The sequence below is a fragment of the Lissotriton helveticus genome, chromosome 6 (genome assembly GCF_964261635.1).
Source record: "Lissotriton helveticus chromosome 6, aLisHel1.1, whole genome shotgun sequence".
NCBI classification, from domain to species: Eukaryota; Metazoa; Chordata; class Amphibia; order Caudata; family Salamandridae; genus Lissotriton; species Lissotriton helveticus.
In genome coordinates this window covers 1,986,391,300-1,986,535,478 of record NC_136067.1, presented here as the reverse complement: position 1 = coordinate 1,986,535,478, position 144,179 = coordinate 1,986,391,300, and positions in this window count along the sequence as shown.

Here is a 144,179-nt window from a genome sequence, read left to right as displayed (position 1 = left end):
TGAAAGAGTGCAAAACATGGACTACACTGATTTCATGGCCTCTATTAGTGTATCATTGCGCAGTTACCAGAGCAGTTTCAAAACTACAACAATAGAGCGAAATCCCAAATATTCGTCGACATCTCTTTGCAAAACTAAAAATATCCTGGAGGATCATGGGTAATGTGGTTTTCCATATCTTTTACCTTTGTTCTGTGAAATGGTTTGTTTATGCAGACTACATCCAGACAAAGCGCCTTTATCTGTGAATCAAATCAGATTGTTAGAACCATAATTGTTCGAATATCTGACTCGCACTAGATCTTGTTTGCTGTAACGAAGGAAAAAGAGTGGCTCAGAGGGCAGAAGGGCACAAAAAACGAGTGGAACAGAAGGCAAAAGAGGCACAAAAACGGGGGAGAAATGAGTGGCACAGAGGGCAGAAGGGCACAAAAAATTAGTGGAACAGAAGGCAAAAGAGGCACAAAAAAGAGGGGAAAATGAGTGGAACAGAGGGCAGAGGAGCACAAAAACGAGTGGAAAAGAAGGCAAAAGAGGCATAAAAAAGAGGGAAAAACGAGTGGCACAGAAGGCAGACGGGCACAAAAATGAGTGGAACAGAAGGCAAAAGGGGCACAAAAATTAGGGAAAAACGAGTGGCAAAGAAGGCAAAAAGGGCACAGAAATATCGGAAAAAAGAGTGGCAAAGAGGCAAAATACAGTGTACAGAAATACAGGGGCAGCTAAGAAGAGAAGGCAGAACGGGCAGAGAAGCACGGGGGCAGCGAGGGGAACAGAAGAGAAACTAGGCAGGGACACGGGGCAGCGAGGGGTACAGAAGGAAATGACGGGCAGAGAGAGTAAGGAGACAGCAAGGGGAACAGAGGGAAGAAAAAGGGGCATGGACCATGCACAGGCTGTGGGGGAAGACGGATAACAGCAGTCACAGACACAACAATGAAAATACAGGCAATACAATAAAAGCAATAAAGAGGAGGATGAACAAACCTACCTATGGCCTACCACTGGCCACCAGGGATGAGGTACAGGTGGTAGCCTGTGGGTGGTGGAGGGCCTCGAACATCCTCAGCAGCTGCAGCAGCAGCTGGGGCAGGAAGACACAGGCGGTGTTGTGCGGAGGGAGAGCAACCTACCTGTGCAGTCACTGTTTTGCACTATTTCAGAAAGGGAAAACTACATTTTCTTTTTAAATTTTTTTTTTTTATTGACATCACATTAGAGTAATATACAGTAGTTCATAGCACAAATTCAACTATATACCTAAAAGCAACAATTAAAGCAGGGTTAATTTTACAATATCCCCAAAAAAAGAAAAAAAGGGTCTAGTCATAGTACTTAAATAATTAACCTGATCTGGGACATTCAATTCTTACATCATAGTTCCCTCATTAATAGTCAGTAATACTTTATACCGAAAGATCCAAAGAGCCCCAAATTTTCCCATTTTTGACTATAGAGGCTGTGCCCCTAGCTTTAGCCAATGCAAATTCCATACCATAAGTCACTTTAATAATAGACCACCAATCATAAATTGTTGGTGGTAGCGGAGAGAGCCACATCCAAGCGATTTCGAGTCTTGCTGCTACCATCATAATGGAGGATAACCATGTTAGAGCAGGCGTATCTGCTTTATACCCCAACATAATTTCTAGAGTAGTGAATGTAGGTCCTATTTCGAGTTTGCTATAAAACATTAATCTTATCTACTGCCAGTACGATTGTAATTTCGGACAGTCTATACACATGTGTATCAAGTTTGCAGCTTGGATCCCACATTTAGGACATTATGGGCCAGATGTAGGTAATTCCGATTTACCGACTCTTAAATACCGACTCATACCGAATCGGTATTTAAGAGTCGGTAAATTGGAAGGAAGCAGATGTAGGTAAAAAATTAACGAATCTGTAAGAGTCGGTATTTACCGATTCTGTAAATACCGATTCTGTATTTCCCATTGATTCCTATGGGCCTTGAAGCCCATAGGAATCAATGGGAAATACAGAATCGGTATTTACAGAATCGGTAAATACCGAATCCTGCAAGGGTACAGGGGGTGTCACTTTGACACCCTCTAGCACCCCAAGTACGGGCTAGTGTGACATGTGGCACACATATATGCACACCTGAATTCTGTATTTTACCACCCAATAGGATTGGGTGGTAAAATACCGACTCTTAAGGGCCTGTGGCACTCTTAGGAGTGTCACCTACATATGGATTTACAGAATCAGTATGTTTACCGATTCGGTAAAATACCGAAGTGGTCAATTTACCGAATCGGTAAATATATCGATTCTGTAAATAACTACCCACCTACATCTCAAAAGCATAAATACCGGTCGGTAACGGACGAATTCGGCCGTTACCAACCGGTATTTGGCTACCTACATCTGGCCCTTAGTCTTTTCTCCTACATTATCACCTCCTGCCCATCTACTAATTCTTTCGGGTGTATAATACAACATACCGATTGTACGAAATGTTGGTAGTTGCAAACTCACAGAATGGACTGAATCACCAATACTTGCCAAAGCCTCTGTGATCATTTCAGTTGTTATAGCCAAGTTTAATGTTTGACTCCATTGTAGAGCTAACTTTTCACACACATCAGCTTTAAAGCTAGTTACCTGCTTATATATAGTGCCTATAAGAGATTTAGTTTTTTCCTCATACAAAAGATCCCATACCGAAGATGTTATAATAAAATTAGGGACATTTTTCTGAAGATAATCCCTTATCTGTACGTATTTAAATAAAAAGTTAGTAGGCAGCTTATATCGAAGTTGTAAAGCTTCAAATGATTTGAGTCCTCCAACATCATACATACCCCATAGATGTAGGATCCCATACTTAGACCATGATCTACCTTTAAAATCCTGAAACATTTCTGGTAGCATTGGGTTCCCCCACAATGGAAGTTTAATGTGAAGTATTGAGAAAGTACTTTTGGTGGCCATAGCCCGCCATATAAAAACACAGTCTCTAATGATCTTAAATTTGACGATTTGAAAATAATTTGGATCATTAATACGGTTAAAAAAAACTGTAATCACCCAAGATCAGTCGATATAAAGAGTCCCTCTGATCAATCCCTAACAAAATACGGAAACGCCCTGCAAATAATGACCAAAAGTAATATCTAAAGTCTGATTGTCCGAGACCCCCTTGCTTATAAGGTAATTTAAGTAAGTCAAAAACCCGATGAGCCTTCTTAAAGCCCCAAATAAAACTACTTAAAATTCCATCCAATTTGTTAAAGAAAATGTTGCAAAGTCATAAAGGAATGGATATAAATAAACATACAAATTTGGGGAGTATTTTCATCTTTATTAAATTAGATCTCCCCATTAGCTCTATAGGAAGCTTATGCCATTTTTTTAGAATTTTGGCAGTTTTGGTTAGTAGAGGAGTGTAATTTAAAGATTATATTTGAACTTTTTTAGCAGAAATTTTGATCCCAAAATAAGTAACAGAAGTACGGCTCCCGAAAATTGTCGGATAAGATTCCAAATTGAGGAGCACCTGCATCTTATTTATGTTCAATTTATATCCAGATACTAATCCAAATTTATCTGCTGCCCTCTCAATAGATAAAACGGCTTTTACAGGTTTGGTAGAAAAAATTACCAGATCGTCCGCATATGCGGTTATTTTTAGACTAAAAAAAGTGGTTTTTAATTGCTTAATATTTTTATCAGCTTGCAGAGCACTTATAAACGGCTCTATGTAGAGGGCAAATAACAACAATGAGAGAGGACAGCCCTGCCTTGTGCCGCATAAAATTTCAAATGACTTGGAGTATGTCCCAGAATATGAAAGTTTGGATCTAGGGTTGCAATATAAAGCATGGACCGATTCTCTGAACTGTCTTCCAAGGCTGATTGCAGCCAGGGTAGCCCATAGAAATATCTATTCGACTTTGTTAAAGGCCATTTCGTCATCTAAAAGGATCATACTGAGACCCACCCTCTCTTTTTCCGCATAATCAAAAGCTCCAATCGCCATATTAACAGGAGATGTGGTTTCTCTGCCTGGTATAAAACCATGTTGAATATGGGATACCAGACTAGCCATCATTGGAGCAAGACGATTAGCAAGACTCTTTGAAAAACTCTTAGCATCTGTATTAATGAGGGAGATGGGTCGGTATGATTCATAGTCAGTAGAAGTTTTCCCTGCCAGCGTCTATCCATTGTAATTTTACAAAGATCGGACCTAGCAAACAATGTTACAGATTCCACAGTAAATGGTGTGTTAGGTCTTCCTTTGAGATAGACAGCCTGTTGCATTAAAAAAATCCCAAAAAACACTATAAATGGACGGGAGTAATTATTTTCCTGACTACGTTTAGCAATGGGCAGTCTATATACTCTTTACAGTTGAGAGTCCCAATCCCTGTCAGACAAGTCTGGAAATGCACTCCTGAATATCTGTACCAAGTAAGCGCGAGGGTCCGCCCCTTCCACTCCTTCGGGGATGCCAAATATGGGTAGATTCTGACCCCGCTGGCGGTTTTCCAAATCCTCCAACTTTAGTTGAAGAGTTAAAATCTGAGTTGTCTGCATCTGTACAGTAATGTCTATGAGGCTTATAGTATGCTCTCCTCTCCCACTTTGTGCTGCAAGTCTAGTACATTGTTAGCAAGGCCACCAACTTTTGCTGTAACCTCCTAGAGTAATAGGGATTATTTTATCTGTATCTGATTTCCCTTGTGCAAAATGACCTTGAGTTTCTGCTCGTTGGTCTCTCAAGAACTGCATTATCGAGGCAAGCGTCGGGTCAGAGTCTTTCATAGAGGCCGAATGCTGAGTTGTATCCGATGAAAGGGAAGCAGCAGTAATAGATGTTTGTTGAGCGTCTGCCTCTCTTTGGCCTCTAGTGGGGGAGTTTACCTTCTCCACTGATTTTATCGCAGGATTATTAGTCGGCATTCTGCCAGTTACAATATCCTTGTTAGGGCTGTTGCCAGTTATCCGGGAAACCATGCTTTTCATTCCACCCTTTGCTTGGACCCACGTTCTCAAAGAATTGTTCTCTGAGCTACCTTTTCCATACTTATTATTTTGATTTTGATTTTGCTGAGAGTTATCCAATCTCTGAGGGGTATTCTTATTCTTATCTTTAATCTTAGTTTTCTTCACCAAAAGGGTCTTAATGACAGCTTCTTCATTGCAAAGGAGCAGCAGTTGCCGCCACCTCATCGCTGTGGGATGCCAGCTCTTCCCACTCCCCCTCCTTGTTGCTGCTATTAGTGGCTTCTCCGGTTGCCTCTTCAAAATCTTTACTAGCAGAATTACCACCTCTTAGCTCTATTAAAGACTGACTCATCCCATCCCCTATATCCGATTAGTTCATTATTATAGGGGTGTCCTGACAGCCTTCTGTAGATAAATCAGTCTCTACTACAATATGTGACCCAACATCAATTTCTACAATGTAATGATACAATTCCATTAGTCACTCTAGTCATCATTCGATTAAATCCACTGTGGTAAGTATACAATAGAACATGACAGATATAGTAGCCCAAGATATCAATTGGTACAGGAAAAAATACACATAAAATCAAGCAATTATGTCTCACCAAAGTCAGAGAGACCTACTCATTTAATATAATTTTTTTTAAGAGAATCACAAATATAAAATATAAAATACAAATAATTACAAATGGGGTTCATTGTCAATTAGTGTGCACAGAAAAGAGTGAGAGTAGGTGCTCGTGAAGGTGACCAAGATGGACAGTGAAGAAAATAAGAATTACTTGAAAAATGAACCACAACAAGTGAGCCTGCCCTAAATTGATAGCTCGCAAAAAATGTATTTCTTTCTCGCTAGCAAGCAGTTGGATAATCCTCTGTATTCCTTGTTTGGCACAGGAGACAACGGGAAAAAGGGAGGGGGGAGAGGAAAATGTAGGTGCAGGCTCCAAAGAGAGGGAATTGTCGACGTTTCGACCCAAAACAGAAAACTGGGTGACTGGATTCCTCAGGGGCGGGTCTTCATCAGGACGGGGGGTTGGGATGGGGTTTTTTCAATGTGCACGAAGATATAGTAACCCCAATATCAATGGGCACCTGTAACAACAAATGGATAAGCGGGCTAACTATCTCCAAGTCATGTCAAGTATGTAATAAAATAGTCAAAGAAAACAGCGGGGAAGGGCACTTACCCTTCACTGGTGTGCCACTTGTGCGATGTTAGTCTGCACCCAACTGAAATTTCACGGTGCTGAAGTTAGCACTAAAGAAAGAAATAGAGTAGCTGTTAGTGCTACTAATTGTCACATACATCAATTATGTAACACCTACTTAATTTAAACACGCCCGACGCGCATTTATCAAAGAAACAAACAGGAATATATTACCATATAGATGTAAGTTATTAACCCCTTCCATGCTCATGACAAGGTCAGCTCGTCATGCACTGCAGTCAAGCGCTGACCATGTAATTTCAATGGAAATTAGAGTAACAGCGGTAATTGCCTTAGCACCAAAGGGGTTAAATAAGCTAAGGGCAATTACGTAAAAGAAGACTAAACACACACTCCCAGTCTTGTTCATTATTATTAACTGAAAATTCGTTATCATTATACCACGGGCCACAGTCACTCATATACATTGTTTTAGACCAACGAGCGATGGTTCTCTACAAATATGGTCTATGGTAGACACAGAGTGCCGTAGTACGTAAAAACGCGAGTCACACTCACCCGCAAGACGTCCCTTAATACAATCCTCGGTCGTCAATACAGGTTGATACTATAAAAGAAACAAGACGTCTCTATTAAAGACAACCCGCCCAAAGACGAGGAAAAAGATTTGACTAGAAAAGTAAGTCAGGACCCGAAGTTCTCTTCCTCATACCTCAATTTGTAGCCTCAAAACGCGACACAGTCAGTTCGCCTCCTGTTTGTACGTAGTAACGGTTCCGAATTGCCTCAGTGGAGAGTGGAAACCACGTACGCTAGGGTTCTACTCAAGTAACCTAGCAACTGATACGTACCGCGTCATAATTCCAAGGAAAACCCTGAACGTCAAAGCGTCAACGTGGTTGCCCGGCAACCGGCAAGGCATCTGTACTATAAACGCCGAGATATTCAGTTAATGGACCCGCGCAGCCCGCTCCAAATACCACGCGTCTCATGAAAGTCACGACAGACATCCCACGCCATCCCCGAAAAGACGCATGGCCCGTCAGTCAACAAACACGAGCAGCCTGCTCTAACGTGGATAAACACCACGTATCTCATGACCATCACCACGGACACTCCACATTGTCCCCGAGATGGAATGCCTAATTCAATTGAGGTATTAAAAAGTAAAAATAAATATAAACTCACGGGGACTCAGTCTCATATAAGTTGGTGACATGAGAAAAGAAAGGAAAAGAAAAACGTGACATGGCACAATTATAAAACATTGGTGCATCCTCATTCCCACAACGAAGATCACATTGGTGCATCACTTGATATTAGTACCAACAGTTGTATACACATACATAGCCAATTGTGTGTACATCCAAAGATATTATTGTTCGCTTGACCATACATTATGCAGCTAATACACGTTGCATATATAAGAGGTGGAATCTCATAAAATATCGCAATCGTTACTTAGCCAGATGACAACAGCTTAACACTGAAATGTGAGTGCAAATGAAGATAGAGATTTATCCAGATCAACCATTATACAATGTCGCCATTTGTCTTGTTGTCTCTTCATATTCATTAAGCCCCCTATTGACAGTATCAAAAGTGTGCATCCATTTGCACTCCCGCACATTTAAGGTGTTAGAAAAATTGCCCCCCCTGGCATTCAGAGTGACCTTCTCCAAGACCCACCATTGCAAACTCTCAAGTAAGTGAGCACATTTCACAAAATGTTCAACTAACTGGGCTCCCTGCACTCTGCAGCGAATTCTGCTACAATGCTGCAGGATCCTCGTTTTTACCTTTTGTACAGTTTGTCCTATGTACCAAAAAACCGCATGGGCAACTGATTACATATATCACACCAACCGAATTACAGTTGGTATGATGCCTCATGGTGTGCGTATAGTTGTTGTATGTACATTGTTTCAGCTCTTCTGTTAGCGGGCACGCTTTACACGTACCACATTTGTGATGGCCCAGTACCGGTGGGATATTCCAAAGGGTGGTCTGGGCATCCATGATTTTACTTGGTAATAAAGATTGAACCACATAGTCCCTAATGCTTCTTCCCTTTTTGAATGCGTGCACGGGTGGGTTAGGGATTCCTATCTCATCGGCCACTAGGTGCCAATGGCTGTTAATAACTTTCTTAATGTCACTACTCCTGGTGTTAAACATAGTTACACACGTCATTCTTTCATTAACCTCAGTGTTTTTTACCCTGGGTTCTAGCAGATATTCCCTATGGCAGAACCAGGCCTTTTTTCGTGCTGTCTTAAGAAGCCGCCGTGGATAGCCCCTAGCAATCAACCGTTCCATGAGTAGCGTAGATTCATTAAAGAAATCCTCCTTCCGTGTACAATTCCGACGCAACCTCAGGAACTGACCAAAAGGTAAACTGTCCCTGAGGTTGCAGGGATGATGACTTGTGTACCGGAGCAAGGTGTTCCTTTCACTCGGTTTTCTATATAAAGTAGTGTGCAACAAACCTTGATTCTCCACTATACTTATGTCAAGGAAGTTGATTTTGTTGCTACTATACTCCAAAGAAAACTGTATGTCACTAGATCTTTTGTTGAGCCACTCATGGAACTCGGTCAACTGGTTTTCACTCCCTTCCCAAACAAGCAGGACATCATCGATATATCGACGCCATGTCCTGATGTTCTCATAGTACGGGTTTGTCCCATTATATATGAATTGTTGTTCATAAGCATTCATGTAAAGTATAGCCAAGTCCGGGGCAAAACTTGCCCCCATAGCTACTCCCCTTGTTTGTACAAAATACTCTCCTTCAAAGAAGAAAAAAATCCTTCTCATAGCAATTTCCAATAAATCCAAAATAAAAGATGTTGGTACCTGACATGGTTTAGGGCGTTCTTCTAAAACACTCCCACTTCAGCTGTATAATGTATGGTCAAGCAAACAATAATATCTTTGGATGTACACTCAATTGGCTATGTATGTGTATACAACTGTTGGTACTAATATCAAGTGATGCACCAATGTGATCTTCGTTGTGGGAATGAGGATGCACCAATGTTTTATAATTGTGCCATGTCACGTTTTTCTTTTCCTTTCTTTTCTCATGTCACCAACTTATATGAGACTGAGTCCCCATGAGTTTATATTTATTTTTACTTTTTAATACCTCAATTAAATTAGGCATTCCATCTCGGGGACAGCGTGGAGTGTCCGTGATGATGGTCATGAGATGCGTGGTGTTTATCAACGTTAGAGCAGGCTGCTCGTGTTTGTTGACTGACGGGCCATGTGTCTTTTCGGGGATGGCGTGGGATGTCCGTCGTGACTTTCATGAGACGCGTGGTATTTGGAGTGGGCTGCACGGGTCCATTAACTGAATATCTAGGCGTTTATAGTACAGATGCCTTGCCGGTTGCCGGGCAACCACGTTGACCCTTTGACGTTCAGGGTTGTCCTTGGAATTATGACACGGTACGTTTCAGTTGTTAGGTTATGTGAGAAGTTGGCCTGGTATATGATGCTCACTAGTTCTAGTGATCACCTCGTACCATGCCAAGCAACCCTTATGATGATTGGTTGTAAGTCAACCTTGTAGACCAGCTATCCTAGTAGCGTGGACAAAGCAGTCTCAGGCTAAACTCTGTAAAGGCATGTGAAGCAAGCTGTTTTATCAAACACAATCCCCTTGAATACCAAATGAAAGGACACCACACAGATATATATTGAAAATATTACCTACTGGCGGTCGCCAGTAGGTATATATAGTTAGGATTTTTCCTCTATGGGATTTTTGAAAATTCTATGTCTAATAACTTTGGCGTTTGTGGACGGAATTGGCTGAAATTTTCAGGAAAATGGAACATTTTGTTTCTGAGCAGCCCCTGAAAATTTGGGGGGGTTTCGTCAAGGGGGGCCGAGAAAAAAGGGGGGTCCCAAAACGTGTTTTTAACATTGAGTTTTCCATAGGGCGGTTGGCCTCACTTTTAGCGGAACGGCTGAATGGATTTGCACGAAACTTGGCAAAATTGTAGGGACTGGTAGCCCGATGTGCCTTTGCTAGGTCTCAATATATGTGCTCCAGTGGATTTTGAGAAATTAACGTTCAAAAAAAGATATATATCTGTAACAGCGGACCGGGCAGCGCTCCAGTTCGCGTACTTTTCACGTTACGGAGCTTTGTGAAGCGAAGCTGATTGGTTCTCCGGCGTCTGTAAACATTCCAAACAGTCCGTAGCGGCCGCCATCTTGTCTCTCGGTAGGATTGAGAGACAAGAGGAGGCCAAAGCGAAGGGGCAAATGACCATAAGGGGGCATAGTAGATCCTCCCTGACCCCCTAGGTTTGATGTGGAGGTTTTAAAAGGGCCCCGCGGGGCAAAAATAAATAAATAATGATAATCGAACGGCTGAATGGATTTGCATGAAACTTGGCAAAATTGTAGGGACTGGTAGCCCGATGTGCCTTTGCTAGGTCTCAATATATGTGCTCCAGTGGATTTTGATAAATTAACGTTCAAAAAAAGATATATATCTGTAACAGCGCTCCTCTTCGCGTACTTTTCGCGTTACGGAGCTTTGCGAAGCTGATTGGTTCTCCGGCGTCTGTAAACATTCCAAACCGTCCGTAGCGGCCGCCATCTTGTCTCTCGGTAGGATCGAGAGACAAGAGGAGGCGAAAGCGAAGGGGCAAATGACCATAAGGGAGCATAGTAGATCCTCCCTGACCCCCTAGGTTTGATGTGGAGGCTTTAAAAGGGCCCCGCAGGGCACAAAAAAAAAAAATGTGTTTTTTTGCGTGGGGAGCGTCCGGTTCGCGAACCGGGAAACGTTCTGGGGAGCGTACTTTGTTGAAAATTAGTGAAAAAAGTTAGAGTAAAATAATAATTGTGAGTGATCAGATGTAGGGTAGCTCTGAGAAGAGCTTTTGGGTTTATGGTACATTTAGGTACTTATTAGTAGGTACCAATGCACAGTCTTAAATTCAGAATGAAAATTCTGTTGCCCTCATCTGAGAAGTGAACTCCATCTCCTCTGTAGATATCTTGCATGTAGTAACGCAAGTTATTGTTGTACAAGGAGCCCATTCCATGGTCTCTCATGTAAGCTGAAACAGATTTGTTTACATGCTTCCTCGACTTCTCAATTTGTGGACAAAATTGGTTCGACCACCTCCATTTCTGTCTTTGGCATATATTTGAATATACCAAGGCAGTCTGAGGAAAAAGTGCCATCAATTGCTCAAAGGTGTCCTTTAAAAGCATTTCCAGACCTACCCCAGTCAAAGTGCCCAAATCATTACCTCCACAGTGCATAATTAACAGGTCAGGTTTTGGCAAATGCATAAAGGTTTTCACCAATGGTATCAATTGGTGACATTTTAATCCTCTGTGGCCAAACCACTTAATTTCCACATCTTGTAAATTGAGGTTAGGTAAATTCCTGTTCTCAGCGTACCTCTGAGCCCAATAGATGTAACTATGTCCAACAATCCAGACAGAAAACATGGTGAGAGAAGGTTCTCCTGCAGTCAGATGAAGTGTGGCAATGAAATGGCAGTTAAATAAGAGTGTAAAATGAAAAAAACGGTGGAGTTTCTGTGTTAATGAAGCAGTAAGAGTGATTGGTGGATTTTGATTACTGAAAACAGAAAGTTAGGGTGCATGGATGAGTTCTTTGAAAGATGTATTTTGAGTGGTGAAGAAAAAATCATTAAATGAAAGAATGCACTGGATATGCAGGTGCACTGAGAGTTCAGAGTTCAATTGCAACATTGTTGTGTGAACTTGCAAACACCAGAGGTCTTCCAAGAGGTGGTTGCTATGCAAAAAAAGCAGAGAGGGCAGAGGGGGGAAGGGTTTTGATTTGAAAAAAAGTGAGGGAAGAGTTTTGATTGGGTGACATGAGAGATATGTGTGAAGAATTACAGCATTTCTGTGCTTTTGATAGCTGCAGACTCTGGAGTGCATACCTTTTGCTCTGCTGAAGACAAATTGGTGTGTTTCTGAGACTGTTTTGAAACTCAAAGTATTTGCTTAGGTGAGAAAAGATGTCTTTAATTTAGATAGAGAATAGTGTGCTTTAAGGAGAAAATTATGAAGAAAGTTGTGTTTTTCAAATGTTGCTTTGTGTAAAGTGTTTTACAAATAGATTTTGTTTCTTTGAGAAATTGTAATTGGAGAAAATGTGAAGTATTAGTACTGACAGGGTTTTTATGTGCATAGGAGCTGTGGAGTGTTTTCAAATTATGACTTGTAAATCGTTTTTGAGGAAAAGGAATGGTTTTAATATTTATGACAAGGACATAATGGTGTATGCTTCTTTATAAGGCAATTGAGTGTCTCTGATGTTATTTTTTCCATTTTAATGTAAGACCTTTCCCTGTGGAGCAAATTGCTTGTAAATATGGTCCCACCTGTGCATGGCAAATTTAGATTTTGAATGTTTGCGTTACATAGCCATGTTAAAAGTGACCCAAGCATGCTGCAAAGGCAATCAAAAAACGCTTTCATGTGTCTTAAGGACATTTTAAGTCATTTCCCCATGTGGAGTGTTTTTAAATTATGATTTGAAAATCGTTTTTGGGGAAAAGGAATGCTTTTAAAATTTATGAAAAGGACATAATGGTGTATGCTTCTTTATAAGGCATTTCAGTGTCTCTGATGTTATTTTTCCAATATTAAATTAAAAGACCTTTCCCCGTGGAGCAAATTCCTTGTAAATATGCTCCCACCTGTGCATGGTAAATTTAAATTTTGACTGTTTGAGTTACATAGCCATGTTAAAAGTGACCCAAAAAAGTTGCAAAGGCTTTAAAAAAACACTTTCATGTGTCTTGAGGACATTTTAAGTCATTTCCCCGTGGGCAGTGTTTTCAAATTATGAGTTGAAAATCGTTTTTGAGGTAAAGGAATGTTTTTAAAATTTATGTGCGCCATATGCCTCCAAATTTCTTTTTCAGGGGTGCAGCAGGGTGTTCTTGAGACACCCCTGCACCCTCGAAAAAATTCCAAATTTGCGATGAGCTAATTGCTAATCGCAAATTGCACCTTCATTCCTATGGGTCTCCTGCTCCATGGAAATGAATGGGTAATTTGCAATTAGCAATTTGCTCATCGCAAATTAGGAATGGTAAAGAATCGCTATTTATTCCTTAAAGTTCGCTATTTAGGAAATGCAAAAAACTTTGATGATACATATGGCGGTTCATCTCTAACAAGATAAGAAGCTTAGGGATAGATTTATGATGACTGGCGCATCACCAGGGATGTGCCAGTTATCCTGCGCCGCTGTTCCGCCACCCATGGTGTGCTGCATTTACAATGCGGCGCACCATGGGGCAAAAACAGCACAGATGCGTGACGCATCTGTGCCGTAAAGGTGGCGCATTACTGGAGTTGTATCGCAAGTGTGATGAAGCTCCAGCAAGGCTCAGGGGTGCCCCTGTCGTAGGGTTTCTGTTCTCACACAGAACTAAGCACAGAGGATTGGAACCTCGGCGAATTAGGGTGCCCCAAAACTCACCTTAGTACCCAAAAACCCCTTAACAAGCTAGCTACAGTGTCACATTGGATATAACAAACTCCCAATCTTTAGACAATCCAGAACATGAACTTACAGTACCTCAGGATACGTGGAACTCATGATCACTCGGTCGTTATATATTCATTACAAACGAGAACATGGAGTTAAGAAGAACACATGTGCATTTGAAATGTTTATTTACTAATGCCGTCTTCTCAGGCGTAGTATCTTAGATAATACAAGTACACATATTATCAGTAGCAAAATTACCAGCATTGTTACTAGTACATAAAAAGCGAATGGTGACAGTATGTTAACATGCTGTAAATGAATAAGAGTTAGCAACACTTATATTTCACCCTCCCTAATACACATATTATATTATTTGCTAAGAAGGTCTCTTTGGGTTGGTTTAGGGCGGGCCCATACCTTAGTGTCCTAGATTTGAAGGAATCACATCAGCATACACCAGCTCTCTCTTCATGTGAACCGCATCAAGTGTTGTGTATGTGTGTTCGGCAAAGCAATATAAAACCCGCCTCATGCCCAGAATTGGCAGAAGCTGCACTTAAGTTATGACAATGAAGTCGTGGAGATCAGACCTCATAACAATTCTGTATCGTGTTGTTCTTGAAACTTCAGCACTCGCTGTACAGATATAGTTTAACAAGCAAAGCAGATAGTAGAGCAATAACATATTATTCTCATGTAAACCACGATGAACTACTAAGTTGAAAGCTAAAGCAACAACTAAGTGTCGTGTGCAGAAGTTGCAAAAAAGGAAAAATGGCGTTTAAACCGGTAATGAGCCCATGCTAACTTAACACGGTGTAAAGATATCCAGGATCTACATGATACCCCCCCATGATCCGGAAACGAACTGAATAAGATAATAGAAGTGCCATCTCATGAGAGCAGATTGCAACTTTATATGTGCACGGTCCGCAAGGTAAAACATTAAAAACTAGCAAAATGTAATGCTAAAAAAAATAAAACAGCCAACTACTTTATCGAGGCTTAAGCCAATAGGCAAGCTAAATAATAAAAACTTGACAAATAAGTCCATGAATTGTCAATGAAATGCTAGTACTCAGCATATCAAACATGAAAAAGGTCTATGACATAACTGTGTATGCAAAATAAGCTGCAACAGCCTCCAATAGGAAGTCACCGTCTTCATCCGAAAAGAGTTCAGCCATCCAACTTAAAAGCGGAAAAGAACATAAGTGCTCTCCCAGCACCGGATCCTCTATCACAATCAGAGGACAGCTCGGTGGGTTTTCAAGAAAGCTCTGTTCCAAGAAAGACTGTGTTGCCGCCAGTAAATTCCAGGGACCAATTAGTCCATGCATCAATGCCACAGCCATAATCCTTTCGCCAGGACAAACCAACTCGTGAGTAATGATAGGACTCATCAGCTGATTAAAGTCGACGTCAGGAGAAACCGGTCCGCAGAGACACAAATCAATGGCCCAATCGAAATCACAGGTCAGGCAGTGAAATACAGGCTGGACACAGGTGAAGTAGGAGAATCGAAAAGATAATCCATATGCTGTGCTTAATATCGCCAACGGCATTGTGCCATAATATTCAAGCATGCGATTGCGGATCAGCGTCAGCAGCTGCAGGGCGGGACCTTGCACAGGAAGGACATCCATATTTAAAAATGTAAAAAAGCACAAGAGCGTCCGCTGCTAATGCAAGTAAAAGTGGGAATCCACCAAACAAAGTGGAAACAATAGAATGAAAGAAAGCAGGGATGACTCCAAAGATTTTCTCAAATGAAGTCACGAGACCACTGCTAACAACTTTAAAAAAATGCGCCAGGCGCTTTGTGGAGGACGCGTTAAAGATAGTCCGAACCATCTCGCTGAAATGCAAAGGCGAATTTAAAAGGGCCTGCACCTCTGTACGGGTGTTCGCTATGTGAAGCACGAAAGTTTCACGGGCCGAACTCAAGGCCACCTCTCTCTGAGACAAAAGAGCCCTTATTCTTGCCATGCCGTTGAAATCTGCACCCAAGGTTGGTATTTGTGGCCAGATTGAAAACTCCCTATGTTCATGTGTGGGAGGAAATAGAACATTTCTGCAGCAAATAACCCGTTCACTTACTGTTACGATAAAAGGAATACTTTTAATTAACCCACAACAATCTTCATTATTGAGCATCAAATAACTACCATTTTCCAACAACTTGAACGTGGGGATGATAGCAGGAAGTGGCGTGCCTTGCAACACGCAAGCCATATTTGGTCGGTCTTTGTTGCATGAACCGTGTAACTGTATGTGCCTACACATTAGTGAATGATCTGGCGTCTCAGTGCATTCCTCTCCATTCAGATAAACTTCTTGGTCATCTTTGAAACATCTGTATGTGTATGGAAGTGACCAGACCTCATGAAGAAAACCACTACCTAAAGGTTCATAACGACCTATTGGTACATATTTCATACAATTTGAAAACTTATATAAAGCAAAAGGCAGCGTTATTAAACCGTGGATAAGGCACGTTGCAGCATTGGCCTATGCCACTGAAAAAGGCAAAGATTCTAACCTTTCAATATGTAACATAGAAAAGGAAGCATCACGCATTGACAGCAAGCGTTGTTTGTTAGTCAAATTGAATGGGGCAAATAAAGAAGAAACGTTCATGTATCCCCAGGGAACTTTACCATTTTTCAGAGTTTGAAGGGTCCAAGCAAATTGCATGATTGATTTTAATTGATTCTGACCATGGTATAACACTAACACTTCATCATGCACAATATCGACAACTGACGACACAATGTCATCTAGTGTGTAAATTCTAGATGAAAGAACGCTAATACTATTGTCAACAACTGCAAGCACTTTTTCAAGATTCGCTTGATCAATAGCCCTAAGGCGTGTAGCAGCCTCAATCTGAGTCAGTTTCCAAATTTCATTGTAAGCTGCATATATCCACCTTTTCGACCTGCCACTAGCCGGGCCTTTAATGAAATCATTCAAATCCACGTCTGCATTCAGTTTAGAAAGGTGACTTTTAACTGCAAGTAAAGTTGAATGCTTCAGCCAATTCTGACACAATTTTCCTACAGAGTAAGTCGTGACAGTGTGGACCAAGTCAAACCGGGGATCAGATCTAACATTTTTAAAACCTTCTGTTAAACCCAAAAATCGATTCTGGCAAGATTCTGAACTACGTTGCCAAAGCAGCCAACCTTTTGGATTTATACTGGAAATGTTAAAGGAAGAATTACGGAGTAGGGCCTGTAAATCACTAATGGACAACCGAGTAAAATTACTCCAACCATCATATTCCTCTAACTCCGGGATAGTAGGGGTGTTTAATTTTTTAGAAGTAGCCAATCCAAAGCATGTGGTCTGGGAAATTGTTTCATTCAGAAACAACATATGATTCGGGATGAGACATGCACGGTGCAAAGCCTCAGTGCCTTGTACCTGCCAGGTTTGTGAACCCCAAACTGATGTAGATCCGGGATATCTTTACACCGTGTTAAGTTAGCATGGGCTCATTACCGGTTTAAACGCCATTTTTCCTGTTTTGCAACTTCTGCACACGACACTTAGTTGTTGCTTTAGCTTTCAGCCTACGTGCGTCAAGACCTATGCCTGCTTCAAGCAGGCGCAGGGTTTTGACGCAGCTTTGTCCTATCTGATTGTAAATGCGGCACACCATGGGTGGCAGAGCAGCGGTGCACGTTAACTGGTGCATCCCTGGGGATGTGCTAGTTAACATCAATCTGCCCCTTTACATTTAAGTATGTGCAGGGGACACAGAGTCGGTGAGGCTTATCCAAGGTTAAGAAGAGATGAGTCCTGTTCACTGAAAAATTGGACATAGGCTTCACCTCCTCAGCATCGCTGGACATGGCTAAATAATAGCTGCAAAATGTTACTCTTGTTAAGCAATTTTACTATTATAATCTCTGAGATTTGTCTCTTACTCTGCAACATCTCATTGTTGTTATCTTTCTTTAAAGATAAAGACAACATCAACATGAGCGACAATCAGCAATCAGTTGATTTCGACCTCATCATTGAACTCGTAATTGAAACATCAGTGGATGTTGATCCCTTGGATGATTTAAATCCTGAGGATGAAGAAGAACGTGATGAGGATGCAGATTTGTCAGAATTGTATGACATAGGATGGGAAGCTGACGTGCTTGAGCCTATGGAACTATAAACATTTATTTAAAACATGTATAACAAATAAAAAGTAAAAATGTAAACCGTTTAATTTAAAAATAAAGACACCTTCAAAAACAGGTTATGTGTAGTGTCTTCAATAAAATATTAAAATATGCTCATAAAATTAGATCAGATTCACATATAAAACAGCACAGGTAAAATGAATATAAATTCCATTTCTTTTCAGCTATTTCTGTATTCTAAATTTGCCAAGCACTAAAAAATCTTCTATGTAAACATGTTAAGTAGTGTGTTAAGTTTTTGATGACTGTTATTGATTTACTGTTGGGTAATAGTGGTTAATACATTTTTTTATTATATTTTACCACAGATTCAACTGCAGATCATTTGAAGATTTCAGCATGCCAACCAAAGAAAGACTGAGAAAGGCTGCAAAACGTCAAAGACAGCAGGTCAATGAAAAAAAGCAGCAGTCCTCTGACAAAAATATTTGTCAAGTCACCAAGAAAGCACCGGGTAAGAGTACAAAAACATTCATAAGAAATATCTGTAGTAAAAAAATATTACTACAGAAAATGTTTCAGTCCAGAAAAGGAGAAGCAATTCAAACGGAAAGGAAAGGCAATGAAAAATGTTACTGCTAGAGCAAGAGATAACTCTGTGCATGATAGTAGAAGGAAACAACAGTTTAGGGACATTCGTAAACGAATGTTCCGCAACAGGATAATTGGGAATTTGTTAAAAAATATTAAGAAAGGTGAACAGAAAGTGGTTTTTTATAAGAGAAAAAAAATAGTTGAGAAAGTCATTGATCAGGCATTTGAAATTAAACGTAAGTTATTTATTTTGATAATCAATAGAATTAGGAAGCTAAACAAGGCAATTTATGATTTCAAAAGAAATAGTAGATGGAAGAGAATAGTTAATCGTAGTAATTTTTGTGAAGTTTTTTCTGGAGAATGGTTGCATAGTTCAAGCTCTGAGGCATTTTTTAATGAGGAGAGTTATTTCCAGGATAATGATTTGGTGCATGCAGTTGACACCAGTGGTCGAGCTTATGAAGTGAAAGATGGTTGTCCAGTTGAAAAAGAAAAACTTGTGACAACAGAGATAGAAGAGGTGTTAGGTAATGAGGTTTTAGGAAGACGTCCTAAGGGTCCTGTGTACACCTGGAAGTGTAGTAGTATTTGCAGTGTACGACAGGATTCCATCAATTTGCTTTGTGATTTTATACGGTCATTTAATAAGAAAAGTTTGAAGCAGAAAATGAAGTTGTTGCAAGAATTCGATCCTTGCAGAGTGAGAGAAGTGACAGGTTTGCATGGGCATTCACTGGCTTGTCTTTCCAGGAGAGTATGCCAGAGTGTTTTTCATCATTTCAGGATGCTAGCAGTGCATCATAATAAAGTGAGGAAATTACTTAGAATGTTGTATTATGCTAAGAGTCCAGCAATTATGCTTAAACAATTATGCGCTGCTCTTTTGCATGGTTCTGAAATAGATGTGAAGAATATATGTGAAGAAATTGAGTTTTGTTACTTTGGAAATAAAGAGGAGAATGTTGAAATTGACCAAGAAGAAGAGAGTAATGTGGAAGATAGTGTACAGGTTTCCAGTACAGATAATTTCCAGAGGGAAATTGTAACGTTTGAGGTGAAATCAAGTGAGAGGCCAAATTTCACTTGTGTGTGTTGTCGACGCACTTATTATAAGAATCAGACTAAGTTAGTGGATTTATATGCAAAAAGTGAAAGGGAAAATAATAGTGAATGGAAGGATTTTACAACATACTTGATGGTAGAAAATTGTTTTGATTTGGGATTGGATCAACGCGTGTGTACTTATTGTTGTAACAAATTAAATCAAAACCAGATGCCTGCTAGAGCAGTTCATAATAATCTGGAATTGGTTGAGATTCCTTCTGAATTGAAGAATTTAAATACTTATGAATCTATTTTGATTCAAAGTATCCATCCCTTTCAGGCTATTGTAAGAATGGAGCCAAAGACAGGGAAATTGCCTCCATCAGATTTACAGAGAGGATTAAAGGGAAGAGTTGTTTATTTGCCTCTAGATTTGAAGAAAAACATTAACACAATTGGAGTAGAAAAAGTGGAAGAGGAACCTCTGGTTATCTTAGTTAATGGGGTTCTGACAAAGAATAAGAAAATATGGCAAGATTTAGTGGATGTTAGGAAAGTCAAAAAGGCAACATTGTATTTGAAAAAAAATAATAAATACTATAAAAATGTATATGTTGCAGAAGAGGAAGTAAGTGAGGAAGAGGATAGCGATTTGTGTGCTGGTCAAATTGAGAAAGTAGAACCCTGTACTAGTGAAGAAATATATGAACATTATAGTGTTCATCCTTTGCATTCCAAGGAAGTCATGGGGAATGCTATTGAGTTGTTTCAAATGAAACAAGCCAAAGGGAGTCCCATTAGTGTTTGGGAGGAAAGTTTGGAAGCTCGGTGTTTCCCACAGCTTTTTCCAACAGGTCAGGGAGGAAGATATGATGAGCGACCTCATCAAATTCCTGCTTCTGAATACCGGACTTTGCGATTGTATGCAGGAGATGCTAGGTTTCGACAATGCATTCCCTATTTGTTTCATCTCCTGTTTGAAAGCGATCTGTCTGGACTGTCATATGCAGTGAACCACATCTTGAAAAGTGGTATACACATGCAAAACATCTCGGCAAGTGACTTTATGGATAAAGTCAATGTCCAAGATAGTATTTTGGATTCTCACCTGATTAATCTCATGGCGTGTCAGCGTGGTACTAATGAGTACTGGTACCGTCGTCATGGTGATTTAAAATGTATGCTGAGGAACTTAGGAACTCCCACATGGTTCCTCACTCTGAGCTGTGCCGAGTATGGCTGGGAAGACTTACTTGAATTTCTACGAGAGGCAAATGCAAACATCGAAAACATCGAATTCAAGACACCCGGAGAACTGTGCTCTTTGGATCCAGTCAATGTATGTAGGTACTTCAATCATAGATTTGAAGCTATGATGTCTTTCATCATGAATAAGAAGAATCCACCTCTTGGAGAGGTGTTGGATTTCTTCTGGAGAAAGGAGTACCAAGCAAGAGGTGCTCCTCATATACATATGCTGCTGTGGATCAAGGATGCACCTAAATTTGGAACGGATCCAGAAGACTCAGTGATGAGTTTCATACAACAGTATTCTACGTGTGCTGTTCCAAACGCAAAGGAGCAGAAAAGCCTAAGAGAAAAAGTTCTACGTTTCCAAAGCCATCGATGTGGAAAGTACTGTCGTCGTAAATTCCGAAACAAGGACAAGTTCTACACCAAATGTCGTTTCGGCTTTCCACGACCGGTGATTTCTAAAGGAAGAGTAAACAGTTTGATGTCTTCGCTGCGACATAATGTGATGAAGAAATCACCTAAAAACACATACAATTTGAAGAGGAACGAAGAGTCCAAGTACATCAACGACTACAACCCGGTGATTTTGTCCATGTGGAATGCTAAAATGGATATACAGTTTGTGGCTGATAACTGTATGGCTGTGGCTCGGTATGTGACATCTTACATCACCAAAAAAGAGAAGACAGAATTGAAGGATATGTGGGAGGACATTTCACATGAAAAGATCCTCAGCAAGAAGCTGTACAGTTTCAGTCTGAAGATGTTGTCGGATCGAGAAATCGGAGCTTACGAATGCTCTGACCAGTTGTCTTTAGCAAGTCTCTATGCCAAGTCCAGGAGTATCGTTTGGGCGAGTCTTGGTCTTGCTGCAACGCGTAATCGAGTTCTGAAACCTGTGCGGGAAATTGAGTATTTGGCGGAAAAGGAGCCAAACAGTACCGACATTTTGAAGACCAACATGTTGGATACATATTATCCAAATCGAAGCAAACACCTCGACAATGTTTGTCTGTATGAGGTTCTTCAAAATTACATATTCAAGAGGAACATCAAAGAAGATACTGAGAAAGGAGTGTATGCTGTAATAGGAAGTGAGGGATGTCTGGTCAAGCAAAGAAAATGCCAATTGGTAAACCATCGAAAATTGAGTGGCGAATCTTCTGAAAAAAAGGAGTTTTTCTATTTAGCACTTTTGCAACTTTTCAAGCCTTGGCGTGCAGAAGAGGAACTGCTTGGAGATTTCCTCTGTTACGAAGACTCTTTCAATGCTGCCAAGGAGACCATAGAATGTCCTGCTTTTCCCAAATATGTAGAAATGTTGAATGCGGAAATTGAGCAGGAAGCAACGATTGCAGCCGAGATTGCCAGAGACAGTTCTCAGGACAGTCAGAGTTCTGCTTCATTGAGTCCGGATCCACTAGGAGGACCTGTTATCGAAAATGAAGCTGCAACTGCTATGAATGAAGTGGAAAGAGCCATGGCACATGCTCAGGAGGATGCGGTTAACTTAGAAGAGTTGGAAAGACAACTCAACGTTGAGCAGAGGAAAATATATGACGAAGTTACCATGCAAATTGATCATGGATTAAGTCATGACAAGAAAGAGTGTTCATGTACGTCGTTGAAGCCTGTCCGACTGTACGTGAGTGGAGAAGCGGGAACTGGAAAAAGTTTCCTTATTAAAGCAATTTCATGCTATTTGCAGGAAAGGACAGAGTCATCGCTGTCTTGTGTTGTCACCGCTCCAACTGGACTGGCAGCACATAACATTAAAGGGATTACTTTACATCGTTTACTGATGCTGCCAGTGGAGCATGACAACAAATTACAATATCACAAGCTATCTGGAGATGCTTGTTTTGAAGTTTCAAGAATCTTGAGGAAAATGAAACTTCTTATCATTGACGAAGTAAGCATGGTTTCCAATGTCATGCTTGCGTTTGTGCATTTGAGAATGCAAGAAGTTCTCAAAACAGAGTATGATGTGTTATTTGGTGGCAAACACATCATTGTTTTCGGAGATCTTCTGCAGCTAACACCAGTGAAAGGGCAACCTGTGTTCAAAATGCTCACGCATGAAGATACCAGGAAGTGCTTAGGGAGCATTGGCAACGTCAATATATGGTTAAACTTCAATTATGCTGAACTGCATGAAAATATGCGTCAGGCGAAGGATGAAGTTTACAAGAGTATTCTACAAGATGTTAGAATTGGAAAAGTGACCGAGCATGGGAAAGAAGCTTTACATGCACGATTACTGTCAAATTTATATCCAGAACAAGATGTTGTGCCTGAGAATATTTTTCAGAAAATTACTGAGAAGAAATCTGGAATATGTTTGATGCCAACTCTTGCAGAATGTGCCAAATTTAACAACAAAATGTTGCATTTGGAAAAGCAGGAGATTGTGAAACTAGAAGCTATTGACAGAGTAGAGCATATGGGATCAACAATTATTTTGTCTGAGAATTTGAAATCAAAATTGGATTCATTAGAGAAGACTATATCTAAAACTGCAGGTTTTGAAAAGACTCTGAATGTGTGCTTGAACTGCCGTATAATTTTAAGAAGGAATTTACATGTTGAAAGAGGTCTGGTAAATGGATCAATGGGTAATGTTGTTGATTTTGTGAAATACAGAAATAGAGATGGAATTGAATTTTTAAAAATTAAATTTGATGGCAGTGAGGAAGTACAGCTAATTGCTCGTTGCTCTGCTAGATTTTTGCTTGTAAAAGACTTATATGTTCGCCGTAAGCAGTTTCCTGTTTGCTTGGCATATGCGGTGACAATCCATAAATCGCAAGGTTTAAGTGTAGACAATGCATTGGTGAATATTGGCAGTTCTGTGTTCAAGGAGGGTATGGCATATGTGGCATTGTCACGAGTTAGAACTTTATCGGGATTGTACTTGATTGAGTGTGATGTCACAAACATTTGTGCGGATCTAGATTGTGTTAAGGAATACAATAGGTTAAGAAGAGAGTATGCACCACATTTGCCTCAATATCCTTTGTTTGAGAAACGTGTGGTAGGCCGGAAACGAAGAAATGTGACAAATACTAGGGAGGTTGCAGCAAAAAGACGAAAAGTCGATGAACCTGAAATTATAAGCAGAAACAAAAAGGATTCTGTTGAAGATGTTGTTGGTTTTCAATTTGAAAACAGTTCTGGTGTCAACTGCTATGCTAATGTAGTGGTTAATGTTTTGTTTTCTCTAGAAAATGTAAAAGAAGAGATTGTGGTCAATTCTGATCAAAGATTTTGCAGTTTGTTAAATTCTGTGTTAGAGAAATGTAGCACAGATAGAACAAAAATAGAAAGTGTGTCTGAAATTCGAAATCTGTTAGACAGATGTTCAGGCCAAACACAATTCTCTCAAAATATTCAGCAAGATTGTCAGGAGTTTTTAATGTATATACTTGATGTATTGCATGCTGAAGGTGTAGATGTAGATCACCTGTTTGGGCTTTCTTATCAATGGCAGCATGTAACTGTAAGGTATCAAGTAGTACTAGTGTAGACTCAGAAAGATTTATATATTTAACTTTGCCAGACAGTAAATCAGTCTCTTTTAATAAACTAGTAAAAGCAGCTGATCACAACATGGAGTGTAGCCAATGTAAATCTGAAATGATGTCCACATTATTTATACGAACATATGGCCAGTATGTTATTTTAATGTTCCAACGATGTAGGCCTGATGGAACAAAATTGACAACTTTAATAAAAAATGTTGTGGCTTCACAGTTGTCAATATCAGGAAGGACTTTTGTAACTGCAGCAATTATATATCATGACGGTCCTTCAATAACATCAGGACATTACACAGCAAAAAATTGCCGTATGACCTTAAAAACTCTTACCTGGTGTTTTTAAAACCAAAATTTTAGGGGAAGAATCTCGGGATGTGCTCTGAGGAATTTCAAGAAGTTCTAATGGCTCCTACACGATTTGGCCTTGAGGATACGTGTAGTACAGAGACATAACTTCTTACCATAACACTGGACGTCATGTTGAAATAACTGCACTTTGAATGAATTCAAAAAAACGGTTTCTTTTTATAAGCAAATTCAAGCAGCCAATCAAAACATGGAGTAGAGAGAATGTAAGTCTGCAATGCTGTCTACTGTTTTATATTGCTTTGTGATTAAAAGTGATGTAGAGAATTTAATAATTGTAGTAGTCATAGAGATAGTGTAAGTCTGCTTCATAGTAAGCAGTATCAGTGTCATAGGAAATGTAGAACATGAGTGAGCAAGAAAGGTAAGATATTAGTAATCCAGGATTGTGAAAATGATCTTCAACATTTTAATTCTGAAAGTTGCGGAAATACAACATGACGGGATTGGCTTACAAGAATTCCAAGAGTTATAAGTGGCTCTGACACGATTTGGCCTTGTGGAAACGTGTGGTAGAGAGCGAGAAGTCATTTATTGTATGTAACATGTTTTTGAAAACGATGGAGGTTTTCTTTCAGAAAGTGGCGGGTTGAAAGTAATAACAGCACAACAGAGTGTAAGCTGTTCATAGGACATCCTTCGCCGTCATGGAAAGTAAGTTAACTTTAAGGAGTTCTGAATTCTGATTTGTTATGTTGTATGGGTTTTTTAAACACAATCATTTTGATTGTGTTTTTTTTCCCCGCTGTTATATGATGAATACCTTCAAGTCACTGTTTTTAGTGAAATTTGATACATTCTGAGAACAGCAAAAATAAACCATTTAACATGTATAATTAATTCTGTTCTGTTTGCATTTATGATGTACATGTAGAACTGTGTAGGAGGCATGGAGAAGGTGAGGCTTCTGTAAGTGTCAAAGTTGTTGCATACAGTGCTCATATTCTACGTAGTCTTTCATATGATAGACTACATTTCCACAATGGGATACCTAAGCAAAGGAAACACAGGTGATATGATTGTGGAATGAGGAAAAAAAATTGCACGTTTTTCAATTATATTACCTGTGTTTCTTAACATTACACATCACATTGTGTAGATGAGGTTTAGGCCTGTTCCTGGAGACAGAGGAGGTCTAACATTTGTCCAAGAGTGCAGTCGACATGACACACTTGGTTGGTAGGCCTGCACATGTATTTTCTTCTCTGTATTCTTCAACAAACCTAAATTTCATCTGCAACTCTGAGTAGGACTTACCTGAAACAAATCTGTGAATAGGTTACACCTTATCGGCATCTTGAAACAATGATTTAAAATGTTAAGCTGAGATTTATGATGACCGTGCGCCTCATTTGCTCCGCTGTGGGTCACTTTTGTGTAAAACATGCACCATGTTGCAAGATAGGTTTCAGTTCATCTCCAGCAAGATACCGTCACTTTGAAATGTATATAATTAGCACTGTGTAGGGGACATGCAGAAGCTGAAGCTTTTCTAAGTGTCAAAATTGTTGTATACACTGCTCAACTTCTGTGTACTGTTTGATATGCTAGACTCCATCTGCACTATGAGATACCTAAGCAAAGGCAACACAGGTGATGTGATTGTGAAATGAGGAAAATAAACTCCACATTTTTCAATTACATCACCTGTGTTTCCTAAGTTTACAAATGACATTGTGCAGATGAAGTTTAGGTCTGTCCACGGACACAGAAGAGGTCTAGCCTTTGTTCAAGAGTGAAGTGGACATGACTTACTTCATTAGTAGGCGTTCACATGTATTATCTCCTCTGTATTCTTCAATAAGTGTAAATTTGATCTGCAACCCTGAGTAGGCCTCACCTTAAACAAACCTCTGGATAGGCCACACCTTATTGTCATCCTGAATCAATTATTTAACATGTTAGGGACAGATTTATGATAGGTGTATGCCTCTTTTGCGCCACTGTGCATCACTTTTGTGACGCAGTTGCGGTTGAAAAGATTTGCTATGAGGCGACAAAATTATAAAATGATGAATCTAGGCAGATGTGTCATGCTGTAAAAAAACAATGCCACATGAAACCGATGCAGCAGTCATGCAAAAGATGCACAATGTTGCAAGATAGGATTCACTTCATCTGCATCAAGATACTATTAGTTTAAAATGTATATTTTTAGGACTGTGTAGGGGCATGGAGAAGCAGAGGCTTTTGTAAGTGTCAAAGTTCTTGAAAAACTATTTGTCCTTCAATCTTTTCCCTTGTTTTTTCTAATTTATTAAAAACATGTTTTAATATTTTTCAAATGTTTGTTCTCTCTTTCACAGATTTTTTAGTATAAAAAGAACAAATGACTAACTTAACGACAATTATAAGGTAAATGTTTTGTACTCTTTTTGTTATATTTCTATCACATTTAACTTCTATTAGTTCCACTGCTTCATTTCTTTAAGAATCACTTTCCTGCCTTTGCTACTTCCCTCATTCCTTTCTATATTACTTAATTACTCTACTCCTTCACTATTTTTCTTAGTCCCTCTCTTCTCATACTTCTTCACTCTTGGTCACTCACGCTGTCTCTATTACTTTCACTGTTTCTGACTGATCTAAATTTTTTTTTTTAAAAGAACAGTAAGTATAAGGGAAGGAAACAGACAGTTATGTTAAAAGAAAGACAGCTATAGGGAGTAAACTAGGGATATTGTTACCCGCAATCCTCTGCTGATGATGTCACTGACCATGTCATGAATGATGTAATATGTGACATCATCAGCAGTGGATTACGGGTAATAGTATCTCTAGTTTACTCCCCTATAGCTGTCTTTCTTTTAACATAACTGTCTGTTTCCTTCCCTTATACTTACTGTTCTTTTTCTAAAAAAAATTTTTTTGTTTCGCTCCCGGTTCGCGTACCGGCGAGCGAACTGGGAAGCGAACCAAGAGAAAAAGAGGTTGGCAGAGTTCCAAATATTCTACCAATTTTTTAATAACGGGGAGGTAGTTCTGAAAAGAACTTTTTTTATTATTGTTTTTGTTGTTTTATATTTTTTTTATTATTTTTCTGAACATTTTTTTACTTTTTTTGAATTTTTCTGAGCGGTTTTATATTTTTTTGGTTTTTTTGGGGGGGGAAACGAAAACGATTCATTGTAAAGGGCTCAACAGGAGCAACAAAAAAAAAAGAATTTATTGTTTGGGGCGTTTCGGACAAACTGGAAGATGATTGTCAATAGCTCTGTTGATCAGAGTGATGCTACTTTCTCTGTAGCAAATGAATCCATTGCAATGTACGCAGATTTGTTTTACTTCCCCAAATCTCATTTGTATATTTGGCACCATCTCCCTGCCCTCTGGTCCCGTCACTTCCGGTACAACAGATCTTCTGGCCATAATAGGGGGATTATCTAGTTCGTTACGAAACTGTGCAGCACTGTAGTTGTTAGGATGCCACCTAGTCATATGGCGATGCATTGTGTAGTTTCCGTAACTGTATTTCTTCTCGGTCCCTCTGGACAGTCTATCTTGACATATAAGGCAAGTTACGTATCTTGCATTTACTTTTTTCTGGCCTTTGGGAAATTTAAAAAATTGCCAAATGAAGTTTTCTTTCCGGTGAGACCTCCTGGGCTCCTCAGGCAAAAACTGCCTCTCTTCCTGCTCTTCCTCCTCTTCCTCTTCTTCCTCTTCTTGCTGAATTATAACTTCAGCAGGTGGTCCTCTCTTCCTTGGATGTGGTGGAGGTGGTGGGGAAGCACCAGCTGAAGCTACTAAAGAAGCCATTGCTCACTGGTAACAAAGGGTCTTTCTCTCACAAAGATGAAAGTCAGAGTGAGGAAAGAAGGAGGTGTTTTCATCATTTGGGAAAAACAATAGTTCTCAACCAATGAAAAGTGTTAATTTTAGATTACATGACCTAGTCTTACATCATTAGGAAACCAAAAGTGAAATGAACCAATGAAAAGTGTTATTACCAAGTCACATGACCTGCTGTGTTTACGTTACGCGCTTTGCGCCGCCTCCCGGTTTGCTTCCGGGAACCTGCGCTTCGCGCCTCGGTACGCGTACCAGTTCGCTTTCGGGTACGCTAAAGTAGCACGTCATATGACGTATCACGCGACAACGCGAAACGTCATGCTGACGCGAGGCGTCACGATGTTGTTTTCTAACGCGGCAGTTGCGCTCAAGGAACGTTTACCGGTTTGCGGACTATTTCGCGGCATCAAGGTCAGCTAACGGGAAGCTTCCCGATTCGCGAAGAAAAATAAATATTAAATTTTTTTTTTATTAATAAACATATAAAATATATTTTTGGATTTAAAGAAGAATACATTTTACAGCTACAGATATTAGCTTTTAAAAAAACAATGAAATTCACTGAAAAAACCATAGGTTATAGACCATATATAGTTAGGAATTAGCATTTACAAAACCTTGAAAATTCACTGAAAAAACCATAGGTTATAGACCATATATAGTTAGGAATTAGCATTTACAAAACCTTATTTTACTCACACAAAACCATTGAAATTCCATATATAGTTAGTTGCACTAACTATATATCGCGCACCCGCAATTCACTGCTGATGATGTCACATATTACATCATTCATGACATGGTCAGTGACATCACTGATGACATCACTGATGACATCTCAAATGACATCACTGATGACATCACTGATGACAACATCCAGTGACTGTATGTTTCTGTAAAGTTAAAATATGTCTTACATATTGAAGAATGAGTAGATGTATAAGTGTCTGGACAAAGGATTTAGTAGGTGCATGACTGAATGTATAAGTGAGTGATTAAATGTGTCTCACTGAGTGCATGGGTTAGTGACTAAACTGTATTAATTTGTGCATCATTATGTCTTTTGTTCTGTAAACTGCTGCATGTGTTGATCAGTAGCTATATGAGTAACTATATGGGTTATTGATTGATTGCCCAAGTATTTGTATGGGAGACTGAGTGTGTGTTTGTATGTGGCTGGCTGGGAGGTGTGTGACTCTGTGCAGATCAATGTGTACTTGTATCAATGATTGTATAAGAGAGTAAGTATGTGTTAGTATATGTTTGAAAATGTAAGGTGCTCTATGTTTAACTGTATAGATTAGAAAATGGAAGTGTGATTGATTCTTTACAGGACTGACTAGGTGTGTGAGTAACTCCATGGATGAGTGGCAGAGTGTGAGTGTCTGTATAGGTGTATGAGTGCATATGATAGTGTTGTAAAGATGAGTGATTGTATGTATGAATGATTGTATGGGTGAATGAGTGAGTGTTTGTGTAAACATAGGAATCAGTGAGTGCGTATGTAGTAACTAGTATTGGTGTGTCAATGGTTTAAAAAATTATACTCTGTATTTAACACTGGGTGTAACAAAGGTTATATGAAAGTGTGAGGAGATGCATTGTATTGTCACATGAATGATATCATCAGTGATGTGACGAATGATGTCAAATGAGATGTCATCAGTGATGTCATCAGTGATGTCATTTGAGATGTCATCAGTGATGTCATTTGAGATGTTATCAGTGATGTCATTTGAGATGTCATCAGTGATGTAATCAGTGATGTCATTTGAGATGTCATCAGTGATGTCATCAGTGATGTCACTGACCATGTCATGAATGATGTAATATGTGACATCATCAGCAGTGAATTGCGGGTGCGCGATATATAGTTAGTGCAACTAACTATATATGGAATTTCAATGGTTTTGTGTGAGTAAAATAAGGTTTTGTAAATGCTAATTCCTAACTATATATGGTCTATAACCTATGGTTTTTTCAGTGAATATATATATATATTTATTTACTACAAATATCCCCTATACTCTTTATGAGCACAAAAGCAAATGTGTTAAAACAAAACACAGTTTAAATATACAAAAGTTGCACAATATGGATGAGCCCTAGGGGCCACCTAAACCGTATACTAAAATAGTGGTATAAGAACCACCAATTGGAAAGGAAATAGGCCTAGGGCCTGGGGAATCGCTGGAGCTGTTCGGGACTAACAGTGAAGAAGTCGGGAAAGGCCCGCGGGACTCGGGTGTAGCGCTTAAAGCACACGCATGCACCAATGCAATGTCAATGGTGCGTAAAAGTTATAAAGTTACTGTTTTAGGAACCTTCCGACTGACCTAGAAGGACAAAACTTTTGATCTAGGCACTAGAGGTGTGTACCAGTGTAGGAACACTGGCGTTGCTGAGTTACCTCACCCACAGGAAGCGGGTGCACAGGTGCGAATTTGTGTCGGGTTTCGTCACGCAGGTCGATGGTGCCTGGAGATGAAGATGCTGCAGGCGGGTCGTCGAGGAGTTTTCCGGTGGATCCAAGGATGGATCTGAAGATGTGATGACCTGAAAGCAGAGGGCACAATGTTCAAAGCCACTAGCCAGTGACTACCGTGGAACCAGGATGGAACCAGGCGATGTCGGGTACAAACAGGTGAAGAGGTGTAGCTTGTCTTTGCAGCCACGTGGACACGAAGAGGTCGAGGACGTCCAGGAGTCGGTCACGAGCTGTCCCACGAAGACTCTAGCTGATGGCGGTGTCGGCAACTTGATTGGAGCAAACAGACCTTGGCTAATGCAAGCCACGCAGGAAGTGAAGAAAGCTTGTTACTCGGACCAGCAAGGTCAGAGTGGGTGCTCCTTTTCAGGAGAGCGAGGGCCAGTCTGGAGCAACCAGACCAGCAGTGTTATTTGTAGATTTCGTTGCCAAGATGGCCACCAGTCAACGGGCTAGCGACCGGGATGACGCGTTGAGTGGCAAAGTGCAAAAGGGCCCCAGTCAGATTGTGGATATGCTGGGGGGCTGATCTTCGGTGCAGATGCTGCTCGGTAGTGGGGCTTCTCAAACCCAAAGCACAGCGTCGAGGGTGCCTCGGGTGCTGCGTAGTCAGCTTCTCGGGGGTCTTTCAAGATGGCCGGTCCCACGTCTCTCGGTGCCTCCACGGGTCTCTTCTTTTCAGGGTCTGTGGATCGGTCTGTGAGATGTCTGGGAACACAGGTCTTGTTGGGCTCTGGGCTCTGGCTCCGGCGGGAGGCCGCGGCAAAGCAGAAGTCGAGTTGCTGGTTGGTGCCTGTATTCACAGGGTGGTCACTCCTTGGCCACAAGGGAGATTCTCTTCAGTCTTCTGTGCAGCAGAATGTCGAAGTCCAGTTTTCTTCTTAGTTTCAAGTCGAGTTCAGGATGATCTGAAGTCTTGGGACACAGCTCCTACTCCTATTCCAAATCTAGGGGCCGGATTACCTGCTAGGTCCCTCTTCTGGGTGGGACCAGGAAGGGGGGTAGTTACACCCTCTTTCCTTTGTCCATCTCCACGCCAGAACTGGGGCTGGGAATCCCCAGCACCGGTTTGGACTGGCTTATGCACAGGGACACCTTGTGTGCCCCAGGCATGTCTCATTTTATTCAGCCCTGTCCTACCCAATACACAAAATCCTGTCTGGGGTGGTGCTAGCACCTCTCAAGGCAGGAAACCCTTTGTCCAAGCCTCCCTCGCTGGAAGGACTCCCAGCAGCAGGAGGTCAGACTTGTGTCTGTGGTGGCAGCATCCATTTTGTGATGCTGAGGCTCATGTTTAACTTTAACCGGGGTTCAGGTTATGTACATGTCGTATCCCTCTAGAAGGGTGGAATACTACCCCCGTCACCAGAACTGGCGAGGGGGTAGTTCCCAATTCGTATGACACCTTACTCGACATGTTTTGATAAAGCCAAACCAAAGATAGCATGTAACCGCGAGGTTCATAATGCACTTAAGAGTATATGGTATGGCAGTATCATGGAACAACTAAAGGACGTGGTTCCGAAAGCTGCAGACAGGCTCAGCTCATGCTAGAGCACCATCTCACATATTTCCAAGCACTCTGCCTCCAGGATTGATGAGGCCTTCCATAGGAGTGGCTGATAGGAACATATGTGTCCATTTTAAGTTAGATATAGACATACTATACCTAAGTAAGGGGTGATTACACCGACTTACCCCAGCTGAGTAATCAGCCAGTTGTGTCAAATATGGAGGCCAGGCCAGGGGTGGCATAATACATGCTGCAGCCCCTGGTATGCCATGGAAACACCTATGCCCTGGGTGCCTGGGTACACTGTTACAGGGGCCAATAAGGTGAACCAGTTCCAATTCGTAATGTACCTGGTGTGCATTGGTATTAATTTAGAGAGAGAACAGCAGGCTGTGGGTCTGATTAGCAGGCCCACAGCCACATTAAGTCATAAACCAGTGAAGCAAAAAGCAAAAATGTGGGGTAACCATAGGATAGCAGACCCTACTCTCCTACACAACCCCCCCCCCCAAACGCAGGGACATTAGACTAACCTTGACCAGTTGTGTCTTCATGTTCTAAGTGGAAGTACCTGGAGAGACCATCTGCATTACCATGGTCAGTCCCTGGGCGGTGCTCCACTGTAAAGTCCATCCCCTGTAGGGAAATGGACCACCTGAGCAGTTTGGGGTTTTCACCCTTCATCTGATTAAGCCATAAGAGGGGCTTATGGTCGGTCTGAATCTTGAAGTGAGTGCCAAACAAGTATGATCTCAACTTCTTCAGGGCCCACACCACAGCAAAGGCCTCCCTCTCAATAGCTGACCAACGTTTCTCTCTAGGGGTCAGCCTTCTGCTAATAAAAGCAATGGGCTGGTCTTGACCATCTACATTAAGTTGTGAAAGCACAGCTCCCACTCCCAACTCAGAAGCATCTGTTTGGACAATGAACTCTCTTGAGTAGTCAGGACTCTTCAGGATAGGTGCAGAGCACATGGCCTTCTTCAGGTCATCAAATGCCTTTTGACAGTTTATTGTCCACTGAACCTTTTTGGGCATCTTCTTGGATGTCAGATCATTAAGAGGAGTCACAATTGACCCATAGTTCTTAACAAACTTCCTGTAGTACCCAGTCAGGCCCAAGAAAGCTCTGACCTGAGTCTGGGTAGTTGGAGGGGACCAGTCCTTTATGGTCTGGACCTTACTCTCCAGTGGTTGAACTTGGCCTCCACCTACAAGGTGGCCCAAGTATACAACTTTACTCTGCCCTATCTGGCATTTTGTGGCCTTGATAGTGAGGCCTGCCTTTTGCAGAGCCTCTAGCACTTCCTTCAGGTGGAACAGGTGATCCTCCCAGGCGGAGCTGAAGACAGCAATATCATCCAGATATGCTGCGCAAAAGTCATCCAACCCAGTGAGGACTTGATTCACCAACCTTTGGAAGATGGCAGGTGCATTTTTCAAACCAAAGGGCATCACCACAAATTGGTAATGACCTCCTGGGGTAGAAAATGCTGGCTTGTCTTTGGATTCCTGAGCTAACCTGATTTGCCAATAGCCAGCTGTCAGATCAAATGTGCTCAAATATTTGGCAGAAGCCAACTTGTCAATGAGCTCGTCTGCCCTTGGAATAGGGTGTGCATCTGTCCTGGTGACAGCATTGAGTCCTCTGTAATCCACACAGAACCTCATCTCTCTCTTGCCATCTTTGGTGTGAGGTTTGGGGACCAGAACCACTGGGCTAGCCCAGGGGCTCTCTGAAGGCTCTTTAACACCCAATTCCAGCATCTTTTGCACCTCAGTCTTTATACAGTCCCTGACATGGTTAGGTTGCCTGTAAATATTGTTTTTCACAGGAAGACTGTCACCAGTGTCCACCACATGGGTACACCAGTTAGTCTGACTGGGTGTCAATGAGAACATATGTCTATATGACTGCAAAACTTGTCTACAGTCATTTTTCTGATGTTCAGTGAGGCTGCCATCTAAGACCACACCATCAACTGAGCCATCTTCAGGGTTCTGAGTTAACAGGTCTGGGAGAGGGTCACTCTCTTCCTCCTGCCCCTCATCTGTAGCCATGAGCAAGCCCATGTCTGCCCTGTCAACATATGCCTTCAGTCTGTTGACATGGAGCACCCTGTGGGGGCTCCGGGGAGTTCCTAGGTCCACCAAGTAGGTAACCTCTCCCTTCTTTTCAACAATAATATGGGGTCCAGACCATTTGTCTTGGAGTGCTGCTGGGGCCACTAGCTCCAACACCCATACTTTCTGTCCAGGCTGATACTCAGTCAAGACAGCCTTTTGGTCATGCCAAGCTTTCTGTAATTCTTGGCTAGCCTCAAGGTTTTTGGATGCCTTCTCCATATACTCAGCCATCCTGGAGCGGAGACCAAGTACATAGTCCACTATGTCTTGTTTAGGCTTTTTGAGAGGTAACTCCCATCCTTCCTTCACCAGACATAGGGGTCCTCTTACAGGGTGCCCAAACAACAATTCAAAGGGGCTGAAGCCAACCCCCTTCTGTGGGACCTCTCTGTAAGCAAACAGAAGGCAGGGTAGAAGGATGTCCCATCTTCGCCTGAGCTTCTCTGGTAATCCTTTGATCATACCCTTTAGGGTCTTGTTGAACCTTTCAACAAACCCATTGCATTGTGGATGATAAGGAGTGGTGAACTTGTAGTTGACACCACATTCCTTCCACATAGCTGTTAAGTATCCTGACATGAAGTTGGCATCTCTATCAGAAACTTCCTCCTTAGGAAACCCCACTCTGGAGAAAACTCCAAGTAAGGCCCTGGCCACAACAGGAGCTGTTGTGGTCCTAAGGGGAATTGCCTCTGGGTACCTGGGGGAGTGTTCCACCACCAGTATGAATCTGTGCCCAGATGCTGTAGGGGGATCCATTGGACCTACAATATCAATCCCCACTCTTTCAAAGGGGACCCCCACCACAGGTAGTGGTATCAGGGGGGCCTTTGTGGTTCCACCTGCTTTGACACTGGCTTGGCAGGTTACACAGGAGCGGCAAAACTCCTTTGTGTCTTCAGAAATGTGAGGCCAGTGAAAGTGAGGGACAAGCCTGTCCCAAGTCTTGTTGTGGCCTAGGTGTCCTGTTAAGGGAATATCATGGGCCAAGGTTAGAAGGAAGCCCCTAAATTGCAGAGGTATAACCAACCTCCTGGTTGTACCAGGCTTGGGGTCTCTACCCTCTGAATAAAGGAGCCCATCATCCCAATATACTTTATGGGTGCCTTGAGCATTCCCAGCAGCCTCAGCAGCAGCCTGCTGTCTGAGGGTTTCAAGAGAAGGAGAGGTTAACTGAGCCTGGCCCAAGTCTGCCCTAAAAGGTCCCCCTGTCCCCAGAAACTCAACCTGATCAGGTTCAAGTTCTTCAGGGACAGTTCCTTCAGGGGTCTCAAGATCATCTTCCTGTGAAGGCTGATCCTCACTTGTAAGCAGTTGGGAAGGCACAGCCTTTACCCTCCTTTTCTTCTTCTTGGAAGGTGCTTGGTCCATTGTTCCAGGATCCAAGACCTGAGATTCAGAGAGGCACTTTTTGGCCTGTGACCTGGTCACAGCAAGGACATGTGATGATATCCCTAACATCTCTGCATGAGTCCTGTACTCAACTTCTGACCATAGAGAGCTCTCCAGGTCATTGCCCAACAAACATTCAACTGGGAGATCAGCACTAACCACAACTCTTTTTAGGCCAGTTACCCCTCCCCAGGAGAAATTAACAATTGCCACACTATGTGTAGTAGTGATATTGCTGGCATTAGTCACCAGGTAATTATGACCTGGTATGTATTGTCCAGGGTCCACAAAGTTAGGTGTCAGCATAGTGACACTGGCACATGTGTCCCTGTATACCTGAGCCACTTTTTCATTAATCAAAGGCGTCTGCCTGTACTTGCCCAGATTACTGGGGCTGACAGTAGGGGACAAATCTATTTCCCCATCACAAATCAGAACAGCCTGTGTAGGGGTTCTGAATAGGCCAGACTCTCCCTCAGTTCCCAAGGTGATACCTACTACCCCCTTAGTTTGTGGACCAACACTGCTGACTGTACTATTGGGCGCAGGTGCCTTAGGGGCTGCAGTGTTGGGGGGTCCACCCTTTGTACACTCACTGGTCCAGTGAGAGGTGTTTTTGCAAGTACTACACCAGGGTTTTCTTTGACCTTCTTTCTTCTTCTTCTTGGAAGTTTGGGACCCACCCTCAGTATTAGTTTGGGGCCCTGTTGAAGACTTCTGGTCTTTAGCTTTCTGCTCCCCACCCTTCTGGTCTGTTTTCTTTTGGTCACCACCCTGGTTCTGGTTCTTTTGCTTAACTCTGGTTTTAAACCATTTGTCTGCCCTCTTTCCCAATTCTTGGGGAGAGGTCAGATCTGAGTCAACCAAATGTTGATGCAACTGCTGGTTCTGACAATTATTTAAAATTGGTTCTCTCATAAGTAAATTGTACAATCCTTCATAGTCTGTAACCTTACTTCCCAGCAACAAGCCCTCCAGAGCCTTAGTGGCACATTCAACAAATTCAGACCAGTCCTTAGTCTGTGTCTTCTGGGTTTCTCTGAACATTAACCTGTACTGTTCAGTGGTTAAGCCTAACCCATCTATCATAGCACTCTTCAGGACCAGGTAGTTTCTAGAATCCCCATCACTAACTGTGAGGAGTCTGTCTCGGCCTCTACCTTCAAAGGAGAGCCACAAGATTGCTGCCCACTGCTCCTGAGGGATCTGCTGTACTCTGCAGGCTCTCTCAAGTGCAGTTATCCATTTGTGGATGTCATCCCCAGCTTTGTAGGGGGGCACAATCTTACTCAGGTTTCTATTGTCATAGGATCTGTCTTTATCCTTAGGGATAGTGCTGCCACCAGTGGATCCTAATCCAATCTCTCTAGGCTGTCTTGCTTTGCAAGCTTCTCTTGGATCAGGGCTACTTCCATCTCTCTCTTCTGGATCCTAAGCTCAGCCTCTCTCATGTTGGCCTCATTTTCCCTTCTCTGAGGGCTAGTCATCCCCCTTCTGGAGTGACCATGAGACCCTCTAGAAGCATGGGAAGTGTCAGATTCACCTGAGTGATTCCTTCTCCTCCTAGACTCCTGGTTAAGTCCACTTGGGGGTCTGAGTGGGTTGGACCCTGACTCAGTCCCAAATTGGCTTAAGTTAGCCTGGCTAAGTCTCCTGACTGGCACCTGACTAAGTCTCTCATCATCAGAATCACTTTCTTCTTCCTCCTCTTCATCCTCCTCGTCCTCAGGCTGAGTATCTCCAGTTTTCTGGTTTTCCTCATCTATATGGACAACAGGGAAAGGGGCATCAGTGTTATCATCTTCAGAAGGAGAGCCTCCTTCTCCAGACCCTTTGGGGTCAGGATTGGAGGTCTTTAGAGCTTCAGACTGGTCTAAAAGATCTCTGAGGTGTGCTGTGGTAGGGGTTAGACCCGTCTTGAGACCTCTTAAGGTACACAGCTGCCTAATTTCTTTAAAGTTTAACATAGCAAATTTGGATGGTGCCTTTGGAGGGTCACTCTCAACAGGGACAGGTCCAGTGGACCCCTCTGCTCCAGACATTGCTCTAGTGTGGGTGGATATGTTGCAATCTACCTACACTGGTGTTTACCTACTAAACCTATCTAGTAGTTGTAGTCAGGCTGTGCTACTCCCTATCCTCTACAACAACGAAGTTCAGTAGAACTTAAGTATACTAGTCTTGTTTTATATGTACCTAACAGGTACCTGTATGATCTTTCAATTGATACTCCCAAAGATTGTAATGGTAAAACAACAGCAAGCTCAAATCCCAACCGCTGCTCAACAATGTGAGACGTTGGCCTGGTATATGATGCTCACTAGTTCTAGTGATCACCTTGTAACTTGCCAAGCAACCCTTATGATGATTGGTTGTAAGTCAACTTTGTAGACCAGCTATCCTAGTAGCATGGACAAAGCAGTCTTAGGCTAAACTCTGTAAAGGCATGTGAAGCAAGCTGTTTTACCATACACAATCCCCTTGAATACCAAATGAAAGGACACCACACAGATATATATTGAAAATATATATATATAGTTATTTACTACAAATCTCCCCTATACTCTTTATGAGCACAGAAGCAAATGCGTTAAAACAAAACACAGTTTAAATATACAAAAGTTGCACAATATGGATGAGCCCTAGGGGCCACCTAAACCATATACTAAAATAGTCCTATAAGAACCACCAATTGGAAAGGAAATAGGCCTAGGGCCTGGGGAATCGCTGGAGCTGTTCGGGACTAACAGTGAAGAAGCCGGGAAAGGCCCGCGGGACTCGGGTGCAGCGCTTAAAGCACACGCATGCCCCAATGCAATGTCAATGGTGCGTAAAAGTTATAAAGTTACCGTTTTAGGAACCTTCCGACTGACCTAGGAGGACAAAACTTTTGATCTAGGCACTAGAGGTGTGTACCAGTGTAGGAACACCGGCGTTGCTGAGTTACCTCACCCACAGGAAGCGGGTGCACAGGTGCGAAGTTGTGTCGGGTTTCGTCACGCAGGTCGATGGTGCCTGGAGATGAAGATGCTGCAGGCGGGTCGTCGAGGAGAGTTCCGGTAGATCCAAGGATGGATCTGAAGATGTGAAGACCTGAAAGCAGAGGGGACAATTTTCAAAGCCACTAGCCAGTGACTACCGTGGAATCAGGATGAAACCAGGCGATGTCGATGCAAACAGGTGAAGAGGTGTAACTTGTCTCTGCAGCCACATGGACACGAAGAGGTCGAGGACGTCCAGGAGTCGGTCACGAGCTGTCCCACAAAAAGTCTAGCTGATGGCTGTGTTGGCAACTTGATTAGAGCAAACAAGCCTTGGCTAATGCAAGCCACGCAGGAAGAGAAGAAAGCTTGTTACTCGGACCAGCAAGGTCAGAGCGGGTGCTCCTTTTCAGGGGAGTGAGGGCCAATGTGGAGCAACCAGACCAGTGGTGTTATTTGTAGATTTTTTTGCCAAGATGGCCACCAGCCAACGGGCTAGCGACCAGGATGACACGTCGAGTGGCAAAGTGCAAAAGAGCCCCAGGCCGATTGTGGAGATGCTGGGGGGCTGATCTTCGGTGCAAATGCTGCTCTGTGGAGGGGCTTCTCAAACTTCAAAGCACAGCATCGAGGGTGCCTCGGGTGCTGCGCAGTAAGCTTCTCTGAGGCGTCTTAAGATGGCCGGTCCCACGTCTCTCAGTGCCTCCATGGGACTCTTATTTTCAGGGACTGTGGATCGGGCTGTGGGATGTCTGGGAATCTAGGTCTTGTTGGGCTCTGGTATCGGGCTCCGGCGGGAGACGGCGGCAAAGCAGATGTCGAGTTACTGGTTGGTGCCTGTATTCACGGGGTGGTCACTCCTTGGCCACAAGGGAGATTCTATTCAGTCTTCTGTGCAGCAGAATGTCGAAGTCCAGTTTTATTCTTAGTTTCAAGTCGAGTTCAGGATGATCTGAAGTCTTGGGACACAGCTCCTACTCTTATTCCAAATCTAGGGGCCGGATTACCTGCTAGGTCCCACCTCTGGGTGGGACCAGGAAGGGGGGTGGTTACACCGCCTTTCCTTTGTCCATCTCCACACCAGAACTTAGGCTGGGAAGCCCCAGCACCGGTTTGGACTGGCTTATGCACAGGGACACCTTGTGCGCCCCAGGCATGTCTCATTCTATTCAGCCCTGTCCTACCCAATACACAAAATCCTGTCTGGGGTGGTTCTAGCACCTCTCAAGGCAGGACACCCTTTGTCCAAGCCTCCCTCGCTGGAAGGACTCCCAGCAGCAGGAGGTCAGACTTGTGCCTGTGGTGGCAGCATCCATTTTGTGATGCTGAGGCTCATGTTTAACTTCTACAGGGGTTCAGGTTATGTACATGTCGTGTCCCTCTAGAAGGGTGGAATGCTACCCCCGTCACCAGAACTGGCGAGGGGGTAGTATCCCAATTCGTATGACACCTTACTCGACATGTTTTGATAAAGCCAAACCAATGATAGCATTTACCCGCGAGGTTTATAATGAACTTAAGAGTATATGGTATGGCAGTATCATGGAACAGCTAAAGGACATGGTTCCGAAAGCTGCAGACAGGCTCAGCTCATGCTAGAGCACCATCTCACATATTGCCCAGCACTCTGCCTCCAGGATTGATGAGGCCTTCCATAGGAGTGGCTGATAGGAACATATGTGTCCATTTTAAGTTAGATATAGACATACTATACCTAAGTAAGGGGTGATTACACCGACTTACACCAGCTGAGTGATCAGCCAGTTGTGTCAAATATGGAGGCTAGGCCAGGGGTGGCATAATACATGCTGCAGCCCCTGGTTGGACTTGGAAACACATATGCCCTGGGTACCTGGGTACAGTGTTACAGGGGCCAATAAGGTGAACCAGTTCCAATTCGTAATGCACCTGGTGTGCATTGGTATTAATTTAGAGAGAGAACAGCAAGCTGTGGGTCTGATTAGCAGGCCCACAGCCACATTAAGTCATTAACCAGTGAAGCAAAAAGCAAAAATTTGGGGTGACCATAGGATAGCAGACCCTACTCTCCTGCAGTTTACTTGAGTAGAACCCTAGCGTACGTGGTTTGAGCTCTCCACTGAGGCAATTCGGAACCGTTACTACGTACAAACAGGAGGCGAACTGACTGTGTCGTGTTTTGAGGCTACAAATTGAGGTATGACGAAGAGAACATCGGGTCCTGACTTACTTTTCTAGTCAAATCTTTTTCCTCGTCTTTGAGAGGGTTGTCTTTAATGGAGACGTCTTGTTTCTTTTACAGAATCAACCTGTATTGACGACCGAGGATTGTATTAAGGGACGTCTTGCGGGTGATTGTGACTCACGTTTTTACGTACTACGGCACGCTGTGTCTACCACAGACCAGATTTGTCGAGAACCATCGCTCGTTGGTCTAAAACAATGTATATGAGTGACTGTGGCCCGTGGTATAACGATAACGAATTTTCAGTTAATAATAATGAACAAGACTGGTTTTTAGTCTTCTTTTAAATAATTGCCATTAGCTTATTTAATAACTTACATCTATATGGTGATATATTCCCGTTTGTTTGTTTGATAAATGCACAACGGGCGTGTTTAAATTAAGTAGGTGTTACATAATTGATATATGTGACAATTAGTAGCACTAACAGCTACTCTATTTCTTTCTTTAGTGCTAACTTCAGCACACTGAAATTTCAGTTGGGTGCAGACTAACGTCGCACAAGTGGCACACCAGTGAAGGGTAAGTGCCCTTCCCCGCTTTTTTCTTTGACTATTTTATTACATACTTGACATGACTTGGAGATAGTTAGCCCGCATATCCATTTGTTGTTACAGGTGCCCATTGATATTGGGGTTACTATATCTTCGTGCACATTGAAAAAAAACCCGTCCCAATCCCCCCGTCCTGATGAAGACCCGCCCCTGAGGAATCCAGTCACCCAGTTTTCTGTTTTGGGTCGAAACGTCGACAATTCCCTCTCTTTGGAGCCTGCACCTACATTTTCCTGTCCCCCCCTCCCTTTTTCCCATTGTCTCCTGTGCCAAACAAGGAATACGGAGGATTATCCCACTACTTGCTAGCGAGAAAGAAATACATTTTTTGCGAGCTATCAATTTAGGGCAGGCTCATTTGTTGTGGTTCATTTTTCAAGTAATTCTTATTTTCTTCACTGACCATCTTGGTCACCTTCACGAGCACCTACTCTCACTCTTTTCTGTGCACACTAATTGACAGTGAACGCCATTTGTAAATATTTGTATTTTATATTTTATATTTGTGATTCTCAAAAAATATATATTAAATGAGTAAGTCTCTCTGACTTTGGTGAGACATAATTGCTTGATTTTATGTGTATTTTTTTACTATACCAATTGATATCTTGGAGTACTATATCTGTCATGTTCTATTGTATACTTACCACAGTGGATTTAATCGAATGATGACTAGAGTGACTAATTGAATTGGATCAATACATTGTGCATATTGAATTAATGTCTAGGACCAACTGTTGCCTATAATACCTGATACCCAGGTCCTTTGACTATAATTGGGTTACCCCTTGTTTTATAACAACAACCAACATCAATTTCAGCATTTTCAGACATGATATCAATACTTATGCTAATCCACAAGTTACTATGTATCTCTGGTTGAGGGAAATTGTCAAACATACTCTGATTCACCGGTATTGCCTCAAGTAATGTCTCTGAGAGCTTGCTGCTGCTGTCTGCATGACTAATAGAGCCAGTTGCTAAAAGAACTGAAGCTTTTCCAGACTGATATAGCCGTAATATGGGCTTACCAACAACAGAGCCCCCAGCCCTGTTCTTAGCGGCGGCAGCAACCACGGCTTCATTTCCATCACTGATCTCAGCGTTAGCAAGGACACGAGCGGCTTGAGTCCCCCGAACAGGATTCTTCAGAGGTGACATTTCTCGTTGCTGATACTGTGCTACGAGAGCCGTAGCCAAGACCAAATTAATTGTACACAAGCGATGCCCCGACAGCCAGCGCAGCAGGTGCCTGAGCGTGAACAAACCATGTCTGCCCCCAGAAATCCCGGTCACCAGCATGGATTTTACAGGGCTTGTCTTCGACTTGATCCCGGCAACAACAGAGCGCGGTATATGTAGGTAGGTAAGTCCGCCAAAGTCTGCAGCAATATGGTTGTTTGTTACAGCTCAGCAGATCGACACTTTTTGCTTTGTCTCACTCTGTCACAACGCCATATTTCCTTCGCTCCAATATCCGACAGGTATTATTATTATTATTGTTATTAAAGAATATTTATAAAGCACCTAAACTACCCAGAGGCCTCGTAGCGCTTCAGGAACCAATAACGCCACAGACAAAAGTCTCATCTGAACTACTAGTTGAGTACGTAGTCAGACTACGGATCTCTCTTAATGACTGGGGGAGTGAGTTCCATAATCTGGCCGCCGTATATGAAAAGGAACGACCTCCCCATCTTGATTTCTAAATTTTCCTTGTAGTAGCCAGAAACTGGTTACTGGAGCGGAGAGATCTTGATGGTACATAGGGCGCCAGCATAGAGTGAAGGATGGCTGGGCCAGATTCCACATAGCTTTATGGGCTATGCACATTGCCCTAAACTGTATCCTGGCGGCCATAGGTAACCAATGCAGCTGACGGAGCGCTGGTCCTGCAGATTGTCTCCTAGGAACCTGTAGAAGCAGTCTTGATGCACTATTCTGAACCACCTGTAGTTTGTTTATTGTGGTCAGTGGGGCTCCTAAGTACAGGACATTTCCGTAGTCCAGCCGAGATAATATCAGGGCCTGGACCATAATTATGCGGGCATCGAATAGAAGTAGAGGGAGGACTTTGCGTAACATCCTCAACAACCCATAGCAGGTTGATGCTAAGACCGTAGCCTGGTGACCAAAGTTAAGGGTGTCATCTAGCCACACGCCCAAACTTTTTATATGTGGCTTTGGCGGTGGCACTGGCCCTAGGCATGAGGGCCATGCGGGGATAGAAAGTGTGTGAGAAGAGTTGCCCAGTAACATGATCTTCGTCTTATCTCCATTGAGGCGGAGATAAGAGTCCTCTATCCATTTGGCCACTGCTTCAAGGCAGGGGGCCAGCATGCCAGACGATCCCTTGTCGTGGCACAGAGATACCACTAACTTGGTGTCGTCTGCGTAGCTGACGATCTTAATGCCAAATGGATGGATGACGGCTGCCAATGGCTGCATGTACACATTAAAGAGCGTCAGACTTAAGGCCGAGCCCTGTGGTACCCCGCATTCCAAGGACAGACTGGAGGAGACCACATTTCCCTCAAAGACTTGCAAGCGGCGGTTGCTGAGGAAGGAGGAGAGCCAATCCAGTGCAGCGCCCAACACCCCGCTACTCTTGAGTCGGTTGATCAAGATGGAATGGTTGACTACGTCGAACGCTGCACTAAGATCTGAAAGAATGATGGCAGCCCTTCCTCCCTCATCCACCAGCCTCCTTGCCTCTTCGGTTACCAAGAACAGCGTGGTCTCTGTTCCATAGTTTGGGCAGAAGCCAGTTTGAGTGTCGTCCAACAATTTGTTGGATTCGAGATGGTTAGCCGGAATGCTATTTACATGTTTCTCCAACAGCTTACTAAGCCATGGCAGGAGAGAAATTGAGCGGTAGTTCGAAAATGTGGATGGATCTAAGCTAGGTTTTTTTATTAATGCTTTAACCATAGCGCATTTCCACATGAGAAGGACCGTGCACGTGGAAATGGAGAGATTTAGGACCTCTATAATGGTGGACTGAACAGCCTTGATAGCTGCCCTAAGCTGTTGGGGCAGAGCCATGTCCAGCGGAGAGCCCGAGGTGACTTTGCTGACAATTTTGTCAAGCATCTCTGCATCCAGAAGATGTAGTTGATCGAGCACTGGTACATGAGCTAGATCTGTGGTAATATTGTCCACCAAGTCAACCTGCTTGGAAGGGAAAGCGGTGTAGATAGCTTGTATTTTCTCTTTAAAGTACAACGCCAATTGATTAGAGCCCCTTCCTTTGAGGAAGACGTTTGTGGAGGGATGATAAGGGACTTTGCTATTCGGAAGATCTCTTTAGGGGAATTCGCTGCAGTGCTTATTTTGGTCTCATAGAAGTTTGACTGGGTCGTTTTGATCTCGGTTTTATAGCTCCTGATCGCCTTCCTATAGGTTTATTTTGTTTCTTGCGAGGGGTCGAGTCTCCATAGCCTTTCCATCTTGCGGCAAGATTGCTTTAATAGTCTCAGTTGGGGGCTATACCACGGGGCTACATTTTTTCTATTATGTTTTTGAACGATGACCTTGGGGAGAGCCCTATCAAGAGTTTCCTGGATCCACCTATTGAATTTCGCATTTGCCTCCTCAATGTCAGTACCTAGCGATGGCTTGGCTGACTCCAAGGATGTTTTCCATTCATCCAGTGGTAAATTGCACCACTTCCGGTCCCACAGTATGTTGGATGGTTGTGCTCCCCGTGCAGCCTTTGTTACCCAAAATAGGGGAACTAGGTAGTGGTCGGACCAAGGTAGAGAAATGGGGTCCCCTGATGTAAGATTGTCTAAATTACTAAAGACCGGGTCAAGGAGATGGCCTTTTTCATGTATAGGAAGGAGGCACTTCAAGTCTAAACCCAGCGCTTGGAGGACAGATAAGAGATTATTGGTTGCAGAAAGGGTTGCATCCTCCAAGTGTATATTAAAATCTCCTAGAGTAGTAAAGCTCGCCATGGCTACCACTCGTTCGAGGCCAAATCAATAAATTTGGGAATAAATTCCTTTAGCGCCTCCGGAGGGCGATAAATAAGTACGCCTGATAGGCAGTCGGTTGGGGACCGTTCCAGTGAAAAAGTAAGATTTTCCCAGTCTGTAAATAAAGATTGTAATAATCTGCATCTGTAGATGTCTTTATAGATAATAGCCAGGCCTCCTCCTCTTCCTAAACTATGATCTATTCTGCAGATACCATATCCTATCAGAAGGGCCCGAAAAATGTCGGGTTCATTCCCTGGTTGCAACCATGTTTCGGTCAGAAATAAAGCATCAAGCTTATATTCCTCGATTAAAAGGGCTAATTCGGTGCGAGAGATCTACAGTTTAGGAGGGCTAGATTATATTGTGTGGTGGAAGTACGATAACGACATACCAACGGAGGCTTTGCAGGGTCTAGGGTATGATTAAGCATGGGCTTAAAATCCGCTCCGATCGCGAATTTTTCGGATTTTCGGCAAATTCGCAATCCGCAAACTCTCGCGAATTTGTCAAAAATCCATGAATTCGCTTGCGGCGGATTTTTTGCTTGGTGATACAATATTGCGGCACGCGGCGTGGTGCACGGCGTTCACTTTCCGTCATTCAGCATTTGCCGAGTTGTTTTCTCGATCATATTTTGCTAGTGCTGCGCCATTTTGGATCTTGCTGCGGGATCCCACGGGAGTTTGGCGCCCGCGAATACGTACTCGCGGCTTGCCACCTTGCACAGCACACCTCGCGAGAGTTCGCAATTGCGAAAACGTAGTTGCGGCGGAAAGGAACAATCTCGCACTCGCGAAATAGAGATTTTGCAATTCTGCACAATAAATCCACCAGCAAACAGGATAAACCTTCAGAAAATGATGATTTTTATCAGATTCACTCCTCAGGTTGACATTTGCATGGCCTTTTTTTTGCAAGGAGTCCATTTTTGGGGGGGGGGAAGGAAGTGCCCCACAGTCTCCAACTTCCTGTTCCTGTCCAGCAGGCTCCTCCCAGTGCTTTCTTCATGTGCTGGTCACTTTCATTTGGACCTTGACCTGGAAGGATTACTTTTTGTGGGTGCTGCTGGATATTTGGATTTTAGGCCTTTTTGACTTTCTTTGGATCACTTTTGGATTAGAAATCAACTTTCACAAGTAAGTTTGTTTGGGGCATTACAGTTGCTGCAACTACAATTTTGGAACTTTTTCAGAACATTAAATAAAATATATTGTGGGTAGCCACAGTATCCAGTAGGACCAGTGTTGGTTATGGGTGCATGATACAACTGTTTTGTTGAATTTAAACACCATTGAGGCCATGGATGGGCTGGGATTGTGCTGATTTTTGCTGTTTTTGTCGTTTTTTTGGGGCTGCTGGTGGGGCCCTTTGCCCAGGGGTGGTGAGTGTTGCATGGGCCTAGTCTTTCTGTGGGGTGTCTTCTTGAATGTAAACACCATTGAGGCCATGGATGGGCTGGGATTGTGCTGATTCTTGTGTTTTTGTCGGTTTTTTGGGGCTGCTTGTGTGGCCTTTTGCCCAGGGGTAGTGGTGCTTGAACTGAGTGTGCCTGTGGTGTGGTCTCACTCTCTTTAATGTAAACATCCTGGATGGCATTGGATTGTGGTGATTTTTGGGTGTTTTTCCTGTTTTTTTGGGGTGTACTGTTGATGTGGACTGGCCATGTGGGTGGTGGTGGTGGCCATCTTGAGTGCTGGCTGGTACAGGCAACATGTGCTTGGGGTGCAAGGGGCCATTTTGAGAGAGGCAGTGTCTGAGGCCTGCACTTATTTTGCCTACTTTTCATCCATTATCCCCAGGGGTAGTGAGTGTTGCATGGGCCTAGTCTTTCTGTGGGGTGTCTTCTTGAATTTAAACACCATTGAGGGCATGGATGGGCTAGGATTGTGCTGAATTTTGTGGTTTTTGTCGTTTTTTGGGGCTGCTGGTGGGGCCCTTTGCCCAGGGGCGGTGAGTGTTGCATGGGCCTAGTCTTTCTGTGGGGTGTCCTCTTGAATTTAAACACCATTGAGGCCATGGATGGGCTGGGATTGTGCTGTTTTTTGTGTTTTTTGTCGTTTTTTTGGGGCTGCTGGTGTGGCCTTTTGCCCAGGGGTAGTGGTGCATGGACTGAGTGTGCCTGTGGGGTCTTACTCTCTTTAAGGTAAACATCCTGGATGGCATTGGATTGTGGTGATTTGTGGGTGTTTTTCTGTTTTTTTGGGGTGTGCTGTTGATGTGGACTGGCCATGTGGGTGGTGGTGGTGGCCATCTTGAGTGCTGGCTGGTACAGGCAACATGTGCTTGGGGTGCAAGGGGCCATTTTGAAGAGAGGCAGTGTCTGAGGCCTGCACTTATTTTGCCTACTTTTCATCCATTATCCCCAGGGGTAGTGACTCCGGGTTGCATGGGCCTAGTCTTTCTGTGTGGTGTCTTGAATGTAAACATCATGGATGGCATGGGATTGTGCTTATTTTTCTGTGTTTGGGGTGTATAACTGAACTGATGTTCCTCTTTCTTCCATTGCTTTTAGGTGCACAAGACTCTAGAGAACCACCAGTGCCAGGAAGAAGTCCTGCAGCGGTGTGTGTGTGCAGCATAACGTCACGCGACGTCACGTCTGGACACAGACAACTCTGCAACTCGTGCAACTGCTGCCTGCTGTTCTGAAGAAGATGGCCCCAAAAAAAGTTACCTGTAGCTCCTCTAGCAAGAAAATTGCCAGTAAGGAGCAGAAGAAGCAAGTTACCAAGGAGACTGGTGTGCCGGCCGCCCCTTTTTTTGGGAGTAAAAACAAAAGTATGCCTGCAGCAGCAGCTGGATCTGCTGGGGATCAAGCTGGGAGCAGCACCCCCGCTCCATTGGGCTCAGTGCCACCACCACCACGCCAACTTAAGTCCAAGCCCTTCAGTGCTGCAGAGGCACTTAGTCTAGTTGTTCAATCACCATCGACCAGTGATGTTGGCTCATCGCAAGAAAGTAGCAGCAATGTCCCTCAATCAACACAGGTTGTTGTAACTCATCTGACGAGTGTTGAACAACCACAGCCGCAACAAAAACCACATGTGCAAGTACAAGCCCAAGTACATGTGGAAGGAGAGGCAGCGCAAGCAGATGCGCAAGCAGAGGTGCATGGAGGGTCACAAGTGCCCACAATAGTTGTTCCTCCCGAAGTAGGGGCACATCAGGAAATCGACAATCAAGGCGAGGTATAATTTGAGGAAGACACTCCTCCTGATGATCATTCATTGTCTTCCACACCCCTAGCAAGGAAGAAATCAAGGGTGGTGTCTACATCTTCTTCAAGCACACCTCCTTCTGATGATACGGATCAAAATTGGGAACCAGCACCACTGCCGTCTGAGAGTGAGGCACATGATCTGACAAAGGTAGTTAAGCGTAAAAGGAAGCTCGTCCAAAGTCTCAGAGTTATGGAGTGTCATGATGAGGCTCAACAAGAAGTGGCGGATACTGCTGCTGATGAAGACTCTGACAACGACGACCCAGTCATCATAAAGGTCACTGCAGCCCCAGCGGGCATGCAGCAAACAGACATTTTGACCCTAGCCCGAAAAGCTGCTGAGCATGATGATGATGATGTTGTCGACGAGGAGGCAGTGGAAACACCACAATCATTGGAGTTAAGTACACCAACTCGTACCGCTTCCACATTTCTTTCTCACAAGAAGGGACCTCCATCCACCTCGACCTTAATTAGTGGCGGTGAAAGTGCACAACGTACAAAAGTTGGGCAATCCAGATCCTCCACTTCATCTGGCATTAGCAGCATGACCACCACCACCAGTATCGCCGCCTCCTCCAGGCCCCACAGACACTTCAAGTCCCCAGTTTGGGACTTCTTTACTGTTTGCTCAAAAAGGGAAAAGTTCGCCATTTGTACCCTTTGTAAGCTTGCAGTTAGTCGTGGTAAGTCAGGTACCAACTATGGTACCGGAGGCCAGAGAGGTCATCTTGAGAGACAGCAAACTGTCCAATGGTTTGCGCACCTAGATGCGATCAAGGAAGCCTGAATTGGAAGTCAAGAAAATGTTGGTGTTGCATCTGATGATGACGAGGAGGAAGAAGACGTGTCAAACACTTCACTTACAACCAGTACCCCTGTCAGCAGCACACCCCGTGTGAGGCACACTAAGAGTGTTGGAGCGAGTGAGACACCAACGTGCAAAAGTTCACCAGCGAGCATAATTGGGTCAACGAAGTCATTATCATCCTGTAAATGCTTGGTCCAGGGCAACATTAGAACCATGTTTTCTTCAGACGCGCCATATGAACGCAACCACCCACTGACGCGTCTGTATAACACTAAGCTGGCTAAAATGCTAGCTGTGGACCTTCTCCCTTTTTCTTTTGTAGAAGCGGTAGGTTTTCTAGAATTAGTGGCAACGCTCTGCCCTAAATGGAAGGTTCCTAGCCGGTTCTATTTTGCCAGAGTTGCGGTTCCAGCACTACATGAAGATGTGCTGGAGGCGATTGGGGCAGCTTTGCAGAAGAGTGCTGTTCACACAATACATCTGACAACAGACATGTGGACCAGTGGCGCAGGCGCTGATTACATGTGCATCACTGCACACTGGGTCTCTTTTTCAGGTGTTAAAGCAAAGCTAAACGCAGGTGTTGACCCGGACCAAGTTTTTAAAGCTGCTCGGAAACATGCAACACTAGCCATGTTTGGCTTAGAGAAAAGTCACACAGCACAAAACATTTTGGACGAGTTTAACAAAAAGGTCTTTCACTGGCTGTCCCCAAAAAAACGCCAGATTGGTTATGTTTCCACGGATAATGGCGCCAATGTAGTTAAGGCCATGGCGCTGGGTGAATATTTCAGAGTGCCGTGTTTGGTGCACTGTATCAACCTGGTAGTTCAAAAATTCTTGAGTGATAAAGACAGTCAAGCGTTCGAGGTAATGGCCACCTGCCGCAACATGTGCAACCATTTCAGCCATTCTTTTAAGGCCCGGAAGCATCTGAGGAGCCTGCTACTTGAACGTCGAATGCCAGTGAAAGCACTCATCCAGGAGGTGGCAACACGTTGGAACTCAACCTTCTACATGCTTGAGCGTCTGTATGAGCAGTATATGGTACTCGATCACTATTTCTTAAAAGAGGGTACAGCTCAGAAGGACCTGCGGATGGGTGCGGCGCAATGGGACATAGTTAAAAGCCTGACAGACATGCTTCGTCCTTTTGAGTTCTTCACGCGTGCAGTCAGCCAGGAGGACTGTAATTTGGGAAAAGCTATCCCATTGTTGTGCATGCTGGAGCACCAACTGCAGGCAGTGTCTTCTGAGTTAGAAAAAGATGAAAAAAAAAAGACCCTTTTCTTTTGTCGGAGAAATTATTAGAGCGCCTACGTGGTGATGAACGTCTTAAAAAGATCAACTCAGAACAGCATTACATTTGTGCTACTATTCTGGATCCACGCTACAAAAAGGCGCTGGCAGGCCAAGCATTCTTTCCTTTTGGTGATGAAGATGTTAAAAAGTACAAACGTTGGCTAGCCTGGTCAGCCAAGAGGTTTGAAAAAGAACGGCAGGATATTGAAGGAGAAGGCAGTACATCAGCATCAGCATCAGCAGGCCATCCCCAGTCAAAAAAATCCACTTCTGCACCTGTGGGTGTGGCACAAGTGACCTCTCAGCCGTTAAAGACACCGGCAACTGGATCATCTGCACCACACACAAGAGTAACAGTGGCTGCTGAAGAGGATTGGCTAACTTTGCTTGGGTATGGTTCTCGGAAAAAGGTCACAGGCACAGCAAAAAGTAAGCAAAGTGGAGGAACCGTTGAGGACCTTGAGTCGATGGTGCAGGACTATCTGAATGACTCAACAGAGGTCTTTCTTAATGATGAGCCATTGCAGTATTGGCATGGGAAAAAACAATTGTGGCCACAGCTCTCCAACCTGGCTATAAACTATTTGTCTTGCCCTCTCGCAAGTGTGTCTTCTGAACGTGTTTTCAGTGCTGCTGGTGGCATTGTAACTCCCAAACGGAGCCGCCTCTCGCCCAAAAATGTGGAGCGGCTAACAATGATCAAGATGAATCAGCACCTCATACCACCAGATTACAAAGTACAAGAAAGCACGCCGCATGAAGACGAGGAGGACGGCAACGTAGATGAGGGGATTTGTTCTCTGTTCGGTGACACTGACCTCATCCTGCCTGAATTCGCAGAGTATGATGACGAAATCTTCTTCTTATTCCCTGACACCGAGCCCTGAAAACGAGACAATGAATCAATAACTTTCTTTTTCGTCCTTATTCACTTTTATTCCTGTGTGTCTGTCTTTCTTTATTTTGCACAGTTAATTTAATTCAAACTTTAATCACCTAATCCCAAAAACAAGCCAATCAGCAGAACTGTCTTCACTTGTTTGCTTATTGATTTGAAGGTGCCGCAGTCTACATTCCTCAGGTTCACAAGTTCAGAAGAACATGCTCCTCTATCCTCCTCCTCCAGACTCTGATTTCCCTCAAAGCAGAGGGCTGGATTACGCCCAATGAAGAAAGACTCAGCACTTGTGGGGGTGTTCTACTTCTTTGCGGGTGAGTTGACGGCTCTGGGCCCATTGCTGTGAAGCTCTAATAACGGATAAAAGTGTTTTGGACCAAATATGAGGCGGAAATTTCTTGCCGTTTTTGCTGACTTGCTTGCCTTTGAGGTGCTCTTTGGCGGGGTTACGGGTGTTTGTGGGTGAGTTTTGGGGTCTGGGAGCACTGCTGCAACAGTCTAATGTTGATTGCATTTGCTTTTCAGTAAATCCATGGTGGAAAACAGGAGTTATGATGATGACCTAGCTGCACAGCGCGTTTGGACCGAAGGCCGAGAGATATTGTAAGTATGAGATTTAGCTTTTTTGCTGTTTGGGGGTGTTGTCGCGTGCTTTTTTGCGGGTGGGTTGGCGGGTCTTGGGGCATTCCTGGGAAGGTCTAATACCGGATAGAAGTGTTTTGGACAAAATCCATAAGGAAAAGCCTTTTTTTGCTATTTCTTCTGACATCTTGCTCAATGTAGCGTTTTGGGGGGCTTCCTGGTGTTTGTGTGTGGGTTGCGGGGTCTCTGTCGAAGCACTGCTGCGACAGTCTAATCTTGATTGCATTTGCTTTTCAGGAAATCCGTGGTGGAAAACAGGAGTTATGATGATGACCTAGCTGCACAGCGCGTTTGGACCGAAGGCCGAGAGATATTGTAAGTATGGGATTTAGCTTTTTTGCTGTTTGGGGGTGTTGTCGCGTGCTTTTTTGCGGGTGGGTTGGCGGGTCTTGGGGCATTCCTGGGAAGGTCTAATACCGGATAGAAGTGTTTTGGACAAAATCCATAAGGAAAAGCCATTTTTTTGCTATTTCTTCTGACATCTTGCTCAATGTAGCGTTTTGGGGGGCTTCCTGGTGTTTGTGGGTGGGTTGCGGGGTCTCTATCGAAGCACTGCTGCGACAGTCTAATCTTGACTGCATTTGCTTTTCAGGAAATCCGTGGTGGAAAACAGGAGTTATGATGATGACCTAGCTGCACAGCGCGTTTGGACCGAAGGCCGAGAGAATGAGAGATATTGTAAGTATGAGATTTTGCTTTTTTGCTGTTTGGGGGTGTTGTCGCGTGCTTTTTTGCGGGTGGGTTGGCGGGTCTTGGGGCATTTCTGGGAAGGTCTAATACCGAATAGAAGTGTTTTGGACAAAATCCATAAGGAAAAGCCTTTTTTTTGCTATTTCTTCTGACATCTTGCTCAATGTAGCGTTTTGGGGGGCTTCCTGGTGTTTGTGGGTGGGTTGCGGGGTCTCTATCGAAGCACTGCTGCGACAGTCTAATCTTGACTGCATTTGCTTTTCAGGAAATCCGTGGTGGAAAACAGGAGTTATGATGATGACCTAGCTGCACAGCGCGTTTGGACCGAAAGCCGAGAGATATTGTAAGTATGAGATTTTGCTTTTTTGCTGTTTGGGGGTGTTGTCGCGTGCTTTTTTGCGGGTGGGTTGGCGGGTCTTGGGGCATTCCTGGGAAGGTATAATACCGGATAAAAGTGTTTTGGACAAAATCCATGAGGAAAAACCTTTTGGCACTTTTTGTAACTTAGGGTTTGTTAGGGTTAGCCCTAGCAGCAGGATTGCATGTGTTTCGGGGTGTTCTATTGCAACTCAATTCTGGGGTTTTAGAGCACTCTTGGAGCGATGCTGGCTATGGATACTTTTGCTTGCTTGCAAGTGGTTTGAATACAATCCACGGTGGGTAAGGGTGTATTTGGGCCTACTTTTACTTTCAAAGTACGTTTTGTCACCATTTTTCTGCTAGGCCTCGTTTTTTGAGATCTGATTGGGGGTCTTCTACATTTTTGCGACTGGCTTTAGTAAGGGTCTTGGTGGGAGCATTGCTGGGAAGGTCTAATTTTGTTCTAAAACACAGTTTACAGTACACCTAGCTTGAGGGAAAAAAGATCCGCTATAATATTTTGGCCATACTTATTTATCCTTAAAAAGGTGACTCAGACAGAGTACGCAATTTCAAAAGTATTGTACTGTCTATTAGGGAAATCAAAGTGTGACTTTTTGCACCACACAGCGTACATACCTTATATTTATTTATCAGTGGTATTGTAATAGCACTTCCTGTTTTCCGTTCAATAATTACAGGCCGGGTTTCAGTCAACGTCTGCCAGGCAGGCAGTGGACAGGGTGTCTTCTGTCAGTGGTCACCAACATTGATGGACGAAGCGTCAGCTGGAATGGAGGAGTGCCGCTAATAAGAGGAATTGTTTGCTGCATGCAACTTACTTACCAAAGTCAACAGGACAACTCCAACAACATACAGAATACAGATACAGTATCCATTGTTTTCTTCTATGAGTGTGACTGCATGTGGTTAGCTTTAGTTTGTACCCAAAGATTTCGTTATCTTCAATTATTGTTTGTCCATGCTGTGCTTTTTTTTTCTTCTCTCAACAAAACCTACCAAAAAAGAAACCCCCATTCCCATCCATTTTCCAAACCCTAACCCTCTTCCCCAGGCCTGTGTGGTTTTGCTTGATGTCTGACTAAATGACATCAATAATTCCACACACTTGCTGGGGAGGATAAGGTCATAGCAACAGTCTGGTGAAGGAATACGAGGATATATTCTAGACTTACTCAGCTTCAGTACTATTTCTTGTAGTAGTAGGAGCCAATGTCAAAAAAATTCAACGCAAGTACTAGTTATACTTGCAATACTTTACCATTTGTTAGGCTACATTGTGGCACTGTTCTAGTGTACTGTCACCTGCTATATTCTCGATCGTACCGTAACCGTTGTAATGCTACAGTAAGGACAAACCAGGTTTCGTTTTTTTTTTTTCGATAGGCATGCAACTGCCACTGTGTCACACCACTAGTACCACCGCAATGAGGAAATTTCATCCGCCCAGGATTGCCAACCTTAATCCCCATTTCACGTGGAGCCAGCCCTGGGCCTAGCCCTAATTTCTAACACAAATTACAGGTAAGATAAGCGTTTGGTGGGAGGTAGTATAATGGAGTATTAGGACTAGACGAGAGATTGACGGTAGTACTACTAAAGTCCTAGGACTCTTCAGGAAAACAAACTTACTGTTACACCCCCGCCCGCCAGACTGAAAAGCAGTAAAAAACAGGTATGGTCAGATAAAGTTTAAAAAAGTATATTTATGTAGCCCTAACAAAATATTCTCCCTCAAGACCCTCCCTAACCCCAACGATTGTCTTTGAAAAGTCCCAAAAAGAACCCAACTCCCAAATCCCACCCCCCAAAAGTCTCTAAAAAAAGGGCAAGGGACACTCCACTACTGGAGGGTGCTGGTGAATTTTGCAGCCAGGGCATCATACTCCTTGCGGAGGGTGGCAAGGTCGAAGCGGAGGTCCTCCACCAAGTTCTTGTACCTAAGGACCTCCTGCTCCAGGTAGGACATTCTGACTCCTAGGCGGCGCTGGCATGCCTTGCAGCTCCTGTGGGGGGCAGCTGGTCTTTTTGCTGCTTGGCACTGTTCTAGTGTACTGTCACCTGCTATATTCTTGATCGTACCGTAACCGTTGTAATGCTACAGTAAGGACAAACCAGGTTTCGTTTTCTTTTTTTCGATAGGCATGCAACTGCCACTGTGTCACACCACTAGTACCACCGCAATGAGGAAATTTCATCCGCCCAGGATTGCCAACCTTAATCCCCATTTCACGTGGAGCCAGCCCTGGGCCTAGCCCTAATTTCTAACACAAATTACAGGTAAGATAAGCGTTTGGTGGGAGGTAGTATAATGGAGTATTAGGACTAGACGAGAGATTGACGGTAGTACTACTAAAGTCCTAGGACTCTTCAGGAAAACAAACTTACTGTTACACCCCCGCCCGCCAGACTGAAAAGCAGTAAAAAACAGGTATGGTCAGATAAAGTTTAAAAAAGTATATTTATGTAGCCCTAACAAAATATTCTCCCTCAAGACCCTCCCTAACCCCAACGATTGTCTTTGAAAAGTCCCAAAAAGAACCCAACTCCCAAATCCCACCCCCCAAAAGTCTCTAAAAAAAGGGCAAGGGACACTCCACTACTGGAGGGTGCTGGTGAATTTTGCGGCCAGGGCATCATACTCCTTGCGGAGGGTGGCAAGGTCGAAGCGGAGGTCCTCCACCAAGTTCTTGTACCTAAGGACCTCCTGCTCCAGGTAGGACATTCTGACTCCTAGGCGGCGCTGGCATGCCTTGCAGCTCCTGTGGGGGGCAGCTGGTCTTTTTGCTGCTTGGCGGTGGCGGTTGGCTTTGTTAGCCCGGCTCCGTACCGCTGGAGCACTGCGCTGGCTGGCGGCCCGTGGGGTCATGGAGGAGGATGCAGCTGTCCTAGTCGAGGATGTTGTGGTTGCACCGGTCGACTGCGTGTCCTCCTCCTCCTCCAGGGCCACCAGCCGCCGATATTCGGCGACAGTGGCATCCAGCCTCCGTTGCCGGGCCATTCGAGCCTGCTCCCTCCGTGATGTCGATTTGGAAGGAGCAACTATATGAAGAAAGAAAGACATAGTCTGTAACCAATGCTCCTTAACATTAATAACACAAAGTGATTGAGCCGAAAGTTGTGTCACAGTACAATTAGCAAATTGAAAGCACAGTACATAACTATTGAGGACAGTATCTATCTAACCTCCCACTTCTGCATCCTTGCTCCAACATTAGTGGTAGTTTAATGTACAAATTCTACGACCACTTTGGACTTCCATTACAGTCGACTATGACAGTACACCAGTCTTATTCTTCTTCTTCTCTCTTGTTTAGGAAAATTGGTACGTTATCTTATGCAAGCCGGCAGAATGCCAGCGCAGTGAACTTGCACCCGAGAAAAACAGACGCACACCATGATAAGTGAGACAGACTTGCGTTACTGTACCGGTCCAGTACATGCAGGTGGTGAAGCTATTACTTTTCTATTACGGGTGGCACTGAGAATACTCTGTTACAAGGGCTACTGCTTAATTAATTTACCTTTCACCCTTCAGTGCAAAGGAGTACTAGAAATGGAAAATGAAGAAGCTAAATAATTAGATTATCTATCACTTCACATGGGATGTATTTGATGACATATGGGGTGACTTTAGGTGCTTTGCCTATTATTGAGTGAACAGTGATACACCCACACATGAATGACATACTACTACTAAACTAAAGTTAATATGAGAGGTACGGAGTGTCCACCGTAATAACCGGATATATGCTGTGCTTGCAGTTGCAATACAAACTACTGCTACTATTCATGGTAGTATTGGACAAATTTACAATTTATTTTCCTTGCCTTCCCTACACTGGAACGGACGTGCGGGTGCGGTGTTACATGCTCTTCAAGGTAACACTTAGTTCATCCAGCGACCATCTACTCTCTATAGATACACATGTGCTATCTAAGAGTCAGATAATACCATGCTCCAGGCATCCATCCATTCAAAGTATATGCACACATACAGTTTCTGTTTCACCCACCCAGGCTGTTGTCCTTCCACCCATCCTTGCTTCATCATTGACCCAGCCATGCACCATACCATATTCTTTCCTTCCCAGCCACCTCGGGGGCCAAGCAAACACATATCATTCTTCTTTGCCAGCCATCATAAAATTGCGCGTCCTTCCACACTTACTTACACCCTTCTTTCGCTTTTCGTTCATCCCATCCATCAAGTTCATCTAAGATCTTATTGGGATTCTTCTCACTAAAAACTTCACAGCTAAGTCGAAGTACATTTCGAGGAGGCTACTACCTGGTTGATTAGTAAAACACCCGTGCAGAAAGCACACTATGCAGTCTTCAATCTCAATAAGTAAGGAATATATAGCTTACCTCTTCCCGCCACCACCGTGCGAAAACTCACAGGAACGTCCGCCGTCACTTCCACCGCATCCTCCCCAGAGTCCTCGCCCAACACCACCACCTCCGCGCTGGCCCCGCCACCAGATGTTACACCTACAAAGTACATTTAAGAATGTTAGAAATACACCACTCACTACTATATAATATTTGGTCTAGGAGGAATAAAGAAATTTAAAAAAAAAGAAATACAATTTAATAATTTGTAACTGTATACTCTACAGTAAAAATGTCCCTTTTTCCAGGGAAGGCTGTTGTCTTGCTGCACTTTTTGGCACAACTGATGAATGCTTGCTTTTTATTTTTAACACACAACACTTTTTCTCCTAACAGAAGCTTGACTTCTAAGAACACGATCAGGGTCAAGCTCAAGTTTAAACCAGGTGAGAGCTCAGCTCGACCACAAGAAATGTGTCCAATTAATCGTTAGCACTAAGCACTTTTCCATTTTCAGTTAAACGTTTACTTTTATGACAAAGTTGATTTTAATAAATGTGTTTACTTTTAATAAAGCTTTTAAACTTAAATAGACTCTGTGGTTTTTGGTCCTCCAGACTGGAGTGGATGAGCTAAAGGTTTTGAAATTTTTGCAAGCATGAGTGCCTCTGACACTTCATGACTGTGACTCCGTACTCTTGTCCTGCGTAGGATAATCTAATGATCATTGGGGATCAATCATCGGTGACTTAGGGAGCTAAATGACTCTGCCACACTATCTAGTCAGTAAGGAGATTGGGGGTTCTTCAAAGTCTGATATCACTGAGGTATGTGGAAAGAAAGTCTACCTGCGCCTATTATAATTGATAAACAATGCACTATTTAGTGTTCATAGTTCGGTTTGTGCAGATTTGTCCCTGCAACAGTAGTAGAATGGATTGTCCTCCTATCCAAACCAAAAGTAAAGTAGTATCTTATTCTTTCTTGGTGGTCATTCACCTTTTTATTGTTGGCAATTGTCAAAGCATAAACATTTAGAAGACTTGAAAAGACATTATGGACAATCCCAGAGGACTGCACTCAGTGCATAGAGCTATTGCTGACTAGAATGGGAGTCCAATGGAATTGCCAAATGTGCACTCTTAGTTAGCTACACACACAGACTAATAAGAATAATCTAGTAATACCACAGGGAGTCATAGTCGAGGCAGGATAAGAATTTAGCTCCAGTCTACAAGAAGATCAAAGACGATTTAGAAAAAATCAAATGAGGAACGCTAGGAAAAAATAGGTACTCTTTATTAAAATTAAAATTTACTGGGGCCAGCAAAGGAGCCCTCGCCTGCCCGATCCTGGCCTGCATCCTCCTGAACAACACCCTCCTCCTCCTCCTCCTGTGTCCTCTTGCCCTTGGGGGGAGCTGATGTACAACATGAAAGAAAGAAAGACCAGAAAATATGGATGAGATTTGTCAACCAAATCAAACATTTCAAAAGAACAATAACAAAATATTTTGGAGAAATAGCAAATAGATAGACAACTATTCCACGGGATATATTGACCTATCTCATGTGGTATACTACGTTATTCGTATTGCCTGATTTGCGGACCGTTGACTTTCAAAGTTCCTATGTAACTCAATAAACAGACTACTAAAAAGTTTTGCCTAGGCCTGGCAGGCAGCAGTCCGCAGCACGCGAAGTGACAGACAAAGTCCATCCTGCTTGCAGATCAGTAAATACTCAAACTATCAATCCACCGACCACCACCACTATTTCTTCTTATAGCCATGTGTCTAAAGGAAGGACTGGACTTCAGTCTGTTGGGGCCGACTTTAGAAGTCCCTTGCGGCTCATTTTCCTCCATTGTTGCGTGACTTTTGTGACGCAGCGGCAGAACAAAAGAGTCGCCATGGTGCGGCATATATATTAAAAAAAAAAGCATAAGGGAGATGCATCACGTTGTAAAGCCCTGCGCCATCAGGGGGCGTTCCGGCGCAAGGGAGGGCGTCCCTGCGCAGGAACGAATCCTAAAAGTGGCTGTGGGAAATCTGCAAGATGTCAATCAGTCACTTTTAGGACAATGATGCGTGACTCAAACCCTGCGCCTGCTTGAAGCCGACGTACGGCTTGATGCAGCATTGGGGAGATAGGGCACCCTAGAGCATTGCTGGAGCTGCGCCATCGTTGGCACGCAACTCCAGCAATGCGCCGCCTTTACGGCACAGATGCGTAAGGCTTCTGTGACGTTTTGGGCCAATGGGTGGTGGTGGCATGGCGCACAATTACTGCCGCATCCCTGCTACTTTGCAGGGATGCGCCGGTAATGGAAAATATGACCCTTAGTGTCTAGCATTACGCAGTTCTTATCTTTACACTACACTCATACATAATTTCTCAGGCCAATGAAATGAACACAAAATACAAAACAAATAAGCATAGTAGCAAGCAAGGCTACTGAGAAGGAGAGCAGTGCACCTGAAATGCATAGAAGATTTTGAAATATAATTTACCTACAATGTAATCGGCAGCATTCTAGCTCTTGGTAAAGAACAAAGATTTGCAAATAACAGAGCCGGATAAGACAGAGTAGTGATGAAATAGCTAGAAATAGCTACTACTACTCACCAAGCCCGGGGACCTCTACGCCGAGCGCGTCCAGCAAGTCCCGTTCCCGGTCCATGACATCCGTCCAGCGGTGGGTGGCCTGGTTATAGGTGCGCCGGACCCCAGAGAGCTTAAACATGGCCCCGGCACACCTTCTCCCTACGCTTCCGGCGCTCCCGGATGCCATAGCCGGTTGCGATCTTGCCGCCTCCCAGGATGGTCTTGGGGAGGCGGCGCTGGACGTAGAAGATTAGTGCGCCCACCTCCTCTGCGCTAAAGATCTCCCGTGGCACCACTTGCTCCCCCCTCAAACGCCCGCACGGGAGCCGGGCACGGGTGCTTCCCGGCTCCCTTTACCATGGTCTGGGCAGAAATGAAGTTAAATGATAAAGAAGAAATAGAATAGGGAAGAAGAAAAGAAAAGAGTTTAAAAAAGTAGTTTAAAATTAACTAAAAGTAGCAGAAAACACAAAAATTATAGAGCTAGAAAAATAGAGGGATAGATAATAGGTAAAATAGATCAAATAAGCTTCAAACAAGCAAAGGATGGCAGAGATTCAGAGAGGATACAGAAAGCATGCCCAGAACCATAGCAATGAATGAGAAACAAGATGGCCGCGCCCATTCACGACCGCGTGGGTAAGTTCGCGCAAGATTTTCCTCGCGATCACGTGCGAAATTGTACTAGCGAGCAGCACACTTTGCGAGATTACACGTAGCGGCCGGAAACGGAATTACGTCACGCAAAAAAGATGGCCGCGCCCGTGTACGACCGCATGGGTAAGTTCGCAAACGTATCAGTACAAGCGTCTTGCGAACACGCAAAAAATCACGCGAACATACACGCCGCAAAAAAAAATAGTGTATTCGCACGCATTCGCGGCTTCCGAAATCGATCTCGCACGGATTCACGCCCCGCAAATTGCGCGAAATTGCAGAAAAACGATTTTTGCTAAACTGAAAGCAATCACCAGGTGCAAAAGTTCAAACTTAACATTAGTAACCATTCACTCTAGTGCTTCCTGAGGGGCCCCTCCAGAGTTCAGTTGCCTATTTGCAACTATTCTATGACCCTGCTATGACCCAAACAGCAGGCTCATAGAATAGCTACAAGTAGACCATAAAGGTCCTGGGAAAAAAATTGCACTGCAACAGAAAGCAAATTACAGATACGGAAGGAAGCAGGTGCCAGCCAGACTGGAAGTTTCAAAATTACTGACACATTAATCACCCCCAAATTAATTCATGGCAGTTGAAGAAGGGCAGGTGTGCTTGCTTTCACTGCAACAGAAAGCAAATTACAGATAAGGAAGGAAGCAGGTGCCAGCCAGACTGGAAGTTTCTAAATCACTGACACATTAATCAACCCCAAATTAATTCATGGCAGTTGAAGCAGGGCAGGTGTGCTTGCTTTTTTTCACCCCCATAATCTACAGTGATAAACAAACATAATGGGTGGCAGTGAGGATGTACCAGAGGGTGGCCTGGGTGTACCAGAGGGTGGCAGTTGTGAAACAGAGGGTGCTGTGAACCTGTGATGATAAACCAGACGTGGAAACAACATAGTCGCGGCCGTTGCGAGCCGAAAAGTAAGTTCGCAATTGCGAAATGGTCCACAAATCCTCACGAACGCTCGCCAACACAAAAAACGTAAAAATCCGCTAATGCGCGAGAGTTCGCGGATTTTGCGTATTGCGAATCCGTAAATTCTCAAATACGCGTACGCGAGATCCGCTAGATCCGCCCATGCTTAGGTATGATGGCATTCTGTCCTTTTATTAGGTCTTAGCCTGTGTAGGGCAGCACTGCTATAAATCAGGGGGATTCACCTGCAAGAACCAGGGGTTGTGGCCCCTGGTCCCGACCGGGCGCGGACGGGCGCAGACGGGCTTGCCTTTGGCGCGCCTTCAGCGCGTCCGCTGCGTGCGTCCGCTGTGCGGCCGGGAGGGTGTGCTACTCATATTCAGGCTGGGGTGGGAGTGGCCGAACCACTCGAGCGGTGATTCCGGGCTACCCCCAATATGGCGGCCAAAACTAACTCTACCCGCAACAGCACCTACTCGGCTGCACGGGATAGCGGCAGAAAATGTAAGGGCAGCGCAGTCAAATGTGCGTTCTGAGCAAGGTAAATTTGTAAAAACAACACAAGTTTTTCTAAAATACAACAAGTCTCCCGGCTGTGCCTCAGATTTTACGCACAGCAATTGGTCTGTGCGCGAGGCTAAGGGCGGGCTTTAAATACCTGGTTAGGGTGGGAGTGGTATTCATGTAGAATCGGGGTAGGTAGACATTCACTCCTGCGGCGTGCTCCGTGGCGATGTCAGCCCACCATCTTGCTCCTCCCCCACCCCGGGGTATCGGAAAACTATATTTCCTAATACATTATCTACACCATTTATTCCAACGCTACACTTCACCAAACCGGTGTAGATGCCGGATCATTGAACTACAATAAGGTGAAGACTCATAGAAAATAGGATAACTACATTTTCTATGAGTCTTCTCCTTATTGTAGTTCAATGATGTGGCATCTATACCTTTTTAGTGAAGTGTAGCTTTTCAATGACTGGTGTTGATAATGTATTAGGACACCACATTGTCGCTCTACTCTCTGCACAATGACATGCTAGAATACCACGAGTTTAGTACAGTCAAAGTGGTACTTCACCAGACTTTACTCAGTGAACACTACATCTCCCATGAGCCTTCACGATATTGTAGTCTAGTGATGCGGTGTCTATGGAGGTACGAGAGACTACATTTTCCATCATTCTTCACTGTGTGGTGACGCGCTCAAGATGCGACGAAATGAGTGAAGCCAGGTGCATCCACTTCTATTGTTAAACAGAGTTCAAATAGCGCATGCACTCTGTCGGTTACAGCTTTGGACAGTCAGAATGACGGTCCAAGGTACCGACGGAGAGGTAAGTCGGGGAAAAATCTCTAAAAAAACTCTAGAACAGTCAAGAGACCATAGTTAAGAACGAGGCCTTTTTTCCTGGGCTTGCCCCGTCCTAGACCAATATGCTGTATCCAGCGTGACGGATGGGTGGGAAGCTACCAGTATCTCATGAACTTGCTTGGTACATGTTTGTGGCAAGTTGGGTACTTCTTAAAAAGTTTTTTTAATCAGCTCTTTTGGATCACTTTATAAGTATATAACCTAAAACTCATTTCTTTAGCTAGTTTATTTTTCAAAGTCTGGACTAATGTCATCACTGTCAAACTTTTTGAAAGTTTAAGGTGGTTCTTCCTATGTTAGCTCATTTTCAAAAATAAATTGGCAACAGTGTATTAGACTTCAATTCTCTGTATCTGTCTCTTCTTCATACACATGCTAGGTACACCCATACTCTCTGAAATTTCTTCATACACATGCTAGGTACACCCATACTCTCTGAAATCTTTTCTCACTGGTCTTTTCTCAGCTCGAGACTAACTTTCATTGCTCTGAATCAGTTTTAATCACTTCAAAATCTTCTCTAATTGACTTTAGACTTTCATTCAGTCCATTTTTTCCTTTGCAGGTTTTCTTTAATGCCTTTGGTGCCTCAATGCTGTACCTTTACTTTTGACTACTGCTGAATCTTCTCAACTCACTGATGGACTTGTGATTTGATCTCAAGACTCAGATTTTGAAATGGAACAATTCACTGGTCAGATCATAGACTATTCCTTCTTTCTGCCACTCGTAACTTTGCAACAAGCTGTTCATTCTGACTTTCCATTTGAAACTGGCCTCCACTACTGTTACCATCACCAGGATCCTTACTTTCATCAGCAACAACATTTTCTTCACACCCCTCTAGATTCTCACTGTGAACTTGATCTTGACTCTGTGAATCAGTGGTTGGTGTCTCCACTTTTTGTGTGAGTGGCGTACCTCCATTGCAGGACTCCAGAATACTTCTCAACAATGTCAATCACAAATATGACTTGAAATGGGCCACAGATGTCATCATATTGTCAAGACCTTTGCAGTAATCTAGAACACTGTCATCAGCCATTGAAACAAGTGTAGCTGCAGGAGTATAGGCCAGGCTCATTTCACGACAATTAACACTTGGGGCGAGAGGAATGGCATCTGGCCTTTTCAAATTAGTTCATGCTTACACTTTGGACAGCCTATTTCTGATGGTCCCATTGATCCTCTTCACAGTACCAGATGATTGACGATGATTACTACAATGGAACCATTGATCAATCTGGGGAGCTTTACAAATCAATTTGAAAGTTTAATTTTTAAAATGGGAGCCACGATTTGTCTCCATTGAAGTCGGAAGGCCACAATTAATTACCTCAACAAAGGTTTAGTAAACATAACGAGATGATGGATAGAGAGCTGAAACTTTTCCAACACTCACTCCCAGTCAAGAGATCTGGGCTAAATCCATTGTTCAGCATTCGTCCATCATTTACTTGCACAGCATTTATCACCCTAAGTGGGAAGGGTATTCCCTGGCGTGTGTTCTATGCCTGTTATGCCACTGTATTCAAGCTAACCTAGCTGATGAGGGGTGGTACCGGTCCCAGGAAGCTTCTTTCTGCTCAAGGGAGTACCTGGCTTGACAGTTTGGGCTGGACTGTTCCAATGAAGAGCAGGGCCAAGACTGAGTTGCATATGGCTGGGTCCGAACTGGGGTGGCATGGTGGGCAAAAGAATGATGGAGTTAACCCAGAGCTCTTGAATAGGGGTGAATTCTTGTTTGTTCAGCATTCTACCCATCAATCGTTTGCACAGCACTCAAGAAAAGCTTGGCAACTGACATGCTATCCGATCTCTGGGTGAGTTTGGCCTAAAGCCATTTAGAGAATAGGCAGATACATCTTCTGCATTACTTCAGAATTTTAAATGTGATCAATACTTATTGAATGTTTTACAGTCCCGTTTCTCCCTGGATGTGAAGGATTACATAAATACCTAGCCATGAATTTTTACATAGTATCAGGTAAAATATATTTATACTCAAGAGTAAATCAAACATCTTGATAATTGTTTTTTTTAATCTCATTCTCAGGGACTTCGTCTTGGAGGTCCCTCAAGGATGTCTGTGTTGGATTTCACCAAGAAACGATGGTCTTTCAGCCTCCTGACCATCCGCCCACCATCCTAATGTGGCAGGTGGATGGTCGGGGCTGAACGACCATCCAACACTAATCCGATGGGCTCAAGGAGCCCTTCAGATTGTTGGAAGGTCTGTAATGCCTACAATGATGGTAGTGCCTGCTCAGGCACCACCGTAGGCAATACAATGCACATTTCCTCTGGCCCTTTCAAAGTGGTGAACTTGCCATGAAAAGGCTGGTTTAAAGGGAAATTGGGGGCTTCTAGTGTGTCCCCTTATCCCCTGGTCTCTAGACATGGGAGCTGGGGGGCACCTATGTTGCCCCCTACATATCCCTGCACCACATGTGAGGCACTGCATAGTGTGTACCACATAGTTCCAGATATATGCAAAATGTTTGTTTTTTGGACTGCAGCATTTGCTGCAGCCTGCAGCACATGCCGCAATGCAAAAAATACACTTTGTGACCACCTTGAAGGCCAAGGCATCGTAATACAGGGTGCGGGACCAGCCACCATGATCAGCCCATAAGAGCCAGAGATAATAAGTAATTACATGCCCATCTCTTTACTACCCAGGGTTAGCAACAGTTTGGGATAAATAATCTATAAAAATATTACAGATTATTTGGAAATAATAACATTCTTCATCCTACCCAGACAGGTTTTCGTGCTGGGTATATTACTGAAAATGCTCTTTTGAGGGCAACAGAAGATCTAAAAATTATCAAAGATCATGGTGTATCCACAGCACTGATCCTTCTGGATTTGAGTGCTGCTTTTGATACAGTCTCCTACCCTATTCTTCTCCTTAGACTCAAAGAAGATGGTATCACAGGAACAGCCCTTAGGTGCTTGCCTCATTCTTGGACATGTGCAAATTTCAGGAAAGTGAGGGCCCATTCATGTCATCTAGCCATCAGTTGCTTTGTGGATTTCTGCAGGGCTCAATACTTTTTAACATTCATAACTGCCCAGTGATAGACATTATTTGTTCTTACAGCCTGAAGATGTTATCCTACGTAGACTGTGCGCAGTCAATTGTCTCATTGGCTCAAGACATGGACGAATCTATGTTGATATCCGCAGTCTTTTTCCCCGCAGGGAATTACAACGCGGTCATTACAACAACTGCATTGTGATTCTGCATACCATTACTCCGCAAGTCGGAACAACTCCTGTGTGTGTGGACACTAGGGAAGGTCTTGGATTTTAAATCCAACACCTCCCCCCCTCCGCAAGTTGTTGTTCTGACTTGTGGTGTAATCAAATGCGGAATCACAACGCAGTTGTTGTAACAGCTGCGTTGTGATTCCCTGCAGGGAAAATGTTTCATGGTAAACGTTGTTAACCAACATGGACACCATTGCCGCTGGGCATAATAGCTGTCTGGAAAAGGTGAATAAAAATGGATGGCAGCCAGTTGCCTAAAGATCAATAAGTTCTTGATACTTTGGTACAAACCAACGCTCTGGGATCATATTATTTGGTGATCTTCCCTAGGTGTACGCCCAGTCCCCAAGTCAGAAGTAAAAACTAAAGTCTACAGATGGGTCTCGACAATCAGCTAACCATGGCCTCCCAAGCAGAAAAAAGGTGTCTGGGAACTCTTTTGGTCTTTTAAAAGCCCTCAGAAAGGTGCTGAAATGGCTCCCAATAGAGATGCACAGAATTGTGATTCAAGGCCTGATTCTGTTGTGCCATGATTAAGGCAATTTGCTTCCTTTAGGTAGACCAAATCAGTGATTAAAAAACTTCAGATCATTCAGATCACACCTATCTGAGTATCCCGAAAATACGTCCAGCACATGCTGCGTGAAGATTCTGTGCCTAAAAGCTGCAGGATACAATTTAAGGCTTTATGCATTATTTATTGTACAAAGCATAATACAAGTCTTCAGAACCTTTGGTAATTTGCCCCTATTTATTAGGCCAAAAGGGACTTGATGGCAAATAATCTTGAGTTGTTCCTTGTCCCAAGGGCCAAGAGAGCCAGGAGTGGGGGTCGGTCTTTAACCTACCTTGCACCCAAGCTTTGGAATGCTCTGCCCACTAGCCTATCACGACCATAAAATAAAAGAAAATCCATATAGTAATCAGGCATTCCAAAGCTGTGTGCATTGCACAATTTTTCCCTCAAAACTTGGATGATCTCTAAGCATTCTTCATTAAATGGTACCAGGTCCCTGACATCAATGTGGGTTAACCTTACTAAAGGCTCTGCAAACAAGAAAAGTTTGGAATCCATTGATGACAGAAGACAACAATTCCCAAGAGCATCCTAATTACCGTCCAGGTGATAGGAGGATTCATCTTTAGAACTGCAAAAGCACATTCTTTTGAGACTTTTCTTGACTCTTTCTCATTGTGATGACTAAGATAACTCACTTCATTATTACAGTGCTGCATCTTTGTGGAGAAAACCCTGTCACCGTTGTCAGGTAGATGATTCACTAGTACAATTGTATAATGTTTACAGTGTTCTTTTTGCTTATGTGCCACCAATAGGTCATTTAAATATTGAAACAGGACTAAGTTATAGGGCATCTGCAAACATTTCTAATCTTTTGTTAGGATCTGCTTGAAAATCTAAGGACTGCCAGCATGCCCCTGAGGGATTCAACACCAAACAAGAACTTTATTTTGGAACTGGAACGCAAAAAGATATTGACATTCCCCATGCAGACAAATGGAGAAGAAAGCTTGGCATAAGTTGAAACCTGTGTACCATTCTGCCTCTGTTGGAATCTAGAACAAAATTACTGTAGGATTCAGTCCCACCGGCCAACATACAATCGCTATTTCATTTATTTTTAAAAGGTCCTGAACAATTCTCCATTTACCACTCTTTTATTTACTGGCAATCATAGGAAAATTGCAAGGATTACCAAGCACTTCACGAATAATTCCTTGTTCAATAATGTTTTGGTGATGGGCATCCTTCCTGCTTCTGACTGTTTTGAAAGTTTGTATTGTCTACTTCTAGGGAAAACTAGTTTTACATTTATCTTGATAGTTTTTGTACTTTTTAGCAGCCCTATTTCTTTTCCTGTGATGTCCCATACATCTTCTTTGAAAGTATGTCGCAAACTTAGAGCCGAATCATCTTTAGTAAGGACTGGAAAGAACTGAACTCTTGATTTATTTGATTTAATTTTAAACACTGAATCTTCCTCTTGTATTTCAATTGCTAAACCAGACAGTGTACAATAAATCACACAGTTCATCTTGCAAAGTAAGTCTCTACCCAAAAAATGAGCTGAACTTAAATCAGACATTATGAACTGATGATTATTTTCTGTTGATCCTATTTTAACAGGGCTAGAAATCTTTGTATTGCTAATGTCTACAACTTGTACTTCCATTCCCAAAAGGTGTAGGTTTTAGAACCTCCAAAGAATGTACTGTAGCACAAGTAGCTATCGATCAAGTAAGACACAATGTTAGCATTTATCTCACAACGTACATAAGAGCCACATTGGTCTACCAGCAGGACTGCTCCGAATAAATAATCTTCCTCCCCCTTGGTAGGGTCATTGGGATTAATTATCTGGGGATTCTGTGTTCTTGCCGGCTTCCAGTGGTCAATTTTACTGCAGAAATAACAAGCAGTGCTGTTGTTCAGCAAATCAATATTAACATGCACTCCCAAATTATTCATAACTCCCATCCGACATTGCACATGCACTATTTCATTTTCCATTGTAACTCCTTGCATCAGATGGACTCCTGTCATTAACAAAATTGGTAAACAACATAAAACCTGTATCAGAGCCTATCATCTGATTACTGACATTCCTGTGAAACTGATTTGTCTGGGCAGCCATCAGCTTCTTCTTGATATTTTTCTGCTTCACATCAAACCAATCACTGATATCCTGAGCATACTTCAGGATCTCATCAATACCCTTAGTCTCCTTGCACATTATACTCTGCTGAATATGCAAACTAAGCTTAGAACCTAATCTCATAACAAAGGAAGACACAAAACCAGTAGCCTCTCATACTAAGCATGCACTGTTCTTAAAATATTTGCCTGATAAATTTTCCTCTCTGGCACTTTCTTTTTCAAATGCTCTATTACTGCACTGTACTTGTCAGCAATCAACTCAGATGGAGTATTATCAGCCACATACCAAGCTGGTTCTTCAGTTGGTTAAGCAACAGCAACATTACATTCAGTCAATCAATCATTAGGAGCAACAATCTCAAACACTGCATTCAAATCAGTCTGAGGCATTTTCCAGTGTTTTGTTAATCTATTATCTTCCTCGCACTATTTCTCTGGTTCCTATTGCAATTGTGGAACATGTGTTGTCAAAGTATAAATAACACTTATTGTCCAAGGCACATGTACATAATTCTCTCCATGTACTTCCATCCCTCAGTGGAAATTCTGAAACTGACACTAACTTGGAATCACTAACTGACCCCTATAATTTCTTTACTTCCTCTAGTTTTCTTTTTAGTAATCATCTTCTTCTTCCACCTTCCCTACAGTCCAATATCAACCAGACCCTTAAAGTGGGCTTGTTAAATTATTAAGCACAGTTGTTTTATGTTATCATCGGTCAGATCCATTCTACAATGTCTCTGCACATTTCTTAATTTTACTGATATCAACCTCCCCCTCTTTTGCTGGCCTATCATATGCTTATTTCATGCACCTTGCTGGTCTTTGTTTAAGTAACACTTTTCATCCATAATTAATTTCATTGTCATCAACCTATTTGTGTCAATTGATCCCTGTTATATTTTTCCAAAATTGTTCTATAAAAGCCCAATATTAATATCTCTTTTTTGGAGACTAAGCAGTAACGGCAATAGACCTGTCACTTGAAACGGAAGAGAAAACAGAAGATTTTCTGTTAGTACTCAATTAAAATGCGAATGTATTTTCTGGTGAGGCACTCACTGATTCACATGAAACTGCAATTGCCGTCAATGACTGTGCTTATACACTCATACCCTCTTCAGTTGCACCCATACCAAGTGCAACAGAACTCTGCTCCTGTCTTGGGATCCCATCAGTGTAAGGAGGAGGTCAAGACCTCAAAAGATCTGTTAAAAAAGTTCCCTCCTCATCTGCATCTCGTTTCCGGTTCCGTTTTTCTATTTCTCCATCATTGGTTTTCTTTTTGTCTGCTGTCTCTTTGACTATTGTGGGAAAAACTCTCACTCCCTATATCATATCCTCTATTCAGCATCTCTCATGATATTACCACTAGCCTCCCAGCTACTATCTAAATAAACCCTTCCCCTGCTTCTTCATTTTCTTTCTTTCCTTCTCTTTAGCCATTGTCCCCCATTTATTTAATGCTTCAAACTGTGTGGGTCTAGGTAACACCTTTCTATTATTCATGGGTTCCTCAAGAAATTATATAATGTAAAAGGTACCTTCTAAAGGAAACTGTCAGTCATTTTCATGCCAGTCACAAATCCTGGCCAACCTAAATTAGCCATTCAAACCCCTGAAAGGGAAAACTAGTTAATTCAGAAAAAGGCACTATATGTATGTATGTGATGTTTTGAAAGTCACAGTATCTTTTTGTTGATAAGTTCAAAAATAGTATTGTGAGATTTTGGATTTCTGCGAATTCGATAATCGAACCAACACATAATTAACCAAAACGTCTGTAACACAAATCAAAAATAAGACTAGTACATAAAAATCACAGTAAACAAACCTGCAAATGAACCCATAATCAATATATATATATTTTTTTTGTCCTCATATGCCACCTAGGTTCTGATTGTGCAACCTGCCGATATACAAACACCATGCTGGCTCAGTTCTTTCGACTGGTGGGGAGTATAAAAAACGGAACAGGGCCTTCATCCCACAGCAATAGTGTATAAACCAGCTTTGCAAACAAAGAAAACCATATGGAGATCCCAGGAGTGCAGCCAAAAATGCTAGGATAGCATCAGTGTCCGGCTATGCCCAGTGATGGGGTTGATGGCTTAATCATTGGACCTGGGAAAAAAAACAAAAAAAAAACAGGTTGTCAATGGTCCCACCTCAGAAGATACCAGAATGATCTTTTGTCGCTGTTCCCAGCTCTAGCCAAGTCTAACCTGGAGACCTGTAATACAGAAGTGTACCAATCATTAATTAAGGGAGGAAGAGAGTCTTTCCACTTCTTACAAATCTCTCATCTAGCAAGCAGGATAGTGTAGAAAATGAACTTCCTTGCCGCTGCCGGAACACTGTCCACAATGCCAAAGATTACAGAGGTGAGGTCTAGAACAATGTTAGTACCAAGTGATATTGAGAGGGTCTTACTTACGGCTTTCCAGAACAGAGAAAGATGAGGACACTCGAAAAACATATGTATGTCAGCTGCGGCTAACAGCCCACATCTCTCACAAGCCACCCTATTTCCCTGATTAAATTTGGAAAGTCGTTCGGGCGAATAATAAGCTCGATGGATGGTGAAGATATGGTTTCTACGTAGCCATGCTGGTTTGACAATGTCCCACATCATACCGCATGATGTAATTCAAAGGTCTTGCAGGTTGGGGGTAATTAAGTGCGGTGACCAAAGCTGTTCCGGAAGCGAAAATTCACCATTCAGTTCTTCCAGGATTAGTTTATACCAAAATGAGATCTCCTTCTTACTGGGAGACTTGTCAACTAGAAGGGTGATAAGGTTACTATGTCTACCCAGTGGAAACATAGTTCCTCGAGATGGTGAAGCTTTATATGCACTGGACCAACTTGATATTTGCATGTATTTAAATCTGGAAAAGTTTGGGCCAATTTTGTTTCTTAAACAGTCCCAGGGTAAGAGAGTGCCATCGTCGAATAGTTCTCCCTATACCAGAAGTCCAGCATCTCTAATATATTGAGCGAGTGTATCTCCCAGCCACGCCGGACATTCCGGAAGACCCCACAGAGGCGTTCTACTACCATAGTACCCTATTTTGATACCTTTTGTTAACTGGGCCCAAATTCTTGCCATACCCCGTAAAACTTTCAGTTTGACTTTTTTTAAAACTTAGGATCTCCGAATTTAAAAAGAAAACCTGACTGGCTCACCCCCTCTGCCACCAATAAAGTAGAAAAAATATAACCAACTCCATGATCTGATGGATTCTTTAATAAAATCCTATCGTGAGATAGCTGGAAAGCCCAAGCGTAGATCTGCAGGTCTGGGGCTACCAGCCCACCCTTATCTCTGCGTCTCCTGATTTTCTTCCAAGAAATTCTCACGAGGTGATTATTCCAAATGAATGTATTTATGTCAGCCTGTAATTTTTTAATAAGAAGAGGTTCAAAGTATAAAGGAATAATGTTAAATAAGAAAGTAATCTTCGGTAGAATTGACATCTTAACAAGATTAATTCTACCCAACAAAGACAACGGGAGATGGGCCCAGTTCTGGAACAACTTGCGGCATTCTTTAGCTACTTTCGAGAAATTTTTACTAGCAATCTGATCTATGTCACCAACAACATCAAGGCCTAGATACCTCATCTCCTTACCCGGCCGAATGCCTGCAGTAAATGAGCTCTGATCAATGTTCCAGGTCATCATCTCAGTTTTTAATGTGTTGATCTCGTATCCGGACATCTCCCCAAACTCCGATGCCAGTTTTAATATTGCAGGAAGGGCCAAGTGGGGTGCGGACGTAAAGATGAGGATATCGTCCGCATATAGGGCCACCTTTCTCTCCCAACCCCTGCATGTGAACCCTTTGATGTCAACACTATCCCTCAGACTCAGGGCAAATGGTTCAGCATATAAATCGAAAAGAAGTGGAGAGAGTGGGCAGCCCTGCCAAGTTCCCCTAGAAATGTCAATAGGGTCAGATAATACCCCATTTACCAGCTCACTGGCCTTAGGATTCCGGTATAAAAGTTCGATAGCACGACGGAATCTACCTCCCACGTTGAACTTTGCCAAGGCCTCCGACAGGTACAACCAGTTGACCCTGTCGAAGGCCTTGGTGGCCTCCAACGTTAGAGCCGCGAGTGGAAGAGATCTGAGAAGCGCCAGATCTATAGCTCCTATTAAGGTTTGTGTCAGTTGGAAGAGTTGACGTCCCTTGACGAACCCCTTCTGATCCGGATGTAAAATGAAGGGTGCAACTACGGCTAATCTATTTGCAAGTATGGATGAGAATATCTTGTAATCTCCGTTTAAAATAGAGATTGGTCTATAAGAACCACCTGCCGTTGATGGCTTCCCAGATTTTAATATTACAGTGATAGAAGCATTATCCCATGACACCGGAGGAGGCGCCCCGTAGATAAGAATCTGGTTAAACAGGGTTGTCAAAAAGGGGGCAAGCTCCTGCTCCAATGATCTATACATTTCTGCTGGCAGGCCATCTGGGCCAGATGCCTTCCCTTTCTTAGCATTCGGGAAAGCTCTCCTCACTTCATCTTCTGAGATTTCGGTCTCTAGCTTCTCACTCTGGCTTACGGATAGACATGGGAGGGAAATTTTACCAAGCCAATCCCTAATGGTAACAGGATCTAATGTTTTGTCCTCCCTATATATGGCTTGGAAGTATTCTTTGAAAGCTGCTCTAATATCAGCATCCACAGATAAGGGGAGGTCATTAACTTTAATCAGGTCAATGTTGTTACGTGCCTGATCCGTTTTGGCCTTCCATGCCAGTAATTTTCCAGCACCCTCCCCATACTGGAAATGTGCAAGCTTACTGGCGTCCCATCTTTCTTGTAATCTCAGGTTGAGAGTTGAGGCTAATTGACCCTTTAAGGAGAGTAATCTCTCGCGCATAGGTATCAAAACATCATCCGAGGAACTAGCCTTGGAATCAATTTCCAGCTGGACCATGGCTATATTCGCCTCCACCGAGGCGACTGCCTCTCTATACTCCTTTCTTCTATAGGCCACTTTAGCTGTAATTAGGCCTCTCAGAAACGCTTTAAGAGAGTCCCAAACAACTCCAATATCAGCAGAGCCAACATTTGTACTCAAGAAATGCACTACCTCAGTTTTTATAAATAGTATATCCTCAGAATGAGAGAGTAGTGAACAGTCAAAAGACCAGATCCTTGCCGGCGCTGTCAAAGGAGTTGTGAGTTCCAGTTGCATGGCCGAATGATCTGATAGATGTAGGGGAAGGTATTTAATGATCTTAACAGCGTCTACCAACGTCTGGTTAATTAAAATGTAATCTATTCTTGATTGGTGGTGATACTTATAATTCCTAAATGAAATACCTTGCTGTTGGCCTGCCCTTCACCTCCAGATATCCACATATCCATATTGCTTCATTGCATTTTTCAAAAAGGATCTTGACTTCGACGGGACTTTGGACCTGTTATTAGGAGTTTTATCCAATATAGGGTCCAAAACAATGTTAAAGTCCCCTGCCAATATTGCTGGTTCTGGGTAAGACAAAAGATGGAAAAAGATAGTTCTCAAGAAAGATGGGTCATCTTGATTAGTCCCATAATACCCCACTATTGTTAGTTGGAAGCCCAAAATAGATAGAGAAGCAATAAGCCATCTACCATCTGGGTCCACTTTTGAGTCTAAGAGCTCGATTTTAAGATGTTTCTTAAAAATAATTGATACACCTCTAGAGGTCAGGGACTGAGAAGTAGAGATCGCAAAATCAATCCATTTATTAACCTTGACCAGTTCATCGATTTCAGCCTGAACCAGATGCGTCTCTTGGAGGATGATAACCTGAGCGTCTGAGTCACGAAGATACTTCAGAAGTGTTCTAGCTCTAGGTTTAGTACGCAAACCATTAACGTTCCATGAAATTATCTTTAGTTTAGTCATCATAACTGTTCCAAAGACCTCCCCATCTCAATTCAAAATAAGAGTCAGCACTATACTGAACCCCCCCTTCAAAAGTTATCAGCACATCACAAAAAGATATATCGCTGACTAAGTACAATACATCATAATATTGGCAAATGAGGAATTTTCTAATGATTTTTGACCCCCCCTCAACCCTGTGCCCTCTCCACCCTCCACCCCCCCATGGAGAACCCGTGCTGTATCTAACCGGATCAACTCTAGTAGATGGCACCCCTACCTCAGGTTGCCGCTACCCCTATCCCCCCTGGGAAAAAAAAACCCAGTAAAGTCAATTTAAAAAAACAAAAGTCCCTATCTTAAAGTGAGTAGTGTGTGAAAAACAGATACTAAAGAGGAAAAGGGTGCAAGACTTAACAGTAATTTATCTTGTTTCCCACCTTCTATCCACTTTCCACTCCTAGTTTTTTTTTTTTTCCGTTTTTTCCCCTTTTCCCCCTTTTTTTTCCTTTCTCTTTATATATTTTTATATCTCTATACATAAATACATACATTTTTCTATTTTTTTTTGTACGTTTTTAGTGTTTAGTATTTAGTGTTTAGTGTTTAATATTTTAATTTTGAATATTTTCTTTTCCTTTCCAGCTTTCTTTTTAAGATCATGCATTTACTTATTGCATATAGATATAAACACCAGATACTCCTACCACAGGATTAGTCTATATCACTAGGAGATCTGGGTCTTATTGATCTGATCGCTTGTTTCCTAGGTCCAAAAGGAGCTCATCAGCAGCTTGAACAGACCTGATGTTCATCATCTTATTGTTATACATAACCCTTAATGAGGCTGGGAATATAAGCTGAGCTGTTGCACCTAGTTTCTTAAAGGCATCTAAGCGCTTACCAAACTCCCATTGCTTTTCCAGCGTGACCCTACATAAATCTGACCTTATTAGAAAAGTAAAACCCTTACCAGGTAATGACTTTTGCTTTAAAGCCAAATTTAGAATCTGCTCCTTTTGAGCGTAGGTGTGAAAATTTACCAAAATTTTACGAGGTTTCGACCTTTGTGGGTCTAAAGGGGTCCCTGTGGACCCTCTGAATATCAGTAGCCAAGACCTCTAGAGATTGATCCAAGGAAAGAGATTCTTTTAGTAGAAGAACAACAAACTTCTTAATATCTGATCCTTCTGTTCCTTCTGGTATGTTAAGAATGCGGATGTTACCCCTTCTAGCATTGTTCTCCAACACCTCCATTCTGTTTATTAAGGTCTGATCCTCTTTCTTTAGTTTGCCAATATCTTCCATTGCCTTATCCAGGTGTAACGACATCGCCCCAACAGTCTCTTCCAACACACCAGTTCTGGAGGTTAACCCATCTATTTTGTTGTCCAGGGATTCGCAATAGTTCCGAATCTCTCTGTGTATAGATGCAGACTCTCCAAACCCCCTTTTAATGTCACGAGATAGGGTGGAAAACATTAGTAATAGAGAGGCTGCTGTGATGCCTCCATCCTCCAGGGGTAAAACATTATCAGGGTCCAGGTCTGAAAGCTGCCGCTGGTCTAAGTCTAAGTCAGAACATCTGATTAGCGGGTCTGGCCCCCCTGCTGCCTCCATTTGCTGCGGTTGCAGTTTCCTCCAAAAGAGAGGGAAAGGGGTCACTTGGTCTATCTCCTGCCCCCATATGTGCTCCGGCAGAGTTTTTTTAACCCCTCGGCCCCCAAGGCGTTAATAGTGATATCTATAGTAGCCTGAGCTGCATTGATCAAAGGGTCGGTGGGTGAAATGTGATCTGACTGAGGCATGGCTGTATAGACAGAGGGCTCATTTACACCCACTGCAGTAATTGGAGTAATAGAGGCTTGACCATCTGCCAGAGGGGTCTGGTCGGAAAGGTTTGGGGCAAATGCAAGATTATCAGTAGATGACATATCTGATGCTGAAAGTACTGGTATGCCCTGAGACTCAGTGAGGCTCAATACTTGTGGTATTGCTTTGAAGTATGAGCGCAGCGAAGGAGTGATTATAGAACTTAAGTCACATGAAGCAGCGGGATTACGTTTAGTTCGTGCTTTCCCTCTGACTTTCCATCTATTGCCCTTTGTTTTAATTTCAGTTGAAAGGTATGAAGAGGGTTTCTTACCTACAGGGGGCGATGCAGCACGGTTAATGCTTATGCAAGTGCTGGCGCTGGAAGGAGGCTCCCCTGATTCTATTTTGGCCGACAGCTTGCCCCTTCTGTAATTTTTTCTCCCCTTACCTTGAGGCTGTAACTGCTGATGCTTATAGCGCTGCTGTTAGTACTGCGTACAAAAAGACAAACCTTCGTCGGAATTTTTATAAGCCCCCGGAGAAATTTTGCACTTCAGACTCATTGAGAGCGCTGTCTAACTCCCCCTCAGTCTCTAAGGCGTCCACTTCAAGCCGTGTGTATGGTCTCGTGAGTCGAGCCGCCGAGACGCCAGCCTCAGCGCATGAAGCGCGCAACAAACTGGGAGCCTTTCTCCCACGCCGCAGCTCCAGGGCTACCGCAGACCACCTCCGCAAGGTTGGCGGGGCTATCAGGGGGCTAGAAGCTGTAAGAATAGGCAGTGTGCAGCCTCCGTCTACTCCGCTCGCACCTTCAGCCTTGGATACGCCGACAAACAGCCCCGTCATAGAGATTGAAAGCAGACTTTTCTTTTCGGTAAAAAGTATGCCGAACAAATCATCACACAAAGCTTCTCAATTTCTTTATCGCTGAGTGAGATATTATCAGCTTAAATTATAAATTATGTAGAGCAGAGGTTATGCACAAGGGAATCCATCAAAATCTGTCAATTCCCAGGCTCAGGCGGAGTAAACGGCAACCCGATTACGGAGCACCGCGGCAGCTCAGCCGTCTGCCGCCATGTTCTCCCCCTGGAAATCCTCCAACGAGAACCCATAATCAATATTGCTTAATCAAATACCTCACTACAGCATAACAATCCATCACAGCACAGACCTTAATATTCAGTACCACACTGGAACACTTTCAGTCACCAAAATGCCAGCAGAATCATGTGACTCTATACATACTTACAATCCGACTTGTTCAGGAGCAGCAACACAAACCATGAACACAGCAAACTCTGCTAGGAAAATCCACTATGACTAGGGTTTAGGGCAAAAGTGGGAATTTCTAAAGCAGAAAGAATGAGTTCTTAACTCGCAACACTCCTCTGCAATTTTGACAGCCCAAAATGATACCTTCACAGAACACCAACAATTCGATGAATTGGAGACACTGCTAAAGCTTAATTTCAGGAGTTAATGTGTCCCAGAGGTAAGGCTCCTCCCTATACAGCACACATATCTGAATTACAGTCAATAAATGAAAACAGTCTGCTAAAAAAACTTGTATTTCTAGATCAGCTGAATAGTTGAAATGATTTATTTAAAACAGTCTAAAATACAGAATAATCACCATGAGGGCTCTCACAAAATATTGCATTACAGAGAAGTGTGCAATCAAAAATATTCTAAGTTCCAAGTGGGCAGAAAAATAAAGAGAGAAACAGACACCATCCCTAGTAGCATTAAGAAAAACTCTCTCAGCCCCCCAAACCAGAGGGTTTTTATATATTATCTTCAAATTGGAAATTACTGAAACTGCTGAATCATAATGGTATGATAAAATGTGTTGCTTTCTCTACAAATCAAAACTTTACTAAGTGTCATATTGTTGAAGAACCTACACACTATCCCGCTGCATGAATATTTAGTCTGAAAACTCGATAATAATGCCATCCAGAGATGCTGTGAAAAATTAGGTCTGTGAACACCAGGGTATTATGAATGAATACATCTTTTTACAGGTTAAAAGATGGCCGAGAAGAGGGGAGCTCTGTGCTGAGCTCCGGGGTCCGGGATAACCAATTCGGTGCAAATCCCCACGTAAACCTCACCATCTACCACCATCCCCCCGTCGGAGGTAAAGAAAGAAAATCACAAAAAGGAAATACCGAGTTGAGGTTCCTGAAGCGAGCGCCAACCTCCAGATCGACGACTGGGCTGCAGGCGGGACGCTGCTGGGCTGAAAAACAATGCCTACATGTATGGTGCTGATTGCTTGGCAGACAGCTGACCGCCCGTTCTGCTGCAGGCTGGACCTCATGGAGTAGAATAGTGGGGCTCCAGATCTCTTATCTCAACAGTGGTGGTTCCCCCGTTGTTAGCCTGTCCCCAGAGACTGGTGACATCGATCTTGGGGTGATGAGAGATGTGTCTCGGACCAACGAGTGATGTCTCTTGGTCTCACCCTCGGTAGTACATCTAACATCGCGGTCCCCCCGTCGGAGGTAATGCGCATGTCAACAAAGGACCGGGCTGTGGAACGCACACGGTATCATCGCATCGAGAGGCTGCCTGCAACCGAGGGCCTGATGTTAAAACGGCGGCCACAGCGGACATCGAAAAAATCGTATCATGAGGCAAGTGCTTTTCTTCTACAAATGGGCACTACACTGCTGGCTGCATGATGTTAAATAGCAGCCGCAGCGGTCATCGGTTAATCTTAAAGTGAGGCATACGTTTTTTTTATCAACTGCTGGCTGCCTGTCCTCAAAATGGCATCCACAGTAAACTCAGTGATACATACTGAGGCATTTTGAGGCATATTTATTTATATTTAGCCCTGGAAAATGATCCTTCTTAACACCTCAGCTTAACTCCCAAAATGGCAACAACTAGCTAAGAACAATTAAGAAAAAACTGAACTAGAAAATATGAAAAGACCAAAATTGACAACAGCAAGTGAAGAGCGATAGAAAAAGGACTGAAGTAGGAAATAGAAAAGGCCCAAAATGGCAACAGCAATTTAAGAGGAATCGAAACAGGACTGAACTAGGAAATAGAAAAAGCCCACACGGCTTAGAGCAAGCTTGAACACGAAGACGGTGGCCATCTTGGAAGGTCACATTATAGAGATTATAAAACCAAGGGAACGAAGAGAACCCAAGCAACGACAAATATGGAGGGTTCTAACTTAGAATCAACAGGCTCAAACTCCTTTCTCATAAAATATCCACTCTGCCTTTCTAATAATGCAGCAAAAAAAATCAAACACAAACTAATTAGAAAGCATCCAGACACTCTGATTTCTGACCCTTACTTCAACTTAAACAAAGGCACAATTATTAAGGACTGGATATTTTTTACCAGAAAAACAGCTAAATGGCGCACTATTATTACGAAGATGCTCAACGTAAAAACACAAACAACATTCCACAGGGCACAAAATTTAAGATCATTCCATCACGAAGACTAGGAGTGGATGCATGCATAACTATCTACAAGAACGGCATTATACTTATACAAGCAGCTAACAATGAACTTGAAAAGTTTGACAACCTATTTTCTAAGCTAAAAGAATGGGTAGCCAAAACAAATCCTTATAATCAACAAAGAATCATACAAGAAGCCACTCTACTAACATCCAACAATACCACCACAGACGTCACACTAACAACCAGAAACCAGCTAGGTCCACAATCCTCAAGGATGCAAAAAAGGCTCACCATCAACCCGAGGCATCCCAGATGGAAATGAGTCTGTGACAGGTGAAAATGATACAGCGTATGTCACGACCACTACGGTGCCACAACATCGAGAAGAATCAACTCCTCTACTGCGAGAGACATCTCCTTCACATAGGACAGACAATGGAAACCTCACTCCAGGAATAAAGGTATTGAAAACTAACACCCCACTCTTATTCCATCCATCAGCATCATAAAATTCAACAAAGACCTTACGAAAGTCAGTTAATCAGAACCTAAACCAGAAAGATCAGAAAACAGGAAGTGCATCCCACCCAACAAATGTAGAAGATCCTATCTACCGAGCCAATGACAGAAAAAAAGAAGAAACAAAAGATCTAAAACTTCAGGAATCAAGCAAAACTCGAATCTGGCAGGCGCATACTACCAAAATACCTTCACAACCCCGGAAAAAACTTGAAGCACTCCAAACAAAAGTGGACAAGATGTCACAGGATATTGCAAATGCATTACTAGCGTTAGAATCAATACTGGAAACCACGATAAGCATCCACGCCAAAGTCGAACACTTACAAAAATTAGTGCATATCAATCGAGAAAAGAGCAGAAAATCACTCACCCCGCTCTCAAATAGACTTAACAGACTAGACAGAAATCTTAAATACCTATCTGATGATGAAACCTTACCCTTATTACGATCATATGAGCCGGAAACAAGCAGCAAAGGGGAGGCAATTGAATCAGTCCCGATCGATGCCAACAGAAAACCCTGGCCGAAGAATAGGAAACCCAACCATAACAACCTACAACAAATCCAGCTAACCACCAATTCGAGTGAAATGAACCCTAGTAGTGCATTGAAACCACTACTATGCCTATTGCTCAACTGTCAATCCACAGCAAAACTTGCCTCGGACATCGCAGCCCTCATCATTAATCAGGAAATAGATGCAACAATACTAACAGAAACATGGCTTACGGAATATTCGTCCCTGTTCATGGATCTTCTGGTGCCCCCTCATTATAACATTGTGAGACTAGACAGACAAAAAAAGATAGGAGGCGGTATTGCATGCATACATCGAATGGCGCGCCTGAGTGGTACTAAACCTGGCAATATTTGGCAGCCACCGGCAACCCCAGAACATGACCTAATCCCTGCTGATGAGGGGTAAATACCCCAAAACACGTGTCCAGGGATAGCGAAGATAGCGAAGATAGCAGAGAATCGAAAGAAGATGCATCGTGGAACACAAACTACACTTACCACAGTCCTTAGGGGCGATCCCGCTGGTGTGTGAGTAGTGTGCGACCCCACCCCCAATTGTAATGTTAAAGCTCCCTCGAGCAGTTGGCTGACGAGCCTGGGACCCCGCACCTGCGCGCCTGAGTGGTACTAAACCTGGCAATATTTGGCAGCCACCGGCAACCCCAGAACATGGCCTAATCCCTGCTGAATAGGGGTAAATACCCCGAAACACGTGTCCAGGGATGGCGAAGATAGCGAAGATAGCAGAGAATCGAAAGAAGATGCATCGCGGAACACGAACTACACTTACCACAGTCCTTAGGGGCGATCCCGCTGGTATGTGAGTAGTGTGCGACCCCACCCCCAATTGTAATGTTAAAGCTCCCTCGAGCAGTTGGCTGACGAGCCTGGGACCCCGCACCTGCGCGCCTGAGTGGTACTAAACCTGGCAATATTTGTCAGCCACCGGCAACCCTAGAACATGGCCTAATCCCTGCTGATGAGGGGTAAATACCCCCAAACACGTGTCCAGGGATGGCGAAGATAGCGAAGATAGCAGAGAATCGAAAGAAGATGCATCGCGGAACACAAACTACACTTACCACAGTCCTTAGGGGCGATCCCGCTGGTGTGTGAGTAGTGTGCGACCCCACCCCCAATTGTAATGTTTCTGCTTGACTGCAGAAATGACAGTGTTGAAATGTGCAGGGAAAGGCATACATTTTTAATAGTATGACGTCTAGGCCCAAATTGAGGCTTATTTAACAAAGGTGTAGAAAACACTATGCTATATGTCATGGGAAATTAGTTTTAAAGACAATAGTACAATATTTGTACGTACGTATGTCATTGAGTGTAAAACCACATTCCGTATGCTGTTCATGCTGCACAAAAATATGAATGCATAATATGTCTAACAATAGATAGGAGATAATTACTAATGGACTAAAAGATGTATACTTGAATCCATTGTATAGAGGTTGTGGGAAATGTATCATGAGTTCATGGTCTTTTTGATTATCCTGGGATTTCGAATGTGCCGGCAAAATGAAGCAGTCCCACAGCATGGTCAGTTTGGATGTTGTTCAATGAACTGTTATTTGAGACCACTGGAGTTGGTTTCAAGTCTTTCAAGTAAATATTTCCTTGTGAAAGGTCACGTTGGTCAATTATGCATGTCTTGCATGCTTTTAATTGTTTGCAGTATTTATGATGTAAACACCTCTAGCATAGGGGCACTGATTTCTAAACACCCTTGTGTACCTGGTAAATGTATTAATGAATAACTATGCTATTAGATAAACATGTTTGGAAGGCGACATGGCTGTGTATGAGAGAGCCAGGTCTCGGTGCTCTCTCCTGACCCCCCTGGTGTAAACCCCTGTTTGTAATGAGGAGCGAGCATACCTGACGGCACAGACGGCGAAGGGACTCTCCCATTCTCCTTTCCAAATTGTGCACGGCATTTTCGGCAGCTTGCAGTTTTGGTGGGAGCAGAATGGTGGTAGAAGGCTGAGACGCTGGGACAGGAGAGTCTGCCATCCAGAAGAAAGAGAGGAGAGAGAACGAAATATAGAAGACTTCCATGATGCTGTCTCTATTGGCGTTTCTTTCAAACACCCGCCAGAAACGCAGATTATTTTACTTATCTGCTGCCTGGAATTGGGGTGTTTATCCCGGACCTTTTGCAGATTTTGGCCCTAACCGCATCAGTGGTAATAGCGGTAATTTTGGAGTAAATCGATTTGGGCTTTTGAATAAGCGTTACGCCTCGGTGAGGGAGAGGGAGAGGAAAGAGGCTTACTCTACCAAGCAGCAGCTAGAAGGCTGTCGGCAAAACCTGGAGTGGACTACTGGATCTGCTACGATGGGACCCAAAAACGCTAGCTCTGCCACGATACCGAAGGGTCCAAAGACCAGGGCAGTGGCTGCTGCGAACACCCCTCCTAATCCGCACATGCTTCTCATGTTCAGCCACAGGGGAGCTGCTAATGCTCAGACTTGTAGCAATGCTGGTAAACATTTGACTGGAAGTAACGGGAGGGCGAACGTCGAGGCGATGATCACAGAAGTTTCTGGTGTAACATGCTCTAAGGGTGATCTACAAGGAGCCAAGGTAATAATTCCACTAATCTTCAATTAAAAAAAAAACTTTAGCACCTAAAGCAATAAATGATCAAGTGCAGATCCCAGGTGATTTAATATCAGCGACTAAAGTTGTGGGGGCCACCTCGGCGAACTCATCATCTTGTGAGCCACTGAATATCCCCTCTGAAAATAGTCCTGAATTTGATGAAGTGATTGACAATCAGAAGTCTTTGCTAGAGAAAGAGATTGTAAACGATCTGGACTCTGTGGTTCAGGGGGAAATTGTATTCGATGTCAGATGTATCGGTGGCGTCAGAGGATTAAAGTGTTGACCTCAACTGGGCAGATGATAAAAGCCAAACTAGTTCTGTCCTTTTAAAAGAGGAGGAAAATCTTTCACCATTGTTAGGTGGTGAAAACACGGTTCGCAAGGTGCAAGAGATGGTCAATACAAGACCAGGGTACACAATTAATATTGATGGCTCACCTTTACTGGATTCCCTCCCAGCAGTCCCGGCCGAAGAAGCAAACATTTATGGAGAGACTCTTGGCCCTATGGTGGAGGAACCACGCAGTAGCATTACTTTGTCCACAATATATGAGGCTATCATGTCACATCGAGAGGAGATGAAGGCCGAGAGCCTACGCATTCACGGAGCTGTGCGCAAATTACAGAACACGGTACGCCATGTAGCGAAATCATGTACTGAATTGTCTGTAAGAGTTGGAGAGGTAGAAGGAAGAATTTCCCCAATTGAGGATGACTTTGATGACTGTAAGGCCGATGTCTCCTCCTTACATTCAGTACGGGACGATATAAATTTGAAACTTATCGATATGGAAAATAGAGCGAGGAGAAACAATCTCCGTGTACTAGGAATACCCGAGGGTGCAGAAGGGAAAGATATTCGTCAATTTATCATTGATCTGTGTACAGATGCCTTTCCAGAGTAAAGAAATTAGAGATGGGAGCTTGAGCTCCAAAGGGTGCATAGGTTTCCTTTTTAAGTGCATGGGAATTCAAGGGGAACGGAGGTTAAACCAATGGCAATACTTATATGCCTTAACAACGTTTTACTTCGCGAGCAATTATATGATTGCTCGACCTGATCGCAAGCGCAAGGCCAAGGGTTATGAGTTTTTTGTTCGTCCTAACTATTGTCAAGCCACGGTCCAACTTAGGTGGCATCGGCGTCAACTAATCACACCATTCAAAGCAAAAGGGGCTCAGGCATTTTTATTAAATCCTTCTAAGTTAAAGGTCATCTCGAAGGGAAACACTTTATTTTTCACTTCTGAAATAAAAGCAAAGGAGTTCTTGGAGACCCTCTAAGGAAATGTGCCCCCTTAAGTTGTCTACATTCTGTGACAGACCGTTTTCTCTTTAGACCTTGGAGTGCTGTGTCTCTTGGCTTTTCTTTTTGGCTGGTGCTTTTGTGTCTTTTCTTTATTTGGATGATATAGTAGGGGGGACAGGGGGTTTGGGGAGGGTACTCACTCCTTTCTCGCCATCACATTTAGGGACCATTCAGTCCCTTTGCCTCACATGGGTGGGTTTGGGGGTTACGTGTGGAGGCGTCGGGGGTTGGAGTTCGAGAAGGGGGGGTGGCGGGTGGGTTTGGGATGCAAGGAGCAAAAGGAATGCATTAATGAGATGGAAACAAGTGAAACTGAGCCTCGATAAAAAATGCTACAGCTGCAAATTGCTCTTTGGGAGCTTTGGTCATAGTAAGCATAACAGTGGGGTAATGTGGGGGCAGCATTGTGGAGGTGTCTTCTCACTTCTGACTAATCAATTCTTATTTGAAGATGGGTAAACTTGCTATATGTTCTTGGAATGTATGTGGGTTAAATAACAGAAGGAAAAGGGGAATTATGGCGCAAATTCTCAAAACAATGGGTATAGAGCAGCTCTGCATCCAAGAGACACACATTGCTTGGAACGACAGGGCCTGGTTTAGAGATCTGAGGTATGAACTTTTGTGCTGCACGCGACAAGGCTCGACAACAAGACGGGTGGCTATTTTAAAGAGATATGGATGGGGTGAGTGCAAACGTGCGAAAGCAGATCAGCATGGACGGTGAGTGATTGTCGAGCTTAAGATCAATAACCTGACAGTCACGATCTGTTCTTTGTATGGTCCTAATTTGGATGATCCTGGTATGCTTAATGATTTTAATTTACATATGCAAGGTGACTGTGACATTCGTAATCTTATCCGCTCTGATGGTAAAAAAAACAAAGTCTTTAAAGCTACCAAGGATCTTCTTAATGAGTTTGGACTGGTTGATGCCTGGTGGCTGATAAAATCGGAAGACCCCGGGTATACATTCTACTTTAAGTTAAAATCCTGGTTCCGCCTCAGCTAGTACAGTATGGGACACGTTTAAAGCTGGAGTTCGTGGAGAGACGCTCAGCTTTTCTGTAAATAAGCAACGTAGGATTAGTTTCGAACAAGATAGGGAGTAAATTACGAGCTTTAGAGATTGGGTTTATGCAAGCTGGTAGTACTACTCAAGAGTATGAAAAAAAGCAGCAGACCTCGCTATTCAAAAAATGAAAGTATATCAAAGCTTCGCAGATAAATTAGCGGCTCCGATAGCTGTTCATCGGGCTGATTTATATGAGGTCGGAGAGAATTCGGGATTGTTATTAGCAATAAGGTTAAGGCAGAGGGATGTGGCTAAGAGAGTTGAGGCGATTCAAGATCTACAAGGGCAAACACAGACAGACCCTGCTAAAGTTCTGGAAACTTTTAATACATTTTATAGTCGCCTTTACTCAAACGAAGACCCCATTGATATAGCAGAGAAACTTCCGGAATTCCTGGGGCATCAGAAGCTTCCTAAGCTTACTTTCTCCCAGAGAGAAGAACTAGAGTCTGATTTTACCCAAGAGGTTCTTTATCTTTAGACACAGAATTTTTATGCCGGGGGTGACCCTCCGGCGGATGTTATCACTGTTTCGGAGGCAACTTATCTTGGGATCAAGCTTACTCTACCAATTAATAAGATTCCTGAAATCAATATTAACCCAGTCTTGGATAAGGTTAATTCTACTCTAGAGCAACTTAATCATCTTCATCTTTCGCTCTATGGAAGTTCGAATGTCTTAAAAATGCTGGTGCTCCCTAAGATGCTATATCTATTTTCAAACGATTCCACTGGAATTCCCACCAACCTGCTTTAAAAGGCCAGAAAACATCACTTCTAGATTTCTGTGGGGCTATAAATGGCATAGAAGGGCCTATAAAAAGATGGTACTTCCCAGAGCTTGTGGGGAGGTGTGGTGTTCCCTACTTTCTATTATATTACTGGGCTGCAGCACTGCAATTCATGTCCCCCTTATTGAATGGGGAGAGAGCCATGCTATTACCCTGTCATAATCCTACAATATATAAATTTGGGATTGGTCAATGCGCTAACAGCTGCTTAATAAAAATTGCGGAACCAAGTTAATATAAAAAAACTAAATTTTAAATTTTAAAAGCCGCATATTCAATTTGGAGACGGGTTAAGCGGCTTTTAGGATTATTAATTATAAATTACTACACTCCTTTTGAAGCATATTTCTTATTATCTTGTAAATGTAAATGTAAATGTAGTTGAGCTTATATAGCGCACAGCTACCCGCAGTGGGTTTCCCGGCGCTTGCTTAGGGAACCCTTCCTGGTATTCCCCTGTGAGATAGCAGGGTATCCACAAGGTGAAAGTCAGGCATCCCGCTGCGAGGGGCCGTCGTGGAGATTAAGCAAGCTATTGCCCAGAGTCGCAGAGTGTGAACCTGTGAGTCGAGGAGGCACCGGGGCGAGAATTATCGAGTCCGTGGAATTTTTAGCACAAGACCCGCCGAGGCGGGGAATTGAACCCTGGTCCAGGACCGATCTCAGCTTCCGGATCTGCTGCCTCTAACCCCTGAGCCACACTTCTTCCGCGATCATACAACTAGGATGTGGGAACATAAGTGGATCTGTTGTGTGGGGGATTTATGGCTGGAATCTAAACTCTTGTCTTTTAAAGAGTTACAATCCAAATTTGGCTTGCCAAAGCAGGATTTTTTTAAATGTTTGCAAATTCGCAGTTTTTTTAATACTCTAGGTAATAATGTTAATCAGTTTAGGAAATTTTCTTTAATCGAGGGGATCGGAAAAGGAGCGCCGATAGGTTTCTTTTACTCCAATTTAATATAGTTATTGACTGATGACTTAGAGCAATGTCAAGATAAGTGGGAAAGCAATTTAAACACAGAAGGAATTGATTTAAATACTTCTATTAGTTATGCAAATGAAGTGTTGATTACAGGACGTATGTGGGCACAACATTATATGGTTATTTATGATTTATATTATACCCCACGAAAAATTTCTAAATGGAGCACTGAAGCTGGAGCCAACTGTAGTAGATGTAGCTCTTTTGCAGCAGATGCTGTGCATATGTTTTACTCCTGTCCTAAATTGATAGACCTGCTTTCGTTAATTTAAAATTTTTTGGTAGAACTAGTGGGCACACCTATCTGTATTACATGGGTGCTGGTACTATTAGGAGTTGATTCTAATGTGCAAATCAGATACAAGTCAATTATATCACTTCTTTTTATTTCTATGGCTGTTTTTCGTGCTTGCATCACTAAGGACTGGTGTCCAGATCCTCCGCTATTTTCTTCCTGAAGGGCGCAGCTGTTGACTATGTATAATCTTGAGTCTGCAATTTATAAGACCAAGAATAACCGAAAGAGAATGAGAGGGCAAAAAATATGGGCCCCTATAACACAACGAATCTAAGCATTTATGAATTACAGTTGGAGTTTTTTCGTATCCGCTGAACTGTATTTCCTCCGTTAGTCATCTTTGTGTTATTGTATTCCCTCGGCTGTGTCTCTGCATTTTATTATTGTTTTTGCTGAATTATTCTTTGTTTTTGTCCGTTCTGTGAATATTAATCGCATTCTCCCTTCCGTTCTTACTGTTGTATTTCTTCTCTGCTTTCCTACGCGGAATTATGTATTATATGTTCCCATTCGATTGTCTCTGTTTTATTTGCATCATTTCTGTACCACTTTTGTTCCTTGCATAAAAAAATGAAAAAATGAAAAAAAAATGAAAAAAAGATAAACATGTTTTAGTGCTGGGTATTATACAAGTGACTTAGCCCCTACAGACCTCTTCTAACTAATTGCACTTGTCTACTTTCAGGTGAGAATGTGGCCCTGGGTGGTCAAGCCACCCAGTCAAGTCTTCTTGATGGAAAGTGGCATGACCTAGGTTATCTGGGGTTTCCAGTCAACGCAATAGATGGAAATCAGAATCCCGATTATATGCATGGATCTTGCTCCCATACAGATAATGAGTTTGGTCCCTGGTGGAGGCTGGATTTATTGAGAAAATATCGAGTGGATACCATTTCTATCACCTCCAGAAACTCGGAATCGGAAAGGCTGAATGGCGCAGAAATTCTCATTGGGAATTTATTGACAAACAATGGAAATGACAATGAAATGTAAAGTTAAAAGTTTGTTCACTTTTAGTTGCCATTTAGAGATGATGTTTGGTTAGATCTGTGTCATGATATTTGTATTCCAACGTTTGCAGCTTCAAACCTACCTTCAATGACAGTAATTTGTGCTGTCTCTAACTTGAAATTAAGTATTTACTGTCCCAGATACATAATTTAAATGAATATTATCTGAAAAAAGTATATCTCATATATTAAACACCCTTCAGGCCATCTGTACATATGAGCTGTACCCTACTTTTCAAGAGTTCAACTAATTATTTCCTTTATTATATTAATTTTGTTCCATTGAGATCTAGGCTTTCTCACTAGATATAAAATGGGCTGCTTTATGCCGCTCCACTCACGGAGTATATCTTTAGCACTTACAGGGCCGGTCCTAGGCATGGGCGGTATGGGCAGCTGCCCAGGGCCTCCCGATCAGGGGGCCCCGCCGCCGGCCCCGCAGTTGCGGGGAATAAATGGTCATGGAAACAGAAGCGCTGCGCGCGCACAGCACAGTGCTGCACTCTCGCGCTCGCGCAGAGCCCCAGGCAGTAAGACAGAGGCAGGAAGGGAACTAGTCCGTCACTAGTCTGCGCATGCACGCACCCCACCCCACCACCTAGCTTAGTGGTGGTGACGTGCGCAGTACACGGGCGGCAGGCCTTCTGGCCTTGCTTCTTGATTCATGCGGGTGACAGTGGGTCCCAGGGCCGTCAATCTGGTAGCGCCCGAAAGCGCTACCAATGACGGCCCTGGAAATGATTTTTGGCCAGCCACCACTCTGCTGTGTGTGACGCGCAGCATGCACGCACGTCATACGTGAGGAGCAGGGTGGAGTCGGGACTCAGATCGGGCCGCGTGGGCAAGAGTCGGTTCAGGCCTCCTCGTTGAGTACGTTAAGTTAAGAGAAGACCTGCTCCGCTCCTGCTAATATATTATAAAAATTATAAATACCTACAAGATACTACTACATACTACTTGCTATACTGTACCGTACCTGTCCTGCACTGCGCACATACTATACTTGCACACTGCTGCTGGGCCTGCTGCCAATCCTTCCTTAAAGTAAGCCAGCCAGATCTCATCCCACCCCGCCATTCGACATTTCATTCCTGGCTCGCCACTTGTGAGAGAAGCGATGATTGCGAATGAAAGAGTTCTGAAAGTGTGAGGCCTCTTTTTTTATTTTTTTACAGATACTTGTAAACGGAGATCCCTCTCTCCTTTCATTTATTGCCCCCAGTCAAGGCTCTGCGTCCGGAAACGTTTCCCGCCGCAGTTGCTCCTGTGTGTGCCCACGGCCGGTGGCGCAGTCAAACTCTGGCTCTGCAGCAATCGCCTGACCTCTCGCCCCTGGAAGTCCCGTGTGAGGACACGGGTTACTTCTTGCTTGACTCACACATCATTTACTGAGGTGTCTTTTCAGTGTCCCGGGTTGTGTCTTCACTGCAATTTGCTGTCTGCCTGATTAGGTTGTTTGCCCATTTTTCATTTGCAACGTTCAAGATACTGTTTGTAATTAAATAGAGGCTACCTACATTTGTGTTTAATAGCGGTAATAGCTCTTGCTTGCTCTCATGACTGTGACCTTCAATTTTAATCAAAGTACGGCTCTGATTGTATCTACAGGACCTTGTGTGCACTCTATCTGTGCTCCCACCAACAGAGATGGGTGACTCCCTCACCAGTCTAGGCAGATTTGGTGGCGTCTGATTCTATAGTTCAGGAATAAATGCCCTTTTCGTTGTTCCCCTGGGAGAAGGTCTGCCCACCTTCTGAAACAAAATCCATTCCATTCCAATATAAATGAAGTCATCTCCTTCTTTCTAAACAGACTGGTCGTTCATGTAATGTGTGCGTAATGTGATTGGGGTTGTATGCTGCATGCTTTTGTGTCCTTGTGCTGCATAGACAGTGTTGTCATATAGCCCAGGGACCACGTGCTGCAGTACACTTTGGGGCCACCCTCCATCCTGCGTTCAGAATGTCACATTCATTCTAGGGTTCATTGGCAAAGCCCTGTAACAATGTCTCAGAGTTTAGAAAATTCTTATTTTGTGTCCCCTCGCCCAGAGTCTGCTTTAGAACACAGCACTGGTTAGAACTGGATTGGTTGCCTGCATAGCTTTTTCTGAAGGTCTTTCCTAACAACAAGCTACCCCTTCATGGGATAACAACATGGTTTCCCACCCAATAATCAGAGAAGAGGGTATGCAGTTCCTATAAGGGTAAGGGGACATGGAGGGAGAGATGCACACTAATTGCTCATGGAGACCAGAGCCGGCCCGTATACATGCATCTTCACGACTTTGGTTTCTCTTTTTTTACTCCAGAATTTGAATGGTTCTTTAAGAACTTCCAACATGTTTTGTACTCTGGCTGTGTTAGGGATATATATCTTCACCGAATGCCACCGAAATCTACCAGTTTCAGTCATCATAGCTGTGCCTGCGGAAAAGCATGTGTCTGTCTGCATGTGTGTTTGCTCACCTGTTTTCCATTCCCTCTCCTTTTTGTCCATGTTACTGATATCCACATTAGTTTGCTTCAGTGATGCCAAATAACTAAGATCAAAAGTCCTGCGAAGTCACTTTCTGTGATGTCACTTCTTGCGACGCTATATGCAATTAGAGGGGCCTCACATCTTCCCTTTCGCCCGGGGCCTCAGAAAGCCTAGGACCGGCACTGAGCACTTATGACACGTGTACTTCTAGATCCCATCCAATTCAATTAACTGGGCCATATTTTGACAGTTCAATTTCTGTTCAAATATACTTATAAGAATAAGTCACTTACTAAGTGATGCTGTGGCATGTTTACTTGTGCTAAGAGTAAACCTGACTGAATCTGGCCCCTTTAAACCTATTGATCAGATCAGATAATATTTTATTGTTTCAGTTACAGTTAAAAATGAATTCCTTTTGTTTTAATTGTACCCATATTTAAGTCATCAAAGATTTACATTCCCACCTCCTTATTGCTAAAGTTACAAAATGTCCCTACCTGTCCCACTTGTTTGGTGAAGTGCCCCTAAAACAGAATAAATTGATTTACATATTTTTCTTATCCCTTTCATATTAAAAGTCTGTGTCAGTAGGTTGTAGGACGTAATCTTCCTACTGTTACCACGCGCACCTTTACATTGCTGCCTGTACAACATGTGTGTCATTACCATGCTAGCCTTTTGCACGATCATTTTTACAACGTACATGCATTTACCATGCATGCCTTTACCATGATAATATCATCATAAAGGCATGAATGGTAAGGGCCTGTAGGTGCTCAACTGACATGCGTGGTAAAGTCATTACCTTTGTAATGTCATGCTTGCCGTTGCAACACATTAGCATGAACGTACCAGATTTTTTGTTGTTTCTCCCCACGTGATCCGTTCACAGTGCTAAATAGACACTGTTAACGAACTTACATTTTCTGACGAGACAGAGAAGGCAGAACTTGAGAAAACCTTCTTCTGCCGCAGCCCCCTGCCCATTATTGAACCTTAAGTCCGCCAGTCTAGCCGGATTGGTCCTGAGAAGCAGAAGGGAGTTGAACACTGCCTGATATACCTGTACCTGGCCCTGACCCCTTAAACCACCCTGTTCCTTAGTCCCCTAGCCCTCTACCCTGAACCCTAAGTCTGTCCCTTTTCTTGGCCCTAAGTCCTAAGCTGCCACCCCAGCAGCAGGCCCCTTGCCTGGCCCTGAACCCCAAGTCTATCCCTTTTCTAGGCCTCTTTTTGTACAGCTTGCATTTATTCAATTAGGCAAGCCTGCACATTTTACAGCAGTTGTTGTAACCAATATAACCTGATGTGGTTTTTCCCACCTTGGTGCTACGCACAATTCTCGAGTGTGATTCTTCCCAAGTACCCAGTCACCGGGATTCAGATCATGTACTTGGTCCGGCTGTCTAGCAACTGCATCTTCCCCAACATGATGAGAGATAGATCACACTTGGTCAGCCAACTCTTTGCAATACTCCAGTACCAAATCATCAGATATATTCAACAGCTTGTGTCCTGGTATGCATGCTTACCTCATTGCCCTTCCCATGAGCATTTCATGGGGACTCAAACCAGTATTTTTATCTGGGATACTTCTGAGTCCCATCAGGACAAGAGGTAAAGCATCAGGCCACTCCAGTCGGAAGGATACACACACCTTTCCCAGACTTGACTTGATTGTGCCATTCAATTGTTCTACCACTCAAGGAACCTCTGGGTAGTATGCGCAAGACAGTTTAGGTTCAATTTTAAATGCTTCACAAATCAATCAAAATATTTCATCATAAAAATGAGCCCCTCTCTGATTTAAAAGTTACTGGAAAATAGAATCCAGTACGAGTACCCTCAATAGAAGTTTGGCTTCTGTCAATCTGTCATTCTGCCTGGTGGGGTATGCTTCCACCCACTTCGAAAATAAACAAACTATGACAAGTGCATATTTGATAGCTCGACAAACAGGTAACTGAATGAAATCAATTTAAAGTCTTACAAATGGACATTCTGCTTTTCCAATTCTTCCCCTGCTGACTACTGTTTCTTTACCTGGATTCATTTGTTCACATATTAAGCATCTCTGGCAAAGACTCTCTGCAACGTTCCTGAACCTTGCATTGAACCAATCTTCGGGAAAAGTCTGATCATAGCATCTCTGCCTATGTGGGTGTCTCCAGGATACATTCTAGCCATGGATGCAAGCATACAGTCTGGCATCACTGGTCTCCATCTAAATAGACCCATAAATCATCTTCAGCTCTTCTCTGACAACCTATTGTCTCCCACTCCTCCTTTTCTCTTATGTCTACTTCATCTTGTAGGTCTTTTTTTTCTTCCTATGTTCCTATACCTAGACAGCACATCCTGCCCTTTCCTTTTGCCATTGGGCAGGGCAGCTGCAAGGCTTGCAGCACTGCCCTATGGCAAAACATATACATGAGGCCCAAAGTTTTTTATCGCTCCAGAGATTACTCTCAATTTCTGCCGCAGGCTATCCATATGAGCGTGCCAGTTTAATTTATTGTCCCAAGGTATGAATAAATTGACACTTACTCAGTGTCATCTTGGCCAACAGGTTCAAAGCATGACTTTTGTCTTGTTGATGTTAATTTGTAGGTCACGTTGTCCACATTATAGGCATGTAGTCTGGTGATCTGGGTTTGGACGCGGCATTGCAGTAGTTGATAAAATGTCTGAGTCCTTGGGGTATGCCAGGAATTCGTTTTGGTGTTTGCTAGTTTGGGGCCATCCCACCTAACTTGTTGCAGCACATCTGCAAGATCTGAAACATATAAGCTAAGCACTAGAGGGGCTAGAATGCAGATTTGTTTTATTAATCCTATTGTAGGTGTAGATTTATGTTGTCATTCCTCTGACATTGGAAAGTCCCACTCTCAGCCATGTGCCAGTGTAGAGATCAATTATGAGATTTAGTAGATCGTTCTTAATCAACCACAAACCTATTTTAGGACTTATTGGCTCATTAGGATGGTGGGCGGACGTACCGCCCGACAGGCTGTCGTCAGTCATGACATAGGCATTATGATGTGACCGCCACCATGGCAGTTGCAATGCCAATACTTTGCCTTGTGGTGGGTGCTGATGGCTGCAGCACCGGTTGCAATGCAAAAAAGGGACACCTGACATATCCTTACACTATGTGGCAGGCACCAGGTACCTTCCTCATGGTGCAGGAATATGTAGGGGGGCATCATAGGGACCATCACCTCCCTTGTTTTTTTCAGTGGACTTCTAAGGTTGTTTAAATGCAAATTTTGCTTGTGAACGGATCCTGTGTGCTGGGAAACACAAGCAAATGCTGGGACGGTGTAGGCCTTGCTCGCAGTGATTTTGGCAGCGGTTGCCAGTGTTTGCATGCTCTTCACCGTAATTGGACGTCTTATTGTTTGTGAGGCAGGCACAGTATTTACTTGGTCAAAGAACTCAGGAGTACTAGTGTGCTGAATATTGATGGACTACTTGGACCATTATGCCTTATTGTACACGTCCACATGGGCGGGACTCCATATTGAATAAAATCAGCTGTTCTTACTCCTGTTGCCTGCCACCATATTGCAAGTGATCAAGGGCTTGTATGAGCTTGAAAAGCATTTGGCGCTTGAACTGCACGCGCTCTGCTAACCTCACTGCCACCTTCTGAGTGGTGTGCAGTAACCCCGCTGTGTTTGGCTTCTCCCTGGTGGCGACCTACATTTTCTGCATATATATATATATATATATATATATTCACTGAAAAAAACATAGGTTAGAGACCATATATAGTTAGGAATTAGCATTTAAAAAACCTTGAAAATTCACTGAAAAAACCATAGGTTATAGACCATATATAGTTAGGAATTAGCATTTAAAAAACCTTATTTTACTCACACAAAACCATTGAAATTCCATATATAGTTAGTTGCACTAATATATCGCGCACCCGCAATCCACTGCTGATGATGTCACATATTACATCATTCATGACATGGTCAGTGACATCACTGATGACATCACTGATGACATCTCAAATGACATCACTGATGACATCACTGATGACATCATCCAGTGACTGTGTGTTTCTGTAAAGTTTTAATATGTTTGATATATTGAAGAATGAGTGGATGTATAAGTGTCTGGATGAAGGATTTAGTAGGTGCGTGACTGACTGTATGAGTGAGTGAATAAATGTGTCGTACTAAATGCATGGGTTAGTGACTAAACTATCTGAATGTGTGCATCAGTATGTCTGTTGTGATGTAAACTGCTGCATGTGTTGATCATTAGCTATACGAGAGGCTATATGTGTTATTGATTGGTTGCCAAAGTATTTGTATGGGAGATTGAGTTTGTGTGGGGGTGGCTGGGAGGTGTGTGACTCTGTGCATAGATGTGTGAGCAGTTGATTCACTAGGTGTATGAGTTCAAGAGTGCATGTGGAAAAAGCTAAATGGGCGGTTGACTGTGTGCATGAGTGTATTGATGAGTGAATGGATATCTCAATGCTACATGTCATAGTAAGTACATATGTAAAACACAGTACATGTCAGAGCTGGCATATATAAATAACTGTGCATGAGAGCCACTGAATGTGTGAGTGGCTGTATGGATCATTGTGAACTTGTATCAGGGATTGTATAAGAGAGTAAATATGTGTTAGTATATGTTTGAATAAGTAAGGTGTGTATAACTGTATAGTTGAGGAAATGGAGGTGAGATTGTTTCTTTGCATGACTGACTAGGTGTGTGAGTAACTCCATGGATGAGTGACAGTGTGTGAGTGTCTGTATACACTGAGGTTATATTAGAGTCTGAATAGGTTTATCGTATTAGCACAAGAATGATGTCAAATGAGATGTCATCAGTGATGTCATCAGTGATGTCATTTGAGATGTCATCAGTGATGTCATCAGTGATGTCACTGACCATGTCATGAATGATGTAATATGTGACATCATCAGCAGTGGATTGCGGGTGCGCGATATATAGTTAGTGCAACTAACTATATATGGAATTTCAATGGTTTTGTGTGAGTAAAATAAGGTTTTTTAAATGCTAATCCCTAACTATATATGGTCTATAGCTATGGTTTTTTCAGTGAATTTTCAAGGTTTTTTAAATGCTAATTCCTAACTATATATGGTCTCTAACCTATGGTTTTTTCAGTGAATTTCAATGGTTTTTTAATAGCAAATATCATAAGCTGTCGAATGTCAAGTACGTGGTAAGTAAAAACATTTTCGTGTTTATGCACACTGATCTGCTTTGAATGCTGCCCCCCTCATTTCTATTACGAGTACTCTCTCTTTGCAGATAGTGAAGGGTAGTTAACGCAGGCCTTTGCCCCCGTTGTAATCCGTTGTGCCTGCTTCTCTCTCCATTTGATTGATTGTTATCCAAGCATTTACTGTTTTAGAATTGGTTCTCTTTGGTTCATTCTCTATTTACAAACAAGCACAGAGTCGCAATACTCTGTTTAGTCTTTGCAGATAGTGAACAATCGTGTAAAAAACCAAAAGGAATCGAGCAAAATCAGTAGGCCACTAATGGGATCTCTTTTTGACCTCGCTAAAATAGAAACATTAGGAACAACCCCTCATGATTGCTTGTGGAATGGCCACGACGGAGCTACGAGATGGTGGTGCCAGCTTCAGTCTGAAACATCAATCAATCAATCAATCAGTGACATTTATAGAGCGCGCTACATACCCGTAGGGTCTCAAGGCGCTGGGGGGGGGGGGTGCCGCTACTGCTCGAACAGCCAGGTCTTCAGCTTCTTTCTGAAGGAGAGGTGGTCTTGGGTCAGGCGCAGGTCGGACGGGAGGGAGTTCCAGGTCTTGGCGGCCAGGTAGGAGAATGACCTTCCTCCTGTAGTCGCTCTTCGGATGCGGGGGACGGCGGCGAGGGCGTGGTTGGCTGATCGGAGGTGGCGTCTGGGAGGGTAGAAGTTGACTCGGCTGTTGAGGTAGCTCGGGCCTTGGTCGTGCAGGGCTTTGTGTGCGTGGGTGAGGAGGCGGAAGGTGATTCTCTTGTTGACGGGGAGCCAGTGAAGGTCTCTCAGATGTCCGGAGATGTGGCTGGATCGTGGGATGTCGAGGATGAGTCTGGCTGAGGCGTTTTGGATCCGCTGGAGTCTCTTCTGGAGCTTGGCGGTGGTACCGGCGTAGAGGGCGTTACCGTAGTCCAGTCGGCTGGTGACGAGGGCCTGGGTGACGGTCTTCCTGGTCTCTGTGGGGATCCACCAGAAGATCTTCCGTAGCATGCGTAGGATGTTGAAGCACGCCGAGGAGACGGTGTTGACTTGTCTGGTCATGGAGAGGGAGGAGTCCAGGATGAAGCCCAGGTTTCGTGCATGGTCTGTCGGTTTGGGTGCGGTGCCCAGGGCGGGAGGCCACCAGGAGTCGTCCCAGGCGGAGGGTGAGGAGCCCAGGATGAGGACCTCCGTCTTGTCCGAGTTCAGTTTCAGGCGGCTGGTCGTCATCCACTCAGCTACCTCTTTCATCCCTTCGTGCAGGTTGGCTCTGGCGGCGGTGGGGTCGTTGGTCAGGGAGAGGATCAGCTGGGTGTCGTCGGCGTAGGAGATTATGCTGAGGTGGTGTTTGCGTACGATGGCCGCGAGGGGGCTCATGTAGACGTTGAAGAGGGTGGGGCTCAGGGATGATCCTTGGGGGACGCCGCAGATGACTTCGGAGGCCTCTGACTTGTACGGTGGTAGGCGGACTCTCTGTGTTCTTCCGTCGAGGAAGGAGATGATCCATTCCAGCGCCTTGTCCTGGATTCCGATGTTGCTGAGGCGCCGAACTAGGGTGCGGTGGCAGACCGTGTCGAAGGCCGCGGAGAGGTCTAGGAGGATGAGGGCCGCTGTTTCTCCATTGTCCATCAGGGCTCGGATGTCATCGGTGGCGGCGATGAGGGCGGTCTCGGTGCTGTGTTTGGCTCGGAAGCCGGACTGTGAGGGGTCGAGGGATCTGTTCGTCTCGAGGAAGGCGGCCATCTGCTTGTTGACGGTCTTCTCGATGACTTTGGCTGGAAACGGGAGGAGCGAGATGGGGCGGTAATTCTTGAGGTCGGTGGGGTCCGCTGTTGGTTTCTTGAGTAGAGCGCTGAGTTCGGCGTGTTTCCAGCTCTCAGGGAAGATGGCGGTGTCGAAGGAGGTGTTGATGATGTCTTGCAGGTGGGGTGCGATGACAGCGTCGGCCCTGTTGAAGACGTGGTGAGGGCAGGGGTCGGTCGGTGATCCGGAGTGGATGGAGTTCATCGTGTGGATGGTGTCTTCGGTGCCGATCGGGGTCCAGGCGTGGAGGGTGGTGGTGGGGGGGGGTGGTTGGTCGGTCATGGTGTGCGTTGGTTGGTTGTTGAAACTGCTGTGTATGTCCGCGATCTTGTTGTGGAAGTATGAGGCGAGGGAGTTGCAGAGTTCTTGCGAAGGGGTGATGTCGTTGTTTCCTGCGCTGGGGTTGGAAAGCTCTTTCACGATGTTGAAGAGTTCCTTGCAGTTGTGTGCGTTGTTGTCCAACCGGTCCTTGAATGCTGTTTTCTTGGCGGCGCGGATCAGCTGGTGGTGTTTCCGGGTGGCAAGTTTGTAGGAGGTCCTGTTGTCCGGTGTCGGTTCCCTTTTCCAGACTTTCTCGAGGGCTCGGCAGTTCTTCTTGGAGCTCTTGAGTTCGTCGGTGAACCATGGGGCCTTCTTGCTGCCGGGTCTGCTAGGCGGGGTCCTCAGCGGGGCGAGTTCGTCCGCGCAGTTGCTGATCCACTTCGTGAGGTTGTCGGCGGCCTGGCTGGGGTTCGCTGAGCTGGCAGGAGGGTGCTGGCTCAGGGAGGTGGCGAGCTGGTCTGCTGTGATCTTGTTCCAGCTTCTGCGGGCGGCCTGTTGCTGGTGATCGTGGGACGTTGTTCTCTTGAAGGTGAAGTGGACGCAGCTGTGGTCCGTCCATTGAAGCTCTGTGGCGTGGCTGAAGTCGATGTCTGTGCTGGATGAGAAGACGGCGTCGAGTGTGTGTCCGGCGAGGTGGGTGGGGGTGGACACCAGTTGCTTGAGTCCCAGGTTGGCGAGGTTGTCGAGCAGGGTGCTGGTGTTGTGGTCGTTGTTGTTCTCCAGATGGAAGTTGAGGTCTCCCAGGAGGATGTAGTCGGCGGAGGGGAGGGCATGCGGGCTGATAAAGTCGGCGATGTCCTCGCTGAATTGCGTGCGTGGTCCAGGGGGTCGGTAGATCAGGGTGCCTCTGAGGGTGGTCTTCGGGTTGGTGTGGATCTGGAAATGCAGGTGTTCGGCGCTGGTCAGGGTGTTGTCGGTGCTGGTCGTGAGACGGATGGTGCTCCTGTGGATGATGGCGATGCCTCCTCCCATCTGGTTGGCGTTTCGGTCCCTCCGGACGATCTTGTAGCCCTCTGGGATGGCGATGGCGATGTCGGGAGCTGAAGAGGCGTTCATCCAGGTCTCCGTGAGGAAGGCAACGTCTGGAGCTGTGGTGTCGAGGAGGTTCCAGAGTTCGATGGCGTGTCTGTGGACGGAGCGGGTGTTGAGCAGGATGCACTTGAGGTGGGTGCTGCTGGTGTTCGGCTTGGCGGGTGCTGGTGCGCGGCAGGTCCGGATGCAGGTGAACTTGCAGGCGTGGCAGCTGAAGGGTCCGTGGGTGCGTCTTGGAGTGGCTTGGTGGCATTCTGAGAGTCGGCCGGTGTTGAGAGCGAGGAGGGTGGCGGCAGAGTACGTCAGGCGGGTAGGTCGGGGTCTTCGAGGTCGAGGTCCAGGGGTCCTGGCCCTGGGCGCGGTCCAGGCGCGGACGGGCGCAGACGGGCTTACCTTTGGCGCGCCTTCGGCGCACAATCGGCGCGCCCGCTGCGCGTCAACGCTGCGCGTTCGCACGGTCGCCATTTAAGGCGAAGTGCGCGGTTGGGCGGGGCAGCTGGGAGGCGGGAGCGGGGAGGGTTACAGAAGACAAAAGGGGCGGGGACAAGCGGCGGTGGCGGGAAGGGAGGGCGGGGGGCGACGAGGTAGGCGGACAACAAGGAAGGAGAGCACACGGAGAATACAATAAAACAGGCACAAAATAAGGCACAAAATAAGCGTAAAACAGGGGAAAAAGAAGGTTAAACTAAGCAAGCACAATATACCGTCAAAACAAGGCAAAAGACACTCGCAGCAAACATCCAGAAACACTGTAGACTACCAATTCGATCAGTTCCGGTAGCGCCCCAACGTGACCCGGTAGAGAAGAACTTGCCCTCCCCTCTTTGACTGATGGTTCTTGTTGCCTGTCCCTTCTGTTGTCATTTAACAGAACTATTTAGCCTGCTGAAAGGGGTTGTGTTCCGACCGCTGGTTGGTGGAGACATTTTGACTATATTCTGGACCTGCGTTGTCGCGTAATGCAAGTGAAGAAAGTGAAACCAGAGGGTCTCTGGTTTCATCCCTTAGCTGGCACACACATATTTGTCTTGTGGAAAAAAGACTTCCAATCAATGAGGTTCTTTAAGTATCTTTATATTGTACTTCATATATTTTGACTTCAATGTTCCAAGCTTTGATATCTCATATTTTTAGATACATATTATGCAATTTTTTCACTCAGGCAATGTCTTTGCAACGTGTCCAATGCATTTCGGGCATTAACAACATGCCCTTCGTCAGGGAATAGACAACGGACTGTCCGTAAATTCAGCCTCCAAACATTACATTTGGATCAAAAATCACCTTGTGAATCCAGCAGTGCATCTATCCCAATTTCATTGTCGCGTAATGCGTCATATGACGCGCCGCGTTAGCGCATCCGGAAGTGCTCCGATGCGCGAAGCGCAGCTTCCCGGAAGCGATCCGGGGCGCGCAGCGCAGCGTGTAACGTAAGCATAACAGGTCACGTGACTTGTTAATAAAACTTTTCATTGGTTCATTTTACTTTTCTTATTCTAATGATGAAAGGCTTGCTCATATGACCTAAAAATTACACTTTTTATTACTTTCGAACAATATTTTTTCTTAAACATATATGTTATAATGTTCCAGGCTAATGTACTTTCCCGGAAAATTTACAACTGTCCTGCAAGTAAAATATATTCCTTTTTCGAGAAAAAGGGCGTTTCTTCGTCCCATGACGGAGCCGTTGAGCAAAAGAGGCTCCGCCTGCTGTCTTAGTCGTCGATACGCCTGAATATCAGATTCTTATCGATCACTTTATGTTGCAGGAGTAGAAAACACAACAGCCCTTGACCATTTATCTTTACTGCGTTCCTGCGTATTATACCTTTTACCCTTCATGTAATTGGACTGCTTTATTTCACTTGCCTTTTACTGATTCGAAAACAGTGACTATTATTAAAAACTTTACCAATGTAAATACTACTACCATGTTTTCTTTTAAAAACCTTTATTGTGAAAATGTCAGTATACAAATACGGGCCTATAACCACGTGGGTCGGCCACGGAGCAAACTTTAATCGTATATGATGAGGAGACATTTACACTGTAGAGGAACGTAACGGGCGGGCCATTAGGTTGCAAGAACTAACGTGTCTAACAGTTGCGGAATCGGTGGACGTACATTTTATAATTAAAATACGACAGGGCCAGTTACAATAAAATTATCTAGATATACATTTACGGTCAAGTACCATGGGTGACGTTAATTCGAACTTTCAATAGTACAGTAATCAATAACACATCAAAACTTAATATCAATAGGGATGTCGAAATATTCAATCAATTCTCGTCCCCGCCCGCCATGTGCTTCAAAACTGCATACATATCTCGTGATATCAAGGTTGTGCAACCAGTACACAACAAGGAGTTACGAGTCCCATTTATTCCGGCGCCATTTTGGGCGAGGACGGGCAGGTCCAGGATATAGTCAAAATGTCTCCACCAACCATCGACTATGATGATGTTCATATGCTGTATTTATTAGAGTAACACTCATCTATCCACATGAAATTAATTTGCCACAATCTAAACATGTCATTTTAATCTTTCCAAAGTTCTTCTGAATATTTGGGACCGAGGAACCTCCATCTTGGGGGCGACGCACAGCATCACATTGCTTTCCAATGCAATGAGATCCTCAAACAGCCCCCACTGACTGACCCGAACTCACAGGCCAACGGGGCGCCCCACGCCGACTTTCGGCGCAGCATTGTAGGATGGCCACACCAGTGCGGTAACTTGCTGGACACCACCTCGGTGCCATCCGGATCTTGGCGCGTTGTGCTGCCTTTGGCCTATTCGCACATCGGTCCGCCACTGACGCCGCCTCACGTGCCAACGGATTTTCTATGCTTTTTATAACCCTATGCCGCATAACAGGTCATGTGACTTGTTTATAAAACTTTTCATTGGTTCATTTTACTTTTGGTTTCCTAATGAGGAAGGCTTGATCATATGACCTAAAATAACACTTTTCATTGGATTACATTTTTTTTTTCCCAAACGATGAAAGCCCCACCTTGTTTCTGGATGTTTCAGACTGAAGCTGGCGTCAGCATGAAAGCACCACCATCTCGTGGCTCCGTCGTGGTCATTCCACGAGCAATCATGGCAGCCGCTCCCCACCGGAAACCTGCAGGAGTCGGGGGCCCCCAAGACTTTTGTAGAATCTTCAAGGCTGAGGGGACGCTTTCGAGAATGGGGTCCAAGACCTAGCAGACAAGCGTCCGAGTTCCAAGGTGTCGCAGGGCCATTTCAGTGGACCAGGCCCAAAAAGGAAAGAGCCTGCCGCCATTTTGAGAGTCCTGTGGCAGCCGCCTATCGCTGCACCGCAAGAGTGGGCGCAACTCAGCTGAATGGCGGATTTTGGCACAGTGTACCAAAAGCGGGCGGAATGGCAACTGAAACAGTAAAGGGGCGCCCCACTACAGCAGACGCCGCCTCACCCCCCCCCCCCCGGGGTGCCCCACACCGTTATTCGGAGCAGCATTGTAGGATACCAAAAGCAGTGCGGCAACTTACTGGACATCACCTGGGTGCCATCCACATCTCAGCGCGTTCTGCTGCCTTGGGACTATTCGCACAACAGACCGCTACTGACAAGGCCTCCCCCGGGACGCCCCACGCCGTTTTTCGGAGCTGCATTGTACGATACCAAAACCAGTGCGGCAACTTACTGGACATCACCTGGGTGCCATCCACATCTCAGCGCGTTCTTCTGCCTTGGGACTATTTGCACAACAGACCGCTACTGACGAGGCCTCCCCCGCACCCGCCGGGACGCCCCATGCCGTTTTTCGGAGCTGCATTGTAGGATACCAAAAACCAGTGCGGCACCCAGGTAACATCACCTGGGTGCCGTCCAGAACTCAGCACGTTGTGCTGCCTTGGGACTATTCGCACAAAACACAGCTACTGACCATTGTTGCTTCTTTTTTCCATAAAATGTTTAAATGTATTTACTGTTTTTGTTGCGTTGTATATATTTATAAGTTATTAAAGTTTTATAATCCTACTACTTTGTTGGAGTGCTATATATTTTTAATGTGGCACATAATTGTAAAAACTTTGATGTACAAAGAGGCATCCCTGGAATCTTCCGCTTCAGGCTGGGTCCCCTCCCCAATCACAATACAGGATGGTTTTCAGATAGTAGGAACGCGTGTGGTGTGACGGATCTCATCGGGTGGGGGCCTTGATCTACTGTAACTCCTTTGAAGAGGGGTGATTCTTTACAGCTGGAGCCATAAACTACATCTGCAGGGCTAGGTGATAGCCTGGGACCGGCCTGGACAATCGGACACATAGGAAGAGGAGTGTCAGAGGGTGCGGTAGTGAATAGGGGGAAAGGGAGGTGTCGAGCGGGCACAGGGTGTGATTCTCAGGGAAGAGCAGCGCAGATGGGGGAGGTTTATTGCCCATGCATAAGACAGAGAGCGGGGGTGACCAGTGCCTGGGGGAGATGCTTGCGAGGGTGGGGAGCCATGCTATGGATCGACAGCGTGCAGAGAGTGGGTCTGGTCAAGACATCTAAAATGGCTGCCATGCACGACAAAAGTGTGGCATTTGAAAAAAGGCAAGATGGCGCAGACAATGTTTATCAACACTTCCTGATTTCCTTCGAATCGAACGTTAACAGACGTTATCTCTCCCACACTACCGGTCCCCCTGGGCTTAAACGCCGAGATAGTAGGGACTGCATCCCGTGGAGATACGCCGAGACGTCACTCAGCAGAAAAAAAATAAATAAATCAAAAAAAGTCTATAAACATACAATAAGTTAAAAGTCAATCATTCTTGTTTCCTTGTAGTACGCTCCCCAGTCCGCTTTCCGTTACGCGTACCGGGCGCACCCCACGAAAAAAAACGTTTTTTTGTTTGGTTTTTTTTTGCCCCGGGGGGCCCTTTTAAAGCCTCCACATCAAACCTAGGGGGTCAGGGAGGATCTACTATGCCCCCTTATGGTCATTTGCCCCTTCGCTTTGGCCTCCTCTTGTCTCTCGATCCTATCGAGAGACAAGATGGCGGCCGCTACGGACTGTTTGGAATGTTTACAGACACCGGAGAGCCAATCAGCTTCGCTTCGCAAAGCTCCGTAACGCGAAAAGTACGCGAAACGGATCGCTGCCCGGAGCGCTGTCACAGATATATATCTTTTTTTGAACGTTAATTTATCAAAATCCACTGGAGCACATATATTGAGACCTAGCAAAGGCACATCGGGCTACCAGTCCCTACAATTTTGCCAAGTTTCGTGCAAATCCATTCAGCCGTTCGGGCTAAAAGTGAGGCCAACCGCCCTATGGAAATTAACATGGGAAAAACGCGTTTTGGGACCCCCCTTTTTTCTCGGCCCCCCCTTGACGAACCCCCCCCCATATTTTCAGGGGCTGCTCAGAAACAAAATGTTCCATTTTCCTGAAAATTTCAGCCAATTCCGTCCACAAACGCCAAAGTTATTAGACATAGAATTTTCAAAAATCCCAAAGAGAAAAAATCCTAACTATATATACCTACTGGCGACCGCCAGTAGGTAATATATAGTTAGGATTTTTTCTCTTTGGGATTTTTGAAAATTCTATGTCTAATAACTTTGGCGTTTGTGGACGGAATTGGCTGAAATTTTCAGGAAAATGGAACATTTTGTTTCTGAGCAGCCCCTGAAAATATGGGGGGGGGTTCGTCAAGGGGGGGCCGAGAAAAAAGGGGGGTCCCAAAACGCGTTTTTCCCATGTTAATTTCCATAGGGCGACCGCCAGTAGGTAATATATATATTACCTACTGGCGGTCGCCAGTAGGTATATATAGTTAGGATTTTTTCTCTTTGGGATTTTTGAAAATTCTATGTCTAATAACTTTGGCGTTTGTGGTCGCCAGTAGGTATATATAGTTCGGATTTTTTCTCTATGGGATTTTTGAAAATTCTATGTCTAATAACTTTGGCGGTTGTGGACGGAATTGGCTGAAATTTTCAGGAAAATGGCACATTTTGTTTCTGAGCAGCCCTTAAAAATTTGGGGGGGTTCGTCAAGGGGGGGCCGAGAAAAAAGGGGGGTCCCAAAACGTGTTTTTAACATTGAGTTTTCCATAGGGCGGTTGGCCTCACTTTTAGCCCGAACGGCTGAATGGATTTGCACGAAACTTGGCAAAATTGTAGGGACTGGTAGCCCGATGTGCCTTTGCTAGGTCTCAATATATGTGCTTCAGTGGATTTTGAGAAATTAACGTTCAAAAAAAGATATATATCTGTAACAGCGGACCGGGCAGCGCTCCGGTTCGCGGACTTTTCGCGGTACGGAGCTTTGTGAAGCGAAGCTGATTGGTTCTCCGGCGTCTGTGAACATTCCAAACAGTCCGTAGCGGCCGCCATCTTGTTTCTCGGTAGGATCGAGAGACAAGAGGAGGCCAAAGCGAAGGGGCAAATGACCATAAGGGGGCATAGTAGATCCTCGCTGACCCCCTAGGTTTGATGTGGAGGTTTTAAAAGGGCCCCGCGGGGCAAAAAAAAAAAATAATAATAATAATCGAACGGCTGAATGGATTTGCACGAAACTTGGTAAAATAGTAGGGACTGGTAGCCCGATGTGCCTTTGCTAGGTCTCAATATATGTGCTCCAGTGGATTTTGAGAAATTAACGTTCAAAAAAAGATATATATCTGTAACAGCGCTCCGCTTCGCGTAACGGAGGTTTGCGAAGCTGATTGGTTCTCCGGCGTCTGTAAACATTGCAAACAGTCCGTAGCGGCTGCCATCTTGTCTCTCGGTAGGATCGAGAGACAAGAGGAGGCCAAAGCAAAGGGGCAAATGACGATAAGGGGGCATAGTAGATCCTCCTTGACCTCTTAGGTTTGATGTGGAGGTTTTAAAAGGGCCCCGCGGGGCAAAAAAAATAATAATAATAATAATCGAACGGCTGAATGGATTTGCACGAAACTTGGCAAAATTGTAGAGACTGGTAGCTCGATGTGCCTTTGCTAGGTGTCAATATATGTGCTTCAGTGGATTTGGAGAAATTAACGTTCAAAAACAAGATATATATCTGTAACAGCGCTCCGCTTCGCGGAGATAAAATTATATCTGTATTACCTAGCTGTTGCTAACACCAGTTAGCGACGGCTAGTAGGAGATAGCGACCATCTTGGGCCCCACTTTGCATGTGAGTGATATTTATCACTAATGACATGCAAAGTGGGGATGCCAAGATGTTAGCGACTGGAAACAGTCGCTAACATCGCTATCTCCTATTATCAACTTTTAGAAATATTCACGATAAGCGCGAATATCTCCAAAAGCTAGCACCTGCCCTGAGCAGTTCTTAGCCATGTCATCCAATGGGAGGTGGATAACATGGCTAAGAGCATTAGCTCGGTAATGCATGAATATCGCTGAGTTTTCAGCGATATTAATGCATTGCGGTCGTTTTTTATCGTATTTGCGATAAACCTTGATAATAGCAAGGTCTATCTGCGATAATTTCTGACAATGCTTAGCGGTAAAAAAATCGTTGCTAAGCATCGTTAGGGATAAATATCGCTTAACTTTGGTAATATGCCCCAACGTCTGTTAACGTTCGATTCGAAGGAAATCAGGAAGTGTTGAAAAACATTGTCTGCGCCATCTTGCCTTTTTTCAAATGCCACACTTTTGTCGTGCACGGCAGTCATTTTAGATGCCTTGACCAGACCCACTCTGTGCACGCTGTCGATCCTTAGCATGGCTCCCCACCCTCGCAAGCATCTCCCCCAGGCAGTGGTCACCCCCGCTCTCTGTCTTATGCATGGGTAATAAACCACCCCCCATCTGCGCTGCTCTTCCCTGAGATTCACACCCTGTGCCCGCCCGACACCTCCCTTTCGCCCTATTCACTACCGCACCCTCTGACACTCCTTTTCCTCTGTGTCCGATTGTCCAGGCCGGTCCTAGGGTATCAGCTAGCCCTGCAGATGTAGTTTATGGCCCCAGCTGTAAAGAATCACCCCTCTTCAAAGGAGTTATAGTAGATCAAGGCCCACACTCGATGAGATCCGTCACAGCAGACGCGTTCCTATTATCTGAAAACCATCCTGTATTGTGATTGGGGAGGGGACCGAGCCTGAAGCGGAAGATTCCAGGGATGACTCTTTGTACATCAAAGTTTTTACAATTATGTGTCACATTAAAAATATATAGCACTCCAACAAAGTAGTAAGATTATAAAACTTTAATAACTTATAAATATATACAAGAAAACAAAAACAGTAATAACATATAAACATTTTTAGGGAAAAACAACGAAGTAGCGGTCGGCTGTGCGAATAGTCCCAACGCAGCACAACGTCCAGATTTCTGGCGTAGGGCGTCGCGGGGGGTGGGTCATCAGTAGCAAACTGTTGTGCGAATAGTTCCAAGGCAGCAGGACGATGGCACCAAGTGATGTCCAGTAAGTTGCCGCACTGGTTTTGGTATCCTACAATGCTGCTCCGAATAACGGCGTGGGGCGCCCCGGGGGAGGCGGCGTGAACGGGCCTCTCCAGGTGGAGTCTCATCTGTTGTAGTGGGGCGCCCCTTTACCGTTTCAATTGCCATTCCGTCCGCTTTTGGTCCACTGTGTCAAAAGCCGCAATTCAGCTGAGTTGCGCCCACTCTTGCGGTGCAGCGATAGGCGGCTGCGCCCACTCTTGCGGTGCAGCGATAGGCGGCTGTCACAGGACTCTCAAAATGGCGGCAGGCTGTTTCCTTTTTGGGCCTGGTCCACTGAAATGGCCCTGGGACACCTTGAAAATCGGACGCTAGTCTGCTAGGTCTTGGACCCCATTCTCGAAAGCGTCCCCTCCGCCTTGAGGATTCATCAAAAGTTTTGGGGGCCCCCGACTCCTGTAGGCTTCTGGTGGGGAGCGGCTGCCATGATTGCTCGCGGAATGACCACGACGGAGCTACGAGATGGTGGTGCTCTCATGCTGACGCCAGCTTCAGTCTGAAACATCCAGAAACAAGGTGGGGCTTTCATCGTTTGGGAAAAAAAAAAGTTTCATCCAATGAAAAGTGTTGTTTTTAGGTCATATGATCAAGCCTTCCATCATTAGGAAACCAAAAGTAAACTGAACCAATGAAAAGTTTTATAAACAAGTCACATGACCTGTTATGCGGCATAGGGTATAAAATGCGGAGAAAATACGTTGGCACGTGAGGCGGCGTCAGTAGCGGACCGATGTGCGAATAGGCCGAAGGCAACACAACGCGCCAAGATCCGGATGGCACCGAGGTGGTGTCCAGCAAGTTGCAGCACTGCTGTGGCCATCTTACAATGCTGAAAGTCGGCGTGGGGCGCCCCGTTGGCCTGTGAGTTTGCGTCAGTAGCGGACCGATGTGCGAATAGGCCGAAGGCAGCACAACGCGCCAAGATCCGGATGGCACCGAGGTGGTGTCTAGTAAGTTGCCGCACTGGTGTGGCCATCCTACAATGTTGAAAGTCGGCGTGGGGCGCCCTGTTGGCCTGTGAGATGGTGTCAGTAGCGGACCGATGTGCGAATAGGCCAAAGGCAGCGCAACAATATTTCCTGAATAGAAGACACCACAAGGCGCTGAGATGCCAAGATCCGGATGGCACCGAGGTGGTGTCTAGTAAGTTGCCGCACTGGTGTGGCAATCCTACAATGGTAAAAGTCGGCGTGGGGCGCCCCGTTGGCCTGTGAGATGGCGTCAGTAGCGGACCGATGTGCGAATGGGGCCAAAGGCAGCGCAACAATATTTTCGGAATAGAAGACACCACAAGGCGCTGAGATGCCAAGATCCGGATGGCACCGAGGTGGTGTCTAGCAAGTTGCTGTACTGGTGTGGCCATCCTACAATGTTGAAAGTCGGCGTGGGGCGCCCCGTTGGCCTGTGAGATGGCGTCAGTAGCGGACCGATGTGCGAATGGGGCCAAAGGCAGCTCAACAATAGTTTCTGACTGACACCACAAGGCGCTGAGATGCCAAGATCCGGATGGCAACGAGGTGATGTCTAGCAAGTTGCTGTACTGGTGTGGCCATCCTACAATGGTAAAAGTCGGCGTGGGGCGCCCTGTTGGCCTGTGAGATGGTGTCAGTTGCGGACCGATGTGCGAATGGGGCCAAAGGCAGCGCAACAATATTTTGTGTATGGAAGATACCACTTGGCGTTGAGATGGCAAGATCCGGATGGCACCGAGGTGATGTCTAGCAAGTTGCTGTACTGGTGTGGTCATCCTACAATGCTGAAACTCGGCGTGGGGTGCCCCATTAGCCTGTGAGATGGCGTCAGTAGCGGACCGATGTGCGAATGGGGCCAAAGGCAGCGCAACAATATTTTCTGACTGACACCACAAGGCGCTGAGATGCCAAGATCCGGATGGCACCGAGGTGATGTCTAGCAAGTTGCAGCACTGGTGTGGCCATCCTACAATGCTGAAAGTCGGCGTGGGGCGCCCCGTTGGCCTGTGAGTTTGCGTCAGTAGCGGACCGATGTGCAAATAGGAAGAAGGCAGCACAACGCGCCAAGATCCGGATGGCACCGAGGTGGTGTCTAGTAAGTTGCCGCACTGGTGTGGCCATCGTACAATGTTGAAAGTCGGCGTGGGGCGCCCCGTTGGCCTGTGAGATGGCGTCAGTAGCGGACCGATGTGCGAATGGGGCCAAAGGCAGCGCAACTATATTTTCTGAATAGAAGACACCACAAGGCGCTGAGATGCCAAGATTCGGATGGCACCGAGGTGGTGTCTTGCAAGTTGTGGTACTGGTGTGGCCATCCTACAATGGTAAAAGTCGGCGTGGGGCGCCCTGTTGGCCTGTGAGATGGTGTCAGTAGCGGACCGATGTGCGAATGGGGCCAAAGGCAGCGCAACAATATTTTCTAACTGACACCACAAGGCGCTGAGATGGCAAGATCCGGATGGCACCGAGGTGATGTCTAGCAAGTTGCTGTACTGGTGTGGTCAACCTACAATGCTGAAACTCGGCGTGGGGCGCCCCATTAGCCTGTGAGATGGCGTCAGTAGCGGACCGATGTGTGAATAGGCCGGAACCAGCACAAGGCGCCAAGATCCGGATGTCACCGTGGTGGTTTCATAGTTGAGAGGCACTTCATCTGCAGTGGGGCGCCGAGATCCGGATGGCACCGAGGGGATGTCTAGCAAGTTGCTGTACTGGTGTGGTCATCCTACAATGCTGAAACTCAGCGTGGGGCGCCCCATTAGCCTGTGAGATGGCGTCAGTAGCGGACCGATGTGTGAATGGGGAAAAGGTAGCGCAAGAATATTTTCTGAAGAGGAGACACCACAAGGCGCTGAGATTCGGTTACCACCGAGGTGATGTCTAGCAAGTTGCCGCACTGGTGTGGCCATCCTACAATACTGCTCCGAATAACGGCGTGGGGTGCCCGAAGGGGGTGGGGGGGAGGCGGCGTGAACGGGCCTTCCTAGGTGGAGGCTCGTCTGCTGTAGTGGGGCGCACCTTTACCGTTTCAGTTGCCATTCAGCTGAGTTTCGGCTGCTCTTGATGCTACAGCGACAGGCGGCTGCAACAGGACTCTCAAAATGGCGGCCTGTTCTTTGGATTTGGGCCTGGTCCACTAAAATGGCCCTGGGACACCATAGAACTCGGACGCTCGATTTTTTTTTCCTTTCCTGTACATGCAAAAAAAGGTAAATGCCCGGTACGTTACACGCTTCATCTGCCACGATGAACTCTCCAGAGGAACCGAAAAAAAATATAGTTATGGTAACTATACCATGCATCGTCATATTGAGAGGTGGCACCAATTAATTATAGTGCTGCATAAAAGAGAGATTTGGAGGAGAACCCCTGACCTGCTAGTACATTCATCAAAGAAGTGGCACTGACAGCATCAGAGGCAAGGGAAACGGTCCCAAATATTTAGAAGAACTTTGGAAAGATTAAAATGACATGTTTAGATTGTGGCAAATTAATTTCATGTGGACAGATGAGTGTTACTCTAATAAATACAGCATATGAACATCATCATAGTCGATGGTTGGTAGAGACATTTTGACTATATCCTGGACCTGCCCGTCCTCGCCCAAAATGGCGCCGGAATAAATGGGACTCGTAACTCCTTGTTGTGTACTGGTTGCAGAACCTTGAAATCACGAGATACGTATGCAGTTTTGAAGCACATGGCGGGCGGGGACGAGAATTGATTGAATATTTCGACATCCCTATTGATATTAAGTTCTGATGTGTTATTGATTACTGTACTATTGACAGTTCGAATTAACGTCACCCATGGTACTTGCCCGCAAATGTATATCTAGATAATTTTATTGTAACTGGCCCTGTCGTATTTTAATTATAAAATGTACGTCCACCGATTCCGTAACTGTTAGACACCTTAGTTCTTGCAACCTAATGGCCCGCCCATTACGTTCCTCTACAGTGTAAATGTCTACTCATCATATACGATTACAGTTTGCTCCGTGGCCGGCCCACGTGGTTATAGGCCCGTATTTGTATAATGAAATTTTCACAATAAAGGTTTTTAAAAGAAAACATGGTAGTAGTATATACATTGGTAAAGTTTTTAATAATAGTCACTGTTTTAGAATCATTAAAAGGCAAGTGAAATAAAGCAGACCAATTACATGAAGGGTAAAAGGTATAATACGAAGGAACGCAGTAAAGATAAATGGTCAAGGGCTGTTGTGTTTTCTACTCCTGCAACATAAAGTGATCGATAAGAATCTCATATTCAGGCGTATCGGCGACTAAGACAGCAGGTCGACCCTCTTTTGCTCAACGGCTCCGTCATGGGACGAAGAAACGCTCTTTTTCTCGAAAAAATAATATATTTTACTTGCAGGACAGTTGTAAATTTTCCGGGAAAGTACATTAGCCTGGAACATTATAACATATATTTAAGAAAAAATAATGTTCGGAAGTAATAAAAAGCGTAATTTTTAGGTCATATGACCAAGCCTTTCATCATTAGAATAAGAAAAGTAAAATGAACCAATGAAAAGTTTTATTAACAAGTCACATGACCTGTTATGCTTACGTAACGCGCTGCGGGTCGCGCCCCGGATGACTTCCGGATGCGCTAACGCGGCGCGTCATATGACGCATTACGCGACAACGCAGGTCCAGAATATAGTCAAAATGTCTCCACCAACCAGCGGTCGGAACACAACCCCTTTCAGCAGGCTAAATAGTTCTGTTAAATGACAACAGAAGGGACAGGCAACAAGAACCATTAGTCAAAGAGGGGAGGGCTAGTTCTTCTCTACCGGGTTACATTGGGGCGCTACCGGAACTGATCGAATTGGTAGTCTACAGTGTTTCTGGATGTTTCAGACTGAAGCTGGGGTTAGCATGAGAGCAGCACCATTTCGTAGCTCCGTCGTGGCCATTTCGCAACCAATCATGGCAGCCGCTCTTTATCGTTATTTTGGGCGGGGTGGGTGGCGGAGCCGAGCTGTTTTGCAGCCATCATTGTGTGGAGTTCAGTTCATTTCACTAGTTTTGTATTTGTCATGAGGGGTTGTTCCTAATGTTTCTATTTTAGCGAGGTCAAAAAGAGATCCCATTAGTGGCCTACTGATTTTGCTCGATTCCTTTTCTTTTTTTTTTTACACGATTTTTCGTTATCTGCAAAGATTAAACAGAGTATTGCGACTCTGTGTTTGTTTGTAAATAGAGAATGAACCAAAGAGAACCAATTCTAAAACAGTAAATACTTGGATAACAATCAATCAAATGGAGAGAGAAGCAGGCACGACGTATTACAACGGGGGCAAAGGCCTGCGTTAAGTACCCCTCACTATGTGCAAAGAGAGAGTACTCCTAATAGAAATGAGGGGGGGGGGCACCATTCAAAGCAGATCAGTGTGCATAAACACGAAAATGTTTTCAATTACCACGTACTTGACATTCGACAGCTTATGATATTTGCTATTAAAAAACCATTGACATTCACTGAAAAAACCATAGGTTATAGACCATATATAGTTAGGAATTAGCATTTACAAAACCTTGAAAATTCACTGAAAAAACCATAGGTTATAGACCATATATAGTTAGGAATTAGCATTTAAAAAACCTTATTTTACTCACACAAAACCATTGAAATTCCATATATAGTTAGTTGCACTAACTATATATCGCGCACCCGCAATCCACTGCTGATGATGTCACATATTACATCATTCATGACATGGTCAGTGACATCACTGATGACATCACTGATGACATCTCAAATGACATCACTGATGACATCACTGATGACATCTCATTTGACATCAATGACCACATCACTGATGATATCATTCATGTGACAATACAATGCATCTCCTCACATTTTAATATAACCTCTGTTTCACCCAGTGTTAAATACAGAGTATAATTTTTGAAACCATTCACACACCAATACTAGTTACTACATACGCACTCACTGATTCCTACGTCTACACACACATTCACTCATTCACCCATACAATCATTCATACATACAATCACTCATCTTTACAACACTATCATATGCACTCATACACCTATACAGACACTCACACTCTGCCACTCATCCATGGAGTTACTCACACACCTAGTCAGTCCTGTAAAGAATCAATCACACTTCCATTTTCTTGTCTATACAGTTAAACATAGAGCACCTTACATTTTCAAACATATACTAACACATACTTACTTTCTTATACAATCATTGATACAAGTACACATTGATCTGCACAGAGTCACACACCTCCCAGACAGCCACACACACACTCAGTCTCCCATACAAATACTTGGACAATCAATCAATAACCCATATAGTTAATCATATAGCTACTGATCAACACATGCAGCAGTTTACAGAACAACAGACATAATGATGCACAAATTAAGACAGTTTAGTCACTAACCCATGCACTCAGTGAGACACATTTAATCACTCACTCATACAGTCAGTCACGCACCTAAATCCTTCATCCAGACACTTATACATCTACTCATTCTTCAATATGTAAAACATATTTAAACTTTACAGAAACACACAGTCAATGGATGATGTCATCACTGATGTCATCAGTGATGTCATTTGAGATGTCATCAGTGATGTCATCAGTGATGTCACTGACCATGTCATGAATGATGTAATATGTGACATCATCAGCAGTGGATTGCGGGTGCGCGATATATAGTTAGTGCAACTAACTATATATGGAATTTCAATGGTTTTGTGTGAGTAAAATAAGGTTTTTTAAATGCTAATTCCTAACTATATATGGTCTATAACCTATGTTTTTTTCAGTGAATTTTCAAGGTTTTGTAAATGCTAATTCCTAACTATATATGGTCTATAACCTATGGTTTTTTCAGTGAATATATATATATGTATATATATAATCCAAAGCAGAATTGCTTTTCCACACGGGGAGCTGCATGTTAGCAGTTCCCCATGTTGAAAAGCAATGCCGGCTCCCCAGGACGTGCGGAGCCGGCAAGACCTTGGGGGCTTCGGGTCTCCCCCTAGAAGTCCTCATTGATGAATAGTCCCTGGGGAATAGAATCCCCGGGGCAAATAGAAATTTGTGGTTGGAGCCACATTTATTTTACAGAAAATTTGGAGTCGCGACTCCAGTGCGATGCTCAGCGTAGCTCCTGGTGTGAACGCGCTGGGTGCGCAACTCCCAGTGCGGCCCCCTGGTGTGAACGTGATGTGTGCGCAACTCCAACACGTGCTGGGTATGCGACTCCAAGCAAAAAAATATATATATTTTTGAAAAATAAATCAAGCTTAGATCTTTTTACATCTTGGGTGGCTCCAAAAAGAGCCCTTGTGTTTATTGGGAGCTTTTGGTACCTACAAGTAAGTACCTATGTAGAGTCTAAAATTGTTGAGAAAGACTCTGTTACCCTCATCTGTGAAATGTACACCTTCTCTCCTGTAGATGCCATCCATATTAAAATGCAGATTGTTGTTGTAAATAAACCCCATCCTATAATCTCTGAGATAAGCAGAAACAGCTTTATTGACATGTTTCCTAGCTTTCTGAATCTATGGACAAAATTGATTGGACCAGTTCCATTTCTGTCTTTGGCAAATGTTAGAGTAGACAAAGGCAGATTGGTGGAAAAGTAACATCAAGTCTGCAAAGGTGTCCTTCATTAGCATTTCGAGACGTACCCCAGTCAAAGTGCCCAGGTCATTGCCACCACATTGCCAAATTATGAGGTCAGGGTGTTGGATATGCAAAAAGCATTTAACCAATGGCATACATTTGTGCCACTTTAATCCTCTCTGTACAAACCATATAATGTCTACATTTAGCAAAGCTAGGTCTTTGTCAATACCTCTGCTTTCAGCATACATTTTGAACCAGAAAATATAGCTGTAACAAACAATATACACCCTAAGCATCAGGAAGGGAAGTCTGGATGCACTCAGAAGATGTCTGTAGGTGAAGTAGGCAGTATGTAAAATAAGATATTTCTAAAATGGTGGACAAGATGCAGTTTTAAAAAAAGAAGATAAATGATTGGCTGATTGAGAACATTATACACTGAAAATATGGTGTTTCTGTGTTTACAAACCATTTTTCCTATTGGTTAGTAAAAACTATTTGAAAGGTACATTAGATAAGATGAGCTTGTAATTTGGAAGGTCAAGCACACTTGCTGTTTGAATTTGCAACACTGTGTGCTGAACTTGTGACCTGTGTGTTCAGTTTAGTGTTCTATGAACTGTTACTATGGTAACAGTCCAAGGGATCATATTGCCTGTCTGGAATCACACTGTGAATCTCTGTCCACTTGTACTACCATTCTGACAGAAGCATGTGCTTATTTAATCTCTCTGCTGACTCATAACTGCTTAAAAACGTATCTTTATGTCAACTACTAGCAGTATCAGTACTAAGTCACTATTTATGTACTTGGAGAATGATTCAGGCATTCAGACAAGCAGTGCTATAGTCAAATGTGTAGAATTTATGCGGTCCCTTAACCCCTTCCAGAGTACTGAGTCTCTCCTGTTAAAGTACAGGGAATAGTCTTGCATGTCCGCAATCACACTGTGATTCTGGTTCCACATCTACAACCATTCTTAGAGAAGCATGTGCTTATTTAATCTATCAGCTGACACATAACTGCTTAAAAGCTTATCCTGGTATCAACTACTAGCAGTATCAGAACCCAGTCACTTTTTATGCACTTGGAGAATGATTCAGACATTCAGAGAAAGCAGTTCTATAGTCAAATTTGTAAAATGTATGCGGTCCCCTAACCCCTTTCAGACTACTGAGACTCTCCTGCTAAAAAGTCTGGCATGTCTGCAATCACACTGTGAGTCTGTGTCCACTGCTACAACCATTCTTACAAACGCACATGCTTATTTAATCTCCCTGCTGACACATAACTGCTTTAAAACTAATCCTGGTGTCAATTAAAAGCAGTATCGGAACCCAGTCACTGTTTATGCACTTGAAGAATGATTTAAGCATTCAGACATGAAGTGCTGTAGTCAAATGTGAAGAATGTGTGCGGTCCCTTCACCTCTTCCAGGCTACTGAGGCTCTCCTGCTAAGGTCCATGGAATAGTCTTGCCTGTCTGGAATCACCCTGTGAGTCTGTGTCCTCTTCTACAACCATTCTGACAGAAGCATGTGCACATTTAATCTCTCTGCTGACATATAACTGCTTAAAAACCTATCCTGATGTCAACTACTAGCAGTATCAGAACCCAGTCACTGTTTTGCACTTGGAGAATGATTCAGCATTCAGACAAGTAGTGCTATATTCAAATGTGTAGAATGTGGATGATCACACAATCCATTCCGGAGTACTGAGTCTCTCCTGCTAAAGTCCAGGTTTATAGTCTTGCCTGTCAGGAATCACACTGTGAGTCTGTGTCCACTTCTACAACCATTCTGACAGAAGCATGTGCTCATTTGATCTCTCTGCTGACACATAACTGCTTAAAAACGTATCCTGATGTCAACAACTAGCAGTATCAGAACCCAGTAACTGTTTATGCACTTGGAGAATCATTCAAGCATTCAGACAAGCAGTGCTATAGTCAAATGTGTAGAATGTATGTGGTCCCTTAACCTCTTCTAGGCTACTGAGGCTCTCCTGCTAAAGTCCAGGGTATAGTCTTGCCTGCCTGGAATCACACAGTGAGTCTGTGTCCACTTCTACAACCATTCTGACAGAAGCATGTGCTTATTTAATCTTTCTGCTGACACATAACTGCTTAAAAATATATCCTGATGTCAACATCTGGCAGTATCGAACCCAGTCACTGTTTATGCACTTGGAGAACGATTCAGGTATTCAGACAAGCAGTGCTATAGTCAAATGTGTAGAATGTATGGTGTCCCTTAACCCCTCAGTAGAGACTCTCCTGCTAAAGTCCATTGAATTGTCTTGCATGTCTGGAATCACACAGTGAGTCTGTGTCCACTTCTACCACTATTCTGATCGAAGCATGTGCTTATTTAATCTCTCTGCTGACACATAACTGTTTAAAACCTATCCTGATGTCAACTACTAGCAGGATCAGAACCCAGTCACTGTTTATGTACTTGGAGAACGATTCAGGCATTCAGACAAGCAGTGCTATAGTCAAATGTGTAGAATGTATGCGGTCCCTCAACCCCTTCCAGAGTACTGAGTCTCTTCTTCTTAAGTCCAGGGAATAGTGTTGCATATCTAGAATCACACTGTAAGTCTGTGTCGACTTCTATAACCATTCTTACAGAAGTATGCACTTATTTAATCTCTCTGCTGTCACAAAACTGATTAAAAACCTATACAGATGTCAACTACTAGCAGTATCAGAACCAAGTCACTGTTTATGCACTTGGAGAATGATTCAGGCATTCAGACAAGCAGTGCTATAGTCAAATGTGTAGAATGTATGCGGTTACCTAACCCCTTCCAGACTACTGTGTCTCTCCTGCTAAAGTCTTGGGAATAATATTGCCTGTCTGTAATCACAATGTGAGTCTGTGGTGAGAAGTTGGCCTGGCATATAATGTCAACTAGTTCTAGTGGCCACCTTGCACCAGTCTAATTGACCCCTATTGATGGTGGTTGTAAAGTCAACCTTATAGAAAGCTATCCTAGGGGTAGCAATAGCAAGCATTCTTCAGGCTAAGACTTCAGAGTGCGAATTAAGCTAGTTGTATTACCAATTATAATCTCTTGAGTACCAAATGAAAGTACACCACGCAAGGTATATATCAAATATATATGTATTTATTATAAATACAACCCCTCTCGACTCTTTATGAGGGCAGAGGTAAAATTACGATGCAGGTTACTCAATTAGCATACGATAAGTTGCACAGTATACGTTATTCCCTAGAGGCCTCACAAACCATATACTAAAATAGTGGAATAAGAACCACGTCTGAGATAGAAAGCAGGCCTAGGGCCTGAGGAATCGCTGGGGCTTCTAGGAACAACCAAGGGTTAGGAAGTAGGAGGCCCAAGGGAGACCCGTGCAGTATCTAAACACAGCAGCGGGTTACCATTGACTTTCTACGGGAAACAAACAATTTACAATTTTACAATTTAAGAACACGTCCGGATGGACTACGATGGAACCCTTTGAAACTAAGACACTTCAAGAGTCAAGACCCACGGGAGCACTAGAGTGCTCGTATTACCTCACCCAGGCAAGCCGGGTGCATAGGTGCCTTTTTGAGTCAGTTTTCGTCGTTGTTTTCAATGGAGAGCTGCAAAGAAGTGCTGCAGGCGACCAGAGGAAAAGTGTCTGGGTAGATCCAAGGGTAGATTGAAGATCTAAAGAACCTGAAAGCAGAGGAGACAGAGTCTGGGCCACTTGCCAGTGGCCAGTGACCAGGGCGGCGATAGAAAGATGCCACCAGATGTCGGGTGCTTTTGTCTCTTTAGCCACGAGGACCAGGAGGTGTTGACGACAACCAGGAGCTGGATTCTTGCTTTCCCATGAAGGATCTAGTTGACTTCGGTATCGGTATCCAGATTGGACCCAACAAGCCTTGGCAAATGCAACCCACACAGGATGTCGAGATTGGCTTTGGTGCAGACCAGCAAGGTCTGTGGAACTTCTCCTTTGCAGGGAAGTTGGAGCAAGCCGGGAGCAACTAGGAAAGCAAGTTGAAATAAAGGATTGTTTTTTGGGGACTCACTAGCCAATAAACTAAGAACCACAAAGATTCATTGAGCGGAAAGGCACAAAGTGAGCCGACGGGCAACTCGTGAAGTGTGGAGCTTTGAGGTCCGGTGCAAAAGGTGCTTGGTTCAGGGGCTTCAAGCACCCCAATGCACAACTTTGGGATACCTCGGGAAGTTGATACAAGTAGCAAAATACAGGATGTCCAGGAGTTCCGGTCCCATGTCTCTCGTGTCTGCCACGGGTCTCAGCTTTACTGTGAGCAAGGTTCGGGGTCAGAGATATCTTGAAGTCTATGTCTTGTGTCACAGGTTCTTCGGGATCCGGCAGGATCCTCAAAAATGCAGACCGGCAAAGATGCTTTTGGTGCTGTTTGAACAGGGTACTCACTCCTTGACCACAAGGGAGATGTCTTCCGTCTTCCAGACGAAATGGTATGTCGAAGGTTCAGGATATAAGTTTCAGAGTAGCATCCAGGGTAATCTAAAGTCCTAGGGACTGGGATCCAAAATGCATACTAAGTTTAGGGATTGGATTAACTTTAAGGTGCCTCCTATGGGTGGATCCAGTTTCATACCAGAGCCGGGCTGAGTGCCCCAGCAACCGGTTTGAACTGGGAAATGCATGGAGCACCTAGTGTGCCCCAGTCAGTGTTTGAAAAGCATTCACTGAATGCAACCTTCCCTGCCCCAATAAACTAATGCCTGTCTGGAAAGGTGCCAGCAGCTCCCTGGAGAGGAAACCTACTGTCCAAGCCTCCCCTGCTGTAGTTTCATCCAGCAGCAGGAGGGCAGACTCACGTCTTTGTCAGCAGCATCCATTTTGTGATACTGGGGCTCTGTTATACTTTAACCGGGTTAACCAGTAACTACATGTCTTCTCCATCTACAAGGGTGGAATGCTACCCCCACCACCAGGACTGGTGGGGGGTAGTATTCCAAAGCGTTTGACACCTTACACAAAATGTTTTGATAAAGCCAAACCAAGGTTAGCATTAACAGGGAGGGTTATAATGCACTTAAGAGTATATGGTATGGCTATATCATAGAACAGCTATAATGAGATTGTTTCAAAAGCTGCAGAGGGACTCAGCTCATGCTAGGGCATCCTCTCACATAAAACCAAGCACTCTGCCTCCAGGATTGTCAAGGCCTGCCATAGATGTGACTTATAGGTGTAAATGTGCCTATATATATACAAAGACATAGAAATACTATATCTAAGTTAGGGGTGATTACACCTCTTACCCAGGCTGTGTGAACAAACCTGTGGTGTCAGTTTGGAAGGCAAACCAGGGGTGGCACAATACATGCTGCAGCCCCTCGTAGGCCTAGGGTGCACCTATGCCATGGGTACCCATGGTACACTATATAGGGTCTCACAAGGGTGACCCAATAATCAATATGGTATGTACCTAAAGTAAGTGGTATACATTTAGAGAGAGAACAACTGGGCTGTGGGCCTGATTAGCAGGTCCACAGCCACACTAAAGTTGAAAAACCTGTGAATCACATCTGTGTCCACTTCTATAACTATTCTGACAGAAGCATGTGCGTATTTAATCTCTCTACTGACACATAACTGCTTAGAAATATATCCTGATGTCAACTACTAGCAGTATCAGAACCCAGTCACTGTTTATGCACCTGGAGAATGATTCAGGCATTCATTCCAGCAGTTCTAAAGTCAAATGTGTAGAATGTATGTGGTCACATCACCACTTCCAGACTACTGAGTCTCTCCTGTTGAAGTCTTGGGAATAGTCTTGCCTGTCTGGAATCACACAGTTAGTCTGTGTCCACTGCTACAACCATTCTTACAGAAGCATTTGCTTATTTAATTTATCTGCTGACACATAACTGCTTTAAAACGAATCCTGATGTCAACTACTAGCAGTATCAGAACCCAGTCACTGTTTATGCACTTGGAGAAAGAATCAGACATTCAGACACGCAGTACTATAGTCAAATGTATAGAATGTTTGCGGTCCCTTAACCTCTTCCAGACTAATCAGTCTCTCCTTCTAAAGTCCAGGGAATAGTATTGCCTGTTTGGAAGCACACTGTGAGTCTGTGTCCACTTCTACAACCATTCTGACAGAAGCATGTGCTTATTTAATCTCTCTGCTGACTCATAACTGCTTAAAAATGTATCTAGATGTCAACTACTAGCAGTATTATAACACATTTTCTGTTTATGCACTTGGAGAATGATTCAGGCATTCAGGCAAGAAGTGCTATAGTCAAATGTGTAGAATGTATGTGATCCCTTAATCGCGTCTAGACAACTGAGTCTCTCCTGCTAGAGTCCAGGGAATAGTCTTGCCTCTGTGGAAACACACTGTGCGTCTGTGCATTTTCTACAAACATTCTGACAGAAGCATGTGCTTATTTAATCTCTCAGCAGACATGTTAGTGCTTATAAACTTATCCTCATGTCTACTACTAGTAGTATGAGACTCCAGTCACTTTGTATGTAGTTAAAAAATTATTCAGACATTGAGACAAGCAGTGGTACAGTCAATTGTTCACAATGTATGTGGTACCCTAACCCCTTCCAGACTACTGAGCCTCTCCTGCTAAAGTCCTGGGAATAGTCGTGCCTGTCTAGAATCAAACAGTGCATCTGTGTCCAGTTCTTAAATCATCCTGACAGAAGCATGTGCCTATTTAATTTCTCTGCTGACACATGAGTTTATTTATTTATTTATTTCCGGTATTTGTAAAGCGCAACACTCATCCCATAGGATATCACGGCGCTGTGAAAACGAGGAAGACTGCTGATGGCTATGCCGGGGGATTAATTTTTGGGGAAAAGGTGAGTTTTTAATTTTTGGCGGAACTGAAGGTAGTTTATGGTGTGTCTGAGATCAACAGGTAGCTCATTCCACCTCTTGGCTGCCAGATATGAAAAGGCGCGTCCGCCCGTTCTAGTTTTATAAATACGTTTGGGTTTGGCCAGAGCTAGGTGATTTGATCTTAGGCTCCTGTTGGGGACATAGAAGTCAATTTTCCCTTGAAGGATTGTGGGACCAGTCTTATGGAGAGCTCTGTGCGCATGACAGAGTATTTTAAAAGTGGCCCTCTGGCGCATCGGTAGCCAGTGGAGTTTCCTAAGGCAGGCGGATGCTGAGTCTCGCCTGCCTTTATTACAGACCAGTTTGGCCGCCTGATTTTGTAGAACCTGTAGGCGGGAGAAGAGTTGTTCATTCATCCCTTCGAAAAGTGCATTGCCATAATCGAGGCGGCTGACCAAAAGGGCTTGAGTGACTGTGCGTCGGCAGTCCAATGGTATCCAGGGAAAGATTTTTGCCAGGAGTTTAAGTATTGCAAAGCCTTTGCCCCAGAGTAGTCGTATGTGGTCCTTCATGGACAATTCGTCGTCCATGATGATGCCCAGATTTCTGGTATGCTGTTTTGGGGTAGGGGCTGATCCCAATGAGGGTGGCCACCATGTGGCATTCCATGTAAGTTTAGCTCCTCCGAACAGTAATATTTCCGACTTTCCGGCATTGAGTTTTAAGCAGTGATTATGCATCCATAGGGCCATTTCGGTGAGACAACTATGTAGCTTTTTCTTCGTTATCTCCGGCCCTTCCTCCATTGTCACCATCAGCTGTGTGTCGTCGGCATAAGAACATATGCCGATGCCCCACCCTTTTCCAATGTTAGCCAGTGATGAGTGCTTATAGACTTATCTTGCTGTCAACTACTAGCAGTTTGAGAACCCTGCCACTGTGTATGTATTAGAAGAATCAGTTAGGCTTCCAGACAAGCAGTGGTACAGTCAAATGTGCACAATGTATGCTGACTCCTAATCCTTTGCAGACTCGTGAATCAGTCTTGGAAAATTCCATGGAATAGTCATGGTTCTCTGGAAACACACTGTGAGTCTGTGTGGACTCCTACAATCTAATTTATCTGCTGTTAGAACCAGGATCTCTACTTAGCAGGGGCATGCACCCTAGTCCAAGTAGGGACCACCACTTCCGACAGGGTAGCTTGGCGCAAAGCAGGAAGGCTTAACTTCAGAGGCAATGTGTAAAGTATTTGTGCAACACACACCAACAGTACACTGTAAAACACGCACAAAATTAAAAGATACTACACCAATGACTTATAAAAAAAAAATGTCTTTATCTCAGTTTCAGGCAAGATCAATCATCGGATAAATGTAGTTTCCAGGTAAGGTCAAAAATAAGATGAATCAATTTTTCCAGGCAATGTTAGATCAATACAAATGAAATGTACATAGGCTCAGGACTTGCCCTGTACAGTATAACGATATTCGAGAAGTGCAGGTTCAGGGAGTCTCTCAGGGCAAGGGTCTTGCAATTAAAAGTTCAGTGTTAGGTAGGGGGGGAGAAAAGTCCTGTGTGAAAACAATTGTGGGCTCCCAAGAGTGTAATCCTTCGGTGGGGGTCCTGTCTCCTGTGCGGAGGACTGCTCATACTATTTGTCCTGGTTAAATTATTTTCATAGGGGTTGAGGCCGCCAGCACTAATGAGCTCCCACCGCATGTAGAGCAGGAATGCAGTTAATGCCTGTGTTAGTCTCCGGCACCCTGTTATGCAATTAAGGCCATCCCACCATTTAACTCAGGCAGTCCGCTGCAGGCCTACTATTGAATTAAGGCCATCCCGCTATTTCCCACACATCCTCCGGCAGGCAATCTCTCAATTACAGCCCCTGCAGTCGGCTGGAAAGAATGAAGTGTGCCCGCAATTAGATTAATTGCAAACACAACAGTGATGGACAGAATGTGGATCAATGTCACACATTCACCCCAGTCCAAAGATCTGGGCCCAAATCCATCGTTTTTCCACTCCACACCACCCTGGGTTAGACAATGGCGATATGCAAATCAGCGCTGACCCTGTGCCCCATGGGAACAGTGCAGTCTGAACTACAAAATCCATGTCCTTCCCAGAACGGAATCAAGCATCCGAGGACCGGCCCGGTTTCGAGGTAACACCTCTCATCAGCCCGGCTAGCTTGACTCCAGTGGTGTGGAGTGCCTGGGACTCACGTCTGAGCATCCCCAGTACACTTAGAGCGGTAATTGCAAACACAACAGTGATGGACAGAATGTGGATCACTGTCACACATTCACCCCAGTCCAAAGATCTGGGCCCAAATTCATCGTTTTTCCACTCCACACCACCCTGGGTTAGACAATGGCGATATGCAAATCAGCGCTGACCCTGTGCCCCATGGGAACAGTCCAGTCCGAACTACAAAAGCCATGTCCTTCCCAGAACGGAATCAAGCATCCGAGGACCGGCCCGGTTTCGAGGTAACACCTCTCATCAGCCCGGCTAGTGCCTGGGACTCATTGCAAACAATGGATTTGGGCCCAGATCTTTGGACTGGGGTGAATGTGTGATATTGATCCACATTCTGTCCATCACTGTTGTGTTTGCAATTACCGCTCTAAGTGTACTGGGGATGCTCAGACGTGAGTCCCAGGCACTCCACACCACTGGAGTCAAGCTAGCCGGGCTGATGAGAAGTGTTACCTCGAAACCGGGCCGGTCCTCGGATGCTTGATTCCGTTCTGGGAAGGACATGGCTTTTGTAGTTCGGACTGAATTGTTCCCATGGGGCACAGGGTCAGCGCTGATTTGCATATCGCCATTGTCTAACCCAGGGTGGTGTGGAGTGGAAAAACGATGCATTTGGGCCCAGATCTTTGGACTGGGGTGAATGTGTGACATTGATCCACATTCTGTCCATCACTGTTGTGTTTGCAATTACCGCGATTAGATTAAGGCAGTCCCTGTGCCACTTAGTACAGTCCTGCAGTCCCTCTTATGATGGGTCTTTCCCCAGCCTCCCAGTTTGCACAGCCACAAGCGTTACCTGGAGAGATGATACCGGCACCAGTCTGAGGCTCTTGCTGACTTCACTCAATTGCGTGCGGGGTAGCCCTTCCTTACTCCTAGCGCATATCGCTCTGGGACAAGCCCCTTGTTGCCGGGCAATGATCCCTGCCAGCATCAATCTGACGTCAGAGGAGCTGTGCATGGGATTCCTGGGGCTCCCGGGCCCACAATGGTGATTCCTGGGTGTTTTTGAAAGCGCCTCAGTTGCGCTGTTGCTCGGGGACAACTTCTCACGATGCCCGTTGCTGGTTAAGTCCGATCCTGAGTGGAGGGCAGGCACTCGCTCGCAGCACCCCGGGGGCAATTTAAATAATGCACTCAGTCTGGGCGATGACTTTGGGGGTAATTTCAGCAGCATCATGCCTCTGACCCGTAGCAATGATTTCAGGGGGCACAGTGCTTCACTTCAACAGTGCTTCACAGTGCCTCAGGGGCCCTGGGCAGCAATGGTGATTTTCAGGATCACAGCGTTTCTGTTCCTCTCACAGCGCTTCATAGCACAGTATGGTCCAGGGCAGCGGCGGTGACTTTGGGGGTGCTCAAAGTCTCAGGGCTGGTGATGCTGCATGCAGGCAGGCACAGCATTGCAGTAGCAACTCTCTACAACGTTGCGGTTGGAAAAGACAGTCTTTTTTGAGAGGTTGTGGCAGGTCAGGACAGGATCAGCAGAAAGTAGGGGAGCTCAGCAGTTTGGGGCAGCAGTTCCTCCCTCCAGCAGAGATAATTCCTGGTCCAGCAGTGTAACAAAGATGTTAGGCCAGGACCCACCCTTATATATTCTACTGTCCAGTTACTGGAAGGTGTTGGAAGTCTCTGGACGGGTCTGGGGTAAGTATGGGCGAACTTTGCGAATTTGCGGTCTGCAAATTCACGTGAATGCGTACTCGCGGTCGGCAAAATCTGCGGATTTGTGCGAATTTGCGGATTTTTTCATTTGTGCGTGTTCGCGGGATTTTTTTCAGCGCGGCTACCGCGAAGTTAACCATGCGGTTGTACATAGGCGCGGCCATCTTGTTTTCAGTGTTCGCGTTGCGTATTTCCATTTCCGGGCGCTAGTTGCATGCTTGTGTTGTGCATTTAATACGTGCAGGGCGAACTTACCCACGTGGTCGCAATGGGCGCGGCCATCTTGTTTTTCATTCATTGCTATGGTTTTGGGCATGCTTTTTCTATCCTGCTTTAATCTTTGTAATCCTTTGTTTGTTTGAAATGTTTTTAATCTTTTTTACTCATTATCTATTTCTCTATTTTTCTAGATCTATAGTTTGTGTTTTTCTTAACTTTTGTTACTTTAATAACTACTTTTTTGTTTAGCTCTCTCTTTTCTTTTCTTTACTTTTTTCCCCTATTCTTTTCTTCTTTGACCCAGGACCATGGCAAAGGGAGCCGGCAAGTCCAAGGGGAAGAGTTCCGTACCCCATAGCCGGCTCCCTTGCGGCGGTTAAGGGGGGAGTCAGTAAGTCCCAGGGAGATTTTCAGCACGGTTGAGGTGGCCGCACTGGTCTTCTTTGTACAGCGCCACCTCCCCAAGAATGTCGTCGCAGGCGGCAGGCCCTGTACCGGGTACGGGTTCCGGGAGCTTCGCCAGCTATGGGGTAAGGTGTGCCGGGCCATGTATTGGGAGTCTGGTCCGGTACCTGGGCTTGGTGAGTACTAGTAGCTATTTAATCACTACTTTGTTTTCTCCTGCTCTGAGATATTGCAAATATTTGTTTTTTCCGAAGAGCAAGAAGGCTGCCGATTACATTGCAGGTAAATTATGTTTCAAAAGCTTCTGTGATTGCAGGTTCTCGCCTGCTCACTGGTGGCGCTACTATGCTTACTTTTTTTCAATTTTGTGCCCATTTGGCATGAGTGATTTTGTATGATTTTGTATGAGTGTACTTTACAGAACTGCGTAATGCTAGATACTAGAGACTCAAGTCCAATCCTTCCTTTGTACTCCTGCCACTAAGAAGAGATAGTGGTGGTGGATTGATAGTTTGAGTATATTATTATGACTGGTTATTTAGTAGGACATATTTTAGTGGTCTGCAATCATGACGGACTGTGTCTGTCACTTCGCGAGCTGTGGAGTGCTGCCTGCCATTACTAGTAGAACCTTTTTGTAGTTGGTTTAGGGAGTTAAAAGTAGATGGTCCGTGAATCCAGCAATACTAATATCCTTTTTTTTTTTTTTTTTATTGTTTTTTTATTGTCAGGCTGACAAAAAGAAAAAAAGAAAGAGTTCAACAATACATGAGTATACATACATAGGTAATATCATATAACGTTATTCCATAATTTTGCGTACATATATTATATCGCATAACATATAGTAAAGCGAGTAGACCATTGAGTAAGACAAATAAATAAATGAGGGGGCAAAAAAAAAAAAAAGATTTATTGGGGAAAGAAAAGAAGAAAAGGGGGAAAGGAGTAAAAAGCTTAGATAGTACTTTCAATAAAGTATACCAATTACATTATACAGAAAATATCTGAGTCAGTACATAAAAGATCCCCAATTTTTTTCATGTTTTCTTATTGCGCGTATTCCCTTAATATTTGCTAGAGCTAATTCCATTGAGTGTATTTCACTCACCAGTGCCCACCAGTTCCAAACCGTTGGTGTTTCTTGGCTGATCCATGCTCTAGCGAGAGTTAGCTTAGCACATGACATAAGTACCGTCGCTAGAGCAGGCTGTGAGGGAGGAACAGGATATAAGTCTAGCAAAACAGAAGTAGCCGTAAATATAGGTAACTGAATCTTTTTTTATTTTTAAAACATTTTGTATATCGCGCCAAAAATCCTTAAAATTGGGGCAAGAAAACAACATATGTGTCAGATCGGCCGCTTCAATAGAGCATTTGGGGCATTTTGTACGATCACTATAGATGTTATTAGGTGACCATTTGGAGATTCTTTCCGGAGTATAATATAACAAGCAAGTTGTTCTGAATTGTTGGAGTCTTAGGCTAGAGGACCGTACACTTTTATTTATGTTTGTTAAAGAGCGCTCAATCTGTTTTGGAGTTATGTTTGAGCCCAATATTCTGCTCCATTTGCCTACTAGTTTAATACAATCATTTGTTCTAAAGTCGCTAAAAGTTCTGTATGCTTCACTTATCACAGATTTATTTTTTGAAGAGTATAAGCAGGTCCAAATGTTGCATTCAGAAACCTCTAAGATTTGTTTTTTATTAATCAAATAGTCATGTAGCTGTAAGTGTTTGTATCTCATATTCTCAGGCAAATTATAGAGCAATTTAAGAGTATTAAAATCTAAGAATCCTTGTGTGCCATATAAATCCCCTAGAACAGTAATCCCTGACCTAAGCAAACCAGAAGTAACATTATCATTAAAAATACATGGGAGTCCCGGATTGCCCCATGGAGGAAGCTTTGAGTGAAAGAAACTGGTTTTACAAAAAGAGAGAATATTTCTCCAAATCCTAATTATATCTTTTGCCGTCTTAAACCTGACCCTTTTGTGATAGTTGGGATCGTTAATTCTAAATAAAAACATATTAGAGTCGGATTTCAGCATGAAAGAATGAAAAAACAGAGCACCTCCCTCATTTAGTAGAGAGCGAAGACGAGTAACAAAAGAAGACCAAAAATATAGTTTAAGATCAGGGAAGTTAAGTCCTCCTTCGTTCGTGTTACTTTTTAAGAGGTTCAGTGATCTTCTCGATTTTTTGTACCCCCGTATAAAGCTACAAAATATACCATCGATTTTTTTGAAGAATTGGTTATTTAGCACCAATGGAATAGATCGAAATAAGTAAAGATATTTAGGCAGTATCTTCATCTTTATTAAATTAATTCTACCAATTAGATTCAAAGGTAGTCTATGCCATTTTTTTAATAATAAACAAATAAATTTTGTTAATGCATTGTAGTTTATGTTATTAATTTCCTGCAATTTGGCCGTTATTTTAACTCCTAAATATGTAGCTATATTGCAAATCTCTGGTATTGGCACAGCTGGGGTGTGATTAGCAATAACTTGTGTTTTTTGTAGGTTGAGTTTATAGCCTGCCACCTTCCCATATTTCTTAGCCTCTACAGCAATTCCCTTCAGTGCTTCAACAATATCCTCTGTATAGATTGCGATATCGTCAGCGTACGCTGTTATTTTTAGCTCTTTCGGGCCAGATCTGAAAGGTACGATCTGGGTTTGAGAGTATAGAGCTGACAAAAAAGGTTCCAAAGAGAGGGCAAATAAAAGAGGTGATAGGGGGCAACCTTGACGTGTTCCACGTTGAATTGAAAAATCTGAGGACGTCAATCCCCCATAGCTGGTAAAAGCTGTAGGATTGTCATACAGTGCCAGCAATACTAATATCCTAGTAGACCACAGCAGATAGGTCAATAAATTTAGTGTAATTGTTGTCTATTTTCCTGAAATATTTTGTTATTGTTTTTTTTAAATGTTTGATTTGGTTGACAACAATCATCCATGTTTGTGTCTTTGTTTCATGTTGTACATCAGCAGTGCAATGGCACCCCACAGGGGCAATGGGACACAGGAGGAGGTAGTGGCACCGGCGGAGAAGGGACAAGTTCAGGAAGGCCAGGATCGGTCCGGCGAGGGCTCCTCTGCTGGCCCCAGTAAGTTTTCCTGTTAATATTAATAATTTCTAAATCGTCTTTGGTCTTCTTGTAGACTGTTTCTAAATTCTTATCCTGCCTCTACTATTACTCCCTGTGGTACTACTAGATTATTATTAGTCTGTCTGTGTAGCTAACTAGGCTTCCCAACAATAAAATGTCAATGGCCACCAAGAAAGAATAAGATACTAGTTTACTTTTTGATTGGATAGGAGGACAATCCATACTACTACTGTTGCAGGGACTATTCTGCACAAACAGAACTATGGCCACGAAATAGTGCATTGTTTATCAATTATAATAGGCGCAGTGTGACTTTCCACATACCTCAGTCATAACAGACTTTAAACCGCCAATCTCCTTACTGACTAGCTATTGTGTCAGAGTCATTTAGCTCCTGAATTCATCGATGATTGAACCCCAATGATTATACAACCCAGGACAGAAGACTACGGAGTAAGAGTCCCGACCTCTCAGAGACACGGACTCATGCTTGCAAATTGCAAACCCTTTCACTCACTCACTCATGACCAAAAACCACAGAGTCTATGTAAGTTTTAAAGCTTTATTAAAAGTAAAAACATTTATTAAAATCAAGTTCATCATACAACATAAATGGTGGATTGAAAAATGAAAAGTGCTTAGTGATTTCACACATTAATTGTGGGCGAGCCCTCACCAGGTTGGAACTTCAAGTCTTCTTTGTGGTGCTGAATCATTGCTGACTACGTCCAAGTGATGATGATCTGATCTTACTCTTGTTCTTAGAAGGGAAGCTTCTGTCTGTTATGAGAAAAATGGTGCGTGTTAAAAAGCAAGCATTCATCAGTTGTGCCAAAAACTGTAGCAAGACATGTTACTGCTAAGCATAACTAAAAAACACCCTTCCCTGAAAAAAGGGCATTTTGTAGTTTAGACTAGAGAGTCACAAATTATTAAATTTGTTTGTGTAGTCGTAGTAAAATTTTTTCATTCCTAAACAAAATACTAGGGAGTGGTGTATATGGCATCTAAGAATCTGAAATGTATTTTCTAGGCGGAACATCGGCACAGCCATCCACCGGTGCCGGGGCTAGCGCGGAGGTGGGCACTCCTGGGGTGGAGGCAGTGCAACAGCCAGCGGGAACTGCTGTGGGGGATGCCACAGGAGTGGCGGGCAGTGGTAAGCTATTATATTCCTTACTTATTGAGATTGCAGACTGCAGAGTGTGCTCTCTGCACGGGTGTATATGTTGTACAGTACAAGTATACTTTACTGTTAAGAAGATTTACAAATTTAGAACTAAGTTTTTATCAACCAGGTAGTAGCCTCCTCTAAATTGATTTCAACTCAGCTGTGTAAGTTTTATCGAGATGCCAATTCATATCAGGGATGAACTTGACGGATGGGATGAATGAAAAGGGAAAGAAGGGTGTAAGTAAGTGTGGAAGGACGAGCGAGTTACAAGTAATGATGACTGGCAAAGAATGATACGTGTTTTTGAATGCTGCCCGAGGTGGCTGGGAATATGATGCATGGCCGGTTGAAGGATAAAGCAAGGATGGGTGAAAGGGGAAAGGGAAGAGGACTGCTTGGGTGGGTGAAACAGAAACTATATGTGTGCACAATATATCCTTTGGTTCAAATTCAAATGCAAGTCAAGCACGGATGCATGGCTTGCGGTTTCCAAAATAAAATGAAAATGTTGTTTTTCCATGAGAAAAACTAAGGTGTGTCCAGTTGAGACATTTAGAAGAATGATTGACATTTTCTTTGAACGGATGGATGCCTGGATCATGGTACTATCTGACTCATAGATAGCATATGAGTATGTAGACAGAGTAGACGGTCACTGGATGAAGTAAGTGTTACTTTGAAGAGCATGTAACACCGTACCGGCCCGTCCATTCCAGTGTAGCAAAGGCAAGGAAAAGAAGTTGTAATTTTTCCGAATCCTACCATGAATAGCAGCAGTAGTTTGTATTGCAAGCACAGCATATATCCGGCGATTACGGGGGCCACTCACTACCTCTGTTAATAATTTTAGTACAACTCTGTCATTCAAGTGTGACCTATCAGTGTTCACTCAATAAAAAACAAAGCACCTAACGGTCTCCCATTAGTAAGCAAATATCCTGTGAAGGGATAGAAAATTATATTATTTATCTTCGTCATTTTCCTTTTCTAGTAGTCATTGGCACTGTAGGGTGATAGTTAAATTCATTAAGCAGTAGCCCTTGTAACAGAGTATTCTCAGTGCCACACATAATAGAAAAGTAAGAGCTTCACCACCTGCATGTACTGGACTGGTACAGTAACGCAAGTCTTTGTCATCATGGCTTGTATCTGTTTTTCTCGGGTGCAAGTTGACTGCGCTGGCATTATGCCGGCTTCCAGAAGTTTACGTACCAATTTCGCTAAACAAGAGAGAAGAAGAAGAATAAGACTGGTGTACCGCATAGTCAAATGTAGTGAGTCCATATAGTGCTCGTAGAATTGATTCCTGAAACTCCCACTAATGTAGAGCAGAGGCTGACGAAGTGGGAGGTTAGATAGATACCGGCCACAAATGTTATGTACTATGCTTGCAAGTTGCTAGTTCTAGCTTGACACAACTTTCTGCTGAATTATTTTGTGTTAATCTTAAAGAGCATTGGTTACAGTATGTTTTCCTTCTTCATATAGATGCTCCTTCCAAACTGACTCGGAAGGAGCTGGCTAGACGGGCCCGGCAAAGGAAGCTGGAGGCGATTGTCGACGAATATCGGCGGCTGGTGGCCCAGGAGGAGGAGGACACGCAGTCGCAGTCCACAACAACATCCACCACACCAGCTGCATCCTCCTCCGCGCTCCCTGGGTCAGCCAGTCAGCGCAAGCCTCCAGTGGTACGGACCCGTGGTACCGCAGCCACCCGCCACCGCCAAGCAGACAAAAAATCAGCTGACCCCCACAGTAGGTGCAAGGCCCGCATCTACCGCCTAACCCTCAGGGTGTACAACCTTGAGCAGGAGATGGAGAGAATGAAGAGCCTGCTCAAGAACCTCCGCAGGGAGCAACGGGCCAACCTGGCCAAAGGACACCGCCGGCGGCAGTAGAGGAGGAGAGACTGTCCCTTGCCCATTTTTTAAAGACTTTTGGGGGGGTGGGAATTGGGAGTTGGGTTTTTTCTTGGACTATGGGGACATTTTCATGGACATTCTTTGGGGTTAGGGAGGGGGGTGGGTCGGGTCTTGCGGGATAGTTTATTTTTGTAATGGATTTAAATAATTATTTACTTGCAACTTAAACATTGCATACGCGTTTTTACTGTTTTGCAGGGAGGCGGGGTGGTTACCTGTTTGTTTGTTTTCCTGAAACTTAACTGGCTGCTTGATTCAAATTGTCTAATTAATCACCCAAATGTTTACAAAAGTAAGTGCCACTCACAGAGTTAGTGAATTCAATTGTCCTACTACTTTAGTAGTACTACCGTCAGTCTCTCCTCTCTCCTCCTACTCCACTATTCTTCCTCCCCCCAAATGCTTATCTTACATGTGATTTGTGTTTGAGAATAGGGCTAGGCACCGGGCTGGCTGCATGGCAACTGGCGATGAAGGTTGGCAATCCTGGGCGGATGAAATGGTATCGTGGTGGAGGTAGTAGTGGTGGTACACAGTGGCAGTAGCAGCATATGAAAAAATAGAAAATGAAACCTTGAGTGGTCTGAGCGGATCATTACAACAGTACGATAGATAGCATAGTACACAAGAACTGTGCCATAATTTAGCCTAACAAATGCTAGTTTCCTAAGTAAACTAGTTGCGTGGAGTTTGGCTTTGGCTACTACAAGAAATAGTACTGAAGGTGAAGGACACAGCAGCATAATCATTAGCCACGTGTAAGAGGAGGATGTTCTTGATGATCAATACAGATGATGGCGGCCATGAAAATCAGATTTGATTTTCAAATAGTCCTGGGTCTGTGTAAAGCTGAGTATGAATATCTCCTCGGATTCCTTCAATCAGATTTTCTGTTGCTTTGACCTTATCCTCCCCAGCAAGTGTTTGGAATTATTGGTGTAATTTACTCACACCTCAATGAAAACCACACAGCCCGGGGGAAGAGGATTAGGGTTTGAAACTTGGATGGGAATGGGGTTTGTGGGGAAAGTTTTGTGGAGATCCATGTTTGTGTCTTTCTTTCATGTACATCAGGTCCCCCGAGGGGCAAGAGGACAGAGGAGGAGGTAGTGGCGGAGCAGGAAGGCCAGGATAGGTTCGTTGAGGACTCAGCTGCTGGCCCCAGTAAGTTTTCCTGTTAATATTAATAATTATACTTCCCTATCTTTTACAGCACCTATTTATTCCAAACGTTCCTCATAATTCTAATTTTTCCTAAATCGTCTTTGATCTTCTTGTAGACTGTTTCTAAATTCTTATCCTGCCTCTACTATGACTCTCAGTGGTACTACTAGATTAATATTAGTCTGTCTGTGTAGCTAGCTAAGCTTGCACAGTTGGCAAAAGGTGTTAAACAAAACTCCTATTCTATTCAGCAATAGCTCTAGGCACTGAGTGCAGTCCTCTGGGTTGTCCATACAGTCTTTTGAAGTCTTCTAAATGTTTATGCTTTGACAATTCCCAACAATAAAATGTCAATGGCCACCAAGAATACGATACTAGTTTACATATTGATTGGATAGGAGGACATACTACTACTGTTGCAGGGACTATTCTGCACATACAGAAGTATGGACGAGAAACATGGCATTGGTGATAATAGGCGCAGGTAGACTTTCCACATACCTCAGTTATAACAGAAAGTGGACCCCCAATCGCCAAACTGACTAGCTAGTGTGTCAGAGTCATTATTTAGCTCCTGAATGCAGCGATGATCACCAATGATTATACAACCCAGAACATATGACGATGGAGTCAGAGTCCCAACCTCTCAGAGTCACAGACTCATGCTTGCAAATTGCAAACCCTTTTGCTCACTCACTCATGACCAAAAACCACAGAGTCTATGTAAGGTTTAAAGCTTTATTAAAAGTAAAACAACTAGCTCTCTGTGTAAAAATGTAAATTGTGCATTATATAAAAACATTTATTAAAATCAACTTCATATAAGATAAACAGTGACCGACTGAAAAGTGCCTGATTTCACACCTTAATTGTGGGAGAGCCATCACCTGGTTGGAACTTAAAGTCTTGGTGGTGATGAATCGTAGACGACTCCGACTAACATTCATATGATCTTGCTCTTGTTCGTAGAAGGGAAGCTGCTGTCTCTTATGAGAAAAATGATGTGTGTTAAAAAGCAAGCATTCATCAGTTGTGCCAAAAAGTGTAGCATAACATATTATGGCTAAACATCAATAAAAAACACCCTTCCATGAAGAAAAGGACACTTTTAGATTAGACTAGAGTGTCATAAATTATTACATTTGTTTATGTAGTACTAGTAACATTTGTTTTCATTCCTAGACAAAATAGGGAGTGGTGTATATGGCATCTAAAAATATTAAATGTATTTTCTAGGCATAACACCATCGGCACAGCCCACCACCAGTGCCTGGGCCAGCGCGGAGGTGGTCACTCCAGGGGTGGATGCGGTGCCACAGGCAGCAGGTACTGCTGTGGGGGATGCCACGGTAGTGGCGGGCAGTCGTAAGCTATTATTGTGACAAGACACACTGTCCACTGCCTGCCTGGTGGATGCGGAATTGCAGATTGCTAATGGTAAGCCTGAGTTACTGTTTTCCCATCGCACAGGATAAAATACGGCCTGTAATTGTCAATGGAAAAACAGGAAGGGATATTAAAACACCACTGGGAAAAAATATAAGGTACGGTGTGTAGTGAAAAAATAAAACTTTCACTTTCAGAGGCGACAGTATTACATACAAGCATAATTTCTAAAGTGCGTATTCTGAGTCTCCTTTTCAAGGATAGTAATTAGCACGCAGCAGGCCAGGGCCATGCAGACGGTCAAGGCAGGCACCACTGAGTGAACCAACCTGATGTAGCATACCTCTTTGACACAGACAGACAAAGCATATCTAAATTTATGCAGCAAGCCACATAGCCACAATTTTACATGAACTGCTGTCTGGACTCTGGCATAACAACACTACACTGGCTCGACCACTCCATACCATGACTAGACAGACATGTAGTTCTGCTGTGGTTGTTGTTGACTTGTATACCTGTTTGCCACTCACGAAATAGCCATAGTTCTACCCTAAACCGACGATTATGATCCATCCATCCCAGTGAGTGACTGTAAAGAATAAAGATATTATGTAACTTTTATCATCAAGACTGATCATCATCATGGTATATTGGCAAACTCAATGTTGTTCATGCAGTCACAGTCTACACACAGTGAGTCTAAGGACATTTTCCATATTAAAAAATGCAACGTAGTGGCCCCTGCAGTACAAGTACAATTTGAATTAAACAAGGTAAAAACAGAGTAGACTTGAGTTACATTTAGTGTAGAAAAGATTAAATAATAACAGAACACATATGATTCATTTCATGCACAACAAACAAACAGCAATTGCTTTCATCAGAGCCAGACAGCCAGTGTTGTCCACTGGATGCCATCTCATTATTTATTACCTGTTCCACTTTTTGTCCGCATCTTATAATTATTCTTAAAGTGTCAATTTCAGAAGTAACAGTCATCATATAGTCAGTAATTCCAGTCCCATTTTTTTAGGGGACTCGTCTACGAAGCAACAGTTTCTTGATTCTGCGTAATCCAGCCATCTGCCTTGAGGGAAATGGATAGGGGGAGTCTGGAGGAGGAGGATAGAGGAGCATGACTGAGTTGTGAACTTGTGAACTTCAGAAATGCAGACAGCAGCACCCTCAATAAAGAAATAAGATGAAGACAGGGCTACTGATGGATTTGTTGTGATTAGAGTTTTGTTGTGGTAAAAGTTACAAAACAAAGAAAGACACACAGGAATAAAAGTGAATAAGGACGAAAAAAAAGGAAGTCAGTGTTTCAGGCCTAGGTGTCAGGGAAGTAGAGCTCGTCCTCAAACTCTGTGAATTAAAACGGGAGTAGGTCAGCTAACAGAGAAGAACTTCTGTCACCTAAGTCTGTGTCCTCTTCTTCCTGCGTGGATTCCCGTATTTTGTAATCTGGTGGTATGAAGTGCTGATTCACCTTGATCATTGTTAACATCTCTACATTTTTGGGCGCGAGGCGGGTCATATTTGAAGTTACAATGGCACCAGCAGCACTGAAAACACGTTCTGAAGACACACTTGCATGTGGGCAAGACAAATAATTTAGAGACCGCTTGGTGATCAGTGGGCATTGACCCCTTTTCCCTTACCAATACTGCAATGGGTTCTGATCAATGAAGACCTCTGTTGGGTCATTCAGATAGGCCTGCACAAACCACTCAAGGTCATCCAGGGGTGCTCCACTTTGCGTACCATCTGTGGCCTTTGCACCAACACCGGAACAAGCAAACCCTTGATGAGTTATCCAATCCACTTCCGACAATATTATGGCTTGGCCTGGTGCAAATGAGGATGATGATGAGGTTGCTGGTGTTGGTAACGGCTCTGAGGGAAAGTGACTGCCTTCGGCCACAGAAGTGGACCTTGCCTCCAGAAGGCCTGCTGATTCAGTAGTACTTCTGGTGGTTCCTTCAATTTCCTGCCACTCTTTTTCAAACCGAGTGGCTGACAAAGCTAGCCAATGTTTGTACTTTGAAACATCTGCTTCAGAAAAAGGATTGAATGTATTGCTGGCCAGTAACTTTTTGTACTGTGGATCCAGAAGAGAGGCACAAATGTAATGTTGATCACAATGTATTCCTTTAAGCCCTGCATTGTCATGTAGGCGGGTTAATAAGCTCTCCGCCAACTGATATGCATCTTGCTTGTCAGTATCATCTTTGAACGTTGAAGAAACCACCTTCTGTTGGTGCTCTAGCATGCACAACAATGGGTTAGCTTTGCCCAATGTACAGTCCTCCCTGCTGACTTCACCCGTGAAGACCTCAAAAGGGCGAAGCATGTCAGTCACGCTTTTAACTAGGTCCCATTTCTCCACCTCTAGCCTCATGTCTTTCATAGAAGAACCCAGTGTGTTAAAGACATACTCATCGATTACCAAGTACTGCTCAAACAGACGCTCAAGCATGTAGAAGGTTGAGTTCCAACGTGTTGCCACCTCCTGGATGAGTCCTCTAACTGGCACTCTACGGACAAGTTGAATGATCCTCAGCTGCTTCCAGGCCTTAAAAGAATGGCTGAAATGTGTGCAGATTCTTCGGCAGGTGGTCAGTAACTTGCTGCCTTTGTTTTCTTTTTTTCAAGAAATCTTGAACAACTATGTTAATACTGTGCGTCAAACACGGCACTCTGAAATAGCAACCATCCATTCATGGCCCTAACTATATTACTGCCATTATCCGTGGAAACATAACCAATCATGCGCTTTCTTGGATGCAGCCATTTAAAGACCTTACTGTTGAACTCCTCCAAAAATGTTTACTGCAGTATGAGATTTCTCCATGGCAAACATGGCTACTGTTGCATGCTTCTGACTAGCTGGAAAAATTGTGGCACTGTCAACACCTGCAGCTATCTTGTCTCTAACCCCAGTAAAAGAGACCCAGTGTGCAGCGATGCACATGTAATCAATGGCTTGGCAACTGGTCCACATGTCTGTTGTCAGTTGGATAGTGTGAACAGCACTCTTCTGCAGCTCTAACATTTTTGCCAGCATTGCATTATAAAGACGTGCCGAGTCCGCGAAAGGGGTAGTGTAAAGGGAGAGAAATGCAGATTGGTAACAGTACTAAGAGAGAAAACACAATGTTTGGTAAAATGAGTACTATTTTTGAGGAGTTTCAAAACAGAGAGAGAGAGAGCGTGTTTTGTTCTGTGTGTGTAAACATTCCTGGTGAAAACTGACTGACACCTCACAGTACCCCACTGAAATCACCTATACCCAACAATTTAAAAAAAAAGCATTTATTAGAGATGTGTGTGTTTGGGGGGAGGGGGGGTGACACCCCTCCCACCCATGCAGCAGCTACACCCTTGTGTCTCCCCTCTCCCCCCGATTCTGGATCTCCAGTCTCCAGCCATAGAAATGCAGGATACACACTTCCACTGTCTGGGGACGCATCCTCCATCTTGTACTCTGTCATCCTCCCTCTTGTTCTGTCATCCTCCCTCTTGTACCCTGTCATCCTCCCTCTCTTACCCGGTGGAGCTACCCGATAGCTAAAGAGGAGATGGGCTGTGGACTTCCTCCTCGGCCGTCACCTACCCAGCTGGACTTTGGGCAGACTCTCCTTTGTCTCACCATCCTATCTACATCCTACCCACCTCCTACCCCTTTACCCAACCCCCTTAACCTTCTAAGCTCCATTCATTTCGTCTTCTATGCTCTTGAAATGTTTTTCTAGTAACTGTTGTAATGTGTAAATGTTGTAATTTGTAATTCCTGTGGAACCTTATGTAAAGCGCTCTGATACCTCTGGGTCTAGCCAGCGCTATATAAAACTCTCAAATTAAATAAATAAATAAATGGGTGGTTGCGTTCAAATGGCGCCTGCGACCAAAACATGTTTTTTTTTTGGGGGGGGGGGGATTTCATTTATTGCAAGCAGGTCAGGATACAAACATATTTCAATATATTCACAAATAATATAGAACTACATACATCTCACTTTGTATATAAAGACAGCCAGGAGCAAAAAAACAAGAATACAAACTGAAAGAGAAAGAGCAAAAAAAGTAGAGCTGAAGCTATCAAGAGACCAAAAAAGAGTGTTTTTACATTGGCTTCCAATTTACATCAATTAACAGACATAAACAATAAAAGATCAAAAGAGTACAACTATCCCAATTCCCCCAAGATCCACCGCTAGACCGGCAGTATCAGGGAGATCAAGGTAATGGAGGTAGAACCTGTGAAGTCATTTTGTGCTTTAAGCACAGTATTTTCCTCTGCCCCATTCAGATCTACCAGAGAGTGGTCCTTCCATACCCCCCTCATCTTCGCCCACTGAGCTCTACAGATCCTGTGTTGAGCTAGCCCGACTGTTAACACTTACATAATCCCTCCACTCCCCCTCTAGGCTCTCTGACTCCAGGGTGGTGGAAAAATCCGACATAGAATAGAAGTTTCCAGCTGAGTCAATGGATTCAGTATCTCCCAGCAATGTCGGTGCCTCCTCTAAATTAATTCCAGCCTGCAATTTGCCTGGGGACTCTTGGATGACTAGGAGAGAAGATGTAAGGGCTGGGAATGCTGGAGCCTGTGCCGATAAGGATTTTCCCACAGCCGGATTTACTCTCGCTTTTGGGTTGCCGGTAATACCAACAGTCAGTCTCCCTGAAGAAACCTGATTGAGTTCCAGTGTCGAGGGCACATTTGAATTATCAGAATCAATCGCCTTGCCCCCAGCTGTTTGGCCTCCTTTCTGTGAGTTCATATTCTTTTTTTTTAACATTCCCGGTATTTTCGGTATTGCGCCAGAACAACAGGTCCCAGAATCCCCCATCTGTGAATGTAAGGGTGCGATTTATCGGGCTCAAAAGTCACAGAATTGCCCCCAGGACCCGGAACTACGGCTGGCGTTTGGTGTTGTGTATGCGCTAGTGCTTGAAAATTCAAGTTATCCGCTGAGTTGAGAATAACAGTACCTTCAATCTGCTCCGGGGCTGCAGCTGCCGCTGTTACAGCTCTAGTTTTTGGCTTTGCAGTTTTAGCTACCACGCCGGCAGTAGGATTCTTGGGAGCCATGGTATTTCGGCCGTAATTCCTCCTGGAGCTTCTACCCTGAGAGCACTGAGCGCGTAGCCGGCGACCTCTAAATGCTGCCTCTCCCGCGTTCAAATTGGCACAGCAGTCCACCCCACCCCGCTCTGTGCTCCGCACACAAGTTGATGGAAGAGCCGGGAACCTCCACGCCAGCTGCTGCGATCTACGAAGGCTGCACCAAACATCCAGCCGCATCCTAATAAGGACGTAAGTAGGGCTCTCAAAAAGTGTCTCAAAGTTAACTCCGTCTTTTTAGGCAAGCACACTTTCCTCCATAGCTTCGTGATGCCGCTTCTCTACGTGATGGGAAACCAGCATAGCAAGAACACCTAGGCTGCTGCTCACTCAGACGCTACTGCATCCGCCATCTTGCCCCCTCCCGACCAAAACATGCTTTTAATGGTGGTCTGGACCGTTTTCATATGTGATGAGGATCTAGACCTCTTCAACCCAGTTAGGCTCATTGATGTACTTTTTCACATTGGTGTCTCTACCAGACTACTGTGCCTCCTTGATGTTGCTGGGGTAGAGGAGGGTGTGGGCGCTACCACAGCAGTGCTGCTGCCAGGGGTACTGTGTGTACCAGAAAAAATGTCTCTCGGTTGTTCACCTCCCCCCTGCATGATCAGCTCCTCCTCGTCATCAGATGCAATATCAATGTCTACATTTGGATTTGTACTTTTGGCTTTCCAGATGTTACTTAGGTGCGCCTCCCACTGGATAATGTGGTGTTTTTTTACATGACCTCTCTGGCCTCTGGTACCAAGCTTACCCCGACTAACTACTTGTTTCCGCCTTTTTGCTAATACTAAAGAAGTCCCAAACTGGGGAGTTGAAATTTCTGGTGGTGGTGGAGGTGCTACTTTCAATGCCAGATGAAGTGGAGGAGGGGCGTGGCTGAATTTGACTCTGTTGTGCACTTACAGCACCACTACTTGAGGTAATGGAGGTCGAGCTGTATAGAGGTCCCTGCCGGCAATTCTGACGAGAAAATATGGAAGCTGTAGGTCATGTTGGTGTAGTAGTTACCTGTGTTGGTGGTCGTACCAGTGCCACGCCGCCCACATCCTGCACAGCAGCATTTCGGGATAGGGTAAAAATGTCTGTCTGCTGCATGCCCGCTGGGGCAGGAGTGACTACTGTGATGACTGGGTCGTCATCGTCAGACTGTTCATCTGCAGCAGAATACTCCACTTCTACTTCTTGTTCGTTGTCACCCATAAGTGAAAGCCTTGCGGGAACCTTCCTTTTAGCTACCGTTGTCGGCTCATGGCGTGCCTCCCTCTCAGACTGCATTGGTGGGTGACAATCAAGATCTAGATCATCAGAAGGAAGGAGGCTTGAAGAAGAACTTGTACTAGCCCTTCTTGACCTTTTTCTTGCAGGGGATCTGGAAGATATTGGATCATCAGGAGGAGTGGCTTGCTCGGATGATACCTCCGCTTGAATCTCGATTTCCTGATGTGCCCCTACTTCTGGAGGAACAAGCATTGTGGGCAGTAGTGCCTCTCCATGTTCCTTTCCATGCGCCTCTCCATGCGAATCTACTTGCGCCTCTACTTGCGCCTCTACTTGCACAACTCCTTGCGCCACTCCTTGCATCACTCCTTGCGCCTCTCCTTGTTGCGCCTGTGCTTGTTGTTGCAGCTGTGGTTGAACACTCATCAGATGAGTTACACCCTGCGTTGATTGCATACTACTTTGCGATGAGTCAACGCCAACATCACTGGTCGATGATGAAAGAGCAATTAAAGAGGCTGCCTCTGCAGCACTCATGGACTTGGGCCTAACTTGGCATGGTGGCACTGAGACCAATGAAGCGGAGGTGCTGCTCCCCGCTTGGTCCACAACGGACACCGCTGCTGCAGGCGTAGTTTTTTCCCCCCAAAGTGGCACCACTTACCAGTCTCCTTGGTAAGTGGCGCCACTTGCTTCTTCTGCTCTTTCTTACTGGCAGTGGCACTGACAACTTTCTTGGTAGAGGAGCTACGGCCACCTTTCTTTGGGTCCATCTTCTTCAGATGTCAGAATAGCAGGACGCAGCTGCATGAGTTGCAGAGTTGTCTGTGGCCACCACACGTGACGTCACGTGACGTTGTGCACACCCCGCAGCAGGACTTCTTCCTGGCACTACAACAAGTGTTGATGATGAGGATGATTCCTGGTTCTCAGTCTTTGTGCACCTAAAGCAAA